Source organism: Diadema setosum, chromosome 11 (assembly GCF_964275005.1).
Source record: "Diadema setosum chromosome 11, eeDiaSeto1, whole genome shotgun sequence".
NCBI lineage: Eukaryota > Metazoa > Echinodermata > Echinoidea > Diadematoida > Diadematidae > Diadema > Diadema setosum.
This window is the reverse complement of record NC_092695.1, coordinates 32,504,259-32,648,437: the sequence shown is the minus strand read 5'-3', so window position 1 is coordinate 32,648,437 and position 144,179 is coordinate 32,504,259. Positions and strand designations below refer to the sequence as shown.

The following is a 144,179-nucleotide window of genomic DNA, read 5'->3' as shown; positions in this document are numbered from 1 at the left end:
GTTATTTGACAAAATGTTTTAAAAATCACAACGGAATAATACGCCTGAAATTTGGCTGTTTTACTGGAACTTTAGTGTATATATACCTATGCATGGATTATCACACAACACACACACACACACACACACACACACACACACTCGCACACACATGTATTCTTTTTTTTTACAACTGTTTCCTAATCAGTTTGTATGTATTTAAAAAAAAAATCATGCTGAAGTGAATAAATGCCAAATATTTCGAAAATGAAATAAACTCTACATTGATAAACTTCAAAACTGCAGACACAACAACATTTTCCTTTTTATACTCAGGAACGTGATTTCAAACATTGATGGGAGCGTGTGTAGACTGTGTAGAACATCTCTTCTCAATCCAAGGCCCACTTCGGCCCCTACAAGTTCTTTTTTGTTGTTTTTTTTTTTGTGTGTTTTTTAGGCCCAGCTAGATTATAATAATCTCTTTATTGTATTTTTGGTCAACATCGCGGCCCACTGGTCGAGAAGCTCGGTTGCAGAATCATCCTTATTTTTTTTTTCAATTCAAACTTTATTTCATTTTTCGAAAAGAACATAAACATTTCACTTTCATTGTTAACAGAGAATAAGGTTACATAATCAAAACAAAATAAAATTGAAAAGAGAACATAATTGTGGAACCTTGGGGTAACAAATAATGTTGTAATGAAAATTGAATGAAGTGATATAGACGACATAACATTACACAAAATATCGAAAAATGGAGGGACCCACTAAAAAGGCAATGCTTGTAGAATGTGGGCCCCTCAGGTACAGAATGTCAATAGAAAATGAACTGAAGCAAAAAGGGGAAATAAGATCGGGAATAAAGTCAGGTTAAAAAAAAAAAAGGTCTGGAAGCCCAATAAGAAGACAGAGTAACGGACAGACACACATACACAGGCGAATGAACATTAAACGAGACTGAGACGACAAAACTTATGAAAGGGGACTTCAATACAAGACAGAACGAGACAAGGTTCACATAATGGGAAGACAATACAGCGGACAGAAAGGAAAAACAGATCCAGCGATCCTCGACAGAACTATGTCGAAAAAATATTGGGATGCGAGGAAGGGATACATAAATATGGAAAAATAGAGAGAAATAGATGCGGAGGTACTACAAGTAGGATTAAATCTACTCAGTAAGAGTCTCAGGACAACAGGGACGAGAAAATATGTGAGAGTATATTATTGGTAATCAAAATTCTTCGGAAAAAATTTAAAAATTAAAAAAATTAAAAAATCCTTCTTCCTAAAAACATTGTAAGGAATATTTTATAATATCCTGATTTTTTTTTTCTTATATACTGGACAGCAAAAGAAAGTATCCACTTTTGTCAAAGGCCGCACACAACACTTTATTTAACTCTATCTAACTCTTCATCAGGGAACACTCAGGGAAAACTCTATCTAACTCTTCAGCAGGGATCTAATATTCTGAACACTTAATTTTACCGGGATCATGATCAGCGCACAAAATGTATTTTACTTTCACTAAATTTTCCCACCCTATAGTACACATTTTTTGGTAAATCTAAGATATCTATCATAATGGAATGAATAACCAAAATAATTATTGATTAGTACAAGAAACGTGAATGCATTCTACACTTTCTTTGGAATATGTTCCATATGTTGCAGGCTATATTCCCAAGGTTCGTTATTCCGAAGGTTCGTTGTTCCGAAAATGACATAAGGTTCGTTAGTACGCACTACTTTTTCCTTTTTTTTAAAATATGTTTTCGGATCAATGAATCCTGATTCATTTTCAGTAAATAGTATGAGGAATTTGTGTGTTTCGGAATAACGAACCTTCGGAATAACAAACATAATCCGTTCCATAATGTATGCGAAATGACGGTTTAGTTCATAATCTTTTGATTTGAATTCTCGTATCTTCTTTATGAACGTCTCTTTTTCCCCCTTTCAAAACATAGATACAGTAATTTTTATGTATGTGTGTATACAAACTACGCAGATTACAGACTTACATAAAAAAGACCTGATCTAAATTTTTCATACCTTTTTAGGCATCTGCTATCACATGATCATTAAAGCAAGGGAAGCGTCCCCGAAATTCGTTCAACATTGATCGCAGATGCGGGTATCGGAAACTAAACCACAATCACTTAAAGTTTAAAGTTTCCTGCAAATTTATGCTAATTCGTTGGATGGAGTATCTCTTGTGACCTGGATATATTCTGAATTGGGGGAGCCAGTGAACGGCAATCGATAAACAAACGTGTCGTTGCACAAGCAAAATGAAGGACTTAATGAACGTCATGGCTGTTTTCTGTATCGCATCTGGGGCATAGCACTAGTCGCATGCACCCAAAAAAAAGGGCTTTTTTTGAGCTACTAAGAATGGCCGTTTGGACGAGCGGAAGCTCTATTACAATGAATAACACACGGACGGATACACAAATACGACGAAAGGTGTGTTGCACCCATTTAAAGATAGGTATCATTATCTTTATAACATTTTAGATTGTCACAAATTGGTTGACTTCGTCTCAGTTTCTCATAACAAGTCGTGTGATACACTCTAAAAACGCAAATGTTGAATCAACATTTAAAAGGGCCGAGGAGTGACAGCATTTTTTGAAGTGTTGCATCCAACTTTTAAAATAAAATTTAAATGTTGAATCTAGCAGGAAAACCAACACTTTCAAAATGTTGTCACTCCTCGGCCCTTTTAAATGCTAATTCAACATTTGTGTTTTTAGAGTGTACTTTTGGTATTATCTCAGTAATAGAACACATTATGTAAAACTGTACACTTTTTTTTTTCTTGAAGTAGACTGCTTATATTGTATAGTGTTTAAGAATTGTGGTGAATTCATGCTAATATCACTACTGCTATTTAGGCAAAAATTTATTTGCCTTTACAGCTGAATCAAGATTGATCGCTGAATCAAATACTGATACCAAAATTTAATGTTTAAGATTTCAAAGGACATAATACAATGTGTGTAAAAAAAAAATCCAACTTTAGAGGATACTGTTTCAAAAAGGACATAATACAATGTGTGTAAAAAAAATCCAACTTTAGAGGATACTGTTTCAAAATTATCAACCATGGAGAGCGCATTGTTAGTTGTGAGGAGAGGAGATCTCTTCTTCTCTCTGTTGGTACCTAATTCTGTTGACAAATGTCTGGAATGACTGAGCATAATCTACTAACTTTAAAGACAACAGTGAGAAATTGCACGTTTTCCAAGATTGAGTGTTATCTTGACGGAACATTGTATAGCTCACTGAAATGGATGAAATTTGTCAAAGGAAGTGGTCAAATAAACAGGCCAGCCTGCACACCTGCAAGTTTGTCATTAGGATTGCGTCTTATCTTTTACACTGTATGGTTCATAACCTTCAACATGGCCACCTCTTTGATAACCTGATCACTCCGACAAAGGCCATTCCACATAATCCATTTTTGTCTGTCCATATTCAACACATAGCTCGCAGCGACCAGGGAGGTGTAACAGATAGCGACAGATCATGTCTTGAATAATGAACAGATAAAAATGAATTGTCTGGGTTTGACTTTGATGAAGTAACCAGGTTATCCGACAGGTTGCCATTGTGAATGTCATAGATAATAAAAGGTAAGAGGAAACCCTAAACACAAACCTGTAGTCGTGCAGGCTGGCCTGTATATTTGGCCACTTTCATTGACAGATCTCATCCATTATAAGTGATATCAGATCCCATCCAGATTAAAAGTGCAACTTGTCATTGCTGTCTTTAAAGTTATTGTGCTCAGTCATGCATGACATTTGTCGACAAAATTAGGTACCAATGGAAAGAAGAAGATTTCTCCTTTCCTGGCGATTGATATTGCGCTCTCCATAATTGTGAAACAGTAGCTCTCTACAGCTGGATTATTTTGTTTGATACGAAATATAGTTTCAGTTTGCTAGGTTTCAGTCAGAGGTAAGATCTAACTGAAATTGAAACTGAATCATTCAGTTGATAATGCTGTGTAGCCATAGATATACGCACTGGGCGCCCCCCCCCCCCCCCACACACACACATACAAACACCATGTTCAATTTCCCTTTTCCTTTACACTTAGATGTCAGATTTTCAAATAATCTGATAATTAAATGAGAAAATCGCGCAACATTTACAGCGTTTCGATTTTTTTAGTTCGTTTTCTTTAATGTTTGTTAATTGCATTTCTTCTTATCCTATTATGAAAATATACATTACATTATCGTGATATTTGTCACCACTCATTTCACTACTGTTTAATATGTCGTTTTTGCAGGTGAGCGCTATCCACCACCACAAACTTACACACACAGTAAAGACACACACAAGACAAGAGGTGACAGATACCACGATTTAACCATTCACATTGTCGCTAACTATTTGTTTTTTCGTGCTTTTTTTTTTTTTTTTTTGGATTGACAATTTTTTGAAATATATTCCACAACTTTAAGTGCGCAGCAGCTCGTTGAATGTCATTGCTATGAAGACAAAAATTTTCATGTGGGAAGGGGTCCCCTCCCACATTGTCGCCTGCATGTTTTTGGAATACTGAATATAATAAATTCTTGCTTCTCCTCTTCCCTCTCCCCCCACCCCCCCCCCCCCCCCCCCCCGGAAAAAAAAAAAAAAAATCATGCGTAGGATACGGCCATAATGCTGCTTTCAGAACTTTTCAAAATACATGGAAACACGTTGTGAAAAAACACTTATAAACAAAAATCATATTCATTAATTCATTCCTCAAATATCAGCAATGAGTAAAAGCACTGATTCAATCTATTGATAGAAGATAAACCAGCAGCAAAGTCATTTACATGTATACATCGATTTGATTTTCTTTTTGTTTTACACAAGCAAAGAGCTAATGAACTTTTTGAAGGTTTCCATGGCGGTAAAGTAGTAGAAGGCTTAACGGTGTACCACGTATTCTTTCTTGGGTATGTATGTGACCCTTATATAAAGGGCGTTTCCACTTCCGACGTTTCGGCAAGCATGTTCTTGCCGTTAACACGAGAGTGAGATTTGAGAATGAAGAGAAATTCAAGAGAATTCTCCTGAAAACGGCAAATACATGCTTTTACTGAAACGTCGGGAGTGGGTAGGCCCTTTTAAGGGCCACATACATACCCAAGAAAGAATACGTAGTGCACCTTTAAACCCTCTACTCAATCAAAGAACTCTAATAACATTTCTATATAGGCGTCAATAAAACATTTCTTACAAAATTACAAACATATCAGGCCTACTTTTTCTAGCAATGCGTTCCTATAATCCTTCAAGGTTTATCTGCAAGTGGAGTTTCCTGGTTCATGAACACTGATGAAATTGTCAACTTAACCATAACGTGTGGTTCTTCATCTAATGAACTAGTTACGAATAGTTTTTGTTTCCGTTTTCATTCTGCGTACATGTCTACAGCCAGAAGAGAATGCTACTCTCAAATAGTGGGATTAGCTTTCCAACCAGCACAGACACGGTCATGAGGGACAATGTCTCCTTCCTGCACAAAGACGTATGATCTAGACGGCTGGAATATATGACCTTATTCTAGTTATCTCTTCTCTTGCCTTGATCCTGTCTGAGTGCATATTCGCATTTCCCTCTTTTTTTTCTTTTGGGTTTTGTTTTCTGCTGGTTGGTTTTGAGCCCTTTGTCTTTTCTAGAGATGGCAGTACATTAATAGCATCGTGACTGCCCGCTATTTTCAACGCTCCTTGGGAGAAAATTGACTTCAATTCATCTCTTTTGGGGTTGGAGTCGTTGAGACAAGTCGCAAGTCGTTGTTCCATTTCCTAAGCCGAAGCTATAATCTAACACAGCATCACGCCTTGTGTAGGCTCTATGAGTGGGTGATGAGCTTTTGGTTTAAAGATTCTCTGACATCTTGAAGCGGTCGGAATTCCAAGTAAATAATCATGTTAAGTAGTTTAATAGCAAAATACTAACAATCAACGAAAACAGTCCTTTGTACTTTTTCTCTGACATTTACTAGAAATAGAATAACATGCACCAGGGGTGGTATACATTTTTGAGATTAGATACATCACGAAAATTGGTAGATGAAATCAACACACAATTGTAAAAATGTCGGTTCTTCCCTTTTGATAAACACTCTCAAAGAATTAGCACAACTTACATTTCAAACCGAATGAAAAAAAAAAAAGTCATAACACAGAAAGCATGCATGCTCTCTTTCGTAGACAAGCAAAAATTGCAGCGAACAGTTACATTTCCGACAAAATTTTAGATAATCTTCTTCTGCATGTCGTTTACTTACTTTTTACATTCTCCCCTCCCACTTTCTCTTCTCTCGCTGATGTGATGAATCTTCGTACCAGCACACGCTTCGTCAGCTTTAATCCCTCTAAGGTCCTGTCCCCTAGTGCTCTTCTCTCGTTGACTCCAACTCCGATCTTCGATCGCAAGTGTCAAACAGATGATTTCGGCATACAGTTGAATTCCCATCAGCTTTGGAATGGGGATGCTTCCAGTATACCTCCAGTGACTTCGGAATTAGGGTAATCATTGGCTTCACGAACACTAGTGCCGTCTAGGGACCTGTCGGCACAAGAGCTCTCAATACAGCGACTTCCATTCAAGCTCAGCTGCTCATAGCGATACAAACGTATCCAAATGAATGACTTATGGAGCGGATGTAAAAAAAAAAAAGATGGATTATTCACTCTTTTTCCTGTTTTTACTCAATATCGAATTAAGCCTTGAAATGTGTGTCCTTTTGTTTTTCTAGAATAAAGTTACATGGTTAGATTTATGATATAATGCAATGCGTCCTATAAAGAAAACCATTCAATATTGGGATAATAATTTCTTGGTTTTTAGCAGATATGAATTCGTCAGACGCTAACCTTTACACATTTGATTTACAAAGATAATACTTAAAAAGACACAATGTTAGAAAACTATGAAGGTAATTTTTATGGCTTAAGTCAGCTTAGAGCGCATTTTTCTTCCTTCTATGATCTCCGACCACATTCGGCTAACGTATGACGCACCACACATCACAAATTCAAGAGTTAGTCACGAACTAGACAGGATAAGGGATTTGACATTCTCAATCAGCCTGTTTGAGTTTATCTTCTTTTCAAAAGTAAAGTCTAGAATGTAATTTTGATTGGAAATATCTTTCTTGGTTATGAATTTCCCAACACACCGCGGTATCTCTGTCTCAAATGGAATTATCGTCGCTCGTAGACCTCGTATCTACAAAATGTCAAATGTTCAGAAGAGCAAAAAAATATTGCAGCCAAAGCAATATATCAAATAGGAAACCCTTTCCTTTGACATGCTGTGATGGCTCCATCTTTTTTTTTTCTTTTTTTCTTTTTTTTTTTTTTTGGGGGGGGGGGGGGTAAGACTGCTGGGATTTGGACAGGACATCTCTCAACTGATTATCTGACCATTAATCCAAAAAAAAAGTCATTTTTACCAAAATTTCAGATACGAGGTCTTGTCGTTCCAGTGACGTTATACTGTTGTCGTTAAAGGGATTCATTTTGATCGTATTTTGATATGGTACATTTATTGTTTTCTTTTCGGGTGCTGCTCTATTCTGTCTGGACTACAGTTCGTTACTTCGAAGATTCGTTATTAAGTAAATGAAATAAGGTTCATTATTCCGAGGGTTCGTTAAATGAAAAAAAAAAATGAAATGAGTTTCTTTATTCCAAAAGTCCTTTCATCCGCAACAAAATAGGGTTCGTAATTTTAAAGGTTAAGTCTGTAAAACTCACCTGTTTCATTTTTGGATTAAATAACCCTTTTTTCAACGAACCTTCGGAATAACGAACCTTAGTATTTTTCATTTTTGGATTTATGAACCTTTGGAATAATGACCTTCATTTCATTTTTGGACTAAGGAATCTTCAAGCTTAAGGACTTTCGGAATACCGTTCGGATTAACGAACCTTATTTCATTGACGAACAACTCCGTATAACGGACCTTATGTGTCTCGGAATACCTTCGGAGTAAGGAACCTTATTTCATTTTTCAGATTAACAAATTTGAAAAATGACATTTATCTTTTGAAATCAGACAAGTATATATTCATTCAATTTCCTGACATTGACATTGACATTGAGAGTGATAGAACTAATTGTCTGGGATTCTTTTATGATTAAAAATTTTGCTCGTTTTTCTCTGTTTTACTGTAATTCCATCGTTATCTCATTTTGATCATTTTATCATTAATTTCCAAGTTTTACCAGATTATGATCTGAACATAGAAACCAAAACACAGGTTTCTCACTGAACTGTGATGCGACTAATCATGTCAGTGTGTAAAGTAGGTCATGTTTTGTTTTTGTTTTTTTCCTATCTGTTATTCGTTTCATAATTGCACTGCTCACCAACCTGCTCAATGTTCACTATTTCAAAGCACACAGACACTTTTATCTTAACTTTGACTCGATCACTTTCAAGGGCGGATCCAGGAATACTGTAAGGGGAGGGTGCGCAAAAGAAATATACTCTGGTGCCACTTTCGGATTTCATCAGCTAACAAGAAAAAAAAAAACGCTTCAGCGCATATTTCCATTTTTCGTGCCACTTCCGGGTTTCATCGGCTGAAAAAAAAAGGGGGCTTCAGCGCAATTTTTGGTGCCACTACAATCGGCTATTAAACAAAGATGGTTTCTTTGAAAAATTCAAGAGGATTGCATGCGCCCCTTTTCATTCTTTCTTTTTATTTCGTTTGTTTTAACCAAAAATAAAGGAGGGAGGCCTGGATCCGCCGGTGACTTTGCATCATTCTTGTAATTCAAAACTATACGGCCACTTTATCAATACTATTACAGTTTATTTTGAATCAAGAAGTAAGCAGAAAACGAGGATGGAGCATGTAAGGTGTAAGATGTAGATCAAAGACTAGTGTTGTATTTGTTGTTGTTATTATGTGTGTGTGTGCGTGTGTGTGTGTGTGTGTGTGTGTGTGTGTAGGGATAGGGCTATTTCCTATGTCCTTTTTTTTTTTTTTTTTACTCGCCCCAGTGATGAACTCATGCTCTGCACTTTAATGGACCTATCCATCTTTAACAAGTTTAAAGAGAACTGCTTTGCGAACAAATGCGAATGGTGGGGAAAATTAGGATTGCACAGGGAAATGGCTAGGCATCAGATTTCCATATTTCAAACTGCTGTCGAGACCAGTGGGTCGATTCGCAAAGGGAAAGGTGATACTCTAGAAATATTAGATGCAAGCACTTCCAGCCGGGAAACCCGCTTTTATCATGCCGTAAATCAGAGTATTAAAATATTCGGTAAGATTACACTGTAAAAGCGCCATCTGGGGAAAGAGAGTGTGTGCCGCAACAAACTACCACTTTCTTCAACCAAAGCCACCTCAAACTTTCATAAAAACAACAACAACAAAAACTCTAATGTCTTAACTATACAGAGCTATACAGAGAGCTTTTTGCATTACTGAGTCATTGCACTCATAGGTAATTACGTTTTACCTTTATGCCACTGCCTGGTTTGAGACAGAGTCCGGGGTTTCGAGGCTTCGCACAAGAGAAGAAAAAGGTCATAAGTACCAAAAGGGCATGTCGGTTTTTAAATTCGCTGAGATGCGCATCTAATGATCTATTGGCTATTCATGTAATTTTTATAAATGATGCTTGGCAGTACATCCACCTGACAACAAAAGTGGTATTTTGGCAATATCAATCAAAAGAGACTGTTAATACATTCCATGCAAAATAATGAAATGGATATATACTTCCCAAGGTGTTAATTGATTGACCATTACAGTCACCTGGTTTTCACTACGCAAGGTCACCTTTTGCTTGAACAGGATTGTTGAATTCCATAATTGTTACGTCGGGCAAGCTTAAGCTTTACGTCACTTTGAAAACGATTGAAGTGCCTAAGCAACTGAAAAAATAAAAATAAAAATCATTTTTTTCTGAACCCATGTGCACATGAACTAACGCCTAACTGGATTATTAATTCACGTTTGGAATTAATTGGCACAATTTGAGGCGAATGAATTTCTTTACATTACTCAATCTACAAAAGTCAACAAACGGTATAATCAAACACACAAAGCACTCATACGTGCACACATACATTCACATGTGATAGGACAAACCTCCCACACACGTCTTTCATATCATTTCATGTGATAAATGTCATAAGTACAGCTATGTGATTTTTTCCCTCCCTTTTTATTCATTCTTTTAATAGATAAGATCTGACACTGCCCAATCTATTATTATTTTTTTTATACATAATCAATATTAAGTTGTTTATTCAAGCGCGCCAATACTTCGGGGGAGGCGAGATGGTGTCAGGGAGTTCGAATGAATAAAATCTTTTTAAATCAGGCAACAATGAAAGGATCTAGTTTGGGATTTGTTGTTGTGTTCGATGGTTGTTGTTTTGTCAACTACATAACCAATATATCGTCTTACTTTTTTTTTTTTCATGGAAAGATAAAACCAAATAATATCGTCTAAATTGCGCACCAGATCGTTACATTTCAATTCTAAAAACGCAAAAGCTCCCTCCTTGGGGGGTGGGGGAGAGATACCCTCCCGCATTATTTCCTATTTTAACCCCCACATTAAAAAAAAAAAAAAAAAATAGATACCTGCCTGGTTTAAATATGTGAGTCTAGGAGACTTTAGGTTCATGACTTCTCTGATGATTTCCAGTCCTATATCTCAAGCATTCCACCTAGTAACGTCTTGGCGCCAAACTGCTTTCCAAAAATCGTTGAAAGGAATACCGACTGCGCCAGACTCATATTTTTCCCCTGTTCAGGTAGAAGTGTCCCTTGGTTCATTGACCGAGAGATAGTAGCTTGATGATGGTTCTTGAGACATGATCAGGGCAGTGATTTGGCTCAGTCGGTAGCGCGTCTGCCTCCAGATCCAAAGGACCCGGGTTCGATTCCCGAGTCTTAATGAGCAACGTTGTGTGTAATCATAACGTTGTGTGTAATCATATAGGCAAAACACTCTGCATGTCCCTCCGATAGGACATGAAATGGAGGACATGTGTAAAACAGTCAAAACCCATGTCCGTAAAAGATCCCGCTTCATTCATTCATCGCAAAGAGCAGTTTGCATAACCCGGTGAAGTGGTCCCACCTCACATTCAACTGGACCCGATGGAAGATCAGCTATAGTGCTGCTGAATGTGGGCTATATAGATGGCAAAAATGAAACAATAATGGCCAGTAAATTTAGTACATGTAACTGTTCATCGAAAGACTTTATCCAATTTTTCATTTGCACCAAATCATGCAGACTAGGAAGAGTAAATGTAAAGCTGTTTGTTGTATTCTGTTACTTTGGTATTTGCCTCTTGTCTCTGATGCACAAGTGACGACACAGAATCAAAGTAAAACAAAACTTTACAGAATGCTGATGCAGTCAGTGTCAGTCGAACGTAGAACTATCTCAGGATAGTAAACAAATAGGAACACGTCATCATGACGATGCCTCCTATTATGTTTTATACCCTCTCATTTGCACAAGTTATTCTATAGTCATCCTCGTATTCATAAGATGCGTAATTCATCAGCTGCATTAATGTTCAATATGCAGAAGGGAAACGATACATTTGGATGGAACTGGAGCTAAACACTCAGAGAAAACAAAAGAAGATTGTAAGTACAATAAACAGGCTTGTATTGTTAAACGCACTTGCTGTTAAAAAAAAGAAAGATTCCATCTACAACTTCCACCAAAGGGCATTACTGGTCAGCCAGAGCACGGCCAGCTGGGGTGAAAGTGCGAGTGATATCGAGCACGCACGTACACCAGAGAAGGAGGGCACTTAAACCCTGGTCTTGTTTCCCCTGTCACTCCGCGTCTCCTGTCGGCGTGACGCCACGCAGTAAAAAAAGAAAAAGATAGAAAGATATTGAGAAAAAGAGATGGAGATAGATAGAGAGGAGAGAGAGAGAGAGAGAGAGAGAGAGAGAAGAGAAACGATCAGTTGCGTGTCCTAATTGACAAACAGGTTTCGTGTTTTATTGTCGATCGAGATTTGGCATCGAGCATCGATGAAATTCTATGAAAGGGGAGAAAAGGACCATACAATGAAGAAAATGTTCCGTCCAGATGGCCTATAATATATGTATGAAAAGAATATTTGCACGTGACCTTTCATGTTAGAAAGACGACGTCGCAGAGAGTTATAAGGCACTGAACTTTTTTTTTCACCACATATTTTTGTCATATTCACCTTTTAGCGACAATCCCCTTACGCCATTAATGTGTGAAATCCTAGTTGGACATCTCAAACGATATTCTAGAGCAATTTCTCTTACAAGGTGTTAAAGTTCACAGATTCTTTTTCTGCGAGCAATACCACTGTCCAATCTTCAAATTTCATGACTCTTCTACCATACTGTTCGTTCGATTCATTCTTTTCATCAAATTCATCTTGAACATTGAATGGCACTGTGTAATAGGTTAATGTATTTTTTCCCGACATATTATTAGAAAGGATGCTTTGCTTATAACTTTCTGGTCAAACTTTGTTCCTGATAATATGCCTCCCCGCGCGAATGCGAAACAAATCCTTTGATGTTAGCAGTATCTTTTTAACCTATTTTTAAAAGCTTTTTAGGAACTTGAAAGCTTCTCCACATGCTTGTGATGAATGGGTCTCTGACGGTAACCCAAGATATTCGTTTTAGATCGCCGACATATTTCACTTGGGGATGGCGATGTCACGGAATGGTGTTAAGATATGACATCAGTAGCTATTTATCCAATATCCAGGCGCCGCAAGCCTGGGTCAGTGGTCTATCAGTAGTTTTCTGTAATGTGCTCATGCTACATAATGTGAATGACAATCACGCAAAGAATACATTTAATCGTATTTGTGAGGTTTCAGCCTGTTCGAATGGGCGTGTCTTGTCTCGTGTCGACGAGATTAACCCATTTCTTCACTTCTTTGCAATCGTTTTAGCTATGATGTATTCCATTCCTGCCATGTACCAGGTATTTTTTTCAGTGGAGCTCATTTATCGGATAACAGGTTATTTAGTTATAGGTTCCCGTTATAACTTCCCACAGAATGTTCTCTTACTGTCTCATTATCAAAATAAAGGAGCGTGCATCCGGATTAAGGGGCTCAGTCATCCCCAGTGGCGGATCATGGGGCGCCCCTTTATCATTATAATTTATATATATGTATATATATATATATATATATATATATATATATATATATATATATAAGTATGCATACAATTGCACAATGACCAACATGAATATAAGGAAATCTCCCTACCGTGGGAGGGGAGACATCCCCCTTGTCATCAGCCGATTGAAGTGGCACCATTTTTTTTTTTTTTTTTGCTTGCTTGCTTATCAGCTGATAAACCCGGAAGTGGTACCAGAAATATAAACTGCTCCCCCCCCCCAACTTTAAAAAACGCAGCGCTATGGCTCGGGCTCGGTCCCTACGCTTCCTTGCTTTGCCCCCTCCCCCCCCCCCCCCCTTTACGGAATTCTTTAATAAAAAATATTGTTAATCACGGCACAAAGTCTGTGAGTTGAAATGTCAGGGACTTAAGGAATTTCAGGAAATTTGAGAGAATGGTGTGGGTTGTTTCAGTGGGCATGGCATTAGAATTTTATTTCCTTGAGAAGTCGGGTGTTAAGATAATATACCACACCAGTAGGTCCTAATTAGCTACATGCTGAACTTCTGAGAACCACATCATGTGGATGATTCCTTAATAGTTAGATACATATTTCACTTCAGAAATACACTTTGAACAAATGATGGCTCTACCAATCAAGATATGCAATTGAGGAGAAGTCTTGTATTTATTTTCTTTTAAAAGAAAATGATTATATAGCCCCCTACCCAAGTCTTACATCTCTTTTTTAATATATGATGATATGGCCCCCTATCCAAGTCTTACATTTCTTTTTTAATATATGATTATATATCCCCCTATACAATCCCAAATCCCTTCCCTTATACCCATTCTCTCTGAGATGCATGACGCCTCTTCCCTGGATGTGTGAAATTGGATCATCACATTCTGCCCTATTCATCGTTTGCCTTCATTGAAAGAAAGAGGGGGAAAAAAGAAAGACGTTCTGGAATTGGGTCAGCCACTTTCAAAGTATTATCCAACCCATTGTGAAGCTCCTCTTCCCTGAGGCTCAAACGTCTAATCTCTATCAAATCTACAATAAGTTGTCTGTCCTCGATGCCCTCGTTTCATCTTTTTCCCCCTTCATTTTCAAATCTATCCCAATATATAAGTGAGAAGAGTTATTTCAAAAAGTTTGAATGAAGTCAGCGATATCAACGAAACAGATCAACGACAGTTTGAACTAAGTAGCAAGCTCGCCCGCTGGATAAACTGCTACAGAACGCCCCCCCCCCCCTCTCTCTCTCTCTCTCCTATCTGAACGGAACCATACAGTTTCAAATGCACGTATATTGAAATAATTTAGCAGGATTCGGTAGTAAGTGTGGAAATCGCTCTGTGAATAGCGTCGTAGGGTGAGCTGATTTTGATATTGTTTCTATACTAGATAAAAGTTATATATTTCATGGCAGGAATTAAGGCCTGAATCGACAAAGAGAGCTATAATCTTGTTCATTACTGACAAATTTCTTAGAATGTTCCTGACATGCCAGAAGACATCCAATAACGAACACATGCTGACACACACATGTACAGGGTAACCTTAATTTACTACTTAATCTTAGTCTGATAAAGGGATTGTATCGTTTTGGTTGCGACCTAACTTCAGGTTTCTAACATTTTTTGGTGAGATAATGAGAACCTCTTATAAAATATGAAAGAGCATGTCGTTCCAAGAGGAATTCAACTTTTTTTGACGAACGTTGGTTTTGAAATGGCTGAGATAGAGAACAGAAGGTGGGTCCAACCTTTTATTACGATCGCTTTCTTTTACTTTTTTAATAGCTCAGCCATTCTTAAACCGATGTTCACCAAACAAAGTTTGAATTCCTCTTAGAATGGTGTGCTCTGTAATATTTCATAATTGGTTTCTTGGTATCTCGCAAGAAGTTAAAAACCTAATCCTTATCTCAATCAATACTGTACCATCCTTTTATGTTTTATCTTTATGTTTTTAAGCATAGATGCTTTAAACGTACAGTTGATTAAACCGTAACTAGACCAAGATATTTCAGGTAGATAATAGAGGCTGGGCTCCTCCCCCAAAAAAAATCCCAGGTGTCAATGATCGTGACGAAAATGGGCACACACATTGCCTGCGACGTTACCAACAAAACAGTAGAGTTTATTTACCACGCCCCTAAAACTAATTTATGCTAATTTATGCATAATGTATGCCTGGAATTTACATCACTAGATCCAAAAAGGCATAATATATTATAGCTGTTGCATATATTATTCATTTTGTTTTTCTTAGCAAATGTAATTGAAAACAAAAAGTGTCATCAAATATAATTTCTCAAGTGTATTATTGTTGCGTTGTTTCTCGTGTATTTTTCTATTTTCGACTTTTCGTTTTTATTGTGTTTTGAAAGAATTTTTATGAAGTTTGTCGGCGACACTGTTCCGAGCATAAATATCTGTTAGCAATCGATTTCAACCAATACAAACAAAATATTCATGCATTTATGAAATTCAACTATATAAACAATTTGCATTGTCCTCATTCTTGTCAACATCTGCATCGCTTGGGTATATGTACGAGAGTGTCACAAAAGATTTGTTGTTGTTTTTGTTTTCGCTATTTGTAAGTTGTTACTGTGCTGGTGTTCTTTTTTTTTTCTTCCAACTTTTTGAAAGGATGTTGTTGAATTGAATGCTGTTGTGACGCAAGTAGCTTGCGGGTGGCTGTGTGCCGTGGTTCGCTGTCATCGCCCGTCCATTTTCATGATCACTCAAGAGCCGTCGCTTCCCCGCCGGGAGCGTAATCCCTAGTGCCCCACCCCTTGCACTTTTAGGAGTGCGTAGACCCATCCCTGCGCTCCCAGACGCCGTCACCGACTGCACAGCTTCAGTGAGATGTCTGGGCGGGTTGGCTAAGTTATTTAAGTCATGAATACCAATAATATATTCTAGACAGGAGAGAATGAAACTTCTTTACAAGGAAAATTTCAATTTGGTCCGAAGAAGATAACATTGAAGCACACTGTAATGTGAACTTTAGAACTTCTCTTAAGGAAAAGTCGTTCATGACCTGTCGAGACATCAGCTATCATGTTCCCGTTATCATGTTTATTCATAGATCTATTCATTAAGAACTATTTCAAGTTCGATATTTAATTCTGATTTGTTTGGCGTGGCTGCTAATTAGGAAGCAGTGAATGCTCTGTCGTGTCGGTCTCGTGTAGTGACCCCCATGGTCATATCCGGCGAGCAACAAAACTTCCTTTGCAATCGCATAAGATGTTAGTTGTACAAGTTCAACAGCTGTGCACAGTTATAAGAGAACTAACTCAAATACCGACAAAAGTAATAAGTGCAATGAAGACATACATTACAACAAAGGCTGCATGATAACGAGAATGATTGTTATGAGTATGCAGCCACGATTACATTAAACTTATGTATTGAATCATGGTCCTAGGACTCTCTGAAACGGGCACGGCAAGTATTTTGGGGTGGGGATTGGAGGGGAGGGGGAGGGGCATGGCCGTCTTCCAGAACAGTGAACTTGAAACATCCTTTGAGTGGACGACAATTGCTTTCCATTATGTTCTTGACATTCACTACTGTCCGGTTGCTTTAAAGTGCTTGAACCGAGGTCAGTTTGGGGCCTTTTTTTTCCGTCTGTTCAATTTCCCAGGTTCGATCAATGCTCGCCTTTTCTTTCTTTTGTCATGTTAAAGTGTACTTAAAACAGAGTGTTATCATGTTTTCTATGATTGATTGACTAAAGGTGAAATGAGGGTCATGTTAACACGTTTCTATACCTATCGTTGTTGTTGCTGTCGTTTTTGTTGTGGTTGTTGCTGCTGCTGTTGCTGTTTTCATTGCAACGGCTGGCTATTTTCCTTCCAATGTGAGTCGTCATCAGCGACAGCTTCGAGATGATGATTTGCATTCTTGCACCTGCTCAAGAATGTCCCCGTGCATGCGGTTAATATTGTGCATTCTCCTCCTGAAAAAGAAAGAAAAAAAAAACAACAACACTTTCTTTGATCTTTGATTTTGATAAGGTGATTCCTTTATTGTTGTTGCTGGTTGTTGTTTTTTTTTTCAAAAATAATTTGTATATACAGGTTATGACCGCACTAACTGACAATTCACTAAGCTGGGAGACGTCTTTAATCAGAATTATTGTAGAAATTGCCCGTTATCATCTGTATGATTTTATGCGGAGCAAGAAGGATGTTGTGCCATAGCATCCACTAGTGTATATTGAGGGGGAAAAAGAAAAAGAAAAGAAAGATAATACAGAAAATAGATAACGGTGGATGATACACAACCCTGAGGAGTACCTTTCAGGGTTAGCAATTATTAGAACCAAAGATTTCCGGTTTTGACTGATTGAACACAAGCACTAGGGACAGTTAAACATACGGACCTTGGACGTACTTCCATATCATAAATTCCGAAAGGAGTACGATCGTACTATTAATAGCAATCTATAATGTTTGTGAAAGCGTGATCAGATGTTTAAAAGACATCGTGGGCAATGTGTTTATCTACAGACAAGCACTGGCAATAATATTTTCGACTCTTCTGTTTGGAAGTTCTACACCTGAGTGGGATCTAACGAATCATTAGCCGCTTTGAAAATCTAATGAGGAACTATCTTTTCAAGCATTGTCGTAACATTGGATGTCAATGATTGAATTAGTTACGAAAGTTTTCTCTCTCTAGCATCATTAATTTGCGATCTATTGGGTTGATTTCTTTCTGTGATATCACAGGTAGAAAGACATAATCATTCGTTGTTTCCATGTGACTATCATCCTCAGGAGTTTGCATCCCCTGGGTGAATTGGGTATGGTTGTTGGTGTGTGCCACAGCCTGGCAAAGTAAAGAAGCATTTCGCAACAACAGATTCAGCTTAAAGGGATGATACAGTATTGGTTGGGTTGATGTGAGAATTCAGCTTTTAACTTTCTGCAAGACACTTAAAAAAACACTTTATAAAATGTTAACAAGCATACAATTTTAAGAGCAATTCAATGATTATTTGATGGAAATCGAGTTTGAAATGGCTGAGATATCCAAAAACAGAGAAAAACAAAGCAATCTATGATAAAAGGCGGATCTCACCTTTGTTTTGGATATTTCAGCCATTTCAAAACCGATTTTCATTAAACAAATTTTGAAATCCTCTTAGAATTCTTAATGTTCTTTCATATTTCCCAAGAGGGTTCTCATTATCTACCGAAATTATCACTCAGACGTTAAAAATCTCAACTCCATCTCAAATCGAAACTGCAGCATCCCTTTAAGGGCAAAGTAAGTCTAAGATGAAAGATTAAAATTTGATAAAGTTAACAGTAAAGATTTGATCAAAATCATATGAAAATGATTGAACATATTTATGAAATTGAAAGTTTTGTCATAACAGTTACCGAACAGTTAATATTCATATGCAAATGAGTAAGCTGATGATGTCATCACCTCACAATTTTCCATTGATTGTTTGACTTATACATAAGTAAAAAGAACTGACGTAAAATTCAATCGTTCTGCTATAAAAGTGTAAATAACATAATGTTATTCCTGGCTGAATAACTTCAAAAAATTATGAATCAACTATGATTTGGTACTGGGGCATAGCTAAGTTTGAAAAAAAAAAAATTGAAATTTCAAGGATTTGTGTACAAGCTATATGGCAAGCTGTGAGTCAATGATATCATTAAGAGTAAGACACTCATTCGCATTTTCATACTGACTGTTCAAGAAATGTTTTGTGAAAATTAGCTTCCCCAGCTGGGTCCCTGCGCTTAGATATTAGATTTTTCAAATAATTTGATCAACGGATGATAAAAATAACTCAACAATTGGGCTAGGTAATTGAGTTCGTTGGGGGAATTTTCTTGCAACTTTAATGGATAATCAAACTATCGTCTTATCTTTTGGGCTGAAAATTTCACAAAAATCCGCTAAAAGTGCGCTTCACTACGTTGAATTATAATTCTAAAAGATGTAAAAGTCCCATCGTGTGGGAGAGGGAATACCCCCTCCCGCACCCTCTCCCCGCTTTGTTATTGCCGCACCCCCTCGCTAACATATTCATGCACCCCTTCCCCCTCCACCTCCCCATAGCAACATTTCTGCGTACGGCCCTGCTTGAACTCGACTAACGTCACTTACACTCCATCACATTTACTAACCAGAAAGTGTTCAACCTGAAAGAGGTAGTTGACGTCTTCAGCAACACAAATCCATGAGGGATGACGCCGAACCCTGGCGCTGACCTTGCTATAGCTAAGGGAAGACCCCGTCACACTACAGCGAATGCCCAACGAATGTCCAACAAATTTGAAAATTTGAAGATATGTTCACATCCTTTGGTAATACTAGAATAGTTCGTAACATGTTTGGCGTTCTTTGTATTCATTAGCTTCTAGTATTGCACCACTTCAAAGAATTCAAAACACAGCTGCTAGGCTTGTAACCCTTACAGAAAGATCTGACCACATTCCTCCTGTTCTCCAATCCCTCCACTGGCTCCCCATACATCAACGTATCACCTTCAAAATCCTTCTTATCGTTTACAAGATATGTAATAATCTTGCTCCATCTTACCTCAAAGACTTAATTTCTTTCCGCTCCTCCACTTCAACCCGTTCTCTTCGTTCTTCCTCCACTCTCCAACTATCACATGGTCCCCGCACCTGCACCCGCTATGGTGATAGGGCTTTTTCTGTTATTTCCCCGTCTCTCTGGAATAAACTTCCTCTCCATATTCGTAATGCTGATAACGTTGATAAGTTCAAGTCATTGTTGAAAACTTATCTGTTTACTCAACTTTAATTATGTTGTTTTGCTGCTGTATGTTATATCATAATACGTATATTTACATAATGCTGTATTATATTTTAATGTCATACTTCTTTTTTTTTTTCCTGATCGATGCGCTTAGAAACATCAGTATTAAGCGCTATATAAATGTTATTCATTATCATTAGCTATTCGTAGGGATTCGCAGAGATACGCTGGAGCCGATTTTTTTTTTTAACATGTCCAAAATCTTCAGCGTATCACTGCGAATCCCAACGAATAGCTAATGAATACAACGAACGTCAAACATTTTACGAAGTATTCTAGTATTAGCAACGGATGCAAAGTGTCTTCACATTTTCGAATTCGTTGGGCATTCGCTTGGCATTCGTTGGGCATTCGCAATAGTGTGACGGGGCCTTTACTCAGTAGCATAATTCAGTATCGGCACGAACACGACGAAGACCCGGAGATCAGGGACTTTAGTTAACTGCTGATAAGTTAATTGCTGATACTGTGTCAAAACAAACTGTCAAAGGTGGAAAATGAAATAAGGTTTGTTCATCGGAAAATGAAAAGAAGATGCATACAAAATAAATGAACCATCTGAATAACGTCCAAACACTTTATTTCGTTCTCGGATTAACGAACATGAAATAACTTCTCGGATTAACAAACCTTCGGAACAGCGAGCCTTCGGAAATAACGAACCTTCCAACCAGCAACGAATCTTCGGAATAACGAACTGTAACAAAAATACTAATCACTAGCCTGGTAGCCTACATACAAACCAGTAAATGCGTATCATATTTAATGAATTTTCTTTAGCCTTTCTGACATTGCCTATACAGCAGGCTAAACTTCGCTCAAGATAATTTTGTAGGAAACTATCTAAAGCAATCACTTCAAGCCTAGATTTTTTTTTAGTAACGTCTGCTTTGACATATCAGATGCTAGTTTGTTATAGAACGCATCACCACATCGCACATATTCTTCAGCATCTATGATTCCGGCTTGAAATAGGGAAGAATGACATAAAATGAATCGTCTTAATGTCTGAAATAAGTTCTATCATGAAACGAAATATTGTGGACAACATCAAGAAGGTGAAAAAGCCTCAGGACCTCAATGCTGTCTGTCTGTCTGTCTGTCTCCCTCTCTTTCCTATTACTTTCTCTCTCCAGATCCTTTCTCCACATTCTCGCATACACACACACGCACACACATAAACACACATTTTATCTCTTTTTTTTTTGCCCATTTCTGCAGAATGTCATCCACATTCTAGGGTTTTCAGTTTCCCTTTTTGTTTTGTTTGATTTTGTCTTCTTTCTTTCTTTTTTCTTGGCGTGGGGGGGGGGGGGAAGGGTGCAAAGTTTACCGCAACTCATTTCCAGAGGTAACTCTTGTACATTTCCAACCATTTTACGAATCGATAGAGAACCTGTCTTTGCTCTGTTTCTCACAGTCTCTTCATCTCCTCACTTTTTAAATTCACACTTAATATAACCACGTACACGAATACCCGTCAATGCAATACACGCCCCCCCCCCCCCCGTCTCTCATGTACATCCTTTTTTTTTCTCTCTCTCTCTCTTGCCTTCTGTCGCTTTCCTGATGTACTATAGTACCTGCTGCGGTTTTGTTCTCGTCAAATCAATATACTTTATAGACAAGCAAGAAAAACACGAAATCTAAGGGTTCTTTTATAAGAAATTATTCAGAGAATGCAGCTGATTGCGTGCAAGTTATGTTTGAATGCAAAGTGATTTCCTGTATATCATTCAGTCAACTTTATACTACGGAAAGTAAACTTACCGTTTTTAAAAGAACACAGAATGTCAATGGACGATCCCTTACCGCGCATGCGAAACACGGGTGGAGGTTTGAATGACCTGTGCGCATATCGCTATATTATACGCGACATAATCTGATGTAGAAAATGATGGACTTTGCTGTGATATGACGAAATGAAACAATGGTGTGCCTGGTACGATAAGACATAATAACGTTGTTAGCCGATGTAAACTAAACTGATGATTTAAAAACTACGATACAATGTGTTATACACATGTATCATGACGCCATTATGCAAAAGAACGCATTATGATCTAGTGCCGTTTAAGGGTACAAGGGCACTACTATAAAATTGTATTCATGCCTACATTATTTGATGCTCTGCTGTGTTTCAGCCCACGATAAACTGCGAGTTTTCCCTACAATTTCACACAAAGGAGGGTGCATGTAATCAGGAAATGTTATAGTGTTGAGCAAATAGGTATACAGGCTCAGGAAAGGAATCAATGAAGAATTTAACCGTTTAAGACATAATAATGTTTGATTGATATTTTGTGAAATAAAAGTAACCGATCAGCAAGAGCTCAAAAAGATCTAAATATGGGAAAAGGCAAGGTCCTAGACATGTAGACAGCTAGAGAGATTAGTGAGTCTTCAGCGGTTCTATCTATGACTTACAAGACCACTCTAGTCAAGTGAATGGTGCCACTGCATTTGAAGGTTTGCTTTCAAGAAAATACAGAGTATTTCTAAGTATTTCTACCAAAAATAATCTCCGTTCTTGATTCGGAAATGTGTTGAACAAGGCAGCTTTGCGCGAGCTATAGGTACATGGCATACATACAGCGTCACTTCGTGCAAATACAAACGAAGATCTGTTACACGAGAGTGACGTCCGAGTTTATACATGAATAACGTTCCCTGCAGGGGGACTGTTTGGACACCATGTTTGATCTATAACTTTCACAATGTTATCATCATTGATGTAACAAGTTGTGATGTATTTCTATTATCATAACCAATTACTGCCAATACTTTTACTATTATCAGACCGCGCCAACTGCTTGCCGAAATAGAAGTTGGTTAAAGAGCAGGTGAATGTTGCACGCGATTAAATGTTGATAGTTTAAGTCATGCGGTGTGTGATTCAACTGTAAGAGGATTGGTAAGCATGAGATCAGAACAGAAAGTGAATGATGGTTATTTCTTTTATTTTTATAGTCTTTTGAATAGCAGAAATAATTCTGATTACCTTTAATTTTGAATGCCAAACAAAAAGCCAATAGATTCTCTCTTCTTAAGATGCAAGAATAATAAATTGAGGTGGGAAAGTAAAAAACAGGAACAAGGATGAAAGCAATACCATTCTATTAAGATACTTACCTTAGGAAGCTGTGATTTTTTTGAAGATGAATCCAAATCTACAGATTCAACTCAAATTGTTTTTGTTTGCTTACTTTGGGTTTTGTTTTGTTCGTTTCATATGGAAAATGGTTTACTTTAACGGATCCCTCTGCAGAGTTCGAGTGAAAACATTTCTCCTCAGAATTTCATGACATAAGTGAAATCTTGCAAGAGCAACATGCAAATGTCTTATATTTCATGATTTTCGCAAACCTTTTTTGTGTGTGTTTTTCTATAACACATGTTTTATGAGCAGAATTTTTCGGACAAAAATGAAAAAAGGAAATGAACGAGAATACTGCAAATAGCCAGAGGGGGAACAGCGCCCTCGGGTTTTAATCTGTTATATTGTCCGCTTTTCGTCTTCTCATCACGGATATTACACCGTTCGCTCGACAACATAAAAGATGTAAGCCTATACTACAGGTGTTCGTCAGAAAAAAACTGCAAAGCAAAATCAAAATCGCAAAAATTTCGCTGAAAACGTCTGGCACTGCACATTTTGAAATACCGTTTGAAAACCACCAAACAACAACAGACAGACACACAAAAAGATATGAAGAAAGTGATGAAATTCGGTTTATCTCAGAGGAGAGCAAGACGTTTGTAGAATAATTTGTAAAAGCCAGGAGCATTATGCTGAAAAATAAAAATCAAGAAGAGATAATGTCACTGACTCACTGCTCACCTCCGATCGTTAAAAACTTTGGAATGAGCTGACATTCTATTTCACCCTATCATGCCGATAACCGAATTCAAATTGGGTTTCTGTCAACTTTGTCAGCTATACAATTTGATTTACCGAATCATCTGAATTCGCGCCCATAGCAGGGTTATCTGAAAGTCATTTTGAGAGCACGCTTTTTTAAGTATGATTTTCAAGTCTTACCAATGAAAGGGTGGAATACCCGCAGGATCAAATCGAGTGAAACGTAATTACAATCTAAAGTGACCTTAGAATCAACTAGGCAACGAGAAAGAACATCTGGTCTTTATCCACATCGTTTTTGTTCTTTTACCCTTCTAGAAAAGGGCAATTCGCCTATGTCGTCCGGTGTAGGTTTGTTTACTCCTTATCCTTCGAGGGAAGACCCTAGGATTGTCGATCACATCACATGCAATTTCGTTACTTCTGAGGAGAGTGTTGTTTAGCAAACTTTGATTGCCCAAACTGAGCTGACGATGTCCTAATTCCAAAAAAAGCAAAGAAGAAGAAGAAGAAAAAAACCCAAACTGAACAAACGTGAAAATGTTTGGGCATTGTATTTATTTCTCACTGTTAGGCCCCGTTTTGGTCAATGCTAATCAAATTTTCACTGTCCTGTCGTCACAGATAATTTAATGAAAAGGAATACGATACGTTCTGGCTGAAAACAACAACAAAAAAACAACAGAGGTCAGAGAAAATCGCCCGTAGAAGATTTTATAAATACTATCGTCTATAAAAGGGTATTTACAAGCAAATCGATATATTCAAGAGAACTGTAATACAATTCACTAAACAACCCACAGCGCAGTGATATTAAAGGTGACTGTTATAGACGATTCATACGACGTATGTAATAAAATATATATATATATATATACACACAAGCACACACACACGCACGTGCACACACACACAAACGAAAATAAGACTGCTGTATTCGAATAGTGATAACGTTTGTTCTCTCAATGCTTTAAATAAAATTGAACTGATGAGAGAGAAAGAAATTGTTAACAATACTTCAGGTAGTTTTGTGCATGTGAGCGTACGTGTGCGCGCACTCCGTATCCAGAGGCATTATTCGTATTTACATCTAGTGTCAAGTTCCCGTCCTTCACAGCTCTCGCACAAGACTCACAAGATGATGTTTTTTTTTTTTTTTTTTCGTTTTTTTTTTCGTGTTGATAGCGAGTTGACATTTGCCACATCGACGTTACCTTTATCATAAACATGAGAAGATTTTCTCAGTATGTATGGTTACCACGCGAGTGGTCATTGAAGCCTTATTATCGCGTTAGTATTTCCAACAATCCTCTTTAGATGCGAGTTTCACGCTCATAGAAGACTAAAATGCCCCCCCCCCCAAAAAAAAAAACAACAAAAAACTAACTTCAACATAGCGTGTTTGTGCGATTTTGCACTCGATAAATAAAAAAAAAAGGAACACACGTTACTATCAAGAAAAAATACAGTGCTGTACATTAGATTCGATCATATTTCTCATTCTGACTGTATGATGCATTTCGTTATTTTGTTTTCGAATCTTGAAATTGTATATTTGAAGAGCTTGCTTTCCAAAAGGCGCTAAATCCATGGAAAAATGATGGATTTAGTGCCTCTTGGAAGCAAGCTCTTCGTTTTTCCTCGCCATTTTTTGAATTTGTTTGTTGTATTTGATTAAGTTCCCCCTTCAAATTCTTGTCTTGTATTGTTGATTATTTTGTTGTTTCGCTATTTTTATTCATACACGGACATGTTGAAAAAATTTAATGGCCTTTGGCTGATTCTTTTTGTCGTACTTAAATAAACGAACAAAATGGAACGAATCATTTACAGTACCCGTTTCCAAGTATTTCCTCTGTTAGATTCAACTACAATGTATTACTCAATATCTTCGTCAATTGATCTTGTGTTATATTCTTCTATGAAAACGGAATGCAGATATTAAATCAAATAAAGAATAAACAATGTTCGTATCTCCCATTAGTAATAAGATGAATGTGTAGGAAAACAACCTTCCATCTACTTGAATCAAAAGGACCATGCAATGTTCATTTTTCTTTATCAAAACAGGCATAAAATTATTCCTACTTTAATTCTAGTGTATTTTGATTTTGTTCATTTTTAATTTCTCTAATCACTTCTACTCTGGGCATGTATTAATTACTCATTCATTGTAATTATTGTGCATTTAGACATAACTGTAGTGTTTGCATAATAACGACATGATAAAGTTGATCACACAGATTTTAGTGACGTATTGGTCCAGATGTTTAAAGGAAAATGTATGTACAGGTGTATATAAATATGCTCACACACGCACACACACACATACACACACGCATGCACACACACACTCACCCACACAGAAGCGTATCTATTAAAGGTATTTGTAACAAGTTGTGCATGAATCTGCAACACATACTGAAGGTAAACACACACACAAACACACACACACACACACACGCACACACACACACACACACACACACAATCTCTCTCTCAATCTGTATCAAAATCTTGCTCTCTATCTGTATCTTTCTAACTTAAATATAAACATATCATATAGAATATTGTATTGTTCTACAGAGTGTATAACATCTGGGGCCCGTTGCATAAAAGTTACTATTATGGTAACTTTGCCATCTAATGGTGACTTCCATGGAATTCTTGATTTTGATTGGCTGTTGAGTATTGTTGCCATGGTAGTTACAATTGGATGGCAAAGTTACCATAACAGTAACGTTTATGCAACGGGTCCCTGGTCTCATTCCCCTCTCTCTCCCTCTCTCTCTCTCTCTCTAAAAAAAAAAAAAAAAAATGTATATATAAAAAAAAAAAACCTCCAGCAAATGATGTGGACATTATGGCCCGAATTCACGTTTAAGGTGGTACAAGTGAAACCATGGTTTAAACCATGGACAATTTGTATGGAGCGCCACGTGTCGCACGGCATATTTTGTTACGAAATCAGTCATTTTGTCAACGAAATGACCATTTCGTACTGATTTCGTAACGAAATAGGCCATGCAACACTTGGCGCCCCATAAAAAACTACAGTCTTTGTCCACGGTTTAAACCATGGTTTCAATTGTACCATCTTTGTGAATTTGGGCCAATGTGTACACATGCAGCAGGCAACAAGGTCAGATTTCAGATTCTCTCAACAACTTAAGTGGTCATTCAATGATACATGTATAAGTTGCGTCTGCACTTATGATGTATACATGCAGGTGCATGTATATAGATTTGTATACGTATTACAAGAAATGGAATACATTGTATTGTATTCTAGAGAATTTCAAAATTCCCAGAAAAAGTAGCAATAACATTTTCAATTCTGGTAATCATCAGTTGTATGTGAACCCAGTTTCCTGCAGGCGAGGAAGTAAATGGAGAAAAACAAAATGTGCATCACACGTGTCCTTGTGAGTTTGTCGTACAGTGGACGACTTGTTACTATGAAGTAAAAATTCATGTTCCAAAATCATCATCTACATATCTTTATATACTTAACTGTTCAGCTTTAATAAAATTTCATTACAACAAACAAAAACTGCTGGGCCCAAGGACTTCATTCTTACAGGTATCTCCTGTAAATGCTCAAACATGTTTGTACCAATGAGAGATAGTGTTTAGATAAACATGTAGTGACACATAACAGATAGTTCCTGACAGGTGTAGATTCACATGTGAAAACTTTCCAAACGCATTTATTTCAAATTCTTGTTATCTCCTCAACAAGCATTCAAAGACAAGAGAAGTCATGGCAGGTCAGATTGCTCATCGGGGGCTGAACCACAATGTAATACATCGGAATATCCAACATTGTGGCAATCTGTGACTTTCACTATTGTCATTTCTGTTTGTAAATTCAGAATTGATCAAATACACGTGTACATTGTACTGCCTGATCTCTACAATCCTCAAGGAAAAATTTGATGAAAAATGCCTTGTACACTTTGTGGACTGATTAAAATGTAAGCACACTATGTGGACCAGTATGCTGTGCAAATAATATGCGTGCAACAAAAACATGTCCCGGTAACAGAAACTGGAGCGGCAGAATATTTCTATTTTTGCACTTGCTCCTTCTCTCGGCTCTGCCAGACCACTTCTTATTTACATCAATAATTCAATCTGAACCAAGATACAATATATAATTTATCATTGTCCTCTATGTCCTCACTGAGGCGCAAACTCTCAATAGTCCATGTTTCCACGGTGACAATCCTCCAACATGATGACATGGCATGGTAGGAAGCCTGAGGACACACAGCACTGTGGACAGGGAGGACGAATCGTGTGATGAGTGCATCAGAGGACTGTGGTTATTCGTCGGCAGCGAAGTCTGCTAGGCTCTTCCTTTTCGACTTGGCGTTTTCGCTCATGCCCCAGGAGTAGATGAGATATGCAAGAACAAAAGCTGCCGAGACGGGGAGAAAGAAAGAAAGAATGTAATGCGTTGAGCCATGCAGTAATGGTCAGTCCCTTGCTACAATGTATGTATTGCAGTCAAGCAGGACGAATGGATTACGTGTATAAAGTTGATGCTAACCAAATGTTTCAACTGACAGCAACAAGGATGCCCATGCCTCGACAAGTTACTTTAACTTTCCCCCTCCTAATCCTTCTCAAATGATAACAATATGTTCAGATGCAACAGAGTCGCCCATCACAAGGGAGGAAAATTCCCCAAAGCATCTACACATTCTTGAGACTACATTTCCGGCTGAATGAGAATGACATGTATCTTGGCCCATTGAGGATGAGCCAATTTTACTACAACACACATTTCCCATGGACACTTGCCCAGGTACACTCAGGACTCCTCCTAGAAATTAGCCAGATTGAAAGAAATGACTGCATGGACTTTTCCCCAGCAAATTTGTTTAAGCAGTGAAACTGGAGCAAGTTTTTTTCTTTGCAATACCTAGGTGCCCACTTTGAATGACTTTAAGAGATTGTACAGTTTCAGTTGAGATGGGGCTACATGTTTCCAAAAATTTAATGATTTTTTTTTTTTTAATGAGAAACCTCCTATGAAATATGAAGAGCATATAATTCTAAGACTAATTCAAAGTTTATTTGATGAAAATTGGTTTTGAAATGGCTGAGAAAATCACAACAAAGCAATTCTAATAAAAGGTGGGACCTGCCTTTTGTGAGAAAAACTTTGATTTACCTTGATTTTGAATATCTCAACCATTTCAAAACTGATTTTCATCAAATGAACTTTGAATTCCATTACAATATTGTGTGTTCTTTAATATTTCATGAAGTGGTTTCTTTCATAAAGTACCTTGCAAAAAGTTAAAGGCCGAATCATCACCTCAACCAATACTAACCATCCCTTAAACATGCAAGAGATGCCAAAACATCATACAAACATACAATTTATTGACTTCAATTATGAAACTTTCTTAATGAGGATGGCAAAATATATCTGTTGATTCAGCACAATTTTACCAATAGATATTGACTTGAAATAAAAATGGAACAGCTGGGATACTCACGTGGCGTGACAATGAAAACTTTTGCTCTGAATCTCCTGAAGAGGTTTGGGATGCCCTTGCTGAAGGCCCCAGCAAATGCCTTTTGTTCATGGGGTGAAAGAGTGTAGGTGATCACTCCCCTGAACTTGGCCAAATTTCCAAACTTGTGACCCATGGTTGCTTTTCTCTGAGAGCTGACAGTTACCTGCAGATATTCTTTGAACAAAAGAGAGTAGCGAGAGCTCACAGACATAAGTATTCACTTCAAAAAGGAAACACAACATGCAAACAACAGAACGCTTGTAAAAAATCTAACACAGCACCACGCATTAAAAAGTAAATCTCTATGAATGAAATTCTACTTGTCGTGGGGCAAGCCTGTGGTGTGTACACTGAGCTGGACATAATTTGATCTTAGCTTGAACTACAACATTGTAGGTTTTGTGTGTAAAATTGTTTCATTTGCCAAAGTTAGACCAAAACATACTTTTCAGATAAAATATACAAGTTGGAATTTGGGTGAAATTCTTTGTGCAACTCTTCATCGAATCCAGTGATGTGAATCCACACGTGGTACATGTACTCGGAATGTATTCACAGCACATAAACATTGAAGAGTCACTGGATTAAACTGTACTTGAACTTAGTCCAAGTTTTTTCATAAGTGAGGTATACATTGTGTGGGGTGTGTGTGTGTGTGTGTGTGTGTGTGTTTGTGTTTTTATCATAGGTTATGGGGAAGGAATCTACACTGTATAATAGCATTGGCTTGAAACAACAATAGCAATTTTGTTGAAAAGAGTAATTATTATACAGTGTATACTGTACATGAAACATTACACTACATTGTACATGGATGGTGACTGACGTACAATGTATGAAGTCTACAATGAAAAAAGATCGGTATAACTTTTTTTGTTTTAGTTCCAAATATTTCAGATGCACTAATAGGATCAATAAAGGGGTAAAACACAGTAGAAGCAACTGACAAAAGCAACTGTTATCTAGAACTGGATTAGACAATATTCACCATAATTTTCAAACAAGCCTTTTCATTTCAAGACATTTTGAAGTACATATGTAGAACACTGTCCCAGTGAAATACAAAAATTATTTTTAAAATATTATTCTATTGATTATTTCTGTAGCATCAGTTTGTGATGACACCTCACTAGATTTCCCTGCAATCCCATCACGCCGACAGCTATAGTATCAAAGAATCAAGGTATCAATTCCTACGTGCCATCGTTATTTACATCAAAAGGAATGTACAGATCTCTCACTGCCAAATACAATGTACATAATAGAGATTATATTCACTTGGGATGTACAAGCACATCGCGATACACACATATAAAAGGAATACACACCCACACACACACACACACACGTGTGTGAAAAAACAGAATAGAGAGAAGGAGAAATAGGGCCTTTATGTATCAAGGTCACATTTCGAGACTGCACCGCTACATGTCAAGGCAGCACGAGGGAAGAAAAAATTGCAAGAAAGCCACCATGGTATTGCACATGTATGAACTGCACTGTAAGCACTGACTTCAGCATGAAAACACAAGTACAGTCAACCTCGCCTAAGTCGACCTTGCACAAGTCGAAAACTCTGCCAAATCGAAGCTCCAGAAAAATCCCAATTTTCTCTTTACTTATTTCTTTAAAATAATCTTTCAAAAGTCGAAGTTTTACAAGTTGAACATCAGCTACAACCATTGTATGTTGAAGATAATTTGGAGTCCAGATTTGTGTGAATACATGTTATTTCCATAGCACAAGTCGAAGCCCCCCCCCCCCCCCCACCCCACCAGGCCATACGTGTACGTCATTCAAGCATGGACATAAAGCATTCTTTCATTTAAAAAAAAAACGAAGGGAAAAATACACTATTTTTGTAATAAAGCACTCCCAAGGGTCGAATCCAAGTTACCCTAATTTCCCCTTTATCCTTGATGTCCAGCTGAGAAGAGCATAAATTTCATGTACAAATACCAGGGTAGAGGCAAGGTATGTACGGGTGGCGCTGCGGGGTTTGGGGGGAAAAAAAGAAGGAAAAAACCCTCACAATCAGGTACGGTACCGATCTCATTGAGCGGCGAATGTTTGCGAGTGCATCAAATTCTAGGGGATTTCAGAGTTTGTTAACAGTTGCAATCAAATTTGTAAACAATTGCATCAAATTCCCAGACAGTTTTCACTGTCGTAAACAGTTTTTTTTTTTTTTTGTCGCAAAGAAAATTTGAACATGTTCAAAATTTCTTTACAACAAGAAAAACTGTCTACGACAGTGAAAACTGTCTGGGAATTTGATTGCAACTGTTAATGAATCCTGGCGGAAAATAAAATGCCCTAGAATTTGCTATGCTCACAAACATTTGCCTCACAGTGAGATATCCCTGTAAACAATTGCAATCATATTCACAAACAGTTTTCATTGTGGTAACCATTTTTTTCTTTTGGCCCCCCCCCCCCCAAAAAAAAAAAAAAAAAATGCACATGTTAGAAATTCCTTTGTGACAAGAAAAGCCACTTACGACAATGTAAACTGTTTGCGAATTTGATTGCAACTGTTAACGAACCCTGGCAAAACCTAAAATTCCCTAGAATTCGCTACATTTGCAAACATTTGCCGCTCAGTGAGATAACCCCATTTTAGGACTGATTTCGCGGAGTACGCGAACGATTTGTGAAGGATGCGAATGGCAAACTCCAACATTCGGAAAAGTTTTTATGCAAATGTATTTCGACGATGAAGCTGAAAAAAATGATAAATTCCTGCGCAGTCTGTGCGAAGTTCTCACTATGTATGTGCGAATGTCGTGTGTACCATTGCTAAAGTACAGTCAGTTAGGACCTGCAGGGTACAGCTGTACACTCACGAAAAACACGCAACAGAAATGCAAACTATGCAAATTTTTAAATGATAATTGGAGAAATGTTTCCAAGGAGATCGATAGCCATCTTAAGGTGAAGTTTTTCTCTTTCTTGTATTTCTCCTTTCTTTCCCTTTCATTTCTCTGTTGTGTGTGTGCCGACAGTTTTGATGACCTACAGCCTGTACACTACAGTGTACCCCACAAACATTGTTGAAAATGTAGTGCTTTACAGAGGTCATACATCAAGGGTGCAGATTTGCCCCCAAACATGCACCAAACATCCTTGAAAATGTCTGAAAGGGATGCGCAAACAGTTATTGCTGTTATAATGTAACATGATCGGAAAAACTTGGCTGATTTCACGAAACATGTACACGAGACATTTCCCAAAGTTTCGGGGGCTGCCTGTTTGGGGTTTCACAAAGATTTTGTGAACATCGCACACATCTTGTGATGGTCTTGCCCACATGATAAGGGTTTAAAACATTTTTGAGAACAAATCATTTGACTTGTGGAACACAATACAACACAAATCATCGCCTTGCACCTTGTAGTTTAATGAAAACTGAAATGTTACATTTTACTCTAGCTATAATATTTCTATATAGAGTAACTGCGTCAGTAAGCGGCCGTGCAGCCGTTCGCGGCAGGTACAACATACACGGTAATATACAGCTAAACACAGCATTGCACTGTTACAGGCACACTACACATATACTAACACACTAGCAATCAACAAAAACCAACCGATAAAATGGGCATGATCACTGACGAAAGTGAAATTTTCTCACCTAAATGACAACATATCGCATCCAAAATGAAATTTTCGGTACTTCTTAACATAACAGTTAAGAAACAATGGTCCAAGGAACTGGATTTTTTTTCGTTTTCTCGATGTTCATGGATTTTGAAAACATATCCTCCTGTAAAATAGAATTTTCGCGAGCCGATGTGGGCCGCCATTTTTTTCAGAAAGTGGATGTTACCATCGAAAAATATGAGAAAAACACGAGGAAGACATCAACAACACTGCCAGAAGTGCGATCTTGTTTGCGGCCAATGCATGTGCGCGCGCTATTTTCACGTGCTTTCGAAATGGGAATTGGCGCTTACGCAATGTTCGCGAGACATGTGAAGGCGCACGTTCAACTTACTACACCCGTTGCTGTACAGAAAGTTCTCTGGCTTTCATTGGCTGATCGCGCGACCTCCACTGCTGTGTGACAGAGCGTATCGAAGTTTGACCGAATCTTGACCCATGTGGGCGGAGCTCTGTGCTAACGGTCGTGGCTCCGCGCACTGTCGGAAGAGCGTTCGGAAAATTTCGGAGAGTCCGAACTTGCCCTGGCTTGCGTGTGCGCGAGGCGAAGGAGAGGTCACGCAGAGTTCAGCTGCTTGTGCATCGCAATTTTGGCCGATGTACCCGTACGTATGCGTGGTGGTGGACAGTGCACTGTGAATGTGTTTGTGTGCGTGTGTGTGTGTGTGTACTAGTGTACAATGTGCTGGAGTGTACTCTCGTGACCGTACATGTTGATTCACCTCCCTGATTGTACACATGTTATCAAGGAGGTTGCTGCCTGTCTGTGTACGATCACGAACGTGTACTCATTATACAGTGTATGTACAAAATGTAGTTCAAGTGGTATAAAAGGGAGCGGGAGCATGCAATATGTGTTAGCGTGGTATGCTGGATTGATTTGAAACAGTACAAGTATGTTTGGTGCATGTTGACACGGAGTAACAGACGGTGTTGCATTCCGCTGCTGATATTTTCTTGACATGCATCATGTATTTTCCCCCCTAGAAACGAATGTATTAAAAACATATAAGAAAATGACGATTGTCGACTGCAGGTTCCCTGTGCACTTATTGTGATTGTTTGCTTTGTCTGTCTTATCTAGATGTTTTCCTTCTTCAAGGATGAAAATAAAAATGTACTCGGAGAGAGAGAGAGAGAGAGAGAGAGTGGGTGTCGACGGTCCGATTGGCCATGAACATGCTACAGTATCAGATTAAATTTAAAAATCACTAACGTCTTTAACTTTATCAAATTTACGAGAAAATGATTCTTTGAAAATGAACTTGTATTACAGTTGCACTAATTGTTTGAGCCTTGAGCTAATTTATCAAAAGGTAAACTCGATTTTAAATTTCCTTAAAACATACAGGCTGCCTTAGACTTATATAGAAATCAACTTACTACAATCATACAATTTAGGAAGATTTAAAATTGATTAAACGTAGTTGATTTCAACTGTAAGTCATCGGCAGCCTGTGTGCACGATAAGGAAATTTAAAATCCATTTTAACTTTTGATCAAAACGGCGGGATCTTGCCTTGTTCATACATTTTAGGAAGATTTCAAATTGATTAAAACATAGTTGATTTCAGCTGTAAGTCATCGGCAGCCTGTGTGCACGATAAGGAAATTTAAAATCCATTTTATCTTTTGATCAAAACGGCGGGATCTTGCCTTTTGGCATTGTTAGTTGTTAAAGCACACATAATACATGGCAGTTGGTTGTTCCCTACACGTAACTGGCCTATATCTAGTCGCATCAACTACAGTACCGGTATAGGCCTATCAATACAAAAACTATCATACAACAGAATAAAATGCGTGGAAATCCACTTTCCTGATGTTGGACATAATATAATCATGCAATACAGCGTATCTTCGGCTACTGTATACAAATTTAAACTGTCAATTTTACCATTTTTATTATGAATTCTAAATGACATTTTTTTTTTTTTGGTGGGGGGGGGGGGTGGAGGGTCTGTCACTGAAATGTATACACGTGTATCTATGGTATCCGCTTCACTCTACAATTAAAAACCTGGGAAGAGTAAGGGCCTAAAGCTGCGCTGCCTACCTGCCTGATGATGTGTCATAACTTGACACTGGAGGAAAAGCTATGCCAAATTGATGTTATTGCATGTAAAGTGTGTGTGAGCAATTGAGGTACCATGCAAACATATTACACAATAATTATTTTGAAAGAAGTGAACTTAAGCCCAAATTTGAGTCGAGAGGCGGCCGATCGCGGGAGGATTGTAATTAATAACCATGTGATCTCGTTTAATGCATTTATCTCCATACAAAGAGCTATAAACGAAAAAAAAAGGTGATGCTGTAGATATTAAGGATTCTCTCTGTTCGTCATCAAAATATGCGCCGTCAATCGAAAAAAAAAAAAATCCCACGAGGTTTAACTTGCATCAACGATACACATGTGACATTGGTCTACATTTTGGATATGCCTTATAAAATAACGCTATGTAATTACTTATAATAACCCCTTTTCAAAGAGATTGGGCAAATTGTGGACCCGCCAATTTTGCTGCATGTATACGCCAAGCGAATCTAAATTTTCGCGAATTGCGATCGACTTCCTGATGATTTTGGCGATAGTGGAGTACTGTATTGAACACAGAGAAAAAGTATAGGGATAGGCCTACATGTTAGTCACATTCATATCGGGATCAGAGTATTCACGCGAGTCTTTTTCGCGTATACCCGACTCACAAAATTCACGAAAATACTTAATCTCGCACAGTATTCGGCATTAGATACAAAACTAGTATAATGACAAACACACAAAAAACATCTAATTTGTCGACTCTTCGTAGCGCTGCAACCTTCTGAGTAGTTTTCATATTGCGCGCATGCAATAATTGGATATAACTGCAATATGTACAAGATTTTTTTGTGAAATTTTTCGTGGTAGTTAAAATGAGCACCTCATCAGTCATATTAATGTTCCTAAATTATAGCAAAATGAAAAGGCCATCAAGTCAGACACACCAGTGGCTTGCAGAGCAGAGGCAAAACTCAGTTTTAATTCAGAGATGTTGATTCGAGGCCTAGCGAGTCAATATTGATAGTCGGCATATGTATGCATGCATAAAATGCACAAGCAAAAAGGGGGAAAATCATAAGACACAGACCACAATTCACCGCCAATATTAACTACAGTCGTGTTAATAGCTTTTGTTTTAGATTGTTTCAAATAACAAGAATTACTCTATCCATCATTACATTTCAGATTACTATAGTAGTAATAACACATTTATGAGCGGAGGCTCGCAAATGAGAATTTCAGAGGATTTTCCTACACACAAAACTGTGATAAAATTTCATTGAGAAAGAGAAACAATGTCATGCGTAGATGGTTACTTAGAGAGGGAGGGGGAAGAGGGAGAGAAAGTAACGATGCAACCCAATCTTGCCGCAATGGTCCTACTCAACCATTGGATGCCTGACCCAAGTCCATGCAGTAAGAAATTAAGTCTTCGGCATGACGTAACAAGGCATTTTCTTATCAGTGAAATTGACTTTGTTGACATCAGTTTGATGAGCAAAAGTGCTGAGTAGACACAAGTGCTTTGTTACAGAGTATAGAAGGCAGAACACTTCCCGTGAGTTTGATAAAACTATTGGCGGGAGTCACACACACATCTCATTCGAATTGAGTTAAACTGATTGGTTCTTTTCGAAGAATGGATGTTTACGATGAATATGGATTGATTTTGTTGAAGGCATCGAAAGAAAACAAGAGGAAAATATCAAGGAAAAAAACCCAACTTAGTCTGAAGCTGGGTGAGAGTTATCCTGCAGCAGGCCATTGTGCTGTTACCCATCCCAATCAGAGTCAGGGGGAGCAGACAAGGAGAGTCCTGAGTTTTGGTGGAGCTCGCCGAGGTGCCGACAGTTCCTGGACCGATTCAGCGAGCTGCATCCTTGAATACAACTTCGAGGTCGATGATGAAGACGTGACTCTGTCATCCGTTATCTTGTGCAAAACAAAAGGTGCGTATATCTCGCCTACGCGCCTATTCTCTGTACCGGAATGACACTCCTTAGCACAGTATGCAGTCTGATGAGGCCCACTTTTATCTTTAATATATATAGTAATAAACAAAACTACGTACATATTATGTACATGTACAAGTTAAGTACCGATAATCGATGCACGCCGTAACAATAGTGTCGGGAGGGTTTTTGTTCAGCCCCGATTTCAAAATACACGCTGGTTAAATGCGTGTGTTCTTTGTGCACTGTAATGCATTTCTGTACATTTTATTAAATCATGCATACTAGTAATGTACACAATTTAGCGTAAGTTATAATCTCAACATCTGGCAATTTTTGTGCAAACGATCCACAAGAATACATTACATGTATTTGCACGCAGATTGTACTAAATTTAGGTGCTTATATGTGTAGATTAACGCATCTTTTATATTTTGATTAGTATGAATAAACGCTAATTATTCCTAAAGAATTATTTGGTTTAAGCATGGGTAATTTATTCGTTTGAATATAATTCTGTTGTTTGCGCAATTGCGCATCTGCGAGAAAGACGTTTTCGGCCAAGCATGATTAATACATACAATTTGCATGAGTGTTTTATGTAGGCCCATTATATAGGGGAAAAATGGGGAAACAAAAACCGGAGTGCATTCACCGGCAATTCTTGCTTTAGCTTCCCAACCCACACACACGCAATCATATGCAAACGCACAAACACACACACACACACACACACACACAAACACACACACACACATGCATGACACTACGGGTGTATTCATACATTTGTATGTGTACATTGTTTGTACTATTTTCTCTGCAACGGTTGTTTTAGTCTGTATAGATGCTTCTCCACTCAGAGGGAGCACATGTATGTTTACAAATGAATATGTATGAAATAACTTGACATTGCCCACTGTACATTCTTTATCTCATACAGGGGGACAAATGCCACCTCTGCAATCACCAGCGGTGGTTGAAAGTGATGGTGCACTATTTGTTTGGGGAGGCCTTAATCTTGTTGACTACGAGTGCCATGATGATCTCATCATTATAGAGGAAGCAGGACGCCGTGGCGCAGCAAGTGCTCCACTTTTTGACATCACATACATTCAAACAGAAAAAAACATGGTACCTTCCAGAAGAGGCAACCCAGTTATGACTCAAACAGGAACCATCCCACATGGTAGGCAAAGAGTTGAATACTAGTAACAACATGATAACTGCCAAATGTTCTTCTTTGTTACAGAAGTTTAATTCCGTATTGCAATCTTTCTGTGGTATGGATTTCCTTACAATGAACTTACACATAAACCATGACATTCAGGTACACATAAATAAATCATGAACAGTCAATTCAATGTCTGTAGTCTCACGAACAGAGTCCAATAATCAAACAACCTGAATGTAGGAAGAAAAAAAAAAGAAAAGAAAAAGCAAAGAGAAGTACAAAAGCAGTTTGAAATAGGTTGACCAATAACCTGCCACTAGAGATGTTTGAGCATGGCAGTTTTAAATGGTTTTCATTGCACATATGCATTTCATAATCAGTTGTCACTATCAGAATGTATTGCTCTTCTGAACACATAATTGTATTAAATAAATCTGCAACTGAGAATTCAGCTGAAAAAAAAGGAATAAATCATACATATGTATACAGTTAAACTCGCCCAAGTCAAATATATTTGAACTGCTGACATAGCTTCAAAAAAAAAAAAAAAAAAAACAAGAAAAAAAAAAAACACTTAAAGAAATTCAATTTAGGCGGGATTAAAATCAATAGAATACAAAGACATGAGAATTTGAAAAGACTTTTGACTTGGGCGATTATTCAGCCTAAGCAAGGTTGACTGTAGTGAATTCATTCTACATGTACATTGAAATAGATGTACACTCAAAAAGGAATAATACTTAACAATGAAAACTATGAACTCCTTCAGGTCCAGACAAAGAGTGTATTTACAATATACAGTGTACCAATCTTCTGGAGAAGTACTTGAATGTGTGTTATGTAGACAAATGAAAGTTCTTACTGTTGTACAAATCAATCCCTTGTTAATAATGCACTTGTTTGTTACTCAATTTGTAATACAACTCATATACAAGATAGTACATGTATGGTACTAGAAACGCCAAATACATTTACATGTGTGCACATGTATATTAAATGCTTCTATTTTATATATTTACTGTTTACCACAGCAAGAACAGGGCACACATTAACCAAACTGGGAGAGACAAAACAGGCTTTGCTCTTTGGAGGGATTGCATACCAGGAAGTACGAAAAAGCTTCAATGTTGTATGGGAGAAGTCTTGCAGAGATGGAGCATTCTACATATTGGACCTCAGTTCCTTTGCCTGGAGGACCGTTACAGTTCCATCAACGAAAGCAAGGGCATATCACACTGCTGAGTGCCTCGAAATGGATGGCAAACTTGTTGTAGCATTTATTGGTGGTGTAACATTTGATCAGCTCGGAAATGTCCCTAGTAACAGGGAGCCAATCAATGAAATACTTGTACTGACAATGAACTCTCAACTTGCAGACCATGCAGTTCTCTCAACAGTTACTCTGATGCCTGATGTTGCGAATACACCTAAGATCTTCGTATCATACCATGCTTCAGCAAAGATGGGTGAATTCATCATGGTTTCTGGAGGCTTTCAACAACTTCATGGCTCCATGCAAACCCCAAGTACATCTCCACGTGCTTCCCCAAGAGTGTTTGTACTTGACATGAGAAGGAAAAAGTACAAACTCTTGCCAAAAACAGGGAACGAACCACAACATACACTATTTGCTACCGCAGGACACATTCTGATAAAACTAACACCCGACTGTCTTGTATCTCTTGGTGGCACATCAAAACAAATCTCGCTGTTATCAGATAGAGACTTCGAGCCAGAACAATGTGACATTGCAGTGTGTGTGATAGGAGAATCAGCAGAGAGTACAGAAATTCAGTGGGTGCAATGTGAGACACCGCGGTGTGGGAAATGGTTCCACACCTACTGCCTCAAACTGACAAGCATTCCAGAGCATTATTTTTGTCAGCAGTGCACTGAACGCTAGAATGGTAAACTTTGACAGTGATGAACATTTTCAAGATAAATGAACATAACTTATTTGGAAGAAAATGCAGTCCTTTTTACAAAAATCACAAATACATTGTACATGTACCTCTATTATGGATTTTTGATTGTATATTGACAGCTAACTCATCAGGCTTCCTATCATGCCCGAAAGTCAAATATTCAAATATTCCTCATCAGTTACATGTACATAGACTTTTCCTTTGTTACTACATGTAGTTCGGATGAAACAAAATCATACAGCAACAAATACGTATGCATGTTACATATGTATGTATTGTCAGTTACTTTCAAAACACTTTGAACCTGCACAAGAAAATATTCATTTTCAATTGAACTTTTCTCCCCATATATTACAACAAGTAAGTTGCTGCATCTAATTTTTAGCCTTCATTGTACATGTACTTGTTATTGGTCACTTTACTGTTTGCATTGGCAGACATGCAAAGATTCGTTTGTCATTCTCTTACATTCACAACTTCCAGTGATAAACTGTGTTGATGAAATGAAATTCACAAAGTATGACTGGCAATGCTTAAGGCTTTGATTTACACGATGTTACATTGTGTCCATCCCCACCACATTTCGAACATTTGTACTTCCGACGGGTCACTGCACGAAGTCTTAGCAATTTTGGACTCGTATAGAGCCAGTGGAACCACAGAACATCCCGCAAACCTCCAAAAACATCTCCTCTCCTAGCAAAGTTCTCCCGCAGATTCCGGAACAGCTTATTAGCAGCTTCGCTTCCCTCTCCACTCAAGCTGCCAATGCTCCCTGGTCCATCTTCACTAAGAAGAATCTCCTGTGGATGTTCAATCACCTTGTGCAAGTAGTTTGGCCAGTTCACATAATCAAAGTTGTCCAGAAGTTCATTTCCCATAGCAACTGCCGTTTCCTTGTATCGATGAACATCTTCCTTGTCGGGACTGTGTGAACGATACACCCTTCGCAGATTTCTGAATTTCTGCAAAACAGACTGAAGGGCTGCTTTCCTGTCAGCATTGCTCATCAGTTCTAGGAATGTGGCCTCGTTCTCCTCCTTGAACATATCCCGTGCATAGTTCCCTGGCATCATTAAGGATGGGACCAGGCCAATGGACTCACGTAGATGAATGTCCAGTCGTCTCTCTGCATCATCAATGTATTGTTTCACATCAGCAGATGCCTCCCACTTCTGAACACCAGCCACTTCTCTCACAATTATTTTTTTGAAGAATTGTCCCAGGTTAATGTCGGCGTGTGTTGCATCAAGGAGCTTGTTCTTGGGTTCAGATGTAAGTATTGGTTTTCGTTTGACCCCCTTGCCCTCTGTTGTGAGTTCATTGCTTGTTAGTTTGTCTGGATTGGTGACGATGTAGCTGGCTGTGTCCGTTGTGTCTCTGAGTGTGCGAGTGATTTGGAATGATCCGAGTTGGCTCTTGGCTGTTGTCTTTGTAGCGAAGCAGAGTGTGCATATGTAGTTTGACCCACTCCCTTGCAGTCCCCCCAGTGATCGGTCCAGTTTCTCGTCAATCATGGAATTATATATGGTGATGTGATGATTTCTTGTAGTACTCCCAGCATAAACTTTGATTGTGTGATGATGAAGCAACTTTCTCTCCGACTCCATCTGGCGTAAGAGAACAGTCGCAGTTGACGGAGAATTCTCATCCCCAAGTGCCTCCAGCAATGGTCTATTAACCATCACGGAGTTGGGTTTTTCTTCCTCAAACACAACTACTGTTGTGTTATCACTCAGTTTCACCTCACACTTGAGGATGACGAAAGATGCCCTGAATGCCTTGTCGGGCAAAAAAGTGTCCGCCTTCGACTTCTGCACTGCCACCTCTCCCATTCCATCCGCCCCATCTTTGATGGTTGTATGGACTGTTATTGACGGATCGTCTGGGTCAAGACCCGCTTTGACGAATCCTTCTCGAAGGCTCTCGTCCAGTTCCTCCAAAGTCTTTGCCACAGCCTCCGTGTAGCTCCAAGCTACTCCCGCACAATTTGGCTCAATGAATTCTTTCAAGTCACTTGCCTCATTTATACGATGAGGCTCGTAGGTGGCATGTTGGATGTTACCATCAAACGCAGCCAGTGACTTCACTGGTGTGTGGTGACTGTAGTTGCCACTGTCCATGAGGGCGAATCTGGCACTGCCTGGCATGTATGCACTCTCTCTGTCATTGAGTGCGCTGGGTGGCTTGAGTGAAGTGTCCCCTTTTGACTTTAAGATGCGGTACTCCTCTGCATATTTCCCCTTGGTCAGCATAGTGCCCACTCGTAACGCGATGCAGTCATCTACAGTGAGTTTACCCTTCTCACTGCTGGTCCAGAGGTCTCGAACCTACAAGAAATGAAGCGGAAATAGAAAAAAAGACAAACAATTAATACAGCATTAAAAAAAAACAAAAAAACATCACAATTAAACCCCCCCCCCCCCCAAAAAAAATAATAATAATAATGCTTTCGTGTGACTTGCAATATTATTCAGAGAAACACCCTCATATCAAACAAGATACATGAAAAGAGAATAGTGTGTTTATTTGTTTCATTTCTCATCTGAAAAGATGGCTGGATAGCCCTTATGTAGTTGTACTAGCTAATGTTCCATGAGGTCAAGTTGCAAGTGAGGCAGGCAAATGGTTAAAATACAAAGATGAGTATTAAAAAAATTACAGAAAAGACTTTTTTCTCTTTTTCTTTTTTTGGTTAATACATGTACAACTTGTACCTGATTGTTCACAGTGTAACAACTGTATCAATGATCAGGGGTTTAAATGCATAATGGATTCAAATAGGCCTACAGTATATAATTTTTTGTAATTGCAGATTCTAAAATTATATCTCGAAACTGCTGTTACTCACACTATTCATCCTCTCATCATTAGTCGCCTTCAGTCTGTTGTGTAAGAGGTAGAACGTGAGGTCAGTCTCATCTTCATTGTACGTAGAACTATATGATGATATCAGATCCACAGCTCCCTGTGCTCTCTTCCTTGCGTGGTCACTCCGCACAGAATGGAGGCTGGCCTTTGCATTCCAAATGCGCTTTCTCCCACTTGGAGTTAAGCCTGGATCAGGGGAGAAGAGCACACGTGTTGCATCACTCAGTTCTTTTGGGCGTATTTCTCTGAAGTCTGTGGCCTTTGAAGATGATGGGAGGCTGGACAGGCTTGCAGATGCGACTGGTTGTGTGAGAAGCAGTGGCACGTCACCTTGGGCAGCACTGCTGGCAGGAGCTGGCTCATCATCAACGTCCCTTGTTGACTTCTTTGAAAGAGATGGTGACTCGGACTCTGCAGACTTCCTCTTTGTCGCAGCATGCACCAAGGAACATACTGAGCAGGGCTCCTGATGTACAGAGAAGGTTGCAAGATTCCTGCCACTCGTCGGATAGGTAGCTCCTTCACTATGCCGGGTACTGCTTCTTGTCATCCACAGTCTGCAAACAATAAGGGAAATGATTACAGTACTCTGTATGTGATGAAATGCTTGGTTCAATCCAAAATTTGCACTCAGCACAATTTGATTGATGTGTGCCACAATAAAACAAAAAACTGCAATATACAGTGTCTTTGTAATGACTTTGACATTGTTGTTTGTGCTGAAGAGCTGATTATATGAACATATTTATTTGAAAGTTTCTCTGTAATACCATTTTATGTCTATTCTTGGGCTTACAGTAATCTTGAACAGGAAAGTCAAAAGCAGTAGAATTAGGATTTGAAATTCAAGCAGAAGAAACTATTTTCATAATTTATCTTCCTACAAGTTAATAGACCAATTAATTCCTTGAGTCAAAAAAAAAATATGACACCGAGAAAATGAAGATATCCTGTATTTGTTGTCTCATATGCTCTAAGATTAGATCTAAAGACAAACAGGACAACAACAATAAAAAAATCATTACTATCACATGCCGTATTAGGCTAAGTTGAATGTTGTTTTAACAAAGTTCTCAGGATCAGCATTTTTCGTAAGCTATATCAAAATTTTCTTATAAACAACAAATAGACAATAAAAAACATGGAGCTTATTAAGTGGCAGCTTGATATGCACTGTTATCTTATCAATCATTGTGTGTTTGGATATTAGAACTGACTATGATTTATGGACGTACAGTATACAGTGCACTCCCGTTATAACGAACACGGTTATAACGAAATTCCGGTTACAACGAAATAAAATTTAGGGCCGCAACATTATCAACTCTATATATTTTTATTGTTTATTCATTCGGTTATAACGAAATTTCGTTATAACGAAAGAAAACTGCCGGTCCCGAGGACTTCGTTATAACGGGAGTCCACTGTACATACACAAAATTGTTTAAGTGAGAAGTGAAAAGTTGCTTAAGTGAGAAAAACACACACACACACACACACACACACAAAAAAAAAACATTGTTGTGCGTACCTGCATGATGAACATATCCTGGGTGGATGAATGCTCTCATCGTCCAGCTCAATGTCAATGCCATAGATGCTCAGGATTAGCTGCTGGTACTTCGTCTTTGAAGACAGACTTTTGATGCTCTTCACATGTGTACCACATACACGGCACACCTGTGACAGAGCCTTTCTGTGAAAGTCTGTGACTTCCATGCTATGCTGAGAATAGAAAAGAAAATAATCACTTGGTTATCATATTGCATAGACACCATGTCTCCCCTAAAAAAAAAAAATTACAATCACAACTTTTTGCATTGATCATTTTTCAAGAGATTTTTTAATTTTTTTTTACAAGACCAAAATTAACAACTTTGTATTTGTAAGGAGTGAACAGATATCATGTCTCCATACAAAACTTGCAGGGAAGGGAATTTACAAAAATCCCAATTTCTCTGTGACCACTGGAACAAATCTAATGGGGTTTCCTGCAAGATATTCATGTAGGTAAAAAGTCTCATACCCTGAAATTGCATTTTGATTCACAATAATCAAGGTTATCATTAAAGACAGTTGGCTTGTGGGGGTTTTTTTCCGGGGGGGGGGGGGGGGGAATTATACGGTATACCTGCATGCTATATCTGTATCTGCATGAACAAAAGAATGTCCAAGAAATGAAAGAGTTTTTTTGTTTTGGGCATTCAAAACATTTCAGACATTTTTTTTTTTTTAAGTTCAAAAGGTCATGTAGCTCGGCATTTTCATTCTAAGCAAACAAATGAACCTAACTTACACACAATGAAGATTCGAGAAATTTCAAACATTGTGTGACAATTATTACTGCAATATGTAATTTTAGATGTACGTATAATGATTATTCTATTCAATTTGTTGGGCTGTTTGCATGCCTAATTAAAGGACACTTTCACCTTCATATACATGTGGATTAAGTGAAAGCAACACTGTTAGTAGAACACATCAGTGCAAGTTTGGGGGAAATCGGACAATATGTTTAAAAGTTATGAATTTTTAAAATATCTGTGCAATCACTGCTGGAGGAGAAGACTACTACAGTGTATGATGTCACATGCGTACAACAATATAAGAAAAATAAAAAGAGAATTTCACAAAACTTGACTTTTTGAACAGAGTGCACATTCCTTGACTTGTTACTGACTTATGTTAGGGGGATATTCCCCCTGACTTTCTGAAAGAGAAAAGTCAAGTGTTCTTTTATCATGTGAGAAAGTGAGAATATTTTGAATTTTCTTTACACTATCAGGGGTCGCACTTAACTTTTTTTTTAACTAGCCAGGCGGACTACTTAGAATCAATTTTGACACTGAAGCAATATTTTGGCTAGCCAGACGGACTAGTTACTTCAGAATTTTATGATTTTTAGCTAGTCCGACATGATTTTGGGTGGCCAATGGCCAGCGGACCATCGCCAATTTCAAACCCTGTTTATAAATTACAATCTTTATATAGTTGTACTCATACATCACATGCTACAATAGTCTTCTCATCCAGCCGTGACTGAGCAGAAACTTCATAAATTAATAACTTTTAAACGAATTGTCCGATTTTCCTCAAATTCTCATTGATGTGTTCTAGAAATATTGCTGCAATCAATCAACCCACATGTCTATGAAGGTGAACTTGTCCCCTAATGCTTGAAAAGTCTGCAAGTTTAAGCACATAGATAATTTCATGTACACTGAATATTGAAAGATAAGGATATGTATAGGACCCTACATTCGAAATGTGTCATTCAGTTATGGAACATTAAGTATAGCTATGCTTAATTTTAGTAGAATCATCTTCTACAATCCAAAACTTATCTCATAAACTTCAACTCTTTACAACTTTCATTTAAACTTTTGCGACAATTGCAAATGTTCTTCCTAATATTTAGGCCTACTTGTATTAAACAACTGTCCCATCTTTCAAGCATTTACTCGAGCAAGGGTTCCAGACCCTGCTCTCCTCTACAGTATTAGCTGGTACTTTTACATAAAAATCACAATGGTAAATGAGACAACTAGATAGAGCAAATGCATTTATCAATAAGTGTACAATTGTAGTTTTCTTGTCATACAGAGAGAACTGGTTGAGGCTAGACTCGACTGTGTGACTTTGGGCGCCAGATGACAATCAGCCAGCTTGTCATCCTCGACCTGACCCAAGTCAATTTGGTAGTGACAATATTCCAATTGTCACTGTAAGTGATCAACACTTGGCCGAAATTGTATGTTTCACCTCGTCCAATAATCTCGATGACATTGCACGCATGTGTCTTAAAATTAAACAGCAGCGAGTTGCCAGCATATCCACAGCAAATTATACATAGTAGACAGACACACATACACACACATACAAAGTTATGACGGGGATGTATGAAAGATTATCATCAATAATCCCTAAATATCAGTTATCCTAAGTAAATGAGAAGCTATTATAAATGAGGATTACCCTTTCATTATGTCAAAACTTGATTCAAGCCATCCCATCTGTTTAAAAAAAAAAAGAAGAAGATTATCATCTAGAACTCTAATGAGTTAGATTTTAGTCACATTTGATTTAGGTAAAAAAAAAACAACAACAAACAAACAAACAATTCTTAAACCAAAAGCATCTTTCACTTCAGTCTCATTTTGATTTGTATTTTGACATTAGAGACTAGCATAATATACTAGTCTCCCCTACTGTCATTACGACAATAGTCTATCATTTATAAACGATATGTTACTTAGATACACAAAAGTGGTGTGTAGCCCATCTGCCTAACTAGTAGCATTAAGAAGATTGATTGGAAAGATGATGGTTGTACATGTACTAGGACCTACATGTAGGATACCCACACGAAACGTTATTGATAACTTTAATACACCTTGCTGCGAGCGAGCGCGAAATACATGTACATTCACAACGCAACAGTATTCAAACGACGAACAACAGGCATGGCATTACAACTTGCACAACTTGAATCTCGAAACTATAAATAGATCAGTTAGGCCGTTGGCGATAGAGGAAAAAACGCACGAACCCGTCGAGCATGCTTCGACACGAATCAGCTGTTCCGCTCGGAAAATGGCCGAGTACGCCTCGCAGCTTCGGCTCTTCACGCACAACCTGTCAATCTACCCGTATACGTCACCAAGATGGCGACCTAAATTGCACTACTCGTCATACATTATGGGGTGACGCATTGTTCACAGAACTGACGCTTACATCCCATAGGTACATACACACAGTATACACTTCAACGATTCGTATGGTGCAAGTCTCAATTTCGTACGTGATATGTAAAGAAAATCACAACTTACCAAAGAGCGAAGTAGTTCAAATTCAGGACCAATTTCACAGCTTTCCACTGGTGCAAAAATATTCTCGAAAAACAGACGATTGAAGGTAATATGGCAAGTTTGGTGTCGTGATGATCGTTGAGTCGCAAGCATTCACGCTGCACACATGCCTTAAACCATTGTGGGAACGTATTCAAATTAGAGCCTACAACAGCCAATGAAATGCAGCAGAGAACCATCCATGAATGGAGAGTGTATGCAAATGAGGCTGCCAAAGGCAAAACGAACTGCGCTTGCGCGGGATGGGAGCGAAAGCTGAACGTGAGGCGTTCAGCTAAAGATCGCGGAGCACGCGCGTATTGCATAGGGATTGTACATCGTGCCGCAAGCAGAAATACTACGTCGCATATCGCCCTTATCGGCGAAAATTGTGCCGGGTTTTGCCCTGGTAAATCATGAAAACTGCGTTGGTCAACGGTCGATAGTAAATTTCTTTCATGAAAACAATTGCGTTAATGAATAATCTTGTCTATGATATATGAAATGGTTGAAAATAATTTGCCTGATTTGTTTACAAGTTGGAAAAACTCTTAACAATGCTTAAACTGCCGCAAACGGGATATTTTACTCTAAATCCTTCTGCTCTTCTCCTTGAGACCTTGTGGCAGGTGAACATATTAAAATGTACACGAGATTTGCTATGTAATTACAGTCTCTAACTTCTTAGTTAGAAGAACTGTAATCGTGATGACCGCCACCATCATGTTCCTGGCCTTGTAATGGGATCATGAATAGAATCTATTTCTAGACCTTGCCTTGCCTTTCTCGTGTTTCTTGCTGGGCTTGGCTTGGCTTTATACGACCGACGTCACAGACAAACGCTAAAATAAGTATATGGGACTGCGGTCAAACCATGCCTGTCATCAATTGTCAAAGCACAAGAAATGCCCTAAAATATCATGAAAATAATGTCAAATGGAACCAATACGATACGCCAAGATAGATTAGAGAATATCAACATATATTCCTTAACATTAAATCTGTCAAAAGGCAAAATATAAGGCGGTATTCTCAAAAATACATCACTTACGCAAGAAGAGGTTCACACCAAACAGCCAGGGAGAATGTCCGACAAATCAAACGCAACGAAGTGTGGGCCGGATTTCTGAAGATTGTCCAGACCGGTGCCAATTTGAAGAGGACATAGGATGATAATATACTACATGTACTAGTAACTGTTTTGCAGTGCGTGCATTATGTAGCCGCTGATCTTTATAGTGGTCTATAGTTACGAAGAGATCAGTGGCTCTCCAAGGAGGTACATACTAGTCTCGCCTATATACTGTAGTACCTCCTACCACAATCGCATTGCATGACACTGGCATGTAGCCCTGTACAAGTCATTTCCAACAACAGTCGATCACTGCGGGGACAAGTACATTCTTTGTTTTGTATACATGTAGTTACAAAAAATGAACTATATAGGTTTATGTTTACATGGAATGTTGCGTAGGGCCTTGAGAAAGCACAGTTTGTTAATCAAGGTCCCTTTAAATAAAAAGATATTACATGCAGATGAGTGGAGGTGATATACAGTGAATTGCAAAGTAAATAAAGGGCTGACGTGAGAAACAAAACAAAAAAAAAAAAACCACAAGAGGGAGATGGGGAAGGAAGAGAAGAAAAGAAATAAAAACGGAGAACTACAAGTAGGCGTAAGTACACACGTTGGTCATTAATAAAGGTCATAATCATCAATCAACATAAGATGCAAGGAGGTGTTTTTTTAAATCTTTGCTTGAATACAGATAAACTGGGGGCAGATTTAACATCAATTGGTAAATTGTTCCAAAGCTAAGGACCAGCATAAATAACAGTGTTTTGTGCAAAGGTGGTGCGCGTACGAGGTATATTATAGAACAAGTTTTGCTGACGAGTACAGTAATTATGAACATGACTATAAACTGTAAATTTGACACAATGAAATCTCATGAGGCCCTTTGTCAAATTTAGAAATATACCTGCGATGCCAACAAAATTAACGTAAATGTGTTTTGTGGTGTTTTTCATGATGCTGTCAAGATGAGGCAAGGAACTTCCACATTCTGAGCAAATCCCCTCAAATTAATATAAGCAAATTTTGTGGAATTCATTTGGCGTGTATGTTACTTTCAACTGCAAGGTTTTGTTATGCAATTGCAAAAGGTTTCAGAAAGAGAAGAAACCATAATCCCTCATTATTATTTTGTTTGATATCTTCCATGCCGTATGGACCAACAAGGAGGTGTTATAGACGGAGTGGCAATTATCTTTAGACTTCGTAATCCGTCACGTTTGGGTTCTTGAGCATACAATGGGATGTCTAATTTTCCTCTTCGCTTTGAAGGCACGGTCGCCGCCGGTCTAGCTCCACGACGAAATTCGAAAAGAACACTCCGTTTTACATCTCATTGAATTACAAGCTGTAGACCTTTTAACAGTAGAATTCATTGAGAAAAGTTTAGGAAAGAGTTCAAAGTTATTTAAACGTTTGCTCTTACTCCTCGTAATGCGCAAATCGAAACGAGATGATGAAATAAAAATTAGGCCCTCTCAGCATATATTGATGTGCATATTGGCGCATGTTATTTTTCTACCTATCTGCCTATTCAGTTCCTAATCTGATATCTGATACAGCTGTATCAAGTAAGCTTACTTTGTTGTTGTTGTTGTTGTTGTTTTGGTTTTGGTTTCAATGGTGTGTATCACTCAAGATTGAGTATTTACGCCAAATACTTTACTTTATTGCTTTTATTACTTTATAGCGTGTTCTAGACTGGCTTCCAGACCCTCTGCCTGTGCTATTTCGCTACTGTATTCAGGCAAAGAGGTTCTATGGAAATCTCTTTGTATTCAGAATATTGACGCCCTCAACGCCAAAAACTAGTATAGTTTAAGCAAAGTGATTTTTCTCCTCCCAATCTCTGAGTTTAATGTCCTTCAGCAAAAGGCGGCGACTTCGTCGCCGCGGAGTCCAGTTGACAAAGGGTCTGGATACTAGGCTAAGCGTGTTCCAGCTTGTTTCTGCTATTAAAAGTGTGTGTGGTTTTTATTTATATTTTTATTTTTTTGATCAGTGTATTTGATTCCCTTTTCCAATTCAAGGTATACACACACATTCATTGTTGCTAGCACATCGAGAGATGAGCGAACTGCATGGGGGGGGGGGGGGGGGTATTTTTGTGAGGGCGCTAGTCCTGATTACTGAATGCTCTCTATTGTCAAAGCACCTGATGGGTACAACCTGTCGTCAAGTGTATGACTTAATGGTTAATTTTTGGTTCCGAACTATAAATAGTAAAAAAATATCTACGATTATGTGCAATATCCTAAAGCTTTTACACCAACATGATGTTTATTTCTCTCTATGGTTACTACACATCCAGAAAATATTAAACAACTTAGGACTGTCGAATGTGTGGCAAGACTATGGACACTTGTCTTTTAAGTGGCTGAGACCAGCAATTGAACTCAGGCTTTGTGATTTGTATACTCAGAACTGGATGAATAAAGTTGACACTAGCACGCAGAACATCAACTATATGATTTTAAAAGTTCCTTGTCATTGGATTCTTATTCAACTAAATTGCCATGCTTTTATAGAACTTGTGCACTTGCGAATTTAGGTGTGTTAACCACCGTTTGCCTGTATTCTGGAAGATATAACGGAATTGAAAGACAAAACAGACTGTGTAGTTTTTGTAACCTGGGTCGGATAGGGGATGAATTTTATTATTTATTTGAATGTCCAAAGATGGAGTCATGCAGAAAAAAGTTTGTCAAAATCGTATCACAGGATCCGTCCAAATACATTGAAGATGAATCAATTATTCAATACAGAATGTAATAAAGAACTGCTAAATCTAGCTAAATTTTCGATAAGATAATGAAGTTCCACTTAACATAAAATTTAGTATTGTTCCCTCTTTGATATCTTAATTCTGTTATTTCATTAATGTGTATATAAACTGTACAGTTGTGTTTCGTCAGCTTTTTTCTTTGTTTGTATATATATTTAATTATTTGGATTATTTCACTTTTTTAAATCAATCTCATATTCTAACAGTGGCTTGAACTCAATACAGATAGCAATTATGATGATTATGCTAATACCGGTGTTGCCTAGCAGAAATTATAATCAATATGATCTAAGATCATCCTTTTAAACCTATCTGCATAATTTGATAGATTAATTAACCATATACATACTCATTTAAGATTTTCATTCATACCATACATGCATCTTATCTATTGTTGCTTTTACTGTTGGTTGTAAATAATGTAAATAGTTTATCAAACCCATTTCGTTCAAGATTTTCGCCAATTATATTAAATGTATATTATCTTTATATTGTGCTTTACTGTTAATTTGTAAATAATGTAAATAGTAGTTGTAAACTGCATTTTTCTTCGTTTTCGTGTTATTACACTGTGCCATGATTTGATTTTCCCCAACACTCTATATTTGAGTGACATGGGGGGAAAAAAACCCCACTGCTCGCTCTCAACTGATAACGTGATAATGATCTTCTTCATCATTTTTAAGTGTTTTCAAAATGCGCCAGTTGCACCTGTACAGATATCACCCTGTAGCCTTTTCAAATTGGCAACAGAAGTACATCGTAATTAGAATTATGGTCTACTTTCCAACTGACCAAGGCGTACAGAAACGGAATTTTACTTGCTCTTTTTTTTTTTTTTTTTTTTTTTTTTTTTTACACATGAGTCACAAAAGATACGGATCTAAAATAAACAATATTTTTCTAATATTCAAGAAATAAAACGGTAATCTTATTTCTTAACATCATCTGTGATCTATCTGGATATTTCGTAGCAAGTTTTGCACAAAATTATATTGACCTTATGGTAGTTTCAATGAACGAGCCTTCATTAGCTTTAGGGAAAAATGTAAACACCTTGACCGTCCCTCACATCGAGGAAACTTTCTCATCATGAGAAGTAGAAGTAACTCTGGTGTCCGTTTGGACTACTATTATCGTTTGGTATCAAAAACTATTCTTGCTTATCAGGTAGGTATCTCATACCCATTTTGATGACATGTATGCGATAGTATCAGACAAGCTCCGGCGCGAGATCTCGTGTGGAGATATGGGTGTGCATGTATGTATTGTACTGTCAACACTGCGTAGCTGCCCTGGCCCTAGCCCTGCGCACAGCGCCTGCCTGCGGCGGCGTTTGGAAGCCTCGGTAGATGTAAACTAAAATGCTTATGAAGTGGTCCGTGGGTAGGTTGGGTTGTAGTGTAGTGTAGGCTTGGAGCTGTGTAGGTAACCAGTAAAAATTGTCTGTCAATGAAGCAGGTTATGTTTTCATCGGCGTTTGTATGTTTACTTGTGTGTTTGTCTGTCTGTGTTTAAACTGCGCATTGTAGGATTTTGGATCAGACTTGGGCTCCGTCCACTCACTATTCTCCCCCTCATCATATAGACTGATCTAGCCTCATCATGAGCAATTCAGGGACAGAGGTACTCAAGAGGCTCCCTCCCCACCCCGCACTGGGCTGCAGTGCTCATGAGGTCTCCTCTTCACTTCTCGTCCATCTCACATCTGATATATGAATGGTCGCAAGTTCGCTCTGTGACTGTGATTTTTTGTTGCACACACATGTCCACTCCATAATGAGAAGGAGAAAAACATTATATCTAAATTTTATTTGTTTGGATTAAAACTGTTGTCTGTAAAAGTGTAGAGTTTCTATGGGTTCTTTTTAAATGCTACGTACAATGTATGCATCTGGTTGAGCTGCCAAAAAACACCCCAACAACAAAAACAACAAACAAAAACTCGTGCTCTACTCTAGTTGTTTATGCATAAATTTGTGTATTAAGTCATTGCCTTTTCTCTAATACTCTGTCCATACAGAATCCAATCACAGGCTTGCTGCAGGCCACTGCAGATCAGAAACATGCCTGGGTGAGGGACAATGTGTACGGCATCATGTCTGTCTGGGGCCTGGCCCTGGCCTACCGCAAGCAGGCTGATCTGGATGAGGACAGAGCCAAGGCCTACGAGCTGGAACAGGTCAGGTCAAAGTTCAGTCTTGATTGATGCATCTAACCTGTGTCTGTGAATAAATTGCATAAAGCATAAAATAATAATTTTGTTTACACAAAAATTGATGCATTTAAAGGACATTGCATGGAATATATTAGAGTACCTTGTCATCAGTTTGATGGGGTTTTTACTGTATTTATGGAATGATTTAGAGCTCTGTGTAGACTCGGTGTTGGAATAATATAACTAACATTGTTTAATTCTGATAATGGAGAATCACCTTGTCAGATAACAGAAGAGTTGGTATTCTCTATATTCTAGATTGACAGAAAGGTTCTTTTTAATCTACCAAATTTACTCAAAGTTAAGGGAAAGTTGCAATATACATCTCTATAAGCATTATTTCTTCCAATGCTGTAGACTTATTCACAAGGAATGTTGTCATGTAAAGTGAAATTTCATTCATTGTACATGTACTTGACAGACAGGTCCTGATACTTGACAGACAGTAAGAAGAAGTTTGCACAATATCCTAATAAGTTTGGACGTGAACTTGTGTGTGTGTATTTTTTGCTATCTCATTTGCATAAGCATTATTTCATCCAATGCTGTAGACTTATGCACAAGGAATGTTGTCATTTAACCCATTCCATACTAAATTCTGAAATGCCCATAGACTTAATCTGCTGGCCACCAGGTTCCCGTACAGAATGGGTTAAGATGAAATTTCATCGACTGTACTCGGCAGAGAGGTCCCGGTACTTGACAAAAATTAAGAAGAAGTTTGCACAATATCCTAATAAGTTTGGACGTGAACTTGTGTGGAAAGTGATTTTTTTTTTCTATCTCATTTATAATGTCATCATTAAATTACCTTTGCTCCTGTTGCCATGGCAGCAAGTGGTAAAGCTGATGCGGGGCCTCCTAACCAGCATGATGAAGCAGGTAGCCAAGGTGGAGGCCTTCAAACTCTCCCAGAGCCGCCTGGACTCCCTGCACGCCAAGTACGACTGCGAGACGGGCGACCCGTGCGTCAAAGACACCGAGTGGGGCCACCTCCAGATAGACGCTACCTCCCTCTACCTCCTCATGCTCTCACAGATGACTGTCTCAGGTTTCTATCTTTCATGCCTTTGTGTGTGTGTGTCTGTCTGTCTGTGTGTCTGTACAATGTATGTCTAAATGTCTGTTTGTGAGAATCTCACAGTTTTCTAAACATTTTCAGAGATAAAATACTTGAGGAAATTAATTTTAGGTTAAAAAAGAAGTGGTATAGAAGGCTGATGACCTGTGAGTAAGATCTTGTCAAATGTTAAGTTATTGCATCTTGTCGAAAATCACACCTACTGTCCATGCCAGTGTCATTTAACATTGTTTGTACTTCATAAAGAAAATTTACAGTGTATAACGCTACAGAGAAAGCTCAAGTAAAGAAATTTGTACTTCATAAAGAAAATTTACAGTGTATAACGCTACAGAGAAAGCTCAAGTAAAGAAAGGATATTCATGTATTAACACCGTGATCTTTCTTGTACCATTCTTCCCCTGTGATTGCAGGTTTGCAAATAATCTTTACATTGGATGAAGTTGCGTTTGTACAGAATCTCATCTTTTATATTGAGGAGGCATATCGCATAGGGGTAAGTATTGTTTATCACAGTGAATTAAATATTAATTGCAGATCCTCACTGTTTTACCAACTAGTGTACCATTTATGTTGCTGCCAAGTTCTTGAGTAGGCCTAAACATAACTCACAGTTTTGTGATAGGGGTTGGATTAAGTGGCATAAAGTCAGGTTCAAATGGTTTTAGATCTCTGATACCAAAAGGAATATTTCATTTTGTATTTTGTCAATGTTTACACATGTTTAGGCCTATACAGATAACTTATATGGTCGAGACCATGGTTTGCATGGTACATCTGAAACAGATTAGTTTGTTTACACTAAAGATAGGCTCTCTCAGCATTCTTAGGAATGGTCAAGTGTAAAATATGTATGATTGTTCTCTTTTACATCCATAGGATTATGGAATCTGGGAGAGGGGTGACAAGACCAACCAAGGCTTGCCAGAGCTCAACTCAACTTCCATTGGCATGGCTAAGGTACTAGAATAAATAGAGCATTACCCTGAAAGATAGATACAGAATATGGGATGCAACAAATGCATGGCGTGAGCAGACGACTATATATTCCAATATTACTATCTTTTATAATTTTGGTTGTGTATTGATTTACAAGGGAAAGTAGTTTTAAAGCACCATTGAATGTTATAAAGACTCCTCATATCGAACCATCCTGGTGTCTGATTTTTCTAGAATGCAGCGGAAAGAATCTCTGGTGTGGGCAGACCATGAGAACATATGATATGCAGTGCAGAAAAACAAGTTGTTCATCTTTGTTAAGATGTCTATGTTTCCAGGAGAACTCACAGATGATGCCCTGAAAGTTACTAGTCACTGAATAGGCATGAGTACATTGATTTTTACCTCACGCATTGTGCATGCAATAACTACTCTAGAACAGCATGATTTTATAAGTGTTTCGAGAGCCTAAGAATAGGTTTGAACAAATGACGGAGGTACTAGTAATATGATAAAGTTTCCTCAGCCAGGTGTTTTACCATTACTTCCACTGATGCCATATTTTTCTCACTGGTTTAGAATTCAGCGGATACTTTGATTCATCACATGCATTTCATCCTTGTCACAAGTTGGATATTTTCACAGACTTTCAGCTGTGGAGAAAAGAGATTTTTTTTCTATGTCTGTTTGTCAAGGTTCCACGAAACTAGTCTTCATTTACCGGTAAATCCTGTGTGTTCATACCTAGGCTGCAATGGAGGCCATCAATGATCTAGATCTGTTTGGAGCGAGAGGCGGCCCCCGCTCGATGATCCATGTCCACTCGGACAAGATTGCCCAGTGCCAAGCCATCTTACACTCAATGTTGCCCAGGGAATCTAGCTCAAAGGTAAGAGGAAATCAAGAGAATGTGTCAGAGAGAAAGGCCTTTGTTTTGATTTAGAGAAATCCTATCAAGACAACATGCATACCGTTGTGATTATCACCATCAGGAGAGCCTTATTAGATGGTTTTCACATACTGTATAAGCTGTTATTTTCACGTGGGTTTAATTTTCGCAAATTTCGCGAATCACATTTCGATCGCAAATTTAACAACACGCGAAAATGCCTCCCTTTCCCTTTAGTCAACTTTTGCTATCTACTTTAAGTCTTCATATAAATTTGACACTGACTTAACACTTGATAACTACATTTGGGATTACGCTGTGAGCCAGAAGATCAGGTGCAATCATCAGTGATACAGTCCGTGTGTATATAAAGAAAAGACAAAGAAATCCTTCAGAATTGACAACACTTTCCTGTCGGGGACAGTTCCGGCAAGTTAATCGCCAGTTTCAGTGTACAAAAGTAACTGTAATCATTTTGTACCTGTTGGTTGTATGTCTCATGAAGTGCTGCTTGTGTTATATAACTCGTAGGAAATTGATGCGGGTCTGCTGAGCATCATCAGTTACCCTGCCTTCGCAGTGGATGACGAATCCATCGTGAGCTTGACGCGGCAGCAGATAGTGGACAAACTGCAGGGACGATATGGGTGCAAGAGGTTTCTGAGGGATGGACACAAGACCGCAAAGGAGGTACAGTGAGCATCATTTACAAGACAGTGACAAAAATAAAAGAGTGTGGCAAATCAAGTGCACCATTTTGGCCCAGAAATCAGTGCTCTGGGATATATAACGCAACATATAATTATAAGTTCTCACTGTCTAGCAATACTGACTCCACGTTCCTGACACTAAGATTGGTTTGCATGCTAGAATTGCTGTGCACATAGGTGAATGACCCCATTTTGAAAAATCGAGTAGATCACTCACAACATAAAAAAAAAAAAAAAAGGCATCAGATACTGCTTCCGAGTTTAATGTGCATGCATGTGCTGCCATGGTAATGATATTTGGAAGGCAGCTTTTGTATAGTGTTCATTTGCTGCAGAACATGCTTATAAAAGAATTGATTGTTTGTCAAAATATTAGTATAAGTCAGATGCCATCTTCAAAGGTCATACATCTATTATTAATCCATTGAGGATGAGCTAATACTGCTTTAACTCGAAATTCCCATAGACACCTGCCCAAGTATACTTGGGACTAGTCTTCATTGGTTTAAGGTGTTTGAATCTGGGTTCTAGTGATAACTGTCTTTAATGCTTTGATAGTCATTGTCTCGTTTTGGATGTGCAGCTTGGCGTGATAATATCTGCTTGTGGTGTATGGCTACCTACTGGTATGTGATTCATGTTTCCTAAATACAGTGCTCTGCTGAATTTTTAATCTACCAGTATTACTCCCTGCACTTTTATCCCTGTACAAGGCAATGGTATATACACTCAGCAAAAAAAGAAAGTAAACACTTTTTCACGTTCATCTTTCTCATAGATTATTTGACTAATAGCAATGTTTTATATACCACGTAAAAGGTAATTTAATTGGCTATCACACTAGTAGGTCAATAAAAAGGGAAACTTTACGCATGAGTGAAGACATTCGTTTTTCTCTTCCAAGGCACAAAAGTAAAAATTGCAAAAATGGACAACTTGTTATTCAAGCCTATGTGCTCTTCCATGTAACAATGAGAACAAACGACCAATCCATCACAATAAGAAATGCAAATTAATTTACAAAAATCAACCTATGATCTCTTTAATGTCTCTGCAACCCTCCAAAGATAAAGAAAGGCAAAACAATAATGGAAGAAGATGAAGAATCTTCAGTCAAATCCATAGTTAAAACACATAAAAGAAGAAGCAATGGTAACAAAGATGGTACAAATTTGAAATGTTATTCCAAATAAAGAAAATTGAAATAATTTTTCTTTAATTTGTCTCGTGCATTAACAAAGAAAATGAATGAATTCTGTCCATTTTAACACCTTTGCGTCTTACTCCCTATGTCATTTAATGTTTGAGTTGATAGAAAATTCTTATGTTCCCCCTTCAGTTTCCCCACTATGGTTTTGTTTGAGAATATAAAGAGAAACAAGAGAACGGAAACTTGTATCTCCTATTTCACTCATGTCTCTCATTGTGTTTAATTGGTCTTTTGTTATCATTGCTAACTTAAGGGGCATTTGTAAACAAATTTCAATATGTCAATTTCTGCAATTTTTACTTTTCTGCCTTGGAGGACAAAAGCAAATGTGTTCACTCATGCGTAAAGTTTCCCTTTGTATACACCTACCAGGTTGATAGCCAATTAAATAACCTTTAATATGGTATATGACACAATGACATTTTTCTAAATCTTCTATGAAAAATATGAACTGGAGAAAGTGTTTACTTTCTTTTTTTGCTGAATGTATGTATAAAAATGACTTCTACTATTGTGTGCTTGTGTCTGCCTTTTTATCATGTTCCCAACAAGGTGCTTCTTGGTGCTGCTCATTTTGATAAATGCAAGAACTTGTAGTGAGGTCTCCATCACATCAGCCTTTCATAAAGAAGAACCAGTCATTGTTGCAGTGCATGCTACATGTGACATTTGTAGTTGGCTTATTGTCTTGACGCATTCTTTCTCCAGGATCCCAACAGGTTATACTACGAGCCGGCCGAGCTGAAGATCTTTGAGAACATAGAGTGCGAGTGGCCCCTCTTCTGGACCTACCTGGTGATGGACGGGGTCTTTCGGGGGTGCAAGGAGCAGGCTGATGAGTACGCCGAGGCCCTGGAGGAAATCATGGTCCGGAATAGCGATGGAACGAAGATTGTGCCCGAACTCTACTACGTGCCCTCAGACAAGGTTTGTGCACTTTGGGGCATGCACAATGGAAACTCTTTATAGCACTGACCAATAGCTAATTCTTGTGCAAAAGACTCAGGAAACTCTAATTATAAGTGTATGTTACAATGATAACTCCTGAAGATGGATATTGATTATTCTTTCACACATCCCTATAATGAATCATAGAGGTAAATGTATGTGGGATCCCACTCAGTAGAGTGCTCAAAGCGCATACATACTATCATTACCCCGGTCTCTGGATACATTATTTCCCCCCAGCACTGACGGTGCTCACACTCTTCACTCCCTGGGGAGCATTCCAGGCAGTCGCCATTTTACAGACATGCATATGCTGATCAACCAACATAAACATTCTCATATCCTACCAGATACCCATTTATACTCCTTGGCGGAGAGCAGCAATATGGATAAAGTGCCTTGCTGAAAGGCAAACATGTTGAGTTTCGTGGGGCTCGAACCCACAAACAAAACCACGCTCATGGGATTCAGAGATGTATTAGAGACTCTTATCCATTCGGCCACGACACCTCCACTGTTGGTAGGGGGAAGCTATGAGAAACCTCTAGTTTTGTGTTATGAGTTCAATGACAACATAAAGATTTTTGTATAAGTAGCATCTGCAGTCTGATAGTAAGTTTTTGTTAATTTCAGACAGTATACTTCAACATGTCCCCCCCCCCCCCCCCCTCATATCCCTCTACCATCAGGTGGAACTGGAGTACAAGAACCCCCACAGTCAAGACCGGCTCCCCGGAGGGAAAATCCCCCAGCTGTGGGGACAGTCCCTCTACATCTTGGGCTCCCTCCTGAGGGAGGGGTTCATAGCCCCCGGCGAGATTGACCCCCTCAACAGGAGGCTCTCCACAGAGCAGAAGCCCGACCTCGTTGTGCAAGGTGGGTCTGGACTTGGATCGGACATTTTACACTCATTTAACAACTAAGTAACGATTAATGAGCTTTTGTGAACGGGCATGCGCAAAATGTATGAATATAAAGCCAATTGGGAATATTCATGTGTTATGTATGCTATGGAAACTCAACTATTATTGATAGCATTATTACTGCCCCTCTGTAGTATGTATGCTGATTAGGTCCACAGGGGTATTGATACTTACGAACAAGTGCTCACATCTACCATTGACATTGCTGTTACAAAAGGCATGTGGCTGTGTGATGTTTACCTTATGGACTTTGCTAATTTTGTGAAAAATGTAGAGCCCAAAGTTAATACGCTGGCTAGCAAAGCTGCAAAGTCCAAGATCTCTCAATTCTTTTAGGAGGTGAATAGAGCGTCAAAGTTTTCACTTTAATACTCAACTTCTTTGCCTATGATTGAACTCAGAAGCAAAGGTCTAATAAAAACAAGAAATCATGTTAAAACAAAAATCAAAACAATCAAGACAATGTCGAGGAGGAGAAATGTTGTTGGAATGAATGTTATGAATTTACCTTGTGATATCAGTATTTGTGTGTGTATGTGTATGTGCGTGGTGTGCACATACAATTTTCAAACATGTAGCAGGTACGGCCACTCGAGTTCTCAGACCATGTGCACATTTCACATCGAGCAGCTAAAGCTGCTTCCCCTCAAATAATGAGCTTCAGAAGTTTTGCTTTACTTTACTGTGCTATTAAAATTTGTTCCAGTTGCCTTGCTGGCTAAAGACAACTACATCCAGGAAAAGATGCGAGAGCATGGCTTCCAGATACAGACTGTGGCAGAGGTTGCGCCCCTCCAGATCCGACCAGCGAGGGCGTTATCCAGCATATCAAGACTTATGGGTAAATCTTTTGAGAGGATGAAATTAAATAAATGTAGTTGAAACAGGGCTTGGCTTTTTAACAGAAATTTCGATGGTTTCTATGGATAGTATTGACAGCTTGGTATCTAAAGAAGCAACAGCAGTGAAAGTTTTCATTGAGAGAATTTAAAGGCATAGTTTACCATTTGCAGATGAAACAAAAACCCAGCATTCGTGCTTTAAACTAGTTCTAAAATGCGAGTTAGGGATAGAAACAACCACTGTAAAAAACTGAATCCGTATAATCGATGTTAAGTATTGTTAAATACACAAAATGTGAACAATAGTTATAATAAGAATACTTCCAGATTAAACTGTCTACAGTTACGGTTTATTGAGAAAAAAACTGATATCTCCTTATATTTTAGGCTTGATTGCAAAAATTTTATATGGTATGTCGTTTTGTGATACAACAGACCTACACATATTCATCAAATGTGATATCTTGAACATTTTTGAAATCACTGCTCCCAAAGGTAAACTGGACCTTTAAAGATTTATCTGAAGAGCTCATTTTACTGTGAATGCAAATTTTCTATTCTTGCTGTTTTGCATTGTGTGGATCTTTGAAAGGTAAACAAGATTATTAGTTTGTTGCTTGGAGCATATAATCTCAAGAGCAACAACAAAAACAATTTGTAATCAAGGGATCAGATAAATGGGCATTTCATTATGTTATTATTCAATATGGTTATCCCAAGATTTAGTCTCATTATCATAGGAAATGCTGTCCCTCAACCTCAATATCACATTTGTTACACTTCTCTGTTCATTTTCTCTCTCACATTATTCAAAAAAAAGCTTGTGCTTTGCTGTGCTGTTGTGTTGTGTTGTCTTTAGGCTTCTACAAAGTTGATGCCCATAGCATCACATAATATTATGTTTAATTGTAAACTGGTTTGCCATGTATGAATACATATCAAAGAATATTGACAAATTCTTCGTCAAGAGAGTGAGTAGAAATTGTCAATTTACATGTATCAAATTGCCACTTTGATGCACCTAGGGCTGTCCCAGTGTATTCAGAGTATGATGAATTTTAGATTACCTTAGCCCTCATACCACCTTGTTCTCAACAGACACTAGCTAGCATTTGGTCACTGATTTTTGCTTCTACCTTTGCCACTATGCTGCTTGCTGCTAAATACAGGGATGGTGCAGTTTAGGTTGAGATGGGGCTTCAGGTTTCAAACGTTATTTGAAGTTGACTTTTTGAGATAATGAGAAACCTCTTACGAAATATAAAGAGCATATAATTCTAAGAGGAATTCAAAGTTTATTTGATGAAAATTGTTTTTGAAATGGTTGAGATGTCCAAAGCAAAGCTATCCTAATAAAAGGTGGGACCAACCTTTATTAGGATCGTTTTGTTTAACTTTTTTTTTTTTTTTTTTTGGATACCTCAGCCATTTCAGAAACAGTTTTCATCAAATAAGCTTTGAATTTCTCTTCGGATTGTTTGCTCTTTAAAATTTCATAAAGTGGTTTCTAAAGAGCTCACAAAAAGTTAAAAGCTGAATCCTCACCTCAACCAATACTGTACTATCCCTGTAACATGCTCGTTTGAACTCTGCTGAAATGTTTTGTTGTGACTTGATGAGACATGGATGTTTCATGACGCCCCTCAAAATCTATTTTCCTTGGAACTATTACACAAATATCTGCATGCAGGTCACAATGAAAAGCTTGGTCTGACTGGGAACGTGAACAAGGAAGTGGGGCTGCTGAGTACCAGCAAACTCTACGCACTGCACGGGACGGTATTGGCCTTCCTGCCCCAGGTAATCCAAGCCCCACAAGTGGATCCCTTTACTGAAAGTTGACACCCATGTTTGTACCAAGACATCCAGTCCACAAAGCTGCTCTTCACCCATGGACACAAGGAAGAAAAGTTTGGATGATTCTGTGATGAATTTGAGGTGTTCGGATAAATATCTGTAGATATGACCCCTGTTCTATAAAGCTAGGACAATGATGTGTGATCAATATAATTGGCACTGCTAGGAAAAGCACTGCAAGTTTTGAGTATTATTTTTGTCATTGCATAGATCAATATCATATGTGTCATTCATGTTTTGTTTATCATGTTGGACATTGCTGCTTATGTCTATGCGATTGACTCACATTTAAATGTATGCAACAGTCACTACTTGTTCTCGTGGTTCATGAAGCACAGTATTTCCTTGATTATTTAGGATTGCTATTCACTTGGGAACAATTCTGTGGGAGTTCTAATGAATTGTTAGAAACATGAGCCAGCCCTGTTTGCAACATAACTTGAAAGATGCACATCTTTTCTTCACAAAGTCATCATTTTGATTACTTTGAATCATATCCATATAGTCACAAATTTTATCTAATCATGAGCTTTGACAAATTTCATTTCATTTCATTTCATTTATTTATTGTCCATAAAATGGACAATTTTTGTGATTCAAGTGGCATACAATGTACATTAATACATACATATGTGATGAAAAATTGTGGGCTGGTCTTTTCAGCACCAGCTAGGCCCATATTATTGTCTTCAATTTTGTTTCGTTTTTTATGCCTCCGCCACGAAGTGGTGCCGGAGGCATTATGTTTTCGGGTTGTCCGTCCGTCCGTCCTTCCGTCCGTCCGTAATGAATTTTGTGGACAAGGTAACTATCGAATCCTGTTGAGGTATCCTAATGAAACTTGGCATGTATGTGTATTAGGGGATGAAGTTGTGCCTATCAACTTTTGGGTGCACATGCTCAAGGTCAAAGGTCAAAAGGTCAAGGTCAAATACATGAAATTTCACTATTTCCACCATATCTATTGAATGCCTGAAGATATTTTCTTGAAACTTAGTGGATACATGTATTACCCAATTAAGATTCTCTGGTGAAAGTTTGGGTCATGAGGTCAAAGGTCAAAGGTCAAAAGGTCAGGGTAAAATACATAAAATTTCACTATTTCCACCATATCTATTGAATGCCTGAAGATATTTTCTTGAAAGTTAGTGTATACATGTATTACCCAATTAAAATTCTCTGGTGAAAGTTTGGGTCATGAGGTCAAAGGTCAAAGGTCAAAAGGTCAAGTAAAAATATTAAAACTTCTTTTTTTTCTCCGTACCTTGGAAAATTGTTCAAGGTATCTTCATGGAACATAATATATACATGTACTGACTGGAAGTGATTATCTAGAGAATGTAGGGTTCATGGGGTCAAAGGTCAGGGGTCAAAGGTCAAGTGCAAGACTTCAAAATTTTACTATTACCCTCATATTTATGCAATGCCAGCAGGGTTATTTTTTTACACTTGGTGTATGCGTGTGTAACCTAATAGAAATTCTCTGGAAAGTTTTTTTTTTCTCTTTTTGCCTCAAAGGTCAAAAGGTCAAAGATCAAGTGAAAGTGCTGAACTAATTTTTTCCTCCATATCTCGAAAGTGGCTCAAGTTACCTTGAAACTTATACATATTATGCATGTTCTACCTGAAAGTAATTATCTTATGAATTTTAGGGTCAAGGGCCAGATGAAAATGGTAACAATTTACTATTCAATTCACAAATTGCACTTTTTCTCCACACCTGTACCTTGAAAATTACTCAATGCCTAAATGTATGAATGGGTCAAAGTCAAGTTAAAGTCCTTAAATCCCTAGATACATGCTCTCCTATTCATCCAATTAAACCTACGTCAAGGAAGGTGAACATTCAACACATTTGTGACAAACTTGTCATTCCAATATTTTGCCAATTTTGTGAAAATGTAATCACACAGTGTCCACATGTACTATCTAGACCTATTGGGAAAATCATGCATTATGGCGGAGGCATACCAGTCGCCAAAGCGACATTTCTAGTTTCCCCTTATTTTTTCTTTGCAAGATACCAGTCACAAAACTAAATGTGCATCATTGTGTTAATAAAAATGTAAGGATGTGTATTCAGGCTTAAAACCAGTGATTATCACCAGTATTTGACCACTTGTTGAGCTGACCTGTTTCACCTTTGTCTGCTGACCCTCTAGTTTATGGACCACCACCAGTTCTACCTTGCCCTGGACAACAGCCTCTTGGCCAGCATCTCCATGAATGACGTCTCCTACCTGAGGTACAACTGGCGGGAGCTTGGCCGACCCACCATCTGCATCGAAGTCAGGCCAAGCATGATGGGTAAGTAGTCCCAACAGTTTTAGTAGAGTGTGTCATGTTGCTTGCAACACTGGAAGATTGTCATGCGTCAGTGTCGGTGTTGTTGGGTTCAAACATGTGTTCATAAACTACATACATTATTGTTGACATATCAAGGTATATAATTCTCGGTATCGCCAGTGCCTGGGTGCTGTGCAGCGAGCATCACTTTAAATGCATTATAGGATAGCTTAGGGGACAAATTTGCATCCGGTTTTGGCTGCATATATTCCGTCTCTATCCAGGTGGTTTTTTTTTTTGTTTTTTTTTGTTTTTTTTTGTTTTTGTTTTGTTTTTTTTGTTTTTTTTTTAAGATCTCATCCCTCTCCATCATGTGACCAGTACATTGAAGCCTCAAAGTAGTTTTTTTTTTTTTTTTTTTTTTTTTTTGCGCGTTGGCGACACTGAGAATTCTGTAGGTTGGAGAACGAGAGAGTTTGGGTGTGTGTGATTGTGCTTGTGTTTTTGTCTTGTTTGTGCCGTTGTGTGTTTCTGTAGGTGTGTAAACTGTTATGCTCTGTATTTAACTGTGTTCATGATCAATAGCTTTACAGCCTCTGGTTTTCCTGTCGGGAATAGGATGCAACTCAAATCACTCATTGTCACAGGTGTATGTTTCACACTTCAAATCAAGCAGTGTAGTCTTTTATGCATGTAAAAGCATTTGGAGCCTTCGTTTTATTTCATTTCATTTACTCATTGTCCATAAAATGGTAACTCTTCATGAATCAAGTGGCATACATAATTACACATATATAGAGCACACATTTCAAAATGAAACACAAAAGATGAGAAAAAACACTAATTTCATTCCTTCATTATATAAATAACACAGAAATCTTGACACCCAATAACGAAAAAATACATCTACAACATAAAATATTGCACCTGTTTCTTCTAAATGAAACCCACACTTGCGGATAATGATGACTTTAACTTTTATTGCTGTCTGGAGGGGATCATTCTGATTTACCATTTTTCTAATCATAATTGTTGGAATGGCCAGAGGAGGATGAGCTGCACACCTCCATGCTGAACCTCTTCAAGAAGTTCCAGTCAGGCTATGTGAACGGGGTCCAGGTTCAGATGAGGAACCTTTCGGACCTCATCAGCACGTCTTGTGTGGAGAAACTCAGCTACCTCGAGACGAGCCATCATCCAGGTAAATTGGAGGTGGGATGAATGGGGACCGCTGAGATGCGCATTGTAGCAATACTGTAAAACATATATTCGCAGCATGAAAGTTTCACGAATTGGAGCCAACATTCTTTTTCGCGGCATGAAATTTTCGCAAATTGCCATTGGCATTCAATGAATACAGTTGAGAAAATTTGCAAAATTAAAATGCATGTGAACATTCCTCATTTTACAGTAGTCTTTTTGCATGTTTGGACAAAGCCAGTTCATCTCGTCAGGTGAACTCTTTGCATCAATAGTATGTCAAAAAATGCGCACTCTGCCAATTTCCTGTCTCTCTCAGCATTATGTTTCAATGTCTCATGTGAATTCGGCAAATGATGCACCACGCGTTACCCCGGGGTACCGTAGTACCCCGGATTACCGCGTTGTGTAGCGCCACCTCACGTCCATTCGAGAACAGTCAGAGAAAAATGCATGCACTGTGTGCGTGTACATAGTCCTTCCCATGCCACTGCATGTTATACTATGCGTGCATGAAAGCTGCGATACCACTAGCGTGTGCTATAGTGTAGTGCAGTGCAGTGGCTAGTGCGCGCTAGCTCCAGCACCAAAATAATTTCCTCTTTTTGGCACCCAGGGTACAACCTTTTTAAAAAAATAAATAATTCAACAAAATGGCTGATTTTTATTTGGTACCCCGGGATACCATTTATGTCATCAAATAACATGAACATATAAAACTCCACTGCACTTTTTCGCATTGAGAAGTCATGTCTCAGTGGCTTTGCAACATTTTATGTGTAGTGTGGTCCTTTAATTGTAGAACATTGTACTGTAGAAGTGGTATGGGCAAGTAAAGTCACTTCAGTTTGATATTATGAAAGGATGATAATACTGGAAACATTGAAATATTTGTGATACATTAATTTTCGCCTATTTCATGCTAATTTTGGCTAGCACGAATTCTTAAACCTACAAAAATATCTTCGTGATTGTCGTTGCAAATTTTGAACTTATTAAATCGTGAGCGTAGATCACACAGTGTGAACACAAGAATTGGCGAATATGCTTTTGAGCTGCTCGGTGCAAAAAATCAATCGTGCAGCAAAAATATTGATGTTTATAGTATGCATGAGGTAATAATACTTACTAGATGCTAGTAGAGGTATAAGTAAAGATATTGATGTTGAGATCGACAGTGGTGAACATGCCTGTATTCCTCTTCCACTCACACACAAGGCTTGGAGATTTCCCAGTTCCTGGAACCGTCCAACCACGTATCTGAGCCCAGCCTGCGAGGTGCCGTACATCACCACCCGCCCCACCACTATGACCAGGACTTGGACGTGGCCCTGGTGACGTCCACGCCAATCGACATCAGGGGCACCCAGACCGGGGCGAAGTCGGAGCAAGGCGTTAAGCGGCGTTCTTCCTTTCACGGCAGCATTCAGAGGACTCGCTCCATCCACATTGAGGACAGCTCGGCACACCAAGGTAACATATCTTTACTAGAGAATTTTCAACTCTCAGCTCTCAAGTACATGTACAACCAAAGAAGGCATTACAGCTATTTAAATGTGCATGAAATTTGATGTTGCGTGCATGAGGATCCAAACTGATGACAGCCAGAGGTAATCCACTTAAAGGGATTTTTTTTCCCTTAATGTAGGTAGACCTTCGTTTACATATATTTATTTTGTGTTTACTGCAAGATAGTTTTCTGGTTTGTCAATGAGTGATTACATATTTTGTGGATGTTTCTTTTTTCTCATTTATGACTGCATATAAACGTTGTATTTAATTCAGCTCTTGACACAATTGAAAGTATCATATTTCATGAGTATTTTTTTTTTCAGGATGACCCATTCAAAATGAAGAATCACCCCCATTCTCAAGATACTGTCTTTTCTCTAGACTTCATAGAGTGCCCAACCACTCTCCGTTGACAGTGTGCTAAAATACTGTCAATATAAGGTCTGAATTTGATCACATAGGAAGTCACATTTTAAGGCCCAAAGGCTTTATTTCACTGCAGTTAAGTATTTTTATTCCCATTTTGTTTATTTAAGATTTTGAATTTCTTACATTCCATGTCACTCAGAGCAAGAAATTCACGACGTGTTCATTATCTCCATACTTTATGAAGAAGTAGATGCCTTGAAATGGACTGGCATAGAATAGTGCATGAAAAATCTGCTGGATGAATGTTGGTTGTTGTTATTATGGGTCAACCAAGGAAAGGAGAATATAACCCCTTTTCATGTCTTTACACTGTGTGGCTATACTATCTACCCCTCTCCCCTTCCTGTGATTTCAATCTTGTCTGTTCTTTATTAAGGGTAAGATGATGAGCTCGCATGTGTTCTGGACCAAGTGGCATCATTTATGTCTGAAAAAAACCCCTAAAAACCATTTTTTTTTCTACCAAGAAGATGACTGTTCCCATTAATCTGTAACTCAAGATAAATGGAATGTCATTGACTTTTACTGCTGAAAGTAGAGAGCATTTAGCCATACAAGTACCTAACTGCCATACACGTATAAAGTACCTGCAGAATTGCGTATGTAGACATTTTCCTAACAGACATGAAAACATATGAACAACTTTAGTTATAACTGCCTCATGTGAAGGTGTGAAGTGTCTGAGTGTGTTATAAATTTTGTTCAGGAAGGCACACAATGGCTTAGGATATTCAGTTGTTGCATCTAACCCTTTTTGCCCAGCTGTTTGTAGTTGTGGCATGGTGGCTTCTTCATTTATATGTGAACTTATGATATTTAGTTTCAAATGGGACTTTGAAGCCAGCTAAAAATGTTGCTCCAGCTCAAAAGCATATTAGTGAAGCCTCGAGGTACACTTGGCTTGCTGTTTAAGGAATTCTTTCGCCTCCCTGTGAATGGTGCCATTAGTCATTATTCTTTTTGTTCTCCATGTAGTTCCCCAAATGCATGCTCAAGCTCCCCACACGCTTAGATTGTAATGCAAGATGCAGCATGTGTGCCCTTTTCTTAATTTTCACACACTTTAGTAAGATGTGTGCTCTAGATAGTTTGTATATCACAGTCCACTATATGTGGTATTGATGTTTATGAGTGCTAAACATAATTGGGATTGTTGACTTGGTAATTATGCATTTTGGGTAAAATTTGTCAATATTTTGATGTTTGCACTCACTTCTTTGTCTGTTGTGTCATGACCTGTCTTTTGTTGTCATCTTGTCCCTGGGAGCTTAGCCTCTCTGCCAGGCTTTTCTATAATTTCCTCCTCTGGTAAGACACTTTGTTTTTATTCACTTGTTTGAAGCACTCATTGCAAAGAAAGCAGTTGCTAGAGCCTGCAAAGTCACCTCATCAGAGATGCCAACTTTTATTTTTTGCCAAATATACTTCAGTTTTTGTGGAAAAATGTTTGTTTGTTTGTTTGTTTGTTTGTTTTTTTCCAAATTGAACTACATTATGTACTGGAACTCCATATATGTGTATTGCAGAAAAGGTAGAAATACTGTTTTTTCGACCAAATATATTCCTTTTCCGCCCTCGGAATACTGCAGTATTGTTTACAAGGTTGGCATCCCTGCCTCATAATCACCAAATGAACAAATTTCTGTTAAAGGAAACCCAAACCCAAAGAGAAATGTGGATTGAGTGAAAGCAGCGACATCTGTAAAACACATCAATAAAAGCTTGAGGAAAATTGGAATATCGATGCAAAAGTTATGAATTTTTAAAGTTTTTATGTTGACACTGCTGGATGAGGAGACTACTAGAGGTTATGGCGTACAGCTGTATGTGTAGACAACAATATAAAGAAAATATAAAGGGAATTTCACAAAAATTCCTTTTTCATGAAAATCACACATTCCATCAACTTCTTACTGACATTATGTTAAGGGTAGCAATTATTCCCTCTGCTTTTTGGAAAAGGTTAGTCAAGTGCTCTTTCATTATACTAAAAATGTGAATTTTTGTGGAGTTCCCTTTATATTTTCTTTGTATTGGTGTCCACACATGACATCATATCCTCTAGTAGTATCCTCATCCAGTGGTTTCAACACCAAAACTGTAAAAAAAATCATAACTTTTGCATCGATTGTCTGATTTTCCTCAAACTTTTCCTGATGTGTTCTACTAATGTTGCTGCTTGCACTCAATCCACATTTCTCTTTGGGTTTGGGTTTCCTTTAAAGTGCATGCAACATTGCAGTGCATCCATGAATGCAAAAATTCATACAATGGCATGAAAGGAGAAGTAGAAAAAAAAGAAAAAAAGAACACCTTGCATTACGCAGAATGTTCTCTTCATTATTGTAAAGCTACCAAAAAAAAAAAATCAAAGCCTGAAAATAACAACTTCAAGATTGAAATGTGTTTCTGGGGGTGAGGAGTAGCAGAGTTTTTTTTTTGTTTTTTTTTATTATTATTATTATTTTTTTTTTTACAAGATCACCTATTTGCTTATGAATACAAGGCAAGGATGCTGTTCATAAGTGTGAAGTCAAGGGAGGTTTATCTCCTTGAAGATCCAGTTTACCTTTGGGAGCAGTAATTGAAAAAAAAATCAAGATATCACATTTGATACATATGTGTAGGTCTGTTGTATCACAAAGCATCCTACCATTAAAAAAATTTCGCATTAAAGCCTAAAATATAATGAGATATCAGTATTTTTCTTAATAAACCATAACTGAAGACGGTTTTGTCTAGAAACATTTTTATTATAACTATTGTTCACATTTTGTGTATTTGACAATACTTAACATCGATGATACGGATTCAAATTTTTACAGTGGTTGTTTCTATCCCTAACTCACATTTTAGAAGAATTTTAAAGCACTAATGCTGGGTTTTCATTTCATCTGCAAATGGTTAATTATGCCTTTAAAATCATATTTTTTTTGGAAATGGTTGTACACTAAATTGATTGTGGAACTGTGGCCAAGATAGGAGATAAAAAAGTGATTACATGCATTATTCCTTGTGGCATATACAAATTAAGATGGTAAAAGTATATAAACCATACACTTCTGGGTTTTCTTTTTTTTTTGTAACATTGTCAAAATAGTTCTCATGGAGAACAGGTGGAGTTTGTGTGTGTGTGTTGTTGTTGTTTTTAAATGACATTTGAAATGTTTATTTAAGCTTCATTTCCACACACACCTACAACACACACACACACACAAATATGATAAATGTACATCAACACTTCACTTCCCTTAATAGCATGTCAATGCTCTGTATTTCATGTAACGGGTCTCTTGATTGTACTGACTAATGAAGAGGAAAATACATGTATTGTATTATGTTGGGGAAAGCAAGGCTGTATGAGCCTTGGTTTTCCACTCTATAATTGGTCAGAGTTTCTTACTGTGACTGAAAGACATTTTTACTTTGTTTGCAATCATTGGGGGTGATTTAGTCACTCCCATATGCATTTTAGCAACTACTACTTATCCTCTGCTTCTGCCCTATATGATATGGCTAAAACTTTCCATGTACAGCCTGTAAGTTGTAGGTTGTTCCCTACCATCTGCTGTTGCTGTAGTTGCTACTCCTGTTGCTCCATTTACTTCTTTTGTTGTTGCTACTCCTATTTCCCCCACGACCTTCAACCGTCACAATGTTGCCAGTTACTGTACTTTCCGTCACAATGTTGCCAATTACTGTACTTTCCGTTTTTCCACACCTTATCAATACTTTGAATAAATTCCACACACACTTAGTTGATTTACACCTAATGTATGTAATTTACTCACGCGTCCAATTCTACTTGAGTATGTCAGCGTATATCCTGACATCACACCATCACTATTGATGCAGTGTAAAGTTTGTCCGTCAGCACTTCCTCTGATATTCATTGTGTCTCTTACGTTACATAAATGTACTGCTCTTGATATTCTTCAATCATCCACATCCTCTACTGCTACTCCTCTGTCCTTTCCCTACTTGCCATCCATTTTCCTCTTTTCCTTTTCGTCCATTGCTTGTCCTCCTCTCCCAATTCATCGTCTCCCCACTCCGTCCCCGCCCGTGCCGTGGAAGACACTCGGCCTCAGATGCACCTGCTGAAGCGCAAGGCCTCCATTCACTTTAACATGCCCTCCATACGACACGTGGAGTCCCCCACCCACCACCAGCGCTTTCTCCAAGACCCCCTGGGCGGCGGCCAGCGGGGTAGATCCGCCCCCGTGAGGATCCCCCGGCAGAACGCCCTCGAAGGTAACGTGATCGAGGAAGACCCTGACGAGGCGTTTGGCTCTCCCTCCCCCAAGTTGGCACAAGAGCGCCATTACATGAGCAGCAGCGGTATGAAAAAAAAAAAAATCCCCCCCCCCCCAAATTGACCCTCCTAATAATACAAATTCCCTTGAACTGTTTTGCCTGCTGTTTGCTCATCAGTGACTCGACATGTTTGGACTCCAGTCTTTGCATCATGCCTCATGGGTTATTTCCTGGTTTTATTGAGTCAAGCACATGTATGAGCCCTGTAGAGTACCTGTGCATTGTTTGATTGATTTGTTAGTTACTTGGTTCTTTTTTATTTTCATTTTATCATTCTTATTGTTTTGGATCATGTGAAGGGATAGATGGATTTGACTTTAATACCTAGTTTTGTCTTTGGTAACTGACATGCCGTTATGGGGGTTGCTGTGTGAATAGGTATCATGCCAAAACTCATTCCGATTGCATTGAAAACATGGATGAAAGTTGCAGAAAATAATTTTGCTGGTCTATATAGCAGTTACATCTCTTTGATGCTAGTGCTTGTCGCCGTTAAACACCGATCCTACTATTAACATGTAGAACATTTCATTATAAACGGGGGATTTGCCTTTAATAGTAAGCTTTGAGGTATCCACTTCTTAAAGTAAAAGTTTGTTTGGACTGGAAAATGTCATTCTTCAAGCATACATTTTGAGCAATGTGCATGGAAACTTATAATCAGTTCATCAAATTTTAAGATAGCATGCTCATGCTTGTCAGATATATGTATATGCACATGGTAAGCAAAACTTCTTCAATTTCCCCCCCCCCCTCAAATGCATGTACTTTACATGCTATTGTAAAGAAAAAAGAAGAACACTTGGACCTAGATTGGTGATTAATATGGCCTTTTCCTGAGACTTGCATTTGACATGCTCACCCTTCCAGACGTGCATGTTCTGCAATCACACAGACTGTCACAAACTCTTCACCACCAGCAGCTGGTATTTCAGTCCCATCATGACATACCATCACTTATTTATTTAGTCATCCGAGGTTTTTAGATAGAGCCATCCATGTTAGCGGGAACGGTAGGCACTGACAAACATGCATGAGACAATAGCGGAGAGCCTGTTGGTTATTGCCAACAACTTTTAGTATTACTAGTTCACTCCATGGTTTCTGTTGTTTTTGTTATATATTGACCATCACCATTACAACAGACATTTCAGTACAATAGAATACAGGGTATTTTAGACTCTCTGATCAGGTCCTTTGTACGATAGAACTATTAACTTCATTAATTTTTTTTTTTTTTTTTTTTGGGGGGGGGCCTGGTTTGGACAGTTGGCCCCTTATAAAGCCTTGTGCAGTTTTTGTTACTCTTTGTAGCGCCAAACTCAGTTCCATTAGTTGATTTTCAGTGAAGTAAACTCATAAGAATGTCCAAAGTGGGAATTTAGTCATGCATCTAGACACTATTGAAGAGTTGTTTAGTATGGCTTGATAGAGTTGTTTTCAATTTTGAATATAATACCCCTTGCTCACTATTTGGTCATATTTTTGCAAGATGTTTCTTTGGCTTCACTTCGAAATTTGTAACAAGACAGGTGCTTTGCCGTGCTCTAATCAAGATGTTTTTATCCAATATTGGCTCTTGGTCTAACCATATGATTGTCTAATGTTGGCCCCTTTCTTATGGTGAAACACACTTCACGCTGACTTCCTGTAACAGGTAAATATAAATTGCTTCTGTCAGCAAAGTCTTTGAGAGTCATTACTAATAATACCCGCTGGTACCCCTGTATTCTTCGGTAGCACATTTGTAATAGCAATTAATAGTGCTTTCTCGTGTCCTGTGATTTTTCTGTCAAATGAGCTGTAGCTAGTAGACGTTGCAGTATAATACAGCTGATCTGACTCTTCTCCTCTTCAAACTCTATCACCCCAGGAAAGATGTTAGGACGCTTTAATTTCACTTGTGAGCTGGATTGGGGCAATCTGTTTTTAATCGTAGGGCAAGTCAACTGCAGAAATTCATGCTGTAAAAAAATGCACATGCAATTACAATAAAGTTTGCAAAGGAAATAGAGTGTTGATAGTTTTTATTGTGGCAGCAAGAGCTAATGATAGATGCAGATTGAGCAGTATGCTGTTCTTGGCCTTATTTTTGTTTCTTCTTGTTGTTATCTGGAAACTGTTTAATTCAGGCAGCCAGATTTTATCCACTTGCCCATGTGACCGTGTCAGGAAAATGGATGTGGTCAACAGTAGTGTTTTTGATTGCTTTTATTTTATTTTTTTTAATTATTATTCTCTGCTTTATGAAGTCATCAACTCAGAGGATTTTATTTTAAAATTTAGATGCATTCAGTTTCAGATTAAGTTTAAAGAGATTTGATAGTGTGTGATGCAGAAGCTAAACATTCTATAAGTTTTCATTGTTCATGATTCAGAGTGGTCAAGAAGATAGAAATAGATACAAACATTTATTTGCTGTCTTTTTTTTTTTCCTTTGATAAATATGCCATATTTTAGACTGCATGTATCTGATAACACTACATGCTGATTACTTAAATTAACTTAACGATACTTTATCTGAAAGGCTGCTCATGTAGTAATGATGAGCAGTAAATAATGGATGAGGATCTCACCTAACATTGTGTGTAGATTATATGAATAATGTCCACAGTTTTAAAGTCTCTTTCTGTAGAGATTTTCCTTACAATTTTCTGTAGAGATACACATATGTCTATAAAAAAAAGATAAAAATAGATAGAAGCCATACATTCGAGATCTGTAACTTTTAGGATTCAATAGCAGCTATTTTCACTGCAATTTGCTCTGTTTTGACCACTTGCTAAGCATTAGACATGCTGCTGCAGTGGGCGCCTTTATACACTTTTCTTTTTTGTGTGATATTCAATCTGCAGTAAAATTTTGTCAAATCGTGTTTGTGTTCTTCCTGTGTACTATTGTAGGTAGGGCTTTATGTAAGGGCTGTCTATATAACTTGTCTTTTATTCACTAAACCAGTATGTGTCAATGGTCTTAAGTAGAATATGATTTGTATAGTATTTTACATCTCTCTGTTTCCCAATGTGCTGTGAGAAACTAACTCATATTGTCAATTCCACTTAATATTTTTCGCCTACTTCAGCTTCTTGTCCTATCCTCTTCTTGTGCAACGATTTTTCAAGCAAATGTTTGGCAACGTGGGCCTACAAGAACTGTTTCAGTCACTCCTCATACTGAATGCATGTTTCATACCTTGTATTCAAGAAGAGAAAGGGTGATTCTGTATATTATCAGCAAACATCTTAAACCCCAAATCAACCAAGCTAGCCCAGGATGTCATTTTGGGACCTGACATGATATGAACTCCTGTGATTTTCTGTGAGTTTCGTGATGCATGTTCAGAAATTATTAAAGAGGAAATCCACCCCACCCCCTTAAAAAAAAATAAACTGTAAAAGAGAGAGGAAAAAAATGCCCTCCAGAACATAGCAAAGATGACAAAAAATCGAATGAGAAATAAGGAGGATATGACGTTTTGAAATTTCACATTTCCTAAGAAAACATTCCTTGACCAGTCCATATTAATATTTAAATGAGCTTGTTGATGATGTCATGCCCTCACCATTTTTCATTGTACGTTATGCATGAAATTCAGAATTTTTTTTTATTTTTATTTTTATTTTTTTTATTTTTTTATTTTTTAGCTAATACAAGTAAAGCATATTCCCACACAAAATATATCAGAGTTAACATTTGTTCTTTTTTTATTTTGGGTGGTTTTAAGGCAAGTTTTAAATTTACACAGCTGAAATATGAGATTTTTGTCATCTTTGTTTACAAAATGAGTAAGAAATTGTGAGAGCATTACATCATCAACTTTGCTGATTTGAATATTCATATAGACTGGTCAAGAAATGTTTTTCCAAAGTTTTTGAAATTCAAAAATGTCATAACTTCCCTATTTCTCATCCTATTTGATCATTTTTAAATTGTGAGAGCATTACATCATCAACTTTGCTGATTTGAATATTCATAACGACTGGTCAAGAAATGTTTTTCCAAAGTTTTTGAAATTCAAAAATGTCATAACTTCCCTATTTCTCATCCTATTTGATCATTTTTACACCGTCTGTCCGTAACGCTACAAAACTTGAATATCTCTCTACTGAGGACTTTAATTTCAATCAAACTTGGAGGGAAGAGTGGTTATACAAAGTTACACAATTTACCGAACATGAAGGTCACCTCAAGGTCAAAGGTCACAGGCAGGGTTCAATGAACTTTAGGGCCCAATGGCGGTAATGGTAAGTTTTTACGGCGCGTTTCCATTATGGCTCATACCTTTTGATGTATATGTCCGTTTGTGACCAAACTTGGATGGTAGATGTCCCTTGGGGATTTGAAAGTCACCACGAGGTCAAAGGTCACAGACAGGGGTCAACAAACTTATAGGGCCCAATGTTAAGTTTTTATGGCGTGTTTCGATTATGGCTCATAACTTTTGATCCCTATGTCTGTTTGCAACCAAACTTGGATGGTAGTTTTCCCTTGAAAAGTTGAAGATCATCACAAGGTCAAAGGTCACAGTGGTCAACGAACTATTGCAAAACATATATTCGCGGCATGAATTTTTCGCGAATTGGAGCCGACGGGCTTTTTTGCGGCATGATATTTTTGCGAACTGCCACTGGTATTCAATGCATATAGTGTAGACAAGGACTTTCGTGTGCATTTTAATTTTGTGAATCTTGGCTTGCGAAATTCACGAAATTAAAATGCACGCGAACATTCCTCGTTTTACAGTATTAGGGCCCAATGCTAAGTTTTTACAGCACGTTTCGATTATGGCTCATAACTTTTGATCCCTACGTCCGATTGTGACCAAACTTAAATAGTAGATGTGCCTTGGGGAGGTGAAGGTCATCACAAGGTCAAAGGTCACAGACGGGTCAACAAACTTTTACTGCCTAATGTTAAGTTTTTACGGCGCATTTTGATGTAAATGGCTCGTAACTTTTGATCCCTATGTCCGTTTGTGACCAAAATTGGCTGGTAAATGTCCCTTGGGGATTTGAAGGTCACCACAAGGTCAAAAGTCATAGGTGGGGTCAATGAACTTCTCTGATTTAGAAAAAACATTCATTTCTCTACGCGAATGGCCGAGACACATTTTGCCACTTGCCTTGTTTTGATACAATTTTGGAGTGGATTTCTTTTTTAAAGCTACATCCCGTGATGTAATGGAAAGCTGTGGCAATGGTACGTGATGCTATGTTTATGTCTGTAGAAAAAAAAAATTATACAGTGCCAAAATGTCTCAGACATTTTCTCCTTTAGTATGTCTAGATGTAGTGCAAAAGAAAAGAAAATGTTTTAGCCTTTGTGGTTAATAGAATAGAGTTACAATGTATGTGTCAAGCTTTTTTCATTATAGCTCACCATCTCAGTAAAAATAAAGTTCTTAGAGTGATGTGTAAGTTTTCATGTGACTATAAGTTGAACCTTGTAAAAAAAAAATCAAAGAATGTGGAAGTTGTGATTGATAGTGTAAATGATGAGATAAATAACTGTTGAATATAGTAATAGATAAATAACTGGAGATTATAATGCCAAGTTTTGATGAAGTGGCACCTAATGATCTAAATAAGGGGAATTATATTCAAAGTTTTACTGTGGAGTGAGAGTTTCCAGGAGCTTTTCTGGGTTGAAATATTGCACACACACACACACACACACACAAAGATTACTCTGCTGTGACTTGTAGGTGTAATGTATGCCAAGTTCTTCATAGAGTATTAAAGGACAAGTTCACCTTCATTAACACAAGGATTGAGAGAATGTAGCAATATTAGAAGAACACATCATTGAAAGTTTGAGGAAAATCGGACAATCCGTTCAAAAGTTATGAATTTTTAAAGTTTTTGCGCAGTCACCGCTGGATGAGAAGACTACTGCAGTGTATGATGTCACATGCATACAACAATACAAGGAAAATATAAAGAGAATTTCACAAAATTTCATTTTTTGAAAAAAGTACACATTCCCTTGACTCATTACTGACATCTGTTATGGGTAATATTTTTCCCATTGCCTTTAGAAAGAGGCAAGTCAAGTGCTCTTTTATTATGCGAAAAAAATGAATATATGTTGAATTTTCTTTACATTTTCTTTATACTGTTGGACTCATATGACATCATGAGCCTTAGTAGTCTCCTCATCCAGCGGTTCCAACACAAAAATTTTTAAAATTCATAACTTTTGCATCGATTGTCCAATTTTCCTCAAACTTTCACTGATGTGTTGTACTAATATTGCTACATTCTCTCAATCCTTATGTTTATGAAGGTGAACTTGTCCTTTAAACTAGAATGGTAATGTGAGTACTTATTAACCCATTTAGGACAGCCTGATTTTGCTACAACACACATTTCCCATAGACATCTGCCCGAGCATACTCTGGACTTGTCTCCAGCGGGTTAAATGTAGGCCTTGATTTGGGTTGTCAACAGATTTCTGTTTCCTACATTGATATCAGTCTGGAAGGAGTATTTTAAAAACTTCTGTTTAGGAATAGAAGTTTTTTTTTTTTGGTTTGTTTTTTTAACCATCTCTTGGTGCATTTCTCCCTCTTATATCCACTATCATGAATTCCTTCCTCTTCCAATGCTTTGAAACTATTGTCATTTATTTGTCCTTGTCATTTACTGTTGTTACATATGTGGAAGTCACATTTTTTCTTTTCATTGTTAATGTATGAGTTGTGCTTTTGCATGCTCAATATTCCATTCTAAAAAAGTCTGTAGTCAAGTTGATTTGATAGTTGGTCTATTGTTTTTTTCTTCTGCATATGGAAGTTGTCATTTTGAATGCAATGTGCCTTGTGTCACTCTTAAACTTAGTGATGTTTTGTGCTCATCTCACAAGTTGTTTTTATCTTTCTGTATCACTTAAATAGCTGATCCTGACATTTCCCTATTTTTATTTCCAGATCAAGTGCATGGGATGTGCTGTGATTTGTTATTTGTGAAAAAGTTGTGCTGCATTTGTTTTGTACCATACCCGCATATTTATTTCATTGTAATTTATGAGCAGAGTGATTTCCCATTGAATAATCCCACCTCAAGCTTTCATTTTTTTTTTTTGCCATTCAAAAAAAAGAAAAGAAAAAAAGAAAGTGATTGCAGTGGTCCCATGGAAGCTACATGAGACTCAACTGCAAATACAGGTTTACCACATGAAACGCTGGGCTGTATGCGTGCCCGGTATCACATTATTTGCACATGTAACAGTGCAAAGTTTGCCTGTGCAAGCAATGAATCACTGGATATCAAAGAGCCTGGCAATCTCACCACTGAACCAGGTTATACTGGTACTCTGCTTCTTTCTCCTTTTTTTTTTCTTTTTTAACAGAAGCTCACCCTCAGTCATTTTCGTGGACACGTGGACACACGTTTCTCATTTTTATTTGAACTTGAAATGCGTGTGGTGGCACCACCAGAGCTTAAAGGTACATGGTCCCGGTGGTTTAGTCAAATGCGTATGCGGGCGCACGGCGCAAGTTTCCCATAGAGACCTGTGCTATCGATTCCTCTTTAGCGCTTACACTTTGGCCCACTTTCCCGAGACCGAAGAAGTCCGATCACAGTTCGGCTCATGATTTGGCTGAGAGGGATGACAGCTTTAGCAAACTTCTTTTGTGAAGTCATAATAAGAAGCATGTATGTACGCACCCTGGCATTACTACAGACTGCGTGATGCGCAGAGAAGACAACGAAGGCAATGTTACTTACAGTCCGTAGCAACACCTACGCACTCTACTCTTGGTGACAGCTCAACTTTGGTAATCTTCGTATCAATGCTAACGGTGATCGGCAGTATCATCAACAGCGCCCTCTACACTACCGGGACTACGCACCTTTAATATGCGATGTCTTCTTTCTGAAAGAAAAAAAAAGAAAAAAAGAAGACCACAGAAAATGTGTGTGTTTGTGCATGTGTGCTGGCAAGATCTTAGCCTGTCACTATACACTCTTCACATTCCACTGGACTGTGATTTACTAACATTTCTGCTGAATATACAGCATCTCATTCACCAGGTACATTCACACTTGCCAGCCAGCATCTGCCCTGGAGTTGGCTAACCTGATATTTCTGTTTGAATCATTTGAATTTGCATTGTTCTTTCCCACTTCTGTCGCAGAGATGTGATGAAATACTGTATACGTCATATATTTAGCGAATCTATTTTTTTTTTGCGAATCGGGACTTCCCAGCAAATTTCATGAGTGATTAAATTTGCGATAGTGGAGTACAGTATTTTTGATAGAGAAATGTACATGCATGCGTGCGCATCACATTCATGTTGGGATCAAGTTGATATTTTCGTGTGTTTTTAAATTCTTGAGTAGCACCAGAATCACAAAATTTGTGAAAAGTAAAACCTCACAGAATATATGGCGTATACAGTCATTTGTCTCATAAATCATGCTCCATGGCCTTCATGTACTAATTGCATCATATTCCCTCTGTTTTTCAATAAAAAGGAAATTTTAGAACACAAGCATTTAGAGTTCAAAGCACTCTTTATTAACTACAGACACCCCCCTCCCCCCCAAAAAAAGAGTGATAGGTGAAGAAAAGGAAGTCAAGGTATAACACACTCCATTGCATTCTGCAACAGAGATTAATGTTATACACAAAAAATCTTTTCTTCAGACAATACCTGCCCATTGTTTTTTCACTTCATATTTCCATTGAATTTTCATTTGGTATATATTTTGTGCATGAATTAGAGTCCTTACGGTGTAACTGAGGACAAAATGTGGCAAATACCATCGTTCCACAAATAATTCTTTTCAGAAATACATTGTATATATGCCATGTCTAATGCGTGACTATTACCCAAGTAGCAAAACTGATACCAAGAAGCATTTAAATGTAGCAGCATTTGCTTTACATTAAACCTGTTTGATAATTCATAGTAGACTAAATGGGCATTTTAACTTTCTGTGATGCTAGGACTTTCTGAGACATTTTTCTCAGCCATGCAAATCTGAGATCCATATCTATGTCATCTTCACTTACATTCGAGTATAACAAATTCTCCTGGTGTAGATGATGAGGATGATGGCAAAGATGAGGATGAAGATGATTCAAGGGGAATTCCCTACGCTGCTGGCAGGGGAATCCCCATCTCTTCATCACCGGGCAAGTTTCACCTGAGGCCGGATTCAGACAGCTCTGTTGGTTCACCCATGAAGAGAATACCATCGTGGTATGAGTATAAAGAGGTAAATGATTGTGAAAAAAAAAAACAACAAAAAACTAGCACCCAACAGTCTCATGATTGATAAATAGTGCATGAAAAGTTAGTTAGAGGAGGCTTCTTGTTAAGTGCTCGTGATAGTGATGTGGCTCAGTCAGGAGTCAGTCTGCCATGCAATCAAATACGTAGCTCTGGTTCGGTGTCTGCGGTGTCCAGCTGAGCATCCTTGTGTGTACTTTCTCTTTGACAACGTTGGTGCAAAATCAGTGTGAAAAGTAGCCAAGAACTTCAGAGCATTTGATATCCTGTCTGACAGCTGTGTGATTCTGCAATAGATTGAATGAATTTATACAAGGCAGGAGATTCCAACATTGGGGAGCTTTAGATTTTCGTGACGGGGACGTTCAGAGGAAAAAAAAAAAAACATGTTCTGAGCATACGCCGAAATGCGCATCAAGTCGATCAAATTTATAGCTCGTGTCGTCTGAGCTTTTCACTACGCTTTCTGGGCTATTTTTACGTCCGCTCAATTAACGACGTAGAGAGCTACTTCATGCACCGATCATATGGGGGTGCCATTTTATTTTTTATAGGTTGCGTCCTAGCTAGTGTGCGCAGTCTAAAGGTAATCTAAAGCTACTTTTCAGCACGACGCAGGGAGAGAGGAGAACGTCCAACGCACTCTTCGTCTCAAACGTCTGCCCCCCAAATCAAAAGCTCCCTATTATCTCTTTGGTTCATACATAATACAGCTGGAGGAGATTTACCGTGGCCACGGGGCAGCTGATCTGGTGCTGCAACTTCAGGACTCGGACGCACTGGACGAACAGGCAGACATCGTCCACTACCTCTTTGAGACAAAGTGAGTTCGGCCAGGGCACTTGGGGACAGTGAGTCTGGTGAAAACAAGACAAAACCATATAAGAGTTATACAAATATCTGTGCAACACTGCTGTGCCTTGCACGATAGGCGTGGAAGTGAACACGTTGTCTTGGCTCTGCTCTCCAGATATTTTGAATAAGAGATTGAACGGAAGTGTACATTCAGGGAAGAATAGATACAGCAGCCTGCTCTTACAATATTGTAGATGAATATCTGCTTACCCATAATATTGTAAAAGAGTTTTCCACCAGCATATCGTCCCTTATCTCGTAGTGGTTGTGAATTCTGTAACCTGATTGGTCAATCTACCATGCAATATATCTCGTATAACATGAATGAGGTCATTGCCCCCCATTGTATTTCATACTTCGCATTGACCATGTTGTTTATTTGTGTGCATCACACCTGCACTCTTAAACTGTTACAATTTACTACTAGCTAGCATCACTGCGTACTGCAGCAGTTTAGTTTCAACTTTAATAAAGACAAGAAGGCACAAGTGGTGGTAGACCAATGTTTCTGAAATATGAATTGGAGATTTTCATAGAAAATATCTCAATGAGATTGCACCATAAGATGCCACCTACTTGTTCGTAAAAAGGGAAAAGGTTCATCCTCGTGACATTCGGCACCAGACCATAGATATTTCCCGTATCATACAAACAAGCAGGGGGTAACCAACAATATCTAGAAAATCATGAGTATTCAGGAGAGCAAAAAGAATTTGTTTTAAAAAAATATATATATTTTTATGCTGTGTGTCTATGATAGAAAAATAGCCCTCATAAATCATCATATTCTTCATAATTTGTCTAGGGGTATGGACTGGGACACGAGGATGAACGGCAAGCCAGGTGTGACCGTCAAAACACTCATGGAAGAACTCTACTACAAGGTAAGCTGGAATTAGTGTGTATCAGGGCAATTACCCCCCCCCCCCCTAATATATGAATATTGCTTCGTGATAAGGTTAATGTAAAAATCAGGGTTAGGGTTTAGGGTTCAGTTTAGGGTTAGAGTTTGGGTTAGGGTTAGGATTAGGTCCAGGATTAGGGTTGGGGTCAGGGGAAGGGTCCGGGGTAATTGTCCAGGGGGTAATTGTCCTAGACCCGTCTAGTGAATGACAAGTCCCAATCTTCAAGCAGTGCCGTGCCAATGCAGCATACAGTATCACTACAGTGTAACCTTGTAGAGAGGTCTGATATAGTAAGAAGACCCTCTTGCAACAAGATGCTTTTGCAGGTTCCAACTCTCTATATGTTTCTGTGTTTTGTTTTAATCCTGATACAGTGAGAAACTTAATATAACATGGTACATATAATTGTCATGATTTGTGGGTCCGTGTTATAATGGGGTTCCCCTGTGCAAGCAAGCAGAACAAAAACAAAAAGAGCAGCAATAAATCAAAATGCAACCGTAGTGAATACTGAGTATACTTCACTCCATCAATTCCTCTTGGCAGAGCGCCCACCACAAGACTTGGTCCCTGGTGCGACACACGGCAGGCATCTTGCGGAAGAGGGTGGAGCACCTGGCCAAGGCCGTCACGGACCTCCTGGTGCGGCAGAAACAGGTGTCCGTCGGCCTTCCTCCGGAGCCACGGGAGGTCATCATCACCGCGCCCCTCCCGCCGGAGGAGCTGGAGGCGGTCATCTACAAGGCCTGCGGGGAGGATCGCAGCTCGGCCGTCCTGACTCAAGTAAGGGAGATCGTCCAGCATCTCTGATGTGCTATAAAGACTCAGTAGCATTGGGATACCATGGAGTGGGAAGGTTGGCCCAGCTGGCCTGATTTTGAGAATCCCCACAGCCAAGCCCGTACAGCTTTATCCCTGATCTCTATTTATTAAAGTACATTCACCAGTGGCAGATCCAGAGGGAGGTGCACCGGGCATGCACCCCCTTTTTAATTTTGTTAGAACAGAAGAAATAAAAAGAAAAAATGGGAGGGTGCATGAGCCCCCTTTATAATTTTGTAAAGGCGCCTCCCCGTTATGGAATTCCAGGATCTGCCCCTGAACACAGCCAAGGAATCTCCTCTGGAGTCAGCTGTTTCTGATGAGCGTATGCTTCGAAGCACACATTTGCTGGAGGACGCTATTCATAGTTTTCAAATGTACCCTGGTGGGCAGCAAATAAAGATTGATTCATTCAGTCTAACCAAGAATCCCCATGCTACGGTAACTGGGCCTTTAATGATACCCCCCAGTTTTATAGAATCACCGGCATTGTTCCACTTGAAATATGAAGGCCTCTGCTCATTTGCAAATTCAGCTTGTGTTGACAAAACCATGTTGTTAGAATTCATTTGGCATTACAATAACTTTTAACAAATGTCATATTTGATTTTCTCTATGAACTGACAATTTATAAACATACAATCAATTTCTTGTTACCAACCAGTCTATATCAAGAGCAGGTACATCAGTATAGACCTGATTGTATTGCATATTGAAATTCATCGATATCATCAAATCCTACTGATGATAGCAGAAAAGCACAACATCGTCAGTTACTTTGAGAGCTGATGTATCAAAAGGAATGCAATTATTTTTAATGATAATGGGAGATGTTGCTTATTATTCATTTTCCAGAAATGTAAGAGGAATTCTGTAATTCTAACCTAATTCTCCCCTCTCTTGACTTACTTGCTTCCCTCAAATTAGCCCGACATGTATGCATTTGTCTCTTCATGTTGAAACAAGCGAGCATGCAGCAATATCACTCCGTCATATGCCATCAGTTGACAGCTTATGACACACAGTCTGAATCGAGTGAAAAATGCAAGAGATATTTGTTTAATCACACTCTGTGTTAGCTTATGCATTGTTAAACACCCATGCATTTCAGAAAGCAAATGCCCTCCCAACCTTTATTGGTGTGTTTAGATACTGACAATGGAGTTCTAACAGTATGTGCATTGCATATTTTCCTTTTTCTGATATGTTTAACCCTAGGAACTTCTCATCTACTTGTCGATGTTCATCTGCACTGAGCCAAACCTCTTCACTGAGATGCTGAGACTGAGGGTGGGGCTGATCATCCAGGTCATGACCTCGGAACTCGCGAGAGCCATAGAGTGTGAGGGTAAGTCTCATTTTTGTGTTGACTGTTTATTTGTGTGTGCACAGCAATTTGATATTCTGTTCATATGTTTGTTTTGTTCTCTGTATGATAAAGGGTTTATGTGTCTGTGTGTTTCTGAATTTCTGTCCAGTTCTGTTTATTTTTCCATCTTCGTGATTCTTATCAATTGTGGGTTATGAAAGGCAGGTGCAACAATGCTCTATGGCCTCTCTACTTTTGATAGCTTAACTCAACTGAAGACATTACAGACAAAACATACAATGCAGATGTACTTGTGTTAATCATTTCAAGTTGCCTTTCTTTTTTGGTTAAAGAAATTACATACAAAAAAAAGTCATGTAGACGTACAAAGTGTTCAGTCATTTCACACTTTCAGGTATTCTGAATCAAAATTGTGACATTTTATTTACTTCCTGAATACATCCTTCTAGTGGATGATGCATACGAGCAGCTGGTGACACTGAGTCCGTTTGAGATCAAAGATCTTCTCCATCACATTCTCAGCAGCAGGGAGTTCATGGTCAATGCAGGCAAGTCAACCGCCCCCCCCCCCCTTCCAACTCTGACTCTCGTTCAGGTGTATGTCATGCTAGCTGTGGTCACACTACACAAAACTATGCATAGCATGCTCCCTGATAACTCCCATAAGTTTGAGCATGCAGTCACACCACAAACAAAACCGCACATAGTTTTAGTGATACAAAACTGCCAGTTGTTAAAGGCTTCTAACACGCATGCTATTCATGGGCAAAAACCGCATGCCCTCCTTGAATATTACGAAAATGAAAATGCGCATCAGCATCCAGTCTGATGCACTATTGCGTTAACAACATGAATGTATCTATTATCATGTCACAGACGTTCTCAAAGGTTCAGCGGTCATACTGCACAAAACTATATATAGTTTCGTGAGAAACTTCCCGAGTGCATGCAGAAAGTTTCGCTGGAAACTTCTTAAAAAGCATGTGGTTACGTTGCCCAAACTACGCAAAGCAAAATAACCTGGCAATGAAACTACGCATATTTGTATGTTGCTTCCTGATACTCCCAGGAGTTTGAGCATGCGGTCGCACTGAACAAAACTATGCGTAGATTTATTGATACAACACTACCAGTAGTTAAGGCTTCTTTCCGGCGTGCTATTCATTGGCAAAAACCGCACGCCCTCCTTGCATATCAAAAAATGAAAATGCATTAACAGCTTACAATAGAATGCACATGTGCATGAACAAAACAAATGGTTCTGTTATCATGTCACAGAAGTCTTAAGAGTTTCCGCGGTCACACTGCACAAAACTGTGTAGTTAAATTGTGAGAAGTGAGAAGCTTCCCAAGTGCATGCAGGAAGTTTCGCTGGTAACTTCTTGAGAAGTTTGCGGTCACGCTGCTCAAACTGCGCAAAGCAAAATGCCTGGTAGTGAAACTGCACATAGTTTTGTGTAGTGTGACTGCGCCTGATGTGTCTTCAACCAATCTTTTGATCTTGAGAGGATACTTGAAACTCTGTGCTTTTAGAGGGAAGTGGAGATGTAGAACACATCGATATACGATGTATGTACTTGACTTCAGAAAGTATATGTGACCCTGCACCGCAAAACCAACAAAAAGTCACCAGAAATGGATTTTTAGTCAGGGACAGATTCTGAAAGAGCAGACTGTAAGCTTTAGAATGATATATAACTCAATTAAAATGGACTCCCCTAACCTAAATCTAAATACTGGAAAGAAAGCACACACTCTAGAAAAGTGGGAACTGAGAAGAGAGGCTCTGAAGTACAGGGTCTATTCAAGCGCTTAATCCTTACCAAGCCATGCTAGCTGTGCGGTGAAAGGGACAAAACACAGGATGTAAATCTGCGGAGCAATAACAATGAAGAGATTATCAGATTAAGCTGAAATATAGTATGTTCTATCAGCACGTTATGTTCATGATTAATGCCAACTTTCAAAGCAGTAGCTTTATCCTTTCACAAGTTGTTACACTTGAAAGTAAAGAGTGTGCAAAGGATTTTAAGAAGTGAAAAGGGGCCTCTAAGACATACCTGATCATTCTACTCTCTCTCAAAAAAAGGGTTGTAGAAAATCTGCTGAAAACACACTTTCCCATTAATGTTATGATCCCAAACTAAAGAATAGTGTAGAAGAAGGATAGCTCTTTCAGAAAATATGAAAAACTCAAGATTGACTCTGTTGACCCATTTGACCTTTTTGAGTCCTCACGTAAAATCAATGGGTGTGACTTTTTGTTTGTTTTGTGATGCACGGTCACATATATGAATATCCTAGTAAAAAATAGAGACAAGTGAAGTTAAATTGTCCCACTGAGAAAAATTAATCTTGCAAAAACTGACATTCTATTTATTATTTTGATTATAAATTTAATGCACTTTCACATTCCTTGACTAAATCAACCATAGACTTCTATCAAAGAACGTGTGTTGGTATATTCAAAACGTTAAGTGTTTTCGAAGATGGGCCTAGGGTGGAGTGCTTCACTTGTTTGTGTGAAAGTCCATACTGAGTGAAAAGTGCTGAACAAGCACATTTCACACATAGATGTTTCCTTTCTATCATGGATATAAAAAATTACTAAAAGGGAAAACCCCTAGTCATAATACATCTTCACTTCATGGTTTGCTGTTTAGGACAAATAATGGGTGTTACTGAATTGTAGCTTGTGACATTTTCTCTACTGCCTGTCATTACTGATATCTTACGTCAATATACCCTTCTGTAGAGTGTGCATGGTGAGGTATTTTAGTATATTTGTTGCTGATAGCTATATATACTGTGGCATGGTGCCTGGTTTCATTAAAATCATGTTTGGAAGCAGAAAGTGGTCTTCAATCATGCAAAGTCTCTCCCACCTGTCTCTGTGTGCAGTGAGCCATGGTTCTGGTGCAATGGAACGGCAGCTGTCCATTGTCAGTGCGCCTTCGAGCAAAGTCCACGGGTTATCCTTCTTGAAGAAGCAGCTATCAGCAGTAAGTTTGTGGGCATCTTTGTTTTGCAGTGCTGCATCTTCTTGCATTCCATATCTCTTCGCCATGGAACTAGAAATCAGATGTGTGGCGATGGATATTTCTGCGTTTTGGTAGTAGTTGGTTGAATCAACTCCAACTTCTTGTGATTGTTGTATGGTTTTGTCACTTTTTCACAGACTTATTAAGAGTGACTTTCCCCTCATATATTAGGAAGCCACACCCAGGGCCTCATCATGCTTGGTGTGGCTGTGGAAGAAATAATTTGCCATTAGAATATGAGGCCCCTCTTTCCATTCCCTGGCATACCCATTAAAGTGGATATTTTTGCTGTGTTAAAAATATTTGTGCATTTCACGCAACCAGAAACCAGGACGAATGTTTTTGCTTGCTATGTGTTCCAATAGTTTATGTCTAATATTCTGCGGAATTCAAAAACATGAGAAACTCATCTTACCTGTACTCTTGCGAAAATATCCACTTTTACAGTACCCAACAAATCATTCAGTTTAAAAGGCATCCAATTTACACTGTACAAAATGATTCGTAAGTCATTCACTGTTGGCTGTTGTCCTGTTCTAAGAGTCGACAATCACTCCAGTCATCCCTCTCAATCTGTGTACACCCCGTAGGGATCTTCTGAGAAGCAGTTCAGTCAGCTGTCCTCTTTCACCCGTGAAGACTTAATGGACGAGGAGCTGACGGAGCGGCAGGGCCAGTGGCTGCGGAGACGGAGACTGGACGGCGCCCTCAACAGGGCACCGCCCGACTTCTACTACAAAGTCTGGAACATTCTGGAAAAGGTACTAAGGAATTTAGCACCGTCAGAATATCCATGAATGTGTTACATTTCTGCTGGACTGCTTAGTTGACATGTGTAATGATCATGGCTGCCATGTTCAAGGTTGCTGTCTTTTTTATTGTCCAAATATCTGGACCTGCCTCTTGTGAGCAGAAATAATGCTACATCCTTTGTAGTTGTTTCTTTCTCTTTTTTTTTATTGATTTGATTTGATAGCATACCTGCTCTAGGATTCTACTTTGCATACGATCACTTATTAATAGAAGTACAATCAGAATTATGTCTGTGACATACACCTTGTGAATTGAGGGTTTCTGCCAACACTCATGTACAATGTATAGGGTGCACCCCAACTTTGGACATAGAGTGGGGGAGAAAAAAAACCCTACAGACACATGTTTTGAAAACGAAAGGGGAAGACATTACAAAGGTTTTGTCGCATGGCAATGTTGTGCATCCAGTTCATTGAAATGTGCTCATTCACGCACATTGTATTTATACCAGACAGGTACTTCAGGTAGGTGTGTGTGGCTGAGTGATGGTACATGTACATGTACCGTACACTACATACAGTGTACCATAAAGGGGTAGCGTCATCTCACATCAATCACAGAGCCCACACATGCTGTAAGCATACTGGCAGAGAGTTGAGTTTTGGCAGTGATCTGCTCAGAATTCAGTATTGGAATTTTGCTTGTGATTTCTTTTTACTGAATTACAAACTGAAGACCCTTTTGTTTTCTTTTTCTTTTCTTTTTATTACGGTAGATTAGTGGCACAAATGAGTCTGTAGTCACAAGTTGTAGCAATCAGCTGTCTTTGATCATGTGTCTCCCTCTAGTGTCAAGGCCTCCAGATAGTCAACCACTTCTTGCCCCAGCACATGACAAGAGAGATGACGGCCCATGAGTTCAAGTTTGCCATCAGGGTGGAGGAGGTCCTCAACAGGTTGGTTGGAACAAGTGTCACATATTTCTAAAAGAAAAGTGTCAATCTGTAAAACCTTGTGCCATTTCCACAATAGTCATGAATATCATCATCACATTTTATTTCAAAAACAGGAATCATATCAGAAATGTTGATGTCTAGATTGGTGATTTAGAGTGCATTGTGGAGACTGCGTTGAACGTGATAACTACATTAACAAATTTCAAACTACATTTGTCATACTGTATGTCTAAAATAATGGAATCATAAAAACACACAAGAGGCTCATTGGAAATAATCCTTCAATCATTATTGCATTTTAACAAGGGTAGTTATCAAACAAATTCACGTGAATCTCTAGTAATGATGGATGGTCATGAGAAAAGAAGAGATTGGAGAGGAAACATTGCTTACCCATACACAGAAATTTTGGTACATTTCATGAAAAATGAAAGTGTCTGACTGCGTTCATTGATATGAGAAAGGTATTCAGAAGAATAGAGTCATTTTAAAATATGGAATTTTGTGTTTTTCAACTCTAGTTGAATGGGGGATGTGAACATTTTGAGCATCTCTAGCCTTATGATCACGAATGGAACAATTCACAGTGAAATGAGTATGAAAAATTTCAGAAAAAATGTTACCAAATTTTAATGCGGTGAGAAAAAAGCTGCTGAATATGGCTTATCCAATAAAAGCCAGCCAGTGGAGTGAAATGGAGTTAAAAGGGGCCTGAGCTTTTGATCCTTGCCGAGTCTTCATAAGGAGCAAATGACAATCACAAAATTCAAATAATATGATAATTGCACTCTCAAAGGACACAAGTTCTCGAATGTGTAAGTTTCATTGAAAAAGAAAAAAAAATTGCTGTTGAATTATGGTAAAAGTGCTTCTTGTCGCTATATGCTCTGTAAGATGTGTGGAAAGTTCTGACAGAAAATAAAGTGTCATTTTCACTGGATTCTCACTTTTTACAGGATTCCAGAGCAAGAGTATCGGCAGCTCATGGTGGAATGTCTGATGGTCATCTCTCTGGTCGTCGAGAACGAGTGGCTGCCCAGCCTCGGTGGCGTCATAGCAACGGACAAGCTGGTAGCCGATGCCAACGAGCTCTTCCTGCAAGACCAGGTAAGCCCACTCCAAAGCTTCCCGTCCACGGCACAAGAGTGGTGGCGCGATGAATGGGCAGGTTTAAATTTTGTGCTGTGACGGTCTTCATTCAGGAGATTGTCTGTGCCTCGATTATGCACATTTCCAAATAGTTTTAGACATCAGAACTGATTAGTCTTCACTAGCAAGTTTGTACTTATCATGTGGCATGATGGAAGTGGACATACATTGTAAGATAGACTGATGGCTGCTGTGAGCCCCATTTTGGAAGCCCGCTCAGTTTCTGCCATGTTTTGCCGGAAGTTTGCATATGGCGCCAAAGGATAGTGATGGCAACTGATTGACCAAATGTTAATGTCAAGAAAATAAAGGGTAATGAGTCCTAAGGTTTTGCAGTGAGACATGCTTTCGCTGAATTTCCTCTTATCTTGTTATGAATTTGTGGGCATTCAACCTTCAAGGGGGGGGGGGGGCAATGTCTGTGATGACATGCATTGCCATAATATTGAAGAAATAAACCCATTCGATCTACAACTGCAGTGGCCATTTACAGAAAAAGGGGGTGGGGTAGATTTCTCGACTACCCTCTTAAGTTTATATGAAGACATGCACTTGTGATTGCAGGAAGTGTCATTACCATTCCGTATTCAGTATCCATTGTAGTAATGTTCTGTGTCTGCAGTCAACTTGCAGAATAAAATGAGATAAGAAATAGGTTTAAAATGAGTTTTAAAAAAAGATAGTTTGATTTGCATGACAGCACATTCCCCGGAAAACCAACATTACCCTTAAATCATTTGTAAATCATTCTTCCTCACGTGACGACTTCTTAAACCATGACTGCATGTGCTTCTGAATGTGACTGTCTTGTCATTGTAAATGTAGAAAGATGCATCCAGGAGTAAAAAAGAAAAAAAAAGCAAACAAGTATTTTATAAATTATTTTTCATTTTCTTGACATCACACATTTCTAGGTCAGCCATAGAAGATCACATATTAGGTTAAAGTGTAGTGTTACTGATAATCAGTATCAAGCAGCACTTGGCTTTTTTTTCTTTCTTTTTTTTTTTTGAGTGGAAAAAAGGCTGATTGAAACTGCTGCAAAGAGAAAAATCATTGAATCGACATTGAGTGAAATTGGATTGTAAGTGGATTTATGTAGATTTTTGTATTTTGTGGTCTCTTTCTCTCTTTGTGTGAAAGTAAACTGAGAGCAACTCACTTCTGAATGTGAGTAAAACCAGATGGAACTGGTATCAAATGACTGATAGGTATTCATAATCCGCAAAGCAAGTACAAATCTGACTGGTCCAAACACACAATTTGTTTAAATGTGTAAACTTGCGGTTGTGGCACTCAGATCTGTAACATGCTTCAAAGTGATGACTGTGAATTTTAGCTGTTATTTTCCTGAGGATTTAAATTTCATGAATTTTGTGAATCACTGTTAGGCTGTAACTTTTGACAAGATGCAAAAATATTTGCAAATAGATAGGCATTAGTGCACTTTAAAGCATCAATGTCACAATGAGAAAACAACACCACACCAAAATGTCTGTGACCTCCTCCTTTGCGAAAATTTATTTTCGCAAAAATACCAGCTTTTACGGTATCACAAAATAACAAACCATTATCGAATGTGATATTGGCATACCTGCTAACCATTCTCAAGAAGAACAATTTTCTTTAAAATAATTTTTAGTACCCTTTAATTCCAGTCTTGTGCACATTTCTTTCAATCTTAATAATTGGAAATTTATTTTTTAAAAACACACACTTTATACTCATTTGTTCCTACGTGTATTTAGCTTCAGGGTAGGCAGGTATGCATTGCAATAAATATTGATACAGCCCATGCCCAATCAATGTGTGTAAATCTCACGACTTGTGTATGTTGTCTTTTGCTATTTGTAATGTCAGCACGTGGGGAACAAAGGAGGTAGATTTGAGAGGTTATTGGGAATTTTTATCTCCAGTACAGAAATTCTGGCAGAGAGGGTAATATTTTGCCCTTCTTCAGTCCAGTGTGCAACTTACTAGCCCAGTTATGTATTATATTTGCGAGGTGTGTACATATGACTTTTCGCAGCCCTGTCCTACTTCCTGTGGCCGTGACCTACTCAGTCTCTGGTGTAAACAATATGGCAGCAATATAAGGGCACTTCTCTCGAGAGGTAGCTTCTTTCAACTGTGCAGTATATATATGTGTATTATTTATGTATAGTCCGTATCATAATGACTCTGAAATACACACTACCCCTTTCCTCTGTATGGCTAAGTGTCCATTCTCACCCTCTGGTGCTGTGGAATATTAAAGAGATCTACCTTTTCTCACCATTTCAACATCAGTTTTACAGAGATGCCAACTGTTACGTTTGCAGTATTTTCTTACTGGTTTAAAAAAGAAAAAGGAGAAGAAAAAGAAGAAAAAATATATATCATTTATAATACCATTTCATGGTTTCACAGAAAATACAACTAGTTTTCCCAATTTTGTAATACTACCTCTTTTAGGAAAGGTAAAATCCTGTTTTCCACCCAAATTGCATTTATGTCCCTCAGATTACTGCCAGAGCGCAATGTTGTTTCATACAAGGAGGGCATTCTTGGTTTTATGTATCAAGTTGTCTGCTGCCCTTGAAATGCATTAAAAAAAAAAAAATGTACAGTGATTAAGTGTTCATTTCTTACTTCCTTAAAAGGGCACCTGCACATAAGTACATCTGCTGTTTAGACAATGTTAACAAATTGTACATAGTTTGATATCTCTTGTTTTTGTTGCTGTTTTTTATGTAGTCCTAAAACTCATCGAATCCATCCAAGTGAACAAAAAGCACTGAGTTGGATTGATGGCAGCCAGTTTTCTAATACAGGAAAAAAATACAATTCCTAGGTTCAGCTTCTAAAATCATGACAGGTACAATATATGTCAGAGGAAAATGGCTCCATGACTTATATATCTTGGAAGGCCATTCACGGTTAATAGATTTTTCTCAAGATTTGAGGTTTGCCAGATTTTTCATCAACAAGACTCTTATGTTAGGCTCTCACAAGTGGTCTGCGAGAAAATTCTTCAACCATGGCATGCAAAATGTATTTTCTTACTCATCGAATGCTTGTTGATTACTCTTTATTTGTTGTGAAAGATATTGCTGAAAATATTCTCTAGTAGTTGCTGGTACTGTATTTGTGATATTACAAAACACCATAGAAAAATATGGCAGGATAGTTGTAGCAACAACAATAAAGACAGGAATTTGTACGATAAAAGTGATAAGAATGAATGTTTATTCACACACATACACATGTGCATACACAAATTTAAAAAAACTAACATAAAAATTTTGAGAAATGTGCATGTGCTCATAATTGGTTTCATGGCTGTGCTCCAGAAAATCTTGACTGTCTCCTAAACAAAATCTTCTGAGGTATCCTGAGAAACATAACTGTTGGCAGAAGTGAAACAAAGAACACTGGAATTGATTTCAGCCTCACGTGACTGTCTACGTGGCTCCCATGGGCCGATATACACGTATGTAATACCAGATGACTGTATCAAATTCTTTTGCTGTTATACAACCAGTGAGATTGTCAGGTTTTTCTCTTGAATGCAGACAGGAGAAAATGTGCAGTCAAAACGGATCAACAGCTTTCTCTCAGTTTTCTCTCAGATTTCTGTCATTTATTTTCTTGATCTTTCATACTGATGACTTTGAGTAAAGCTTATGTAATCCATTTTCTTCGGGGGGGGGGGGCTTGGTTGGCAGAGAGATTTTGTCCGCTTCTCAGTGGGTATGGTATAAAGTGATAATCCAGGTTTTATGAAATTTATGGATTTTTTAAAATATCTATGTGGGTGCTATTCGAATAATTATTACAGGACCAATAGCTTAGCATCTCTGACAGACGAGGCTGTGAGGATATACTGTAAAATCTGAAACATTTGACATGTGAAACCCTGCGAATTGCCACCCATCAAAAAAAAAAAAAAAAATTGAGTTAACTTGTACATGAACAAGATTTTGTATAGACAAAAACTTTGGTGTGCATTTTACTTTCGTGAAGACTCCTCACAATATTCATGAGAGTTTGATGCACACAGGAATTTGGTTTTAGAGTAGTGCCTTACCTAGGGGCTCAACCAGTGCTATGAGGAGACTTGCACTAGAGACCTCCCATAGACCAGTTTGAATGACCTTGCTCATGACAACCCTGTGTCTCAATGAATGTTGTCACTCTCACTTAACCTTTATCTGCTCATGAGTGGAATGTAACTTCGAATTGGCTTATTGGCAGTCTGTGGTCTTATCCCAGTGAGCCACAATGTCTCCTCTAAAGTGTATACCTCGTTGACTTAAGGGCTAGGACCACGTTTGCACCAAAGTAATTGGCTAGACTGGCCCAAGACCACCTCCATGAGGCAGTCTCTGGCCAGCCCGAGGCCCACCTTTTGTTGATGTAAATGAAAGCAGACCCAAATGGGTGGCCAAACCCACTTGGCTGTACCGTAGAGATTGCTTAAAAACGATAAAAGATGTTAAGATGTACAAAGGGCACTACGACAATGAAAAAAAAAAAGAACAAGTGAAAGGGAAACTATACTCACTGGGTGTGGCTCGACAGGCAGTGTAAACACACGAAAATGCCGAGCTGAGTACCGAAATGTAGGCGGGTCTTTAGCCGGCCCGCCCAGTGTAAACGGGGTCTAGATGGCAGTGTGGTGGTGACTTGAGTGTTGCCTGGTCATTGAGACTGCACTGGTCTCCAGGAAATTGTGAGAAAATTGAACATGATCAATTATTTAAAAGACTTTTTCAAGTGTCCAGCTAGTCCTGGAGATGTCTCCTTAGTCGCAGCCAAGTTGCAGAGACTAATTTTGCCCATGACAGCTCTGCTACTTCTTTGCAACCTTGCAGAGACCCATGGCAGCCTAATGGCAACAAAAAAAATTTGGTTCAGAAGTGGCTAAAATATTAATTTGATGTACATCAAGTCTTGAATGTGGTGGTTGTACAAAATTCATGTGCATTAAACCAATGAGGTTTCTGAAAATGCCACAGTGTGTGCGAACCACTCTGCGCCGTTGAGCCATGAGCGTTAGGGTAGGTGGTCTATAGTGAGGGCAGAAAGTGGCAGTTGATATGTGATCATGATCAGAATATCTGATGATTTCACTTGTATTTTTTTCTATTCAAGCTGGACAATATGAGACTTTTTTTGATCTGTTTCATGCCCATTTTCGTTCTGCTGCCACTTCTGATCATTGCCTTTAATGTTAAAGAAAAGGAATTTGCTGAAGCTTAGTGCACAGCCCAATGGAAGACATTTGAGGTGATGACATTATCACTTCTCTAATTTCTATATGTGGTTACCGCTTGATTTCAGCAATATGATATGAAAAATAAATGGAAAATGTACAAGATTTTGTAACTTTCCTTTTTTAGGTCCAGTTTTAATTTAATAGCTCAAAATGCTCTGTTCATCTGATTATACTCCTGTCATTAAAGCCACTTTTAAACATGGCATAAGATTACACTTTTTGATTCCATTTAACATTTGATTCACCCTGTGACCTGTGTACAAAGTTAACGGCCCTCTTTTCCTCGGAGTGCCATAAATGCTTGACAGTTGATAAGACGAAATCCTGTTTGTTTTCATTTGTGCAACAGAGAAGTCTGAAATTGCAGGAGGGTATTCGCTGTTTGTGAACGATAATGACCATTTTAATCGATCATCTCATGCATGAACAAGATTGTAATAACAGATCACCGTTATGTTTATGCTTGCTTGAGTAGCATCCACTGGCAAACTCTGTCACAAACTGGCAAACTCTGTCACATAGTGATGTGACATTGTGCTCTGCAGTGAAGGAATCTCTCTTGCAGATGGCTTTTCAGGCAACTTCAAAACTAGAATGTAGAATGAAGCATTAGCTCTTTCATACATGCTTTTGCTGCATGTGATATTTGTTACTGCTATCAACTCAAGAAAACATCCCCAAATTTGATTGAAACATCCAGATGTCGTTCATGTAATTACTATTCATAAGTGTCATTTCTTGTCTTCTTCTTTTGCACGTAAGTTCAGTAAAAACGAGAGTAGGATTTACTTTCGTTAATTCAGGTAGCGTTGTCTCATAATGCACAGCAGGTAGCATTTGTTTGGATACCAGGGCGCTTTAAATCTCTTCAGGTGTTGAATTATTGTGGTGTTCACTCTCGATGTTGCGTGCTAGACAAACAATTTTATCACCTGACTCGAGCTACCTGTGTTGCCAAACGATCTCGACATCCTTCCTCTGCGTGTCTTCAACTTCCTCTTCTCTCCGTCTTCCCGTTTGACATCTGGAGGATTGGGAATCCGCTCCAGAGACTGAGAAGGCTGAGAAGCCAGTATTTGGCCTTACCTCCAGCTCCACAGCCGGTTTGTGAAATCTGGCAGCCGCAGATCGCACGAGGCGTGCCGTCGCTTTTGGTGTAACAGCGACACCACGGTTCAGTTTCATGTATCACCTGCTTTCAAGAGTAGCTCATTTTCGCGCCAAAACAGTTAGGGTTGCATATATGGTTGCCTAGAAACCCCAGAAAATACAAATACATATTTGTTTGGTTTGGCATTAAACGAGTGAATCAGGGTTGGGTTTTGTTTTTTTAATCATTTTCTATTAGGTTTTTTTTTTCTTTCTTTCTTTCTGTGCTCATCCTGTTCCTCCTCTTGTATAAATATGAAATGTGATCTTCTCTTTTATGAAATGTTATCTTCTTTTTTATCTTCTCTTGCTGTTTCCTGCTATGATGAAGAGTTCTTTTAGGGGTGTCAAATTTGTTTATTTGTTATTACTGGAAGGGCAAAGAACCTTGAAATGATTAGATGGCTCTTGGGTAAGATATATGTAGGATCAAATAAAGGGAGGGCTTTTTCATTGGGATCACCCACTTTGTTTACACTGTAGCTCCATGCAAGCCCTGAAGAAAGTGTCACTGTAAAGTGGAGTCTTGGTTTCTTGTTTGTTTTGAGTTTTTGTTTTTGTTTTCTTTTCTTTATTTTTGAAAAATGACCTTAATGTTTGTTTCTTCTGTCAGCATCGGATTAGAGAGTTCACTCATGGCCCAGGAATATCTGTCAATCAAGGAAGGCATGAGTATGCTATTTTTTATAATGTTGCTCCCTCACAGATGATACAGTATTAAAGCCACTATTTATCATTTGCAGGTTAAAAAAAAAAACAGTAACAACAACAATGCCCTAGCTGTAGTGCTTCAAAATAGTTCTTAAATGTGAGCAAGGGATAAAAAACAACCAACATATAAATGTTAACCATTGTAATTGATGTTAAGTATTGTTAAATGCACCAAATGTAAATAATAGTTACAGTTCAGCCAGCGATCAAGTTCCCCTAGATCGCGATCACGGGCGATCAGTGATCGCATACGCGATCAATTGATTGTATGCAATTCGGCATACAATCAATTGATTGCGACATATCACATATGCGATCACTGATCGCCCGTGATCGCGATCTAGGGGGAACTTGATCGCTGGCTGAACTTTGTATATTAAAATCATTCCTAGAATAAGCTACACTGTATCCACAGTTATGGTTTCTTGAGAAAATTAGTGATATCTCCTTATATATTTGCGGCTTTATTGCCAAATATCTATATGGTAGTATGTTTTTTGATACAGCTGAACTATAAAAATGCATCAAATGTGATAATATGAACATTTTTTTAAAAATCTCTGCTCCTAATGGTAAACAGTGGCTTTAATTTAGGGCAGCTTGCTCAGCTGACTTACCTATCAGCACCTAGGGTCATCCAAAATGAGAGATTGAAGTTGGTACAAAATTGGGATACTGTAGCTCAGTGGAGAAGGGGGAGAAAAAAACAACAACAACAACCCAGATAGAAAGCAACAAACTCATAAATTGAATATGTAGGCCACTCATATTACCTGGTTGTGACGTCATTCAAAATTCTTGGGTAATTGACTCTGGCCCACTGTGTACTACAAACCACAGCTGGGCTATCACTTTTCAGCTCATCTCAATGTAGCCGAGATTACCTGCACAACCTTTTTGGTGGACAGGGAAATGACTTCTTTTTCTACCCCTTTTTTTTTTTGGGGGGGGGGGGGAGGGGTGGGAGGGGGTTACAACAAGATTGATCTTATTGGTGGCCTTTGCCACAAATAGTAAACATCTTGTGAATAACGTCATTCATCTACATAAATATATCCGGCATAATGGCAAAATGTTTCCGGACAATGCATCGTCTCAGTGCATTTTGCAGCATCTACATGTATGGCTGAGATATGATTAAGTATTGCTTTATGCTTGTCTGTTTGCAGTGATTTAACTTATTTTTCATACTGACCAACAGATTCCAATTTAATTCTATGTGTGTTTGTTTGTTTGTTGGTTTATTTATTTGTTGGTTTCTTTATTTGTTTGTGTATTTATTTATTTATTTATTCGTTCTTCGTTCATTCGTTCATTCATCCATCCATTCATTTACTTATTTATTTATTTATCTATCTATTCATTTATTTATTTATTTATTCATTCATTCATTCATTCATTCATTCATTCATTCATTCATTCATTCATTCATTCATTCATTCATGCATTCATTCATTAATTAGAGTGGAGATCTGTGATAAGTTGAGATATCCCTACTCTTTCAAGCCTCTTTTCTCGCTGATATCTTTTCTGATACCCACATTTTAGGAATTTCTAGAATCTGAGACATTTTCTGACATGCAAATTTGTGCTCGCCATCATCATTAGCATTAGACTGAATTGCGTGTGGTGTAATTGGCCCCCAAATTGGCCATGTCCAAGCCTCAAGATACTCTTCGACTGGTTATGAAATTGTGCTGTGATGAATCGTGCCGAGTATCATTCTCACAAGAAAAGATATTTTTTTTTTTTTTAAGTCTCCAGCTTGGTGATGTGTTGTCATGTGATTTGGAAGAAGTTATGTGTGAATGATATCCTAAGACTTTGTTGGAAGTGGGTGTTTTATAAAAGTCACCTTTTACACATCAATTTCTCACATCAAAAGGGTTCTTTTTTGCTGTCTGCCAGTTTGGCCTTGACTCTCAAAATTTTGGAGGCATCAGGGCAAGTTAGGAGACATCAAGGTCAAAATTAATTGGCCTATTACAAAGAATAAAGTTTTGACTTTGCTGAGATTGATTTGTGATTATTTGCCTGGCAACAAAAATTTCTACTTTTGTTCTACAGTGTGCATAAATATTTGGTATTTACTTAACATGCAGGTATGCTATCTTGCCATCTAAGTAGATCTAGCTCCATGCTGAACTGAAGTCAAACTTGAAGATAGATGTATGCATGATACAGATTTATGAAACGATGGGCAAATTACTTATTTGTCTTTAAACTTTTGAGAGATTCTAGTCACTTTTACCAGAAAAGGGTCATGGCTAGAAGTGGCCTTTAATTCATGATTCAAAATTTGGAGAGGCATTGCAGCCAGTTGGAGGGCATCATGGCTGTTGGCCTCATTGCCCGTGTGTAATTCAAGCACTGATGTCACACGCTTAAGATTGGCATACTGCAAAAATTTCCACTTTAACAGTCTATGAAATTCTCCATGACATTTTCTCCATTGGAGAGAAAGAAAAAACCTCATATTTAAATCCAGCATCATTTTTTTACATTATTTTTATGGCATGCCATATCATTTGGCCGTTGTGTGACTTTCGATGACAACTACCCTGCTGCCAGCAAAGCATGGGGCTTGCTTTCCCGTATAACTGCGCTTGTCTGTTCACCTGGTTTTTTTTTTTTCTGTTTTGTGTTCATTAGACTGCACTACATGTACAAATGTATATTGAAGCTAGACTATTAAAATACTGTGATGGTGGCAATTTTTGTGGAAGGGTCTGTTGCTTTTAAGTGCATCAAGAAATTTGCAACTCACGTGAGTATAGACTGGAACAGTAATTTTCACCATGCCTCTACCTTGTGTCCCAGAAAAAATTACAACGGGACCCTCCGCAATGATATCTTTAAAAATAGTGAATCAATCTAAATACAAATTCAGGGTATGAAACTATAACTCATATAACTATAACTCTAAAACCCCATTCGATTTGCTTCAGTGGTCAAAGAGAAATGAGCAGTTTTGTAGACGATGTCAGAAATCTCTTCCCTCCAAGTTCTGTCTATTGTATTCACACACAAGAGCATCGAAGTGCTAAACTTGGAAGAATCAGACTCATGACATGCTTTACAACAATCCACATTTCTCTGTGACCGCTTAACCAAATTGAATGGGGTTTTCTGCAAAATAGAGCTAAGATGTTATATTCTAAGTCTCTGAAGTAGCATTTAGACAGTTTAATCAGATTGAGAGTTATGAATGCAAAAATCTGATTGTAATTTTTTTGGGGACATACTGTACAGATCTCTACCTACACGTAGACTTAAGCTTATCTCAGTACAGTCAGCAACATTGTTTTAGCAGTCTTGAAGCGAGCAGAGGAAAGAATGGCCATGTGATCATGCGAGGGTACTAGGTATATGAGTTTGTCAGCAGATATTATTATCGTTGTGGAAGTAAAATAAACACGTGCATTTTGCCAAATGACATTTGCAGTGAAACAAACAAAAACAAGATAAAACTTGAAACCGATCATTGTCGCGTAGTGGCAGCATGGCAGGCAGCCGCTTGTTATTTCATACAGTTCTCTGTCCACATGCTTGTGTGGATGGTCTCAACAGGTTTAGGGTTTCCATGTCGCCCCGGGGAAATATAGGTCATGAAAATTTACATTTTCATCAGGGCATGCCTGTGTGTTTACACAGGGGTTGAAAAGAAAAGTTTCAATAGTAGGTTTCTGTTTCATTCTTCTACATGTTTTGTTTTGTACTGTTTTGTTTGTTTGTTTGTTTGTTTTACTTTAGAAACCACATTTGGCTTGATTAAAGTGGGTCAATCAGGGTGGTTCGAGAGATAAATGATGGCTATCAGTATGGATATTGTTATAAGAATATGAGAATGAGAGGCGGCAAAAGTATGTCATGACATAAAAGCAGCGTTTTTATGATTTCCTTTCAAATAAGGAATAATAATCTGTAGGAATGGACATATACCAAAATATATGTATTGTGCAGCAAAAACGAAAAAGAAAAGAGAGAATGAATTAGTTGATAGCCACAAGTTTGAATTGTAGTCTGTTGATCTCGGTATATTTTTAGTAAGATAGTGACATATTCACATTAAAATCAATAGGAACAAGTGTGTGATTTACATGCTTCTGTTTGTATGTAGTCAAAATATTTCAGTGTGGATAGCAGACTGTACTAGAGAAGAGCTTGTACGTACATTTTGACATGGTGGTACATACCTACTCTGAAGCGACATTTGTATGGGATTAGATTAAGCCCAAAGCTGATTTGTTGAGAATTTTGAAACTCCATGATGTACACCTTTGTAGAGATGATGTCTTTGGAATCAGCTCCCTACTAAAGGCCAAAATGTCACCTCCCTTCGACCATTTATAAGGGGATACATATCTCTCTTACAGGAGAAATGGGTAAACTTGATATTGCTTTATTGTATAAGGATATCACCTTTTTTTTTATTTTTCTGTAATGAATGGGTTTTTTTTAATCATCAAAGACTTAGTTTGCATGTGAATATTTACACAAAATATTGCCATGATTTTGTCTGTAGCTACATGTGCAATTGGATGTCCTTGATTTGTTTTTATGCCTCCGCCACGAAGTGGTGCCGGAGGCATTATGTTTTCGGGTTGTCCGTCCGTCCGTCCGTCCGTCCGTCCGTCCGTCCTTCCGTCCGTCCGTCCTTCCGTCCGTCCGTAATGAATTTTGTGGACAAGGTAACTATCAAAACCCGTTGAGGTATCCTAATGAAACTTGGCATGTATGTGTATTAGGGGGTGAAGTTGTGCCTATCAACTTTTGGGTGCACATGCTCAAGGTCAAAGGTCAAAAGGTCAAGGTCAAATACATAAAATTTCACTATTTCCACCATATCTATTGAATGCCTGAAGATATTTTCTTGAAACTTAGTGTATACATGTATTACCCAATTAAGATTCTCTGGTGAAAGTTTGGGTCATGAGGTCAAAGGTCAAAGGTCAAAAGGTCAGGGTCAAATACATAAAATTTCACTATTTCCACCATATCTATTGAATGCCTGAAGATATTTTCTTGAAACTTAGTGTATACATGTATTACCCAATTAAGATTCTCTGGTGAAAGTTGGGTCATGAGGTCAAAGGTCAAAGGTCAAAAGGTCAAGTAAAAATATTAAAACTTTTTTTTTCTCCATACCTTGGAAAATTGTTCAAGGTATCTTCATGGAACATAGTATATACATATACTGACTGGAAGTGATTATCTAGAGAATGTAGGGTTCATGGGGTCAAAGGTCAGGGGTCAAAGGTCAAGTGCAACACTTCTAAATTTTACTATTTCCCTCCTATCATGCAATGCCAGCGGGGTTATTTTTTTTTTACACTTGGTGTATGCATACATGTGTAACCTAATAGAAATTCTCTGGAAAGTTTTTTTTTTTTCTTCTTTTTTTGCCTCAAAGGTCAAAAGGTCAAAGATCAAGTGAAAGTGCTGAATAACTTTTTCCTCCATATCTCGGAAGTGGCTCAAGTTGTCTTGAAACTTAGTACATATTATGCATGTTCTACCTGAAAGTGATTATCTTATGAATTTTAGGGTCAAGGGCCAGATGAAAATGGTAACAATTTACTATTCAATTCAGAAATTGCACTTTTTCTCCACACCTGTACCTTGAAAATTACTCAATTCCTAAATGTATGAATGGGTCAAAGTCGAGTTAAAGTCCTTAAATCCCTAGATACATGCTCTCCTATTCATCCAATTAAACCTAGGTCAAGGAAGGTGAACATTCAACACATTTGTGACAAACTTGTCATTTCAATATTTTGCCAATTTTGTGAAAATGTAATCACACATTGTCCACATGTACTATCTAGACCTATTGGGAAAATCATGCATTATGGCGGAGGCATACCAGTCGCCAAAGCGACATTTCTAGTTTCTTGATTGTTACTTTGTTATTTTGTTGCAGGGCTTTAAGAATAACAGTGAATAAGCCACTTATGGGGCTACCCTGGGTAAAAAAAATGACGAATAAATGACTAAATAGAACAATCAGAGAGAGGATAGAAAACCGGAAAGTACAGCAAAAGGGCTTAATTTCAAATATTGGCTCGCATTTCAGAAGTGATTTTATGTTTTGGCTACTTCCTGTATCAGTCTAATATTCTACCTGATGTCAAGTCTCTGAGAGGGAGCAGAAAGCCGAGTGTGAAAACTTCCTGAGTGTAATAGATGCTGAGATGTGATTGAAGTGAGCAGTCATGATGACTCTGCCACTCTCGTCGTCATCGCTGGACCGATGGTGGGCTTTTCATTCATTACCCGGCCCCGGCTATCATCTAACCCCCTAATCATTTTAGCAGCGCGGATGATGTCGCCATGACGATGACACGTCACTGTGAAGGAATGTGTTTTTGTTTTGTTTTATTTTTTTATTTTTTAGATTGGTGCCTACGAGTTGCCTTCTCATTGAACTTCACTGGACGTAGGACTCATTTGTTATGGTCTAGGCACTCCCCCCCCCCCCCATATTTCTCTGGGAGGTTAATCTCTATTTAAGTTCACTGGGAGGCTAATGCATATTTTCCACATTTAATCGCTTCAGTTGGATAGACCCTAAATTCTGATGGATTTATTGTGATTCTCTTTCTGAGTGGATTCTAATTTGTCTCAATAAAATTTTCTCTTTTATTTCCTAAACTTTGCCATTAATATATTTTTTAGATCATGACTTAATCTTTTATTGATAGAATCTTTTGTAATGCTGTATTTGTAATCAGTGATTGCTCCTATGTGCTTGAAATTTCATAACATCTCATTTTAGGATGGCCTGTGTATGCAGATACATAATCGGAGGAGCATTTAGTTGCATTACGGTAGAATAATGTGTATATTTGCATTAGTCTGAATTTATGTCACAGATATGCTTACTTTTAGTTTGTGGTTCTTCTTATTGTTTGTATGTGTGTGTGTGTGTGTGTTTGTTTTTTTTTTTGGGGGGGAGGGGGGAGGGGATAGAGATTGAAGATCAAAGGAGACATTGCAGTTGCTGAATTGCTTTGGCTAATTACTTGTCAGCTAAATTTAGTTTCAGACCCAAATCTAGAATTCACTATCCAGCCAGCTTTTCAACAAGCGATGTCTGTCTGTACGCATGGCACTCTGTTGATTTGCAGCAAACAGCTTGCACTGGCCATCTTTACTAGATGGCCACAGTTGCCGATGCCACAAAAAGCTACACCTGTAGACTATTCCTGAAATGCAGCAGATGCGAGTGGAACATTTGGCGGGCAGATCGATGTTGGACGAGCGAGAGGCCGAAAGTGTTGGGATGACAAATGACCATCTAAAGACAGCCATCAACAAACTGGCCAGCTGGTAGCCAGGGGTGATTTAGGAGTCGTAGGAAGACTGTCATATCTGCTTTTTAACGTGCACTCCAGATGTGCCTCTTCCTTTGGAATAGTCTGCAGCTTTGTTCACACAATACTTCACCATCGATGATGGCTAATATCCACGATAGATGAAGTCGCTCTGTTATAGCGGCAAGCTCTCTCACATGGTGTGTGTTGCCGTTATTACTCTAAAAGCTGGTAATTTCGCAAGGGTTTGATTTTCAAGAATTTCGCAAGCACCTGATGCTCTAATGAAGTTAATGGACAGGTATTGGTGCACTTACGATAGCCTTGGTGTCAATGCGTGAAAACAGCTTCTCACAAAAATGTCTGTGGTCTCCTCATTCTCAAAAATAGCTGTATAAGAGCTTTTACAGTAAGTATTGTAATGTTGAATCGACCAGCTTTGAATGTTGTTTTGTCTAAATTCTAACTTTTCTTTTTCCTGAACAGGAAGGCACATACAGCACCACATAAATTCTAGATTCTGCAGAGTTTTTGATTTGCTGTTGTATAATATCTAGAGACAAGTAAAGAAGGTGATTGGCAGAGAGAGAGGGTGTGAGAAGAGAGAAAGGGAAAGAGAAAGTGCCTGGCTGTCGGCCAGAAAATGATGGCTGGTTTAAAGAAGGTCATTGCTTGGATTTCAGCTCCACAGACTGGGATGATGTTAACCTCGCTTTGACCTTCTCCGTCCTTGTGCCAAAGGCATCATCCTTCTTCTGGGCTTTGGTGATGGTGGCGTTTACAGCTGTCATTCTCCCTGCTTTATGCTTCCTTTGCAGACACATGGATGCTAATCTTTTGATTTCTTACATTTTTTTTTCTTTCTCTTCAAGCATTTCTCCCTAATTCTTGTGATGCAAACACATCAACACTCTGAAACTACAATTGAATCAAAATGTGAATATGGTGTAGCTGTTTCTTGCTGCACAAATAACAATTGTAGGTGGTATGTCACTTTTGATGTCACTGGTAATTTATTAGTTCATGTGGTGTTGATTTCTCTGATGTACCTTTCATTCCAGTTAGTGTTGTACTAATGCTGATTGAGCAAACTTCCTTCACAGGAATGTGCAATTTATGCCAGTGTGTACCCTTCATCCAGATAGAGCAGTAGTGTATGTGTGTGTGACCGAATGGCATAGATGTTGGCACTGTTGTTAAAACAAACATTGCGGACACACATGTGAGGGCATTGTATGTTAATGCTGATAGCATTTATACACCAAATCATCTGTGAAGTTCAAATTCTGGGCTGAGTGTTTCATACCTCGACTCCGTCCCCGGCGAGAGTTTAATGGGTTCCACCGAAAATGGGCCAAAGGTTTGATGAATTACCGGCATTATTTCTCGCAAGTCGATGCGACCGACACCTACGTGGTGCGACCATGGCAGGGGAATCCATCAAATCGAGATATCTTCCAATTCCAGGGGCAAAATGATCTTTGCGTTGGAAAGATGATACGCATTCCCAAGGACTTCCTGTTGTCAGTGAGTAATGTTTTAATCAGGTCAGGTGACTGAACGCTGATCACGATTTCTGCCCCGCCTTCCACCACCCAGTAAACTGGTCACGTCCGTCTAAAGCCAAAGCCGAGCTGCCTGGACGGCGGCCAAGTCAGCCTTTCTGATGACAGTGAGACTGAAGTGGTTGCATCATTAGCTCGGACAAGTGCTGGAGATCATTTGATAAATATTTGTCTTTCTGTCGGAGAACGGTGTCGGCTGATAGCTGACTGTGTGTAACCTTTCGTTCTCCGCATCTCTGCCCCCTTTGCACATTTTGAGGTTAAAGTGACCGAAAGATGTGCTTAGTATCTGTTCTGTTGATGTTTAGGGAGGTTCTGGCGCCAACTGGCCAAGCCCGCCATCCTTGAGCAGTGTATTGCCAATTTCGTAATGCAAAGAGTAACATAAAATCTCCATGCCATTCCTGATTCTTACGTATGACCCTGTGTAGCATCACTTATCATTTACTTACATTAAGGGAGTTTTGTGTTGTTTTTTCTGACAAGTGGATGGTTCTTTTTTTTAGATCTTGGTATTTTGCAATTTCTGCACCAGCTTATTGTGTGGATCCTGAGTCTGAATTAATCTGCATTAATTTCTAAGTTGTCGGTTTTAAAGTGGGACGAGGATGGACAAATGTTTGTGTCGTCAAAGAGAATGTTTTTGTTTTTGGGATGTGCCTAGCATTTGAAGAGTTTGTTTGCAAAAACCGATAAGTCCATATTTGTCAAATGGAGATATTTGCGATTAAAGGTCAAGAAAAATAAAGAGAATGATAAGAAAATTTTTGCTTCTTCTGACCATAACTTCAAAAATATACCTTTATTTGTAGTGACCAATATATCATTTAAAAGGTATCATTTTGTACTTTGTGACAGAGACCGTACTTCAAAATCTTCAAAAATGGACTTATCGGTTTTTGCAAACAAACTCTTCATTTGAATACATTATGAAACCTTTTAATTGTACCATACCCCTTTCATGTTATGGAAAGATTCTGGAGCACTCAGGAGCAGAACAGATGGAAATCTAATCTAGGTCTTTTCATGCTTTTGGAAGCAATTCCTGGCAATTCATGATAATATTTCAATACGTTGAGGAGGGGCTGATTTTGCTATTACACACATTTCCCATAGACACATGCCCGAGTATACTCGGGTTAATGGCAGGTTTCAGTTGCCGTGGTTATCACTCTCACGCATGTGGCTTGCAAAGATTCAACTTACTGTAGTTAAGTTGAAATGCCGTCTGCACACATACAAAAGTAGAGTTATAAGATAGGAAAAATGCTTCATACGGTGAAAGGCAGCTTTAAAAAAAAAAAAAAAAGTCATGCCTATAGCATGTTATATCATATACCAGCACAAGGTGGACAAAGTATTTCAAGGTCATCACAAACTTGTTGCTGTTGTTTTTTAATCTGCTCTAATCGTCATGCAGCATTCATGCCTTTACGAAGCTGAAAAGGTTAGTGTGGATGCCTGCGCCATCAGAATTCTTGTGAAGACCATCCGAAGTGAAACCGTCGCATTGGCTATAAAGTTTCTTGTCATTATGACCATACTTGCTATGAGAGTTTCAGTTTTGTTTGCACTGTCCCCCCGGAAGTTTATGCATTTCCCACATATATCTCCTCAGAAAACAAAACTCCCATCTCTTTTTCTCCATCTCTGTATGTGTTGTTTTGCTCTTCGGGCACACGACTGACCCCCTCTCCGGGACAAGTCAGTGACCATGGCGAGACGAAAGCATGTGTGAACGCTTTTTCCTCCTGCGCAGGATGGAGGCACGGTGATGTCATTAGATGAACACCCCCACCCCCCCCCCCCCCACGACTGTCCAGTGGTTAACTCATTAAAATCTGAATGCTAGTAGAAGGTGATGGAGGTTAATGGGAATTCCAAGCAAATCATCTGTGTTAAGAAATGATGGGCATGCAAAGTCATCCTTAAATGGCGAAAATTTTTTCTCCCGTAATTGGACGAGTGTTTGGTGTAGCAGATCTTGGTTTTGATCGTTTGGAGTGGAGCGAGATCCCAAAGAGATAGCAGTACTTCTGATGTGTTAAACAATTATAATTACAGTGCCTTTTAAGGTCATAGGTCATAATGAAATATATACATTTTTTTTTTCTTTTAGTTGTAAAGCTAACAGGAAGACATACAAAAAAGGACTCTATGAAAATAGTAAGTACTTTTTTCATGTTAAAGGAAATAAAGTATAGGACGTATACATTCCAATGCAGTGAAAGTCACCCCCCCCCCCCATAAAGTAATAAATATCTTCTTTTCAGGATATTTCATTTTTCATTCGTGATACAATATGCTCTTCTACAGGCGACTCACATTATAACAAAGTCCTTGGGATCTGCAATATTCATTCGTTACATCAAAATTTCAATTTTGCCAAGCAAACAAAGTACATTTACAAAGTATACTAATGATGATTTTGGGACCTGGATTTTTACTTTGTTAACATGAAACTTTGTCATAATCATGCTCGTTATAACAGGAGTGCATTATACATATGAAACCAAAGTTTGTTGGGGTAGGGTAGAGGGAGTATTGAATGCGTACATAGTGTGGGTACTAGCATTTATCCGCTGAATTTGCCAGTCATCATGTTCATTCTTACATATCCTGTTGATTAGCAGTGCTTCTTTTGCAGGAACATTGAATGAATATAATCACTCATCCTTTGTATAGCTTATACTTGACCAACGTTTTAAATCTTCTTTCCTCATACAAGAATCTTCTTCCCACACACAAAAATCTCCATTACACATACAAAACTTTTTTTTTCTTCTTTTAGCCAGCCTGGGATAGAATGGAAAGAGTTTCTATCAAAACCAGAAGAAAAAAAAAATTAAACATCTTTCAAAGCTGTTATCCATTCCTTATGATATATGTTTCCTGTCTCTGAAGATTTTTTTTTTCTTTTAAAGTGTTTCAGTTTCTGCTTTCTTTCTAATCTATCAGCCAGGACAGTGACATGTTTCCTGCGATCGTCTGCTAGTCCCTTCATATTTATTTTCACGTCTGCAGCCATGTTGAGACAAGGCTATCCTGTGTGTGCCCAAGAAATGACGAGTCTACCTCATGTTCGTCGAAAGCTAATCTCGGCCCAAATGTTGTCGGGAAGCGTACGCCCTAGTTTTCTCCTAGAGTCCTAGCCTTGAACATGTCTCCAAGTATCACTTTCTGGAAAAGTGTCCTTTTAAAGTGGGATGTTAATTAGATTAGCTTACTTGTTTTAATTTTTGAAATATGATAATAAAGGGGAAAGTACGTGCACAAATACTTAGTGCATCATGCCCTGTGGATGATTTGTATTAGTAACAGAGGGGCTACAACTTGTAAGTTCCGCATTACGGCTTTTTCGTGATACTGATTTGCAACGTAGGGTAAAGCCCATCCGTATTCTCTCACAATATTCATGTTAGGATAGATACACCCGTACAAAGGCAACATTTCCTTAGAGCTAGAAAGTGAGAAAGATTTTTGTATGAATAACCAGTAGGGAAGAAGGGAAGGTATTTCATCAGTCACAATTGTGTACTTGGAATAATGTAAATCTCTTAGTCCGTAATTGCAAGACCACACAGATATTAAAGTATACTATCTCTTTATCCTGTTTTGTATTTTCTTGCCTGCTCTTGCTGGCTGTAAAGGGATCGTTCTATGTTGTTAGCGTTCGTGCCTTCACAAATACAGATTGAAGCACCCTGGGTGTGAGAAGAAAAGTGGATGAGCAATCAATTTTCAGAGGATTACTAGTCCTGCAGCCAACATACAAACCCAGGAGCTGCCTGTTTTAGGTCCACTTTGCAAACCACTGAACCATGTTAACCTTCATAATGGATTCACATTGTGGTGTCACATCGATTTGCAATGAGGCATTCAACGTGTTGAGGACGAGTCCCGAGTATATTCGGGCAAGTGTCTATGGGAAATGCATGTTGTAGCAAAATCAGCCCGTCCTCAACGGGTTAAAGGCAACAGGTTAAAGGGAATCTCTCCCCTAAAATTTAAATTTGAGAGGTGTGAGAGCATGTCCTAAGAAGTCTAGAGAAAATTCTATCCCATCACAAAAAATGCCCCAAACTGTGAAATATTAATTCTAATAAATCAGCATGCACTAGCGCATGCTGCAATAGTAGCCAGATCTGAAAATAGTAGCCGCGCATAGACCATCGGTGTGTGCACGTTTCCTTTGTTTACCTCCGTCTGCAAACAGCTATATTGAATACTGTCTATCAGTATTGCCTCATCGAGCGATATGCATCCGCATGAGTAGATGCTGCCGCAGCTGCCTGGTCAGTGGCCCGGCGCGGCACGGCGTGGCAGCACCAACCTAGCTGCGTACGTGAACATTTGCGTGCGTTTTCGTGTTTTGAGAGTATTGTACTGTAGTATGCTGATCATACAGAAAATTATCGAACTACGCAATCGAATGCAGTCGAAAACGCCAGACGACTACTCTTAGATCAAGGCGCATGCAATTTTTGGCATTTTAGAGATTGCTCTGTGTCTCTTTATATATTGCTGTATTTCTGTATGTGAGTAACGTTGCACTCTTATATTTCATAGGGATATTACCAGTACAATAACCTACAATGTCAGAAAACTAAATTTCTGTGTCCAGATACACTTAAAGATTATTGTAATTCTAAACAACTGACTTAGAATGAGGTCTTAGACTTGTCATTCAGCTATTGAAAGACACTTAAATCACTTTTGATTTGTTTGTTTGTTTGTTGTTTTTTCTTTTCAAGGTCACTTCCTCATCATAGTCTTGTTCTCTCAGTCCTTAAAGATTTTAGTGCCCTCATTTCTTCCATGTTTGTTTGTTTTTGTTTTACCACAGTAAATAGTCTGCCATCAGCTGAACAGCTGTTCTTCAGCAAGGCCATGCGGTGCATGATGGTATCAGATACTTTAGTATATGAAAACAACGAAGTAACATCATGCCTGCCCAGCTCAAATTCCCACACGCTTTAGAGCTTACCCTTTTAAAATATGTGTTAAAAGTAGAAATTCATTTTGGCCTACTTTTGTGTGCTTTGAGCTGGGCAGTCACATTTACCAAAATATGCAACAAATTAACAAAATGAAATAAAAGAACAAAAAAGTATTGAATGTGTGTGTGTATGTGATAATGTGATTTCAGCATGAGGGCTTAATTAAGTGCACACTAGCCGATATAAGATATATCTTCCGATTTGACCCCCAAATCTGCAGGTATCCTTTGACGGTGATGCCACCCTGTGCTGCGCGACGCAGGACAGACACGCCCGTGGCCGGTCCCCCCACCAGCCCCTCTCCTGCGGGGGAATCGCGGGCATCTGCCTGCACTTTTACGACACCGCGCCCAGCGGCCACTACGGGACGATGACCTACCTGGCGCGGGCTGTGGCGGGCCAGCTCAACCTGATGCAGCACTTTGGCCAGGACGCCAAGGTAGAATGTAAAGTCAGCTGATTTCAGCGTCTGCCATTCTTGAAGGTGCAGGAAAACAAAAACAAATGTATTTGTTTATGTTTTGGGGGTAATCGATGTACTCTGTTTTCTACCCAATTTGGTATGTGTGTAGTTCTCAAGGTACAGAAAATTATGTGAATAGGGAAAGATAGATATACATATATGTATAGAGAGAGAGAGAGAGAAAGGAAAATGATATAACAGAACAAATATAAACAAAGTTGCTGTGTTTGAAATTCAGAATTGTGATTGCTATTTATTAAGACAGGTGAAATGAGAGAGAGAGGGAGAGAGAGAGAGAGATGCAACCATATGATAGGAAGAGTGAGAGATCAAGAGATACATTGTAGTGTTAGGATAGAAGGATGGGCAGATAGATTCAGAAAGAGATGAAAAGACGTAACATTCTTGTGATGGAGATATTGTCGGCTGAGAATGATAAGGGCGTTAAGTTGCCACTAAACCCATAGTGTTCACGACCACTCAACGCCCTTCTCATTCTCAACAGACGATATGGTGTAATGTGGAAGTTGGATTACAAATTTTGTCAGCACAATCTAGTATGTGAGCTTTCACTGGAAGTTGGTGCAGTGGTGATCTACAGTATTAGAGAGGAGAGATGGCCATAATGTACTCACTGAAATGTGTGTTCTTGCATCAGCTATGAAGAGCAGGCACAAGTAGTTTTATCATGGCCAGCAGCACTTTAAAAAAAGTATACTGCATATTTGTTGTTATATTTAACAAACAGACAAAATTATGAGGTTTTTAACGGCTTTGGCATAGTCTTTGCTCATGTATTGATATCTTGGCTGGGTTGTATTTCATGAAATCTCATTGAATGAATCTGAAGTCATGCACGCTTTGATATCTTACGTCATTTTGATTCTTGTGGAGATTTAACATTTATTTGGTTGATTTTTGTTTTACTTTTTGAACAATAATTATTATGCTTTTAACAATACAGCTAACCAAAAAACTTATGTTTTCGACCATTTGCTTACAAGACTTGCCTGTGTTGTCCAGGTGTCTGGAAGAAGGAAAGTATGAACATTTGTTGCAATTTGAAATATACCAAGCCTGTTTATTAAGATGAACTGAAATGCTGTAGTCCCCTGTTATTGTTGCATGTTGAAAAGGTGTTTTTATTGTACTGGCTGTATTAACTTTTCGTGGCACAGTATTCGTGTTGCTCTTTGAAAATGTGTGCATTTTGCTTAGTGCGGGGTTAGAAGAATACTGTTGTGTGAGAGAAAAGAAATGCTGCAAGTACGTATCTACCGGTTACAAAATAGTTTTAAACCTCCATGTACATTGACGTAAGCCTTGCCTATTCCACAGCAGACATATTATTGTACATGGTCTAAAATTAAGCAATAATGACAGTAGTTAGATTGTAGGCCAAAGGTAATACTATTCACATCCAGATAATTGGATATTACTATTTTTATTTTAATAAACTCAGTCCTACTTCATGTTCATAAGTACTCATTCTGCACATTCATGTATCTTTAAGTGTGACATTTTATCAAATATAAAGAAGTATTATACTACAAAGCATTTTGACTTACATGTATCTGACTTTTTTATGTAGAGCAGAAAAAAAAAGGTCAGTAATGTTACTTTAACAGGCTCTGGTGTGTCACATTTAGATACATAAAAAAAAAATTCTCTTTATCTTCTTGTTTTATGCTGCACAACTTATCATACATCAAATGCCACTCAACTGGCAGCTGGTATATTAAGTTAGATAAATCCATAGTTGGTTTCATTACATGTTGTGACATGTTCATTATATGTTGTGACAGTAAACAGAGAAGGGGATTGTGATGAGCAATGCCACAAAATCGTGAATACCAAATGTAAAACGTAAACATTGGAGGGAAGTGGTTGCCGTGGAAAAAAGGGTGTCACATTTCATGCCCCTAGAAGATTTTACAAGTTTGTCAGTACCCTTTGCTTGTGTGCTATGTGAAGAACTGTGTATGTGTGTATGTGTCTGTATGTGTGTGCCACATTAACTCAATGTCTATTATGTAAGTCTATGGGGATTTCATATGTTTGTAGTGAAGGGGTGACTATGAGCAGAAAGGGACCCCCTAAGTTTGCTGAAAATTTTGCCAAAGTATTCCTGTGTCACATGACCACTCTGACTGTGCACTTCACGTGGTTTAGGAAGGTATTTTGCACACGGCACACAACTCATCATCTGTAGTCAAGAATCAGCAGGGGAGGGCACTAACAGTTGAATGTGTGTTCTTGGTATATTATACCAACATTGTTAGCTTCAGAGCGGGTCATGCGTACAACCGACTCACATGGAGAGCATGACAATGTCATTTAGTAGAAGAATGTAAATAGTTAAGTTTTATTTGTACTCTTTCATTAGTTTGTGAAATATGGTTTCAGATGAATCGTTATTAGTACCTGTACAAATATTTGAAATGCAAGGGATCACCTTTCATAGAACTTTATGCTTAATACTTGGTATCTTGCTAAAACATATGCTTTGTAGAGTACTCATTACATTTCACGAGCTTCTGGGATCAGAAATCTCAGAGCGAACAGTACTTTGACATTCGAAAGAAAAAGAGAAAAAGCATAGAGCACAATTTATGTCCATGACTAAAAGTTCGTCTTCCCTCAGCTTCACCTTGCATGGACACCACGAGGTTCACCGCATTACAATATTCGATACGCCGCAAAGTGCATTTAACCGCTCAGTCCGGTACCGCCCAGTATCAAATACTTTTGGCAGCATTTCAAGGTACACATACTGCCTATAGTTCTTAGATGTTTCTGACTGTTTCATTATAATAGTTTATATGATGATTCTCATGTGTGGAGCCTGCCCTTGTGTTTATTCTGCTCTAACTTGTTAACCTTGTCACAGATACAAATGATCAAATTCTTATCATAGACAAATTTGTCTCCAGACAGTAGGCTACCTAAGTCGTAAGTTATTCCGGAAGAAGACGCACAACATTCTATCTGTCTTCACATAGTATAAAGTATTTTTTATATTATTAAAAAACAAGAGTATATGTATAATATTGTAATTCACTGTTTAGTGCAAGTTTTTATGTCAATCCAACCCACAGTATTAATGACTGAATAGCCGTCAGGGGAACGCCAAACAATCAGTACCAGAAATGAGTTTGTTTCATCTATGAATGAATATCTTATCTAAGGAACCCATAGCCCATCAGCATAGAATGTAGAAAGAAGTTTTTTTCCAACTGAATGCAGAGATACCAACTAATGCTTGTTCTTTACTGTATTCAGTGCTGTTTCTTCTTTTTTTTTGCCCCCCCCCATAAAAAACCCCCAAAACAACAAACAAACAAATAGAAGGTTTCAGGGATATTTCTGTTTATCCCACATTGTTTCACACACATGTGTATGGCAGGAAAGGTTAAAAATACTGTTTTTCTGCCAAAATAAGGCCATTTCAGCCTTCTGAATACCTTGAGCACTGCAATGCAGCTTTCAAGGGTTGAATCCCTGTAACTGGATTTTAGGAGGTTAGAAAGCAAGAAGAGGAAAGAAAGAAAGAAGGAAGGAGAGAAAGAAAGAATGAGAGGAAGGGAGGAAGAAAGGATGACACAGGAAGAGATGTAGCTTTCTCAGGATTAAAAAAAAAAAAGAGAAAAGAAAACCAGAAAATTAGTGAAAAACTTGTAAAGAGCTTGTGGTGCTAATATAATACATGTAATGTCATTAACAATCTGATCATATACATGCATGTTAGAGCATGAAAGAATTGCATTTTAAACAATGTTTTCAAAAATATGATTAAGCATTGAATATTGTTTCCTAGGTGTGTGTTTTTTTTTTCTTTCTTTTTTTTTTCTTCTGTTCAGAGAATTGCTGTGTTTGAAATACATGTAGCAGCTGTTATTAGTGAAGAATACAATTAGATGCGCAGAGTGAAGGAAAAGGTAGGAAGATTGAATAATTTGACTAAATTGGCTATTATAGAAAAGCTTTATGGAAGTAGAATTCTTTGTTATTTTTTTTTAATTGACATCCATTTAAGTCAGCTGAACCACTCATCCTTGCATACAGTCTTTTGGTTCCCATGGCAATGCTTCAGGAATGATATAGTATGTACATTCTACATTACATGATATACAGTCAGACCACAATAATTGCAAAACCCTGACAAATGTAATGTGTCTGCCACATATGTAGATAGAACCCTCCCCTCAAAAAAAAAAAAAATAAATAAAAAATAAAAGAGTGCAGATGAACAGAACTGAAATATTTCTCCCTCTCTTGTGACAAGGCCTTCCCTGTCGACTCCTGTGCAACCTGGGAACGCTTTACAAGCATTCTAATTTGATGTCATTTCTGTACTGTACACGGAACTCACGTTGAAGCAGCTTGTTTGTCATGGGACATTTTCTCAGCTTTCCGATAACTTTAAAGGTCCTGTTTACCTTTGGTAGCAGTGATTTAAAAAGTGGTCAATATATCACTTGTGATGCATATGTGTAGGTCAGTTGTATCACAAAACATCCTACCATATAAGATTTTTTGCCATAAAGCCTAAAATGGAGACATCACTATTTTCCCCACTAAACCATAACTGTAGACGGTTTAGTCTTGAAACATTTTTGTTATAACTGTTGTTCACATTCTTAATATTTAACAATACTTAACATTGTTTACACTGATTCAAATTCTTACATTGGTTGTTTCTATCCCTAACTCACATTTTAGAACTATTTTGAAGCACTAATCGTGGATTATTGTTTCATCTGCAAATGGTAAATCATGCCTTTAAAGGTATACTGTGGAAATCAAGCAGACTTTGGAGGACAATAAATTTCAATGAGTAGACTCATGTGATCACAGTTAAGTCTCAGGAATACTGCTCTGTATTCTTTGGTATCTTTATAATGCACTCACAGAGCGTGACTCTGTCCAAGTGGAAAAGGTTGAAAACTCATATTGATTTGGGGCTGTAGTGTCCCTCTGCATTGTGTTTTTTTTTTTTGTGTGTGTGTTATGAATTCACTATTGGAATCATGTATTGTTTGCCTGTTTTATTTCATTTAAGTTATTCACAAAGTTGCCTTTTAAGGCGACATGTGAAGTCAATGAGAAATTGATAGCAGTGTAATTTGATGAAGAATTTTTAATGTTGGCTTGCTATTGAGTTGTGAATGTGTGTGCTTCTGATTAAAGTACTGATATTGCATGCCTAACATTTGTTGTACAGCTGTAAAGTTTGAATTTATTCTTAATGTTCATCCCTTTGCCATCGTGAATGTGTATATCATGTGTGTAGAAAGTGTATATTGCTATGATATTATATGTCCACTGTATATTGAAACTTTTATCTCTGAATGATTTCTGTCTAAACTGATATGATTGCTGTATAAAACAATGAGACATATTACATAAAATCTCAAAAGATATCATGGGGCATCTTACTATTCATTTACATCATTATGTGTTTGAAAAATTTACTGGTGCATATGATTCGAAAACAGTACGTAGGGTGTAGAAATGTGATTAGAACTTTTACCATGTAGAATGAAACTATTTCCATTACTTATTTATAAGGGGATTCAAGGGTTGCCGAAAATACAACAACAACAACCTGATACAGTATTATGAAAGGTATACCAAAACCACCACAGCTGTGGGAGAGGCATATTGTTATATGCAAGAAAGGCAACATTATATGATGAAATGGGTTTACAGTTATTATTGCTCAGGTCTAGAGAAAGAAACCAGACATATGAATGATTTCGTCTGTTCCAGACACTTAAAAGACAGCTTCAATAGAATCACGTGTGTTAAGTATTGAGATTTATGAATTGCAACTATCAAGAGAGTCACATTTTAATAGGCAAGTATGATGATAGTGATGATGATGATGATGATGAAATGGCATTTATATACAGTCTGTAGCATCATTTATCTGTAGAAACATTCAAAGGCACCATGAAAACAAAGGTGTTGGATCCCCTCTGAGGATAAAGATTAAAGAATAATTAAGGATTGAAGTGTCTTGCCTGCAGGCAACTACTGCTGATACCATAGAAATTGAAGTAGAGACCTCTTTGCTTTGGAGTCCGTGGTGGTATCATTTTAGCCACAACACACTACAAAAAGTCTGGTGTTTGATATGAGACACCGAGCTGGTGTTGAATTTCTGGGGCTCATTTGTGGTGTTAAATTAACACCTCCGGGTGGCACTTCAAAATATAAAACTGTTTTTCGAATTACGGAATTACTGTTCTTCTTGTTGATTTTTTTTTTCTGTGTTGATTTTGAAATTCAACAAGACGATCAAGAACTTTCCAGTAAAGTACTTGATTTTTGGAAAAAAAAAAAAGAAGAAGGTGTGAACACATTTACACCACAGTAACATTAGTTGGTGTGGTCTCCTATTGACACTGGGCAGGTGTTATACCATTGACATTAAAGGGATGGTACAGTATTGGTGCAGATGAAAACTGGGCTTTAACTTTTTTGCGAGATACCAAGAAAACACTTACGAAATAGTACAGAGCATACCATTTTAAGAGGAATTCAAAGTTTATTTGATAAAAAACCAGGTTTGGAATGACTGAAACATCCAAAAACAAAGTAAAACAAAGCGATCGTAATAAAAGGTGGGTACAACACTTTATCAGAATTGCTCTGTTTTGGATATCTCGGCCATTTCAAAACCAATTTTCTTAAAATAAACGTTGAATTCCTCATGGAATTACATGCTCTTTCATATTTCATAAGAGGTTTCTCATTATCTCACCAAAAATGTTAGAAACCTGAAATTAGGTCTCAACCAAAACTGCACGATCCCTTTAACACCAGCAATATCAAATCAACACCTTGCGGTGCCATTGTTAAATTAACACCAGCGCAGTGTCAAAAAAAAAAAAAAAAATCACTAGCTTCAGTGTCAAATTGACTACATGAAGTGCCAGGTGAACACTTTTCAGCACAATTAAACATACTTTCGATACCTGTCAGTGTGTTCATTGACACTTTATCGGTGTTAGATTGAACACCCATGGTGTTCAATCTAACACCGATTTTGTACAGTGCAGCTCCTCATCTCCAAAGACATTCACTGTGTTTTGAATCTTGAAATGTGAAGTATGGAACATACAATGAAGAATTTGGATAATGGACTTTCAATTATATAGATGCACAGGAAAAAGAAGAGATCTGCAGTGAAGGCAATAGCTATGAAGCAAGTGTCATTGATCAGTGGGGAAAAAGTTGCCAACTGGATAAAAATTAGTGGCAAGTTGCAAAAAAAAACAAAACATCTTAGACAGTTTGATCTTGAATTGGTTGCTTCCTTTAAGCATGGCCAAATGTATCCACATGGCAGGACTGCACTGTCATTTGAAAGGTAATATCAATTCGCAATTGTTGTACATAATTTATGAAGTTCCTCATGCTGTAATCCAAAGCGATACAAAGCAAGACATAGGCCTATTTGTGGAACAGAACAAAAAAAAAAAAAGTATTTTCATCTTCAAGCAGAAGGGAGAGGTGCAGATCTCGGCCACTGGAGCATTGGCGACGGACCATGATAAAATTTTGTCGAATGGAGGTTTTGTTGCAAACGGGTTCATGCATTTTGTACCAAAAAAAGGCTGACACTTTGTTTCATGAAATAAATGATAGTAACAAATATGTCACGATTTTAATTGCCACGTAGATCTTCACGCCTTAATTTGTATGACATCATTTTTGTAAAATAACAACGCCATATACATTCACTAAAAGAGAAACAATGATAGAGAAAATAAAGATTGCCCAAAATCAGTTATGCTTGATTTAAATGATTTGTGTAATTACAGCTTAGCTGTATCGTGTAATTTTATCATTTCATAGGAATGTCAGAATGTTGGATTGTTTTTAAAGGTTTTTATTTTCGATGCTATTGGGGTTTTTTTTCTCCTTTTTTTTCTGAAATACAAAATCTGTTGTAATCACCAAGTTTTGTTGTTGGACATCTTACTTAGCGCGATGTCGGACTGTGTTATATGCTGCATGAATGGTTTAAAGTGATAACTGACCTTCCCAGTTTGATTTACTTAAGATCGTTTGGCTAATACCCGCTGAAAACCTATATCATGCAGAGCGATGTGATTTCTTTCATCCTGTTCGATTTTCCTTTTCTTCCCGTAATATTTCCCACGTCAGAATAGAGAAGCACAACCTTGAGCGGCGTATTGATATGAAGGAAGAAATTTTGTACTGGCAGCCACGAAATCTGGACCAATGCAGTCGAGTGTTTCACGTGTTCGTGATACACGTGTTACTTTTTCCGTTGCTGATTTTATATCTTCTTCTTACCTACAGAAGGTTAGAAAATAATGATAATAATAATAATAATAAGAATAATAAGGTCTTATTTACCCAGGGTAGCCTCTTCAGTGTTGCCACTGCTCTACCAGAGGGCCCTGCCATTATTATTACCCCAGCATTGCCAGGTATACCCATTTATACACCTGGATCGAGAGGGACATGGTGGGTAAAACATCTTGACCAAGGACGTAAGCGCTGGGCGGGATTTGAACTCGGGTCCTCCGAGCGGGAGTCGGGAGTCTTATCCACTCTGCCACAGCGCCCCCAAATGAGTGACTGTTCTACACAAGCGATTTTCTCTTTAATGTTTACCAAATCGAAGATATTTATCGTTGCTGTTTGTTGATTGATGATTCCCATGTGGCCGTGTAAAATAATGTGTGTATGGTCGCAATTGTGATTTTGTCTTCCTTGCGAGATCGCGTTTCTGGCTTTATGCAGGGTACACACGCTCGCTGATGATTTCATCGAAAATCACACAGGAAAGAAAAAAAAAAGCCACAACAAACACTACGGAGGAAAATGAACGAGAAATGCATTTTTTGTTTTGTTTTGTTTTTGTCATTGTTTGCAGATAAACTGATGGTACCAAGTATCAATGTTATCCATAATCAGATACATCATTTCCATTTTCCTTTGTACCAGTACTCTAGATCAGAATGAGACAATCAGTTCTTTTTAATGTCCTTCGAACTCAACCCAATCCGCTATCACCCGAAATGCGAGCTCAAAACAAACAAGCAAACAAACCACACACACATACACACACACACACACACACACACACACACACACAAAACCTAGAAATGTCGCTATGGTGACTGGTATGCCTCCGCCTAACATGCATGGTTCTCCTAATACATGCGAGTCTATACTATACAATGTCTTGACAATGTGTGATGAGTTTCACATAATTGGCAAAATATCAAAATTACAGGTTTGTCACAAATGTGTCGAATGTTCACTTTCCTTGAACTAGGTTTAATTGGATGGATGGCTATATCCTCTGCCTAAGAGCACAGGTATTTGGGGATTTGAGGATTTTTTACTTCACTTTTGACTCTTTTTTTTTATTATAAGTCTATACATTGATTAACTTTCAAGGTACGGAGAAAAAAGTGTAATTTTACTATCAAACAGTAAAATTTTTGCATTTTAACTTGGCCTTTGACCCTATGACCCTACTAAAATTCTCAAGAGAATCACTGTCGGGTAGAACATGCATCTGTATAGATATGTACTAAGTTTCATGATTACCTTGAGTCACTTTCGAGATATGGACGAAGAAATGAAATTTAGCACTTTCCATGACTTTTGACCTTTGACCTTGGGCAAGAAACTTCCCAGAGAATCTCTATTGGGTTATACATGTAAATATCAAGTTTCAAGAAAAATTCGGCAAGTATTGCAGTTAGATATGAGGGGAAAAGTGAAATTACGAGGAGTTGACCTTTACCTTTGACCCATGACAAAGTATATGCATATGTACTAAGTTCCATGAAGATAACTTGAACCATTTCCAAGTTATGAAAAAAAAAAGTGAAATTTTAAAATGTTCACTTGACCTCTGACCTTTGACCTTTGACCTCATAACTCGAAACTCTGGAGAATTTTTATTTGGTATTACATGTATACACCAAGTTTTAAGAAAAAAACCTCCAGGCATTGCATAGATATTGGGAAAATAGTGAAATGTTGAGTATTTAACCTTGACCTTTTGACCTTTGACCTTGAGCATGTGCGCCCTAAAGTTGATAGGCACAACTTCGTCCACTCATGCATATACATACCAAGTCTCATTAGGATACCTTAAACGGTTTTTTAGTTACGCTGTCCACAAAATTCATGAAGGACGGACGGACGGAAGGACGGACAACCCGAAAACATAATGTCGGCGACACTTCGTGGCGGAGGCGTAAAAACGCACACACTCAAAACAAAACAAACAAACCACACATACTATACCCAAATCAAAACAAACAAACCACACATACTCTACACAAATCAAAACAAACAAACCATACACAAACAAACAAACAAGCAAACAAACAAACAAACAAACAAACGTAAACTCACGAATTGACGATGCATTTAAAGTTCCAGCAGAACAAATGCATGGATTAGACCTTTTTTGCACGTTCATCTTCGGTACCATCTTGCCATAAAAGTTCCGGGTAGTGCGTTGCATGATAATCCGCCCAGCGCGATTTTGGTAAGAATTTGCAATTGCTTGAAAAACTTTTTATGACTTGAATCAAATATAATATCAGCATAATCAAAAAGTGGCAAGATAATGGACTGATAAATCAACTTCAGATTAGATCCATTGATAAAATGATGAAGTCTGCCTAAATACTTCACTAATTTCCCTACTTTTTTACATCAATTCTCGATATGATCATCCCATTTCAATTTGTTATCAACAATAAAACCGAAGTATTTAACATGATCCACTTGTTGTATTGGTATACCGTTCATAGAAACATCTAATCTATTACATCTATTCAACATGTGCCTTGATCCAATGAGTAAAGATAAAGTCTTTTCAAGATTGATAGTTTGTTTGCACACATCCATTTATAAACACAAACCAGGTCATTATTAAGGTTCATATGTACGCTATCAATATTACTATCAGAAAAATACATGACAGTATCATCGTCATATAATTGGATTGAGCAGTTAGGTTTATATCTGCACAAATCATTAATAAAAACCATGTTACTCCATATGGGTAATGGAGTTGAAAGATGTGAATGGAGTGACGTATACAAATGGATCGCCCCTTCAGGTAATGAACCATGGCAGACACTCATCTGATACCCAATATTGCGTAATTTGGTTAAAAGCAAATCATGATTAACACAATCAAACGCTTTTTAAAGTCTATGAATACGGCCCCTGTATATTTTTCTTCATCTGTTGCTTTCATCCATTCATCTGTCACTTCGACTAAGGATGTGATTGTGGAATGCTTTCGCCTAAATCCAAATTGTTTGGGAGATGATACGTTATTTCGTTCAAGGTAAGCCATTAATTGTCTTCATACAAATCTTTCGAGCAGTTTAGAAACAGTGGGTTGTATTGAAATAGGACGAAAAATCTTTGGAGAATTAATAGTGCCAGATTTATGAATGGGAATAACCTTTGACATTTTTCACTTTTTCGGGTCCGCTTATAGCGGCCGCTTACTTGTACATGAGTGTTTTTATCAAGTACAATTTTGTCAAAATGACTATGGGTGATAAGATCTGTAAGGGTTTCCGTTGCGGTAGAACGTTACTAGTATACTGTAATAGATGCTTCACGGTGCACAGCGTATTTTTTCATGGGTATAATAATTATGTGTGTGTGTGGCCCTGTAAAGGGCCCTGTAAAGGGCCACACGGTGATGTGGCTCAGTCGGTATTGCGTCTGCCTCCGACCCAAGCGGGTTCGAACCCGAGTCTGGACTGAGCAATGTTGTGTGTAATCATACCGTCCCCTCTAACAAGAGGCAAAACACTCTGTCCCTCGGATATGACATAAAATAGAGGTCCCGTGTATGAAAGAATAACAACTCATGCACGTAAAAGATCCCGCTTCATTCATTCATCGCAAAGAGCAGGGAGTTTAATCCGGTGAAGCGGTCCCGCCTCACCTCCAACTGGATCCCATGGAAGACCAGCTTGGCGTAGCTGAATATGGGCTATCCAGCCATCTTCTTAGACGGAAAATGGACAGACAGACAGACAGACCCGACGTTTCGGCAAGCATATTCTCGCCGACTTTAAGAGAAACATAATGTTTTCTCATAAAAACCCACATTCTCGGACCCTTAGAGGTTGAGAAAATGAGATCTTATATCTTACCTTGTCATCTTCTCGGACGGACCCAAGAATTTGAGAAGACGAGACATCACTGTCATGTCGCCGCCTCACCTTCTCGGACCCGAAAAGATGTAGCCTTTTGCCAAGGTCCTTTCGCTGTATGGTGTTGAGCAACAATGGGGGCGAACGAAGCACGCTCAGCTGAGTTATAGCCGTTATTCAACGAGAGGGTCTTGACGAAAGGCTAGAAAAGATGGAGATGACGTGGAATTATCTCGTCTTCGTGGTGGTACTCGTGGTACTGGCGGGCTTCTGTAACCAGCAAGGCGCCACCACGCAGCCACACTCATCCACTCACTTGATCACGTTAATATCCCATCGCTTTTGATTAGCCGGATTGCTAATAGCTGTAGATTCCGGTCATGCTCGTTTGTTGGGTGCCTCCGTGGTCGAGTTCCACATTCCAGATGAATAACTATACCGTCTTGCTCGACTTCGGCATCTTGATCTTCGATAACTCGAATCACTGAGTTTATGCGCACCAAAACTCATATTACAAGTCTCGACACTAACATTTCATTATTTGGTGGCCCGACAGTGGAATTTGGTGGCCCGAAAAGAAAGAAAACCATTGAAAAATCAAATCATTCAATGAAAATTTAAGATGATTAAATAAACCATGATGATCATGTGAAAATTGGCAGGATGTTAAAGTCCTTCAAATACTATATAGGGGCCTACACTATGATTAAGAAGTCGGAAAGAAAACATCAAAAATGAAAAATGAAATAGAATAAAAGTCATTGTAAACCATGATAATTATATGAAAATGGGCAAGTATGATAAAAGGGTTCAAATACCACATACCATTACTGAGTTTACTGTACTCGATATTGTATAGACCTGTTATTGAGGCGTAAACATGATTTTCCATGACACCACATTATTCATGAAAAATGTAACAGAGGTATACACAGTATACCTCATGTAACGGAGGTATACACAGTTCTGTACAATGGATACATAATAAACATTTTAATCGTGAAATGAAGTTGTATGAATACAAAAGTAGTTTGGCAGAATTTTGCCGTAAAATAGACGAGTTTGACCAGGAAAAGTAGCGGCAAACTAGCAATACTAGTCGCGGCAGCTGCATGTATATTACAGCTGAAATACATGCAGGTATCAAACACTGTTCCGTGATTTCATTCTCCCCTATTCTGGATGAGGAAAACATTTGAAAACAATGTAAACAGTCAGAAACTTTGATGGACTGATGTCTATTTCTGGTGCCCTGGGTTACTGCTAATGTCGAGCCCATACACACACAAACACACACACACACACACACACACACATATATATATATATATATATATATATATATATATATATATATATATATATATATATATATATACATATATATTAATAATGGCTGTCTTAGTGCATAGCATGATCATAAGTGATTTAATTCTCTTGATGTCGATATTGCTTCGTTTTAGGCCCAGTGTATATTATCAAAAGCCTAACATCTGCCATAACAACATGTTCACCGACAATTTTCATGGTATGTTTTTCCCAAAATCTTCGTTAACAAAAAAAATAATAATAATAAATCAATAAAAATGGCAAGAAAATTGAACTATTTCTCTGACTTCTCTTTTAAGACTCTCCTCGTTTCCTGGTTTCTGCATCGTCTTATCGAGTTTTGGTGGATGAAATTTGTTATTATCTATTTCCTCGCATCATCCATCACTATCTTCAATGGAGATCATTGTCTATTTGGCGACAACAGGAACTGAGCCAAGGGTGATATATTCGGCAGATGAGAGAACCATTCTATTTCAGGCATAGTCCCTGGAAAGAGAAGAAAATAAAGAGAAAGAAAAAGGGAAGGGGTGGGGAAGGGACGGCGTCTTCACGCGTCGGTCATTGACCCCTATACTGGCTGTAATACCGCCCTCTGTGAACGCCATGCGCTGATGCGTATCGACGTGTGATCTAATGAAGATGCTGACATGTCTGCTCATTAGTGCCACGGTTACATTCCCTCGTTAGCCTGGGGGACTTATGACCACTGTTAGTTTGTTTCTAGCTTGAAACTTGTATGAAGGCCTTGCCTTACACACACACGCACACGCACACACGCATGCGCATGGTGACAGTTACACACACACATAACACACACACACTGACGCAGCGGAATAGAATGACAATTCAAATACTTGTTATGATACGATTGAGGTGATTTTCTTCATAATACCCGGTTTAAACGAGCAGTCTTATCTTATCTTATCTTGTCTTATCTTATACGCAAAATTTAACAAGACGCTTGCAGAAAGAAACACTCGAAGAAAATACTGACGAAACATCTTCAAATAGGAATTTCAAAAACTGAACTTTCATGTACTCAACTCTTGTATTGTATATTCAGCTTTTGAACTTTAACGTTTTCGTAATAACAGTAGTAAGAATGTAAGTACTAACCATTATCTCTTTGATTTCTGGACAACTAACCAATAGAATATCGAAATTTGCTCGATAATTCTAACGTCTGTGCATTTTGTTGAAACATGAAAGATTCACCTCCGCCAACAACATTCAACAGATTCTACTTATGGTGTTATTTTACCTCGAACAGAGAGTTAGCTTTGCGCTGATGCTTGTGGTTACACACACGACGTTGCTAAATTCATATACCTCTATCTATTTTCTTAATTTATTTCATATCGTTTATACTGCCAAAGCTTGATTTTCAAAGGTGAATCCACATCTGAAGTCACTTTAAAAATACTCCTGCAGAACTGGCCGTTAAACAACGTCATCACATATACACAGAATTAGGTCAAATGATAGCGCCTGCCTTTCAAAACATATCGTTTGATGTTGAATTTTTTTTTTCTGCCGAAAGTCAAATTGAAAACTAGCAATATCAACAAAAAATGCCCCCAAATAAACAGATAAATAGATGAATGAAAATATTACATAAACTCAAAGCACGTGTGTCCTCTTACGTCGTCCCGGATGCGCATGGTACCGCATGATATTTGTTATTTCTACGCTTGAATGAAAATAATAGCAAATCCAGGAAATAATGTTGAAGAAGATCGTTATTACGATAATATTCTACACATTTTGTTATTTATCCAATCTTCGCAGTTTCAATTGTTCAAGTGTTGCGACTTTCAGATTCTCTCTCTCCTTCCCGCTCTTTCGATTGATCTGTGTTTATCAGTCTCTTTGGTTCCTTCTCTGATAGAGAGAGCACTCGAGTAAAACGTTGTTCTTTTTATGTCAAGCTGGAATATCGCCTTTCTAATCCAACAGCCCGGTATCTAAAGCCAGTAATTGACAAGGAAGGAAATTGTTGTGTTCTTCAAAAGTGTTTGTTCTTTCGCACAAACCATCTTTTTTTCAAGGTACTTCCTAGTTTCCCCCATTATATCATTAAAATCGGACAATTTCTCTCTTGTCCATGTTTTTTAGCAGTACTTTCTCCTCATCTCAGGGTTTTTTTTTTTCTTTTCACTTGTCATACGTAAGTTTTGGAGGCATTGGTTTTCAAAAGGAAACTGTTTCTATGGGTCTTTACATATATCATATCAAATAGACTGTCATAAAGACCCTCGTGTACACCATTTTTTTTTTTTTTTTTGGTCAAATCTTTGCAAATAAGGGTTCATTAGTCACTTTAAATTCTCAGCGAAAACGTCTATAATCTTATCTCGACTGTCCTGATAATAATAATGTCTTCTTTATCCAGGGAAGCCTCTTCAGTGTTGCCACTGCTCTGCCCGAGGCCGGTGTCATGTCATTACCCTAGCGTTACCAGGTATCCATTTGCACACCTGGGTCGGGAGGGATATTGTGGGTAAAAACATCTTGTCCAGGGACGTAAATACTGGGAGGGAATCGACCTCGAGTCCTCCTATTGGAAGTCGGGCGTCTTATCCATTATGCCACAGCGCCTCCATATCCTTTCAGCATCGTATCAAGAAGGCGATGTGGAATCGCCTGCCTACTACCGGACACAGCTCTAATGATACAAGGCGCAATGGCACCATAGTATGTGTTGTCTGTTTATGAATAAAGTTACGTTCAAGGAGTTACTACTATATACACCTGTCTTACAGTAAAGCTACATCAGATAGAAATATTCAGGAACGAAATGAAGTATGTCTGTTTTATTACAAAAACGAACAAGTTGAGATTTACAGTTTAGACAATTCCTGTAGATTTTAATAAATAAAGATAAATGCAGAGATGATCTCAGATACATATTGACAATCATGTCAAAGCCAGCCTGCTTATCTTGACTGTTGTATGGGCGAGACCAAAAAGATGTGTTCGATTTTATTTTCAGATTAAAGAAAGAAGAAGCTATTTTCAATGGCTTAGAATGAGACGATGCCGAGAATTTTGTATACCAGTGAAGTCTGAAACGGCTACCATACTGAATAGAAAGGAAAGGCGGTTCAAGCACGTTCATCACCACTGAACTGTGTGTGTGTGTGTGTGTGTGTGTGTGTGTAACATGTAGCATTATTTTATGTGTACATGATCATAATGTAGCTTTTCCTCGGGAGACATGCACTTACATATTATGTTGTCTGTTATGTTTAGACACACACACACACACACACACACAAACACACACACACACACACACACACTCATATCGTTCGAGTACTACGGTACATGGTAAGTGTATGGTATGTCAATTTTGATAAATGAATATTTAAAACAACCCACCCTATCCCCCATTATTTGTTGTTGATAGTACTTATATCCTTTTAATCTGTGTGTTATTCTGCTCCTTAACTCCTCACTCCCTCCCCCCTCTCTCTCTCTCCTCCTCCTCCTCCCCCCCCCCCCCCTCCTCCTCCTTTTCCTCTTCCTCCTCCTATAAGTCATCATCATTCCAGCGTCACTGTCATGGTATGCGCGTTTCGGTAAACCAATATTTCCGGATCAAATTGGCCCCACCGATAAACAGACATTGTGTCCTAGCCTGTGCCACGCTACACTTTCATTAACGATGGTAGGAAGGCCATTAGCGATTTATTACCTTTCGCATTGCCTTTCACCCGTTTTTAGATGCTTCAGAAGATAAACGCCATTTCATTTGAAATGTGAGCTTTTAGAAACTATGTGAGAGGAAGAGAATGAACGAGACCAATCAAAGGACACCTAATACTTTTTAAATGAAAATTATCGAATGATATATAAGACAAAATTCCTACGTTGTTTAAATCTAGTGAAAATTTGACCCATGCATGATTTCAAACGTAATACTATGACTGTTTCAGTGTCACTTATATCTTCTAATTATATTGTCAATAGACTGCTTAAAACTGACATTTAAATTGTCTTAACGTTCTTAATATTTATGTGATTGCTCGAATAATCAATCAGTCTGATATTGATATTGCTTCATTGCTTTGGTGAGCAGACGAGCTTTGTGATTAATCTTCATGTTGCGAAGAATGCATGACTTTTAGCAACCAATTTCAGTGATTGAGACTTAGTCAATAACACAATCCCCTGCAACCAATGGGATAGCATTTTGTTAACGTTCTGAATTCTAAGAGAATTACATTACATAATACATAGATCGAATGTGACGAACTACCTGGGGTTGGAAGGACGCGAGATTTTTATGAATTATTGGTTAAAGGCAAAAACTCGTAGCGGCATTTGATACAGGACGTCGAGTACAAGAAATATCTTCTGCCGAGATGTCACTCAATGGGAAGGCAACCCCCTCCCCCGGACTCATACACACACTTTCTAGGAGGAAAATATGCTTACGAAATTGTACTCATTGACGTTTTACGGCTTTTCACTGAGAATGCCCTACCACCGACGCATTTGGAAGATACACCTCAAACATTCCGGAAAGCGCAAGTTGGACTCTTGCCCCTTTACCGGTACAAAGACACGTATATCACATGCAGTCCGCTAGTTTCCGCCGTCATATAAGATAATAGGGAGCTTTAGATTTTAGACGCGCGGACGTTCAAAGGGGAAAAAACATGGTCTGAGCGTGCGCAGTAACTTGACGTGCGCTACTGCGCAGGCTCAGACCATGTTTTTTCCCCTTTGAACGTCCGCGCGTCTAAAATCTAAAGCTCCCTAATAACTAGTTGCTAACCTGGCACTTCACTCCCTTAAACAGCGGCCAGTGTCATTATGCTTAATGCCTAAACGTATCATCTTTTGATTGTTTGACACAACAAAATTAGTTATTATTTTACAACAACATACAATTATACAAAATGCTGTGGCCTCTCAACCTTGTTAAGGTAAGGTTTTCCGTCCAATGCTTGATGTTAGCAGAACGACAAATGTTTAATGAGAATGAATAATATAGCAGAGTTAACGAATAAAAGATACATGAGTATGTTGTGATTGGATGAGTAGTTGATGAACGAGGAGGAAGAGGGTGAATCCAAATAATATTTGTTTCAGTGATGACTTGCGAATGTTGCCAATATAATTTCTAATCACCGTGATGCCTGAAGCATCGTGATTGGCGCCGATATAGAAGGCACGGCATTGTCACTTCGTTCTATTTACATGGTGTGTAAAGTCAAAGGACAAGATGTTTTGTGACTGAGATCGAAGTTCCGCAAGCTTCTCAAATGACGTGTCTAATGGTCGTGAAATACTTTCCGGATGCAATGCGATGGTATGTTGAGAGGGGCGCTGAAAGCTTTCTCGTCAGTCAGTGATGCGGTGTACAGACTCTGACATAATTAGGTGGACGAAAAGGGTGGGGCGGGGGGGGGGGAGGAGGAGGAGGGGAGTGGGGGAAGGGAAGGGGGGGTTGTCGTGATACGGACAAGGGTTGCGCTTGTGCCATCATTGCCCTTGTTAAAGTGCTATGCTCTCGTGTCACGCGTCGCTTTAATTGTGACGTCAGAGAGAAGTTTAGAAATGTGATGCTACTACTGAAGGATGCATTGGTTATTAAGGCAGAGGTGTTTATAGAGAATTTTGAAAAGGTGATGCTACTACTGAAGGATGCATGACATATATCTTTGGTTATTAAAGCTGTGGTGTTAAAGAGAGAATTTTAGAAAGGTGATGCTACTACTGAAGGATGAATGAAATATATATGTGGCTATTAGCAGTGATGTTTATAAGAGAGCTGGCCAGAATATGACAATATACCTCATGCTTAAAGATTTACCAAAGGAGGAACCATCTTACAAAGTTTGGAGGTTCTATCTATTAACTCTATAAGCCCAAGGGGGAGGGTGTATTGTGTCCCCTACCATATTTTCATTTGCCTCTCCTACGCCCTTAACTCAATTTCAACCGAATCCGGCGGGTTTTCCCACAACTTTATTCCAAATTTTTTAATAAATAACATTACCTATGTCAGATATATTATTTTAATGAAAAAACCATGACTTTAGTATACTTCCTATGTATTTCTTTATAGTGTGGTAAAATAGCGCCCTCAATGGATGACCTTGAGAAAGTTCAAATGGAGGGTCATGTACAGGTTGAGTTTCTCTACGCATGTGTCTAATAAATGAGGTGATACATTAAATGATTAAAAAGTTATATAATAGCACAATGTACCCCCCCCCCCCTTGGGGCCTGAAAGGGCCAGAAGAGCCTGTTTTTTTGTTTTGATTTTATCTATATTTTTTAAAATCCCGTCACTATGTTTGCCTGACTAAAGTAGATGTCAAGGCTAAGAAACTTTAAAAAAAAAAAACGGCTGAAAAAAAGACGAGGTTACAAATTAAACATTGTGTTAAAATATCCAATCGTCTACAGTCTTAACGGCATGTTATCTATAAAAATTGTGATGTCCTCAAAACTGTGTTTATCACCACACTGTTTTCATACTGTTTCTTGTCGCTTGTTCTTTTTAATTCGTTTTAGACAAAGTGAGACACAGGAAATGTCGGTACAGTAGTAAGCCGACACAATCATAACATGGAGAATATATTCCTAAAGATATCAGACAATAGTGTACCATATTAGCTTTAGATGACTTTCGAGATGACAGGATAAGTCTGTTTCGTTGTTTTGTTTTGTTTTGTTTTGTTTTGTTTTGTTACTATGTGTGTGAAGGGGTATTTTTATTTTTTTGGCCACCGGGGAAATAGAAATACATGCTCGTGATCGAGCAACCACAGATGGCTCTAATGTGCCTCCTTGAAGGACATCAAAGGGATGGTATAGTTTTGGTTGAGATGGGGGAATTCAGATTTGAACTTTTTGAAAGATAATTAGAGACCACTTATTAAAATATGAAAGAGCATACAATTCTAAAAAGGAATTATTAGTTTATTTGATGAAAATTGGTTTTGAAATGACTGAGGTATCCAAAAACAAAGTAGAACAAAGTAGTCCTAATAAAAGGTGGGTCCCACCCTTCATGAAGAACATTTTGTTTTTTGATATCTCAGCCATTTCAAACCAATTCTCATCAAACGATCAAGTAGAATTCTATGCTCTTTCGTGTTTCATATAAGGTTTCTCATTTTCTCATCACAAATTTGGATTCTGGAAGCCCCATCTCTACCCAAATTATGCCATTCTTTTAAAGCTGCCGACACCGAACTCTAACCTAGAACCTCAAATCTTGAAGTCTATGTACAGCCGTGGGTTAAGACTCTCAACAGCTCCTTTGTAGGACACGGTACAGGCGATCGTTCTTCGGCAGCTGCGTGTATAAACGTTGAGTCTTTCAAATATCCGGCCAAATCCCTTATCCGGAATGAGCGCCAGTCCCGACAGACACGTCCGGATAGGAGAGGTCGGACTGTATAATACTTTTATTTCTATCTTAAGAATGAAGAAGAAGAAAAAGAAGAAGAAGAAGAAGAAGAAGAAGAAGAAGAAAAAAAAAAAAGAAGAGGGAGAAAAAAAAGAATTAGCCTGCCAAATCAAACAGAGGAAGCTGACAAAATTTTGTAAAGAGCGCCACCATTGTGCAAAATGCATTACGCGACAAACGGAAGGGGGAGGCGGAGTAGTGTGTCTTGTGTGATGGGCATTTTGACACAGTTAGTTTCTCGGCATAATTGGTATTGACGAGTAAGAGTGAACTATTTCACTCTGTCATACTACAAGTAACGTAAATAATAGCAACCACAAGTATAGAGGTCTCTACCTACTTATTCACTTACCTAACATTTTATTCGCTTGCTTGTGATGGAAATGCAATTTTTTTAAAGAAAGCATAGTATTCAAAATACAATGTTTTTCCCCGAAGACTTGGGGTAAGGTTAAGGGTTGTGGAAGAGTTTTAAGTTTAGTTTGAGGTAAGGATTAGGATTAGGGTTAGGATGATGTTTCTGGGTAGAATTTATGCTTGGCTTTAACAGTGTGTAGACATTAGATGCGAGCAATTGTCATGGAACCGTTTTAAATACAATACTTATGTCATGTAGTTTTAAAAGCTTCACCCGCGTTCATGAAATAATATTATAAAGGGATAGTATAGTATTGGTGGAGATGAGAAAAGGGCTTTTAACATTCTGCTAGATACCAAGAAACCACTTATGAAATAATACAGATCATATAATTCTAAAAGGAAATCAAAGTTTATTAGATGAAAATCGGTTTTGGAATGACTGAGACATCCAAAAGCAAGGTAAAAACAAAGCAATCCTAATTAAAGATGGGTCCTACCTTTTATCAGAATTGCTCTGTTTTGGATATCTCATCCATTTCAAAACTGATTTTCAGCCAAAAAAACAACAACGAAAAACCAACAACAACAACAACAACAACCAACAACGTTGAATCCCTTTTGAAATGAACTTAAAAGCTCTTTCATATTTCATAAGGGTTGTCATTATCTCAACACAAATGTTAGAAACTTGAAGTTGGGTCTCAACCAAAACTATACGACCCCTTTAATAATTTAACACCAGTCACGTGACATAAGACACGACATGCCACCCTATGTGCGACTTGATATCACGTTTCTTTGGCTGCGATCTGTGACGAGGATCGTTCGTCCTTTCAGCAGGGAGGTGGAAGTCTTCCCACCTCCCTGCTTTCAGTCAGTAGACTCCGTTGCAGGAATGAGAATAGCGGCATATAACTAATGACTATCATTAATCTCCCTCACACAACCATCCACTTAACAATATAGTTATAAATAAATGAATACTTACATAATTCATACATCATGCTATTGTATCTATCTATTCATTTATTCATGACAATTTATGTGTGTATGCATGCATGTGCATAGGTATCAATAAAACTGAAAACGTTGAACAGGAGATGATAAAGAACTAAACATGCGTCTTCATAGGAAAGGGACGTGAAAACTGGCATATGAATTTGATTGACTGTTTGAATATAAGCTTGTAAGAAACTTCTCCAGAAGGAGTGTACACTTATATCCACTCCGTTTCGTGCAGACAATGCTACGTCGACCCCGAAGTAGGCTACAGTACACTACGGAAGGAGGTAATAAACACCGGCATGATAATGTTACGATCAGATGGGGGAGCCGAAGATTATTATGTCGGTAATGACTCGCCCAGCTCCTCCTCAACTTACAGACGAGGTAACGGTCATTTTTCATCTCCGATCGGCAAGCCCCGGGCAAATAATAGAACCTTATATATTTGTTATTCCTCTCTCCTCGTCCCAACCCCTTCTTCTACTTCTCACTCTCTGTCTCTATTAAACACACGCGCGCGCACACACACACACACACACACGCACACGCACAGTCACACCCTCCCTCCCTCCCTCCTCCCTCTCCCTTTTTTCTTCTTGAGCCTTTCTCTTTCCCCCTCTCTCTCTCTCTGCCTCAATTTCAGGCCGCCTCTCCTTGCCTCGGGTTGACTTTATAGCAAACAACATTTTTTGATGAACTTAACATTCGCCCGAGGACTTGGGTCAAATTGTTTTCGACGAACTGATAGAGTGAAATTCAAAAGGAAACAACCGCAAAGTCGGATTGCAAGGAGCGACACAGTTCGTTCAAATCATATTGTACAGAGGTCGATTTCAAGCGAAGATAATCATGACCGGACAGGCTCAACTTAAAGAGTATTATAACAAAAAAAAGTACACACATTTCGGAGAAAAACGGAAAACTTGATTTCTTTTAACTCACGCCGATCTGCATATGATTCTCTGCTCTTCCCTCCACCACCCCCCCCCCCCCCTCCTTCACTTTCCATCTGGGATAAACTGGAGCTGGTTCGCTTTAGTAATTGATCTCTCACTTTTCGAAACTTGGTTCGTGCGGGTGAAGAGCCTTCACCTTGTGACTGTCGAAGGACAATGGCATTGTTTTCATTTTGTTCCAATGGGTTGAGGCGAGCAACATTCAATTCAATATTGCTGTTATTTTACTGTTAAAGATCACCTGATGATTTATCCATAAGTGCCAACCATTGCCAGCTTTGAACTTTACATGAAGTGCAGTACCGTTATTTCTGCACCCCCATGGATTAGTAGGCGAAAAAAACAAAATGTATCCAATGATGATGTCAGAGACAATAACAATCGGCTGATTGTTTTCTGATAACATGCACGTGACTCAGCTGGTCGGAAAATCACAGAAGCGCTATCCCTGGCATGAATGAAAGTCGAGCATAGTTAATGACCTCGCGAAATTGAAAGACCCCGTGCGAACCCGCTGGTTTCACCTGTTGATATTTCCTGCCGTTTGTGTATCTATAGTTCAATTGCTTTCCGATCTGCAATATTGTTCGGAACATGTGACTATAGATGTAACGACTCTTCCATCGAGTACAATCGTTTGCGGAACACGTATCATAATTAGAGATGATGACTGGATTTGGGGTGACATACAAAATGACTCAACCCCTCCAAAGGGCTTTGAATGGTATTGGTGGGGATTTAGATAGAGGAACTTAGAGCACATACCATTGCAAACCCCTCCTAATGCTTGAACATTCTGTACAATCTGTACATCCATGACAACAAGCTTGAGAACTTTAAAAGTGATAACATAAAAAAATACAGCTTGCACGAGTCGTGCACATTCACATTTTGCGTATAAGTTAACGCATATGTTCTTTTATTCAAAACAGAAATTCGCACGCAAGTACAACTTTCTTGGAGCTGTTTAAAGGACAAGTCTACATTCATATACATTTGGTTTGAGTGAATGCAACAATAGTTGTAGAACACATCAGTGAAAGTTTTGGGAAAATAGGGCAATCCGTTCGAAAGTTTTGGAATTTTTAAAGTATCTGTGCAGTCATTGCTGGATGAGAAGACTGCTACAGTGTATGATGTCACATGCGTACAACGATACAAAGAAAATACAAAGAGAATTCCACGAGACTTTACTTTTTGAATAAAGTGCTCATTTCTTCGACTTGTTACTGACGTATGTTAAAGGAAATATTATTTCCCCTGTCTTCTGAAAGAGAGAAGTCGAGTATTCTTTTGTTATGCGAAAAGAGAAAATATGTTGAATTTTATTTATTCTCTCTTTATATCGTTGTACATAAATTATGTGACATCACAAGCTATAGTAGTCTTCTTATCTAGCCGTGACTGAGCAGCTAAGGAACTTCAAAAATTCATAACTTTTGAACGGATTGTCCAATTTCCTCAAACTCTCACTGATGTGTTCTACTAATATTACTACATTCTCTCAACTCACATGTCTATGAAGGTGAATTTGTCCTTTAATAATATATTCGAAAATAAGACAAATGAAGACTGCAACTATATCAAGTCTGTCTCACGATCTTGTTAGCCCCCCCCCCCCAAAAAAAAAAAAAAAATGTCACAGATAAATGTCATGAAATGTTTATCACACGCAAAGTCTGAACATCATCATCATATCGGATGGTGAGGCAGACAGTAAGTGGATGCGGTTTTTTGAAATCTTTTGTTGACTAGCCACTGTAACTGTGACAAAAGTAGCGTTTGTCAATGAGAAGAATGTGTGTTCACGAGACGGAATTCGAGATGTTATTCACCCATGACACACACTGTCCTATCAATTGTTGTATGGAGTCACCAAGGAGAAAGAAGGAGAGAGAGAGAGAGAGAGAGAGAGAGAGAGAGAGAGAGAGGAGGGGGGGGGGGGGGGGAGGATGGTCTTACCTCGCAAGCATAAAACACCTTATTCGCTTGACGAGAGATCTCGCGCGTACCGGCGCCATTTCTTAGCCCGTGACAGCTATCGCACCCTATCACCTATCAACTTTCATTTCGCGTTCACTCAGCGGTCACGCCTTAGTCCCGTAGGAATATGATGGGATGACCGGTACTGCTGGCGTACAGACATAGTTGGTCATCGCTGTGTAAGCTATACTCAGTCAATCTAGATATCCTTCGACCAAAAGAGGGGAAAAAAGGATTTTATCTTCTGTTTCACAGGCTACTGCGTATTCTTTCAAGAGTTTTAGTCAATGGGTGTACCACATTTTGTAAACTAGATGTGTGTTGAATGAAAATGCTCCCATAGTGTATTGTTTAATAACTATCTGCAAATTATCATAAATCATCAGATAGTCTCTTCTGAACTATCCAAACACCACTATTTACTGATTTAACGTAAAAGCGACTTGCGAAACAACCATAAAATATAAAATAAAAAAAACGATAAAAAAATAACAAGGATGTATGAATCTTGGACAGCGTATTATGAATGAGGTGATTTTCTTGGTATGACATTGACATTTTCACTGACATGCTTCAGCGCTACATCTGTACACTTATTTTGCGAATATTTCCCCCTTAAATCTGATTTAGAGGTTGAAATTGACCTTTTGTTTCGATGTCGTTTTGATGGATGTTTGCTTAAAGTGTGAAATATATCATTTTCCAATTGAATTATCATCGCATACTACTTCTTGCGCACAAAATGTGGGACGAGGTTGTTTGTGTGCTTGTGGGTGGAGCTATAGTTTGTGTCAGTACGTATACGTGACTGCGATATTGTTTATTCTCGTAAATGACATCGAGATGTGTGCATTCAATTATTCATTAAGCATAATTCACGGCCTTTGAGATTCTTTAATTGAAAACACATTTGCGTCACCTGATATCAGATAGCCGCCTGTCCTTTTCATCAGTCCGGCTGAGTCAGTCTTTTGACTCACCATTCGCTCCACACTTTCTGTCGGCTATTGAAAGCTATAGTCATCGATAGTACACCCAACTGGACGTATCGCCCAAGCGGGACTGCCGAGATGACGCCGTGACTGTGCAGTTGCCATGGAAACAAGCTATGAACCGTCCCTGGGCGCGAAAAATAAAGAGCAAAAACAGCAGCAGCAGCAGCAGCAGCAGAAGAAGAAGAAGAAAAAGAAAGAGCTTTACTTTCTACCTGCCTAAAATCGAGAAGGGGGAATTCCTAAATGTACACCAACAATTCCCTCTGCCTTTGACCATAATGATTCATACACCAGACATTCAAATACGAAACGTGTCCTACCAGCATTGACCGGGACAGATATGATATAGTATTGGTTGAGATGAAGATTCAGCTTTTAACTTTTTGCGAGATTCTTAGAAACCACTTTGTCAAATGTTAAAGAGGGTACAATTCTAAGAGGAATTCGAAGTTCATTTGACATCCAAAAACAAAGTAAAACAAAGCGATCCTAATAGGAGGTGGGTGCCACCTTTTATTATGATCACTTTCTTTTGGACATCTCAGCCATTTCAAAACCAATTTTCATCAAATAAACTTTGAATTCCTCTTAGAATTATACTGTATGCTCTTTCATATTTCATAAGAGGTTTCTCATTATCTCAAAAATTCATCATCAAAAACCGCTGGAAACCTGAAGCCCCATCTCAACAGAAACTATACCGTCATTTTAATATCTCTTGGACTCTTCGAGCGCTATAGGTCGGCTCTATATTACATAAAGGTAACTGCATTGTCCCTGCCCTCTTTATGTATACTGGCAAAGAAAGTAGTCGAGACACGTCACCCCACTATCTTGATATCACGTGTTAACAGAGCCACCATATCACGCATAATTTGATACATTTCGTCTGTGGCTTGGCGTCTTAAAGCCACTGTTTACCATTGGGAGCAGTGATTTTAAAAATGTTTGAGTTATCACATTTGATAAATGAATATATATAGGTCAGTTGTATCACAAAACATCCTACCATATAAAAATCTTGCAAGAAAGCCTAAAATATAAAGAGATATCACTATTTTTTCTCAATAAACCATTATACTGTAGACGGTTTATTCTAGAAACAATTTTGATAAAACTATTTTTTCACATATTTGTATATTAAACCATACCCAAAGATTTATTATACTGATTAACAGTTTTACATTGGTTGGTTCTGTCCCTAGCTCACATTTTAGAACTATTTTGAAGCACTAAAGCTGAGTTTTTGTTTCATCTGCAAATGAATCGTAAGTAGTGCCTTTAAAGGCATAATTTACCATTTGAAGATGGAACAAAAACCTAGCATTAGTGCTTCAAACATGTGAGTTAGGGGTAGAAACAACCAATGTAAGAATTTGAATCAGTACAATCGATGTTAAGTATTGTTAAATATACAAAATGTGAACAATAGCTATAATAAAAATGTTTACCGACCAAACCGGCTACAGTTATGGTTTAATGAGAAAAACAGTGATATCTCCTTTCATCTTAGGCTTTATAATCTGTTTATTGCAATATATATATATATATATATATATATATATATATATATATGGTAGGATGTTTTGTGATACAACTGACTTACACATATGAATCAAATGTGATATCTTGAACATTTTTCAAATCACTGCTCCCAAAGGTAAGCAGGACCTTTAAGTTGACATCAAACTGTTTCTTTTTGCCCAAGAAGTAACTGTGTGCTCTCATACTTCTTGCTTCAATACCTGAACAAATACACACCAACTTATCGACACACGAATGACAAGCAGACGTATTCATATTGCTTTGGTGAACGCATGAAGAAACGTTTATACAAACACATGCGATTAAATAAACAACACATTTCTCTTAAGAACACGTTTCGTCGCTGAACCGGTCTGATTCACTCTCTTTACCTTTGTTTACAAACTATCCAAGTTGAACCTGAAACCACACAGGTTTAGACACATTATTTTGTTTACATTTGTGCGCAATAGTTCTCCTCTCAGGAAGGGTGATCGACCAATAATTCAATATTATTGTTTGCACTGGATGCAGCAGAACATTGGTTACACAAATATTGCTATCAGAGAAAGAAATATGATACATCTACCTGGTATCGTTTCTTACATTATTAAAGTATTTGAAGGTATTTAAACACATGTAATTAATTTTGCCTGCGGATGTTACATTATCTGAGACCCACTGGGGAATCAATGTGCATATCAGAATGACTGTCATGGTTCTGATGGCTACACAGAGAGCTCAAAATTGATTAAAAAATTGCCAAAAATATACATGAGGATTATTTGAACGTAGGAATATTTACATTTACAATGTAAGTACGCATTAGTGAACTTTGAGGTAAATCGCACATGTCGTTCAGTCATAGTTATGAGTTTCATGGCTGCATAAGAATACTATTATTATACAATCATTCGTGATTAATCAATAATTGACTCATTTTATTCAATGACGAAACTATAATCCGTCAGAGGCTGAGTTTAGCCCGTCTGTGCCATAAAAACACAACATACATGCAAGATACAAAATACCACAGTAGACAGAGATGCCAGCGTAGCTATGGGCGTGAGATTTTGTGGCGCGTTATAGAGCGGGTGTAGAAAGGAGTGTCCCTAAGCCCCTCCCACGGTACTCAATATAATATCTTTATTCAATGTGATTACAAATAAGTTTTCTCAATAGTAACAACCTCAAAGTCAACAAATGAAAACAAAAAGGAACATAGAGAGCCAAAAACAATGCTGTCAGTCTGATACAGGCGCTCAACTCTACTCGTTATGTTATGTATTTGTTTACATAAACATTCAAGTAGAATGATTTAAATATATTCCTCCACAGGAAATATTATGTTGTGAGTGCATCTATATATATATGTATATATATATATATATATATATATATATATATATATACACTCTAAATTCGTTGAATTAAAAAATAATCTAATAGACCATGAGGAGGGACAAATCCAAATAAGATTATTAATGTCAAATCTAATGGATTTAAATTCTAAATCAATTAGACTAAAAATTGTAATCTTATGTGGATTTGTCCCTCCTCATGGTCTTATTAGATTACTTTTTAATCCAACGAATTTAGAGTGTATATATATATACATATACGGTTTTTGGAGTTGGTATATTGGGACAGGAGAGTTTCTGTTTCGTATATTCATTTTGTTTTCTTTTTTGCACACATTCCAGCAGAATGTAGAGCAACGAATGTAATAGAAATAAACCAAAATTTGGAGAAAAAAAGAAACAAACACCTATCGGTACGTGTAGACAATGAATAATAAAGGTATTATATAATTAACCGAGATTGTCATTGTTTTGCTGGTATCTCTACTTTATATACTTTGATTTATTTTGTTACTTTGTTTCATTTTTTTTTTTCATTTCATGCCAATTAGGGACAGGGGCGATAAATATTTAGTTTGTTCTAAGGTAAGTCCCTGGATGTTTTCCAATATCAGCAAGTTCCGATCATGCCGATTGGTATCAAAGGGCATTTCCATGTCGTGTAATTTACTGACAAGGAAAACAAGACAGCACATCTCAGGCATGTCAAGGTAAACGACCTCGAACTTGTGAGAATCAGTGCCAAGTAATCTGAGTACTATGTATAGTCCTCATTAAGCGTATATGTGCCTTTGTTACGAGTGTTGTCTATGCTCGTATAATCTCATATTACAGAAACCAGGTTTCATCGTAGCTTCCCTCTTTGCACGAAGGGTCTGTTAGAAGAGTCAAAAACAACGTAATTAATGTCTGAACCACGGATGATTAAACTTCAGGTTATCAGCCTCAACTACACACGAATACAGACAGGTTGAAGGATGAAAAATGAATGACATCTGTTATTAACTTAATGTATATATATATATATATATATATATATATATTACACGATAGATAGATAGATAGATAGATAGATAGATAGATAGATAGATAGATAGATAGATAGATAGATAGATAGATATACATATCAATAATTGTTAGTAAAAAAAAAAAAAAAAAAAAAACACTAGGCCAAAACCAAACTTCAGAAAAGTTCGAGGGGTAATTCTTTATCCCACAACCATAGGAGGTAGAGCCTATAATATGCTAGGAATATCATACCAACGTGCGTGTAATGCAGAGCTACTAGCTGGACATCACAGTTTACACGCACATAGACAGAAACAGGCACACACACACAAACAAACAAAGTAATGAAACACTAAACCTGTGGGAAAGAAATGAATATTATTTCTGTACAAACGGTGGGTTCAGAAACCTCATTATTCAACAAAGATATACCAATCGG

At 38.2% G+C, this 144,179-nt stretch overlaps 4 protein-coding genes across 5 annotated transcripts; 2 read left to right on the top strand and 2 right to left on the bottom strand.

Annotated features, from left to right (window-relative positions):
• Nucleotides 1–27,526: 27,526 nt before the first annotated feature.
• LOC140234733 (cytochrome b-c1 complex subunit 8-like) lies at nt 27,527–48,946 on the bottom strand. Of its 2 annotated transcripts, none has more exons than XM_072314768.1 (3): nt 48,903–48,946; nt 29,358–29,552; nt 27,527–28,267 (listed from the first exon to the last, which is right to left on the bottom strand). In XM_072314768.1, the coding sequence occupies exons 2-3, from the start codon at nt 29,509–29,511 to the stop codon at nt 28,173–28,175; spliced, it is 249 nt and encodes an 82-aa protein (XP_072170869.1). In that variant the 5' UTR covers nt 29,512–29,552; nt 48,903–48,946; the 3' UTR covers nt 27,527–28,172. The 2 variants fall into 2 exon arrangements, with proteins under 2 accessions (XP_072170869.1, XP_072170870.1); XM_072314769.1 differs by having other exon boundaries at nt 29,358–29,541; nt 48,903–48,945.
• Nucleotides 36,565–40,121, top strand: LOC140234709 (uncharacterized). The gene is made up of 3 exons (XM_072314743.1): nt 36,565–37,034; nt 37,978–38,223; nt 39,240–40,121. The coding sequence occupies exons 1-3, from the start codon at nt 36,725–36,727 to the stop codon at nt 40,109–40,111; spliced, it is 1,428 nt and encodes a 475-aa protein (XP_072170844.1). The 5' UTR covers nt 36,565–36,724; the 3' UTR covers nt 40,112–40,121.
• LOC140235432 (V(D)J recombination-activating protein 1-like) lies at nt 40,620–44,723 on the bottom strand. The gene is made up of 3 exons (XM_072315459.1): nt 44,536–44,723; nt 42,985–43,561; nt 40,620–42,463 (listed from the first exon to the last, which is right to left on the bottom strand). The coding sequence occupies exons 1-3, from the start codon at nt 44,721–44,723 to the stop codon at nt 40,667–40,669; spliced, it is 2,562 nt and encodes an 853-aa protein (XP_072171560.1). The 3' UTR covers nt 40,620–40,666.
• Nucleotides 48,947–52,758: 3,812 nt separating the features above from the next.
• On the top strand, nt 52,759–115,204 carry LOC140234791 (probable phosphorylase b kinase regulatory subunit alpha). The gene is made up of 26 exons (XM_072314827.1): nt 52,759–52,881; nt 53,735–53,893; nt 54,764–54,980; nt 55,424–55,506; nt 55,890–55,970; nt 56,698–56,838; nt 57,370–57,528; nt 59,467–59,685; nt 60,396–60,582; nt 61,336–61,470; nt 63,162–63,271; nt 65,491–65,635; nt 66,660–66,815; nt 68,033–68,287; nt 72,833–73,096; nt 82,127–82,302; nt 83,030–83,139; nt 83,977–84,055; nt 84,623–84,859; nt 86,117–86,246; nt 86,678–86,776; nt 89,130–89,230; nt 89,860–90,030; nt 90,871–90,977; nt 91,934–92,084; nt 113,348–115,204. Exons 1-26 carry the CDS (start codon nt 52,804–52,806, stop codon nt 113,585–113,587), a joined length of 3,990 nt encoding a protein of 1,329 aa, XP_072170928.1. The 5' UTR covers nt 52,759–52,803; the 3' UTR covers nt 113,588–115,204.
• The last annotated feature ends 28,975 nt before the right edge of the window (nt 115,205–144,179 follow it).

Excerpts from the sequence above, each read along its gene's own strand:
- LOC140235432 (XM_072315459.1), bottom strand. The coding sequence starts at position 44,723 with ATGGAAGTCACAGACTTTCACAGAAAGGCTCTGTCACAGGTGTGCCGT. Across the intron at positions 43,562-44,535 it reads AGGATATGTTCATCATGCAG|ACTGTGGATGACAAGAAGCA; the intron begins GTACGCACAACA and ends TATTGTTTGCAG. Across the intron at positions 42,464-42,984 it reads ATGATGAGAGGATGAATAGT|GTTCGAGACCTCTGGACCAG; the intron begins GTGAGTAACAGC and ends CATTTCTTGTAG.
- LOC140234733 (XM_072314768.1), bottom strand. The coding sequence starts at position 29,511 with ATGGGTCACAAGTTTGGAAATTTGGCCAAGTTCAGGGGAGTGATCACC. Across the intron at positions 28,268-29,357 it reads AGTTTTCATTGTCACGCCAC|CTTTTGTTCTTGCATATCTC; the intron begins GTGAGTATCCCA and ends CCGTCTCGGCAG.
- LOC140234791 (XM_072314827.1), top strand. The coding sequence starts at position 52,804 with ATGAGAAGTAGAAGTAACTCTGGTGTCCGTTTGGACTACTATTATCGT. Across the intron at positions 66,816-68,032 it reads CGAGACGAGCCATCATCCAG|GCTTGGAGATTTCCCAGTTC; the intron begins GTAAATTGGAGG and ends CTCACACACAAG. Across the intron at positions 82,303-83,029 it reads CGTGGTATGAGTATAAAGAG|CTGGAGGAGATTTACCGTGG; the intron begins GTAAATGATTGT and ends TACATAATACAG.
- LOC140234709 (XM_072314743.1), top strand. The coding sequence starts at position 36,725 with ATGGATGTTTACGATGAATATGGATTGATTTTGTTGAAGGCATCGAAA. Across the intron at positions 37,035-37,977 it reads TATCTTGTGCAAAACAAAAG|GGGGACAAATGCCACCTCTG; the intron begins GTGCGTATATCT and ends TATCTCATACAG. Across the intron at positions 38,224-39,239 it reads AACAGGAACCATCCCACATG|CAAGAACAGGGCACACATTA; the intron begins GTAGGCAAAGAG and ends TGTTTACCACAG.